General features: G+C 36.3%; 2 protein-coding genes across 7 annotated transcripts; both read right to left on the bottom strand.

Moving 5' to 3' along the window:
- Positions 1 to 44,243: 44,243 nt before the first annotated feature.
- On the bottom strand, positions 44,244 to 62,577 carry pcmtd2a (protein-L-isoaspartate (D-aspartate) O-methyltransferase domain containing 2a). The gene is made up of 6 exons (XM_039735659.1): positions 62,257 to 62,577; positions 54,984 to 55,324; positions 50,777 to 50,879; positions 47,390 to 47,561; positions 46,979 to 47,102; positions 44,244 to 45,502 (listed from the first exon to the last, which is right to left on the bottom strand). Exons 2-6 carry the CDS (start codon positions 55,288 to 55,290, stop codon positions 45,105 to 45,107), a joined length of 1,104 nt encoding a protein of 367 aa, XP_039591593.1. The 5' UTR covers positions 55,291 to 55,324; positions 62,257 to 62,577; the 3' UTR covers positions 44,244 to 45,104.
- Positions 62,578 to 79,384: 16,807 nt separating this feature from the next.
- On the bottom strand, positions 79,385 to 140,381 carry LOC120515066 (myelin transcription factor 1-like). Of its 6 annotated transcripts, none has more exons than XM_039735785.1 (23): positions 140,146 to 140,381; positions 128,593 to 128,693; positions 124,465 to 124,519; positions 122,859 to 122,910; positions 118,891 to 118,953; positions 117,499 to 117,758; positions 115,595 to 116,584; positions 114,964 to 115,098; positions 114,150 to 114,240; positions 110,300 to 110,419; positions 102,605 to 102,819; positions 101,014 to 101,222; positions 96,456 to 96,707; positions 94,258 to 94,412; positions 93,231 to 93,293; positions 92,177 to 92,245; positions 91,149 to 91,211; positions 90,600 to 90,683; positions 89,996 to 90,217; positions 89,332 to 89,423; positions 86,131 to 86,234; positions 82,278 to 82,421; positions 79,385 to 80,339 (listed from the first exon to the last, which is right to left on the bottom strand). In XM_039735785.1, exons 1-23 carry the CDS (start codon positions 140,168 to 140,170, stop codon positions 80,199 to 80,201), a joined length of 3,705 nt encoding a protein of 1,234 aa, XP_039591719.1. In that variant the 5' UTR covers positions 140,171 to 140,381; the 3' UTR covers positions 79,385 to 80,198. The 6 variants fall into 6 exon arrangements, with proteins under 6 accessions (XP_039591719.1, XP_039591720.1, XP_039591723.1 ...); XM_039735786.1 differs by having other exon boundaries at positions 122,859 to 122,889; positions 140,146 to 140,380; XM_039735789.1 differs by lacking the exon at positions 140,146 to 140,381 and adding an exon at positions 136,024 to 136,485.
- Between the last annotated feature and the right edge of the window lie 3,798 nt (positions 140,382 to 144,179).

The raw sequence follows: 144,179 nt of genomic DNA, 5'->3' as shown, positions 1-144,179 counted from the left end.
TGTTCACTCCACTGAATTAAAGCTGAAAGTCTGCACTTCAACTGCATCTGAGTTGTTTCATTTAAAATTTATTGTGGTAATGTACAGAACTAAAATTAGAAAAAAGTTGTCTCTGTCCAAATATTGATGGACCTAACTGTATCTTTTTTTTCTTTTTCATTATATATAATATGCATAATATTGACCCTTGTGCTTATAATAAATAATGTTTTCTAGACAGTTTACAGCACTTCCAGTTTCTGTGTCAAAACCAGATCACAGAGGATGTCATATCCCTTGCACTTGATAACAGCCTGTTACACCTGGAAATAAAAATTTCTACACAAGAATACAGTTTAAACAGCACAGGACAGTATTAAACACTGCTATGCCATTTCCAAGCTACTAGACTTGGGACCTAATGTCTCTTTGAAACTGGATTTTGGACTTGCTAACTGACAGGATTCAGTATTTGTGAATTGGCTACATCACTTACTCCATATTGATCTTCAGCACAAGCATTTGACAAGATAGTATGTTGAGCCTCCTTTTGTTCTCCTTGTTCATCTATGAATGTGTGGCCAGACACATCTCTAACTCCATTGTTAAATTTATGGATAGATAGATAGATACTTTATTAATCCCAAGGGGAAATTCACATACTCTAGCGGCAGCATACATAAAGAACAGTATTAAAGAGTGATAGAAATGCAGGTATAACAGACAATAACTTTGTATAATGTTAACGTTTACTCCCCAGCGTGGAATTGAAGAGTCGCATAGTGTGAGGGAGGAACGATCTCCTCTGTCAGTGTAGCAGGATAGTGACAGCAGTCTGTCGCTGAAGCTGCTCCTCTGTCTGGAGATGATCCTATTCAGTGGATGCAGTGGATTCTCCATAATTGACAGGAGCCTTCTCAGCGCCCGTCGCTCTGCCACAGATGTCAAACTGTCCAGCTCTGTGCCTACAACAGATCCTGCCTTCCTCACCAGTTTGTCCAGGCGTGAGTTGTCCCTCTTCTTTATGCTGCCTCCCCAGCACACCACCGCATAGAAGAGGGCGCTCGCCATAATCATCTGATGGAATATCTGATAGAACATCATGGCCCCATCATAATAGGCATGATCACATGGTTTACAGAGAAGCAGTTTAACTTTTGACAGTGTTGCTAGAACAACAATCTCTTCCTTAATTTTTATTAAAACCAAGAAGCTGATCATAGATCTCAGAAACAAGGGGCGGACGACACTCCCATGAACATCAGAGAAAATACTAAGGAGAAAGGCAGCAGCTTTAAATTACTTGCTATCACCATTACAGAATATCTGAAGAGTGCACAGCATATCATGTCCCTTTCAAGAATGTCCAAGAATACCTTCACCTCCTTTGATGTTTGAGGAAAAACCCACATGTCTTCATCTTTAGTCACCAGCTTCTACAAGAATCAGTTCTCTCTGATAGGATAATACATGTGCACAGTTGAGGACTGCAAACCAGTGCAAAGGGTGATCAATGCAGCACAGAATACTACTGACATACAGTTCCCTTCTGTTTATAACAAATATAACATCTGCTGGCTTACAAAACCAAACCTTATTATTAAAACTTCAGCCATCCCACGCAGTCAGTTTTCTCTCTCCTCTGTTCTGTAGTTCACTGGCACTTGTACCAGTAGATTCAGCTTGAGTTTTTATTCATAGCTTCTAAGGTTACTTAAAAGCTACTCATAATGTCAAACAGTGATGCCTCTGCATTTAAGGCAAGCAGAGCACTGCCCCCCAGCAGATGGTGATGTTGTACAAAAATGAAATAAATAGTAAACTCACCTCATTAATTCAATATATTATTAAAATGTTTACAGCACACTCACGTAAATCCTCATAATCAAATTTATCCAATTTTCCATGATATCCTCAATACAATTTTTTATCTAAGTAAAATAATTATTATTGGAGTATTAGCACATTTCTTTGTGCCTAGTATTGCTAGCTGATTTCTGGATTGCTGGGTCAGATCCTTCAGTCCTTCTGTGTTCTTGGCCTACTCTTGCTCATCTGTACACATGTGCAACCTGAATACGGAGCCTGAAGGTTAGAGCCCTTTAAGCCACCCATTGATTGATTTTGTTTGCTGCACAATTTATAGGAAGGGAACTCACTATTTTAGAGTAGTCATCATTATTATCATGAATAAAATTGATTGCTTATGTACAATATGACTTTGCCCAATAAAGAAAAGTTGGATATTATGAATTACATTCAGAAATTGTTTTCCTGTGTGAAAGCCCACAGCACGTGCAGCCGCCCCAACCCCAACACAGAAAGGCAGGAGACAGGTTTAGCACCCAGCACACAGTTTATTGACAGTTCTTCACAGTGCACAGATCACCACAGCCCAACACAGTCCCTTCTTTGCTGCCAGTCCTTCCACCTTCAGTCCTCCTCAGGCTTTGTCCTCTTCCTGCTAACTCTGGCCATCGAGTGGTGGTAACTGGCCCCTTTTTATAGGACACCCGGTTGTACTCCAGGTGCCCAATGAGCTTCTTCTGGCAGGTGTGTTACAGTCAAGTCAGTAACTGATCTTATATAGTGTATGCAACAAAATATTGTATCATCCCTGCTGGGGTGAAGCCTGAAGGCTGAGGGACTGTTAAGTCTAGTGGTTAGGCTGGAGAGCAGTGCAGAGAACTGCCATCATGGAATGATTGAAGCTAGAAAGAAGAAAAGGGGTGGTACCTGGGAAATTAGGAATGGGGATTTCTGGACATTTCGGTGGACGATGGGAAGGTGTGGTATATAAGGTTGGGGTACTTGTGGTTGTGTGAGTGGGTTGTGGGTTGAGGATTTTGTGTAGGGAACCAGAACCGGAATTTTTCTATTAGGGAATCTCTCAAGGCCACAACAACAAGAGATTTATAGATAACTGTAAATAGTTCTAGCTCAATGTCTTTTGTTTTACATTCATGTATTCTTATTCACTATTTCAAATAAACCGTTCTGCAGTCACTTCTTTGTCCTGATATGATTAGCCGAAACTTAAGAAAAAGATTGAAGAGGCTGATAATGTAATTCTTACATAGCATGCTGTGTAGAGCAATGGGACAAGTCAGATCATGCTTAAGCTATAACATGAACCTGAGAGACGTCATCTCATCTAGTTTCAGGGATGTGGATGATATGATGATAAACATTAAAAAAAACATTAGAAAAATAAATCTGTTCAGTTTAAGCACACAGAATTTAGAAGATGAAATGGTAGACACGTTCAGATTTTTGAATCTAGTTTCTATGGAGGATGTCAGCTATTATTTTACACTGAGTTCATCAACATGAAAATGAGGACACAATTGAAAGTTCAGAACTTTAAAAAGAATTTGTTAATGAATACAGAAGTAGATATGCGACATCGGTTACCAAGTAACACGGTAGATGATAGTAGTTTAGAGATTTTCAAGCCTTGACTCAATGATATTTTGAAATAGCCTGGTGAACAGAGACTAATGAGCTATGTGTCATCATATATTTTCTTCAGTATGGAGAGAATACTTTTGAGTGGATCTCAGAGTGTATTATAATATGCCTGTGTTATAAAGGGCTTAAGACAAAGTTATACATTTAATGCTTATTATACTACTGTAAAACTTATTATGATAAAACATATACACTTGTTGGTTAGAAACTTACTAAAGGGAGAAAGCAAGCCCCTCCTTCTTTTAGATAGGATGACAAATCGAAACATTTTTAAGGTGACATTAATAACAGGAAAATATAACCCTGCAGTTTTTGATAAACATTTTAATTTTTTGTGTGTAATTATATTGTAATTTTGATTTGTCCTCTGAAGTCTTACTACAATACAGTATAATGGTTCAGAACATCGACTCCTTGATTAAAATTGATATTTGTCAAAGGCAATTTCAACCTTGTGTGATGAAATATTCATGAGGCTGGACAATACCAAAAGATTTCCATTGTCAAACTGACTTTTTGTAAATACAGACTAAGAAGTTTCTTTTGTCACCAGGCACTTTTAAAACAAACTACACTGGTGATTTCTACACTGACACAATATGAAAATAAATACATGAAAATATGAAATAAATATTTGGAAATTTTTAATTTTTGTGGTTGCTTGCAGGAAAAGTCAGTTATTTTCATTACACTTCACACACCTTTAAATACAGTCATCATTTATAAAGGATGAGTGATTTTGTATGTTTTACAGCAATATCGTGCCATTTATACCTTCAGGTAAATGACAGTTAATATGTATGCAATGAAAAATTAGTTGTAATATTATATATCACACAAGCAATGTGGGGATTAATAAAGTATCTATCTATCTATCTATCTATCTATCTATCTATCTATCTATCTATCTATCTATCTATTCTGCTCATTTGGGAGACTCCCAATCCCAATCCACCTTAGTGATGATCTGTATTATCTCAAATTGTAAAAAAAATCAAATTCTGTTTTAGTAGTAGCAGTACTAGTAATGTTAAATGACAACATCAGAAAGACTGTGACGAGAACAGAACAACAAGCTCATCTATCCTGTTCATGCAGATTCATGCAGATTATCCAAAATAACTTGAAGTTGAGATTTGAAGGTCACTAGAGTCCTATTCTCCACCACACTAGTTCATAATTTATTCCATGTGTCTATGGTTCTTTATGTGAAGAAAAACTTTCTAACATTTGTGTGAAATCTGCCCTTACCTAGTCTCCCTGAAGCCACACATATATCTGGAGACAACCATGAGTTGAATTTTGAATTAGAAACAATTAGATGGCTCACTGAGTGTCACATTTCTAAACCAATCCATGCAATAATTTGTCTACAGTTGAAAGGTCTCCTAAAAAAGTTGGATATATAAATGTGCGTCATGTGTGCAGAGAACACTTTCTTCTTCTTCTTCTTTCGGCTGCTCCCGTTAGGGGTCGCCACAGAGGATCATCTTCTTCCATATCTTCCTGTCCTGTGCATCTTGTTCTGTTACACCCATCGCCTGCATGTCCTCTCTCACCACATCCATAAACCTTCTCTTAGGCCTTCCTCTTTTCCTCTTCCCTGGCAGCTCAATCCTTAACATCCTTCTCCCAATATACTCAGCATCTCTCCTCTGCACATGTCCAAACCAAAGAAATAGAGCACTTTGCATGTTTTAAAAAGAAACATTACCTGATGCAAGGGAAAAACTTTCTGTAGCATCTGATTATACATTGGCTTCAATGGCAACAATGGACGAGTGGTTAATGTGCCACACTCCATCAAAGAGGACTGCCGATAAGAGAGCTGATAGTGAAGAGCCACAGGAGACAAAGATTTCAGTACTCAAAACACCTGAATCAACAAATCTGCTAAACGACCCCAATAGGTGCACAGATAAGGGGGCACAACATCCACCCTCTGACTACACATTTAAACAAATAACCCAAGAAATTTAAAATTACTGTCTAATTGGAAATGCAAATTTGTCATGACAAAATAGCCGCAGCGCTTTAACACGTTGTATATCCATAAAAGCACAATGCTTATCTAAACTCTATTTGCTGTTGTTATGTCATATAGTTAAAATGACAGAAAGATATCATAGCAGACAGAGGCACTTTCCAGACGTGTGAAGCCCAGTAGCTGTGGTGGTCTATATGTGTGTCTGTCTTCAATGTCGCAGTGCTCTTTACAACATGCAAAGTAATTATTATGTTTCAGTTACCTTTTGCTGCTGAGCTCCTCAATAGATAATAGTGATTTTTAGCTTTTTATTTTCTCTCAGTTTCAAGTCTTTGTTCAGTATTTTTGCTCTCTCTCTCTCCCTGAAACCCCAGGGGTGGTTTAAATCATGTGAACTGGAAGAAATGGGGGCAGGTGTTTTAGGAAGAAGCCCTTTAGGTGTAGCCTTTGCAGTGCAGGATTTTACTGCTATTCACCTCACAGTTTTTCATGGTTTGTTTCTAGATGTGTATTCTCATTTGAGAATTCATGTCTGGCACCATGAGATTAGCCCTTACCAGATTCCCTCTTGTTCTATGTCTTTTTTTTGTAATATGAAGACCAAAGGAGCACACAGTACTCCAAGTGTGGCCCCACTAGTGTGCTATACAACTTAAGCATAACCTCTAAGTCAAGTCATAAGTGTAAGTCTAAGTCAGTCATAAGTCAAGACTTACACAACACATTGTCATATATAACCTAGCATCTTTATTAGCTTTCTTGATCGCTTCTGTACACCATCTAGACGTAGACAGTAATGAGTACACTCTGACTCCTAGGTCCTTCTCATAAGGTGCACTTTCAATTTTCATACCTCCCATTGTGTATTCAAACCTAACATTTTTACTTCCTACCTGTATTAATACTTGACATTTATTTACATTTAATTTCATCTGCCACAAATCTGCCCAAGCCTGTATGCCAAGTCCCTCTGTAGTGATTCAATGGATTCTAGATTATCTGCAGGAGGCATGGTGGCGCAGTGGTAGTGCTGCTGCCTCGCAGTTAGGAGACCCGGGTTTGCTTCCCGGGTCCTCCCTGCGTGGAGTTTGCATGTTCTCCCCGTGTCTGCGTGGGTTTCCTCCCACAGTCCAAAGACATGCCGGTTAGGTGGATTGGCGATTCTAAATTGGCCCTGGTTTGTTTGTGTCCTGCGGTAGGTTGGCACCCTGCCCAGGATTGGTTCCTGCCTTGTGCTCTGTGTTGGCTGGGATTGGCTCCAGCAGACCCCTGTGTTCGGATTCAGCGGGTTGGAAAATGGATTGATTATCTGCTAATCTACTTAATTTTGTATCATCTAAAAACCTTAACTATTTGTTGTTTCTATTCCCACCCAGAACAATTGTAGAAACAGATAGAAGTGGCCCTGTCATCACCCAATTCTGAAAACCTTTGACTCACCACTACCCTTTGCTTCCTGTGTTTGAGTTAATTTTGTACCCACACTCCCACTTCTTTTAGTTTAGTCTGTCTCAGAGTCACATGACTGTTTGGCGCCATGATAAAATGAATGTACTACAGCAGGGGTTGCCATGTCTGGTCCTGGAGGACCACCATGGTTGCAGGTTTTCATTCTATTTCTTTTTTTAATGAGTGCCCTGTTTGTGCTGCTAATTAACTTCTTGTGAATTCATTTTAATTGAATTGCTTGTTTAAGATTTGTTCCCCTGAATTTCGTCATCATTCGTCTGAATTGCTTCATTTTTTTCCTTAAATGGCACCCAAACAGAAATGATGTGTGAAGTGAGGTAGCCAACAGAAGACCAGCTAAGTCAGGGCCTCGAACTCCAACCAATTTCATTCCAACAAGCTGCTTAATGAGGTGCCAAGTCTTGTCGTTAATTAAACCCGCTCTTTAATTCCATGGCTTTTTGCTGCTCTGATGGTGCATTAGCAGACACTTCTGAAATTGTTGATTTTCTCTTTCTAAGAGTACCGTTAAAATTTTTGTGGACCTGAGTAGATCAATATTCCTGAGACCTTCATCTTTCTTTATTTTCAGATATTGTATGAAGGACACCACTTGTTTTGGCTCATTTTGTATCTCATTATTGTCTGGCTGCTAATTAAGGAAAAATAAACATTTAAGGGGTCCGAGTCTTCAAGAACAAGTCAGTTAGAAATGAGTTCAAAAGAAGTTAATTAACAGCAAAAACAGGTCACTCTTTAGGAAAAGGGTGAGAATGAAAACCTGCAGCCACGGTGGTCCTACAGGACCGGACTTAGCAACCCCTGTACTAAAGCAACTATCTGCATATTAAGCAGCAGAAAACAAATCTCCTTACCTGATATACTCTTAGATGTTGTATCATACATAAACTGCAGTGGGCTGGCGCCCTGCCCGGGGTTTGTTTCCTGCCTTGTGCCCTGTGTTGGCTGGGATTGACTCCAGCAGACCCCCGTGACCCTGTAGTTAGGATATAGCGGATTGGATAAAGGATGGATGGATGGATCATACATAAAGGCACGGCACTGTAATTGCATAGTGGGCTTTGGTGGGTGGGGGTTGTGTGCTGAGTTTCATGAAGCGTCTTCTGAATATTCTAATAATAATAGTAATAGTAATAATGATATTAGTAATAAAATATTAATATTATTATTAATAATAATAATACAACTAGTTATAATAATGACAATAATAATTCTATTGTAATTTTCATGTTATTTTGGGGGGGGGTTGTGTTTTGTTGCTATGTTTTGTTTTATAAATTAAAAAATATAAATAAATAAATGACAATTATAAAAGCTGTGCCTGTACAATTGATTATTTCAGTTATAAATACATGATATAATAAGTAAAGGATGACCTGGTGCTGCCCAGGATGGAATAAAATGCAGGTGTGGTCTCTAAATTCCCCAGGGGGAAAAAAGCTGAACCACAACTAAACTTTTACTGCCTAAACCCACCGTGCAGTGCAACTTTACATACTGGTGCCAAGTGCCAAAATACCCCCAGGGCGCACTTCACTAGTAAAACACAGGTGTGCTCATTAAATAAAGTTCCTCAGGGGAAAGGATGAAGGAAACATAGCCTATGGCCTTCCCATGCTGAAATGTGGAATCTGTGCAAAATATGATAGAGAACGTTTTGGTGGCGTGGATTTGAATACTGGACAAACATACGGACAGGAAAACTGACACATTCTGCTTTATTTACCAGAAGATTTAAAGGAAATAATGAGGTGTGATAAATGTCATAGGAATATGTTTTTAATATTCGCTAATAAAAAAAAAAACAGTTTCAAACATTCCTTGTGTCTGTAACCAGTCCAGCCTCTCAGAATGCCTCAAAACTCCAGGCACTATTACTTGACACAAGTTAAGTGTAGAATTTATCAGACCATTCAGATCCTGGCTGGATCCTCTTTTCATGTTCATTTCATGTATTTTTTTGGAAAGTGCAGCAGTAATTAAATTCAGAAACAGCTGTGCAATCTTGTTGTGGCTGTTATGCAAATAATAATCAAAAAAGCCATCAATCTTGGTGAGAGTCTGCCCTTTCTGCAAGGAAAAACTAATAAGTGGTTGACAGTCAAAAAAGTGGTGTGCAAGAAAAAAAAAACATCACTGTAACCTAAAAAGAAAGGTTGAAAGGACGATTGAAAGTCTTCACTTAATTACAGTAATGTGCTTTTAAAGAGCATACTTTACACTAATATTACATCTTATAAATACATCTGTCATTTACACAAGTATTTTACCCTAGAGTGGGGTGTATAGTCCTATTGCATGTCAAATGACATTTATGTGTTTATAAGCAGCTATTATAATCTGCTTATCCCTCCTCTAAGCAAAAATATGCCAATCACATACAGTTTCCTCATAGTAAAACATTCTTTCTTTGTAAAAAAAAAAACAATAATTAAAATAGTAATTACACCAAAAAAGCAAAACATAGATTTTAGCATTTGTAATGCCAGTACGTCTTACAAACAAAAGTAACAAAAGCAAAGGAGAGGTATGGTTTCCTTTGAGGCTAATCTCTTGAAAACCTTTCCTAACTTTTTCACAAAATCCAAATTATATAGTGCTTTACATTAACTGGATTCCCGAAAGTAAATAGATGTGCTAAGAGTGAAACTGCCTTTTACGATCATATACTTATTATATATTATATACAGTATAATATAGTGTATTGAGTATATAGTATACAACTTTGGTGTGTGACTGGCAAAAAAACGTTGATATCTGGTCAGAAGGAAGAAGAAGTCTTGCGTGAATAGGACTCAGAGTTATCATGTTGTGTGTTTTTAATGGTATTTTTAACATGGAAAGGGTCAATGCTTTTAATCGACAAAAGCAGGGTGCAGCTAGTAAGTATTTATCTGTTACTTTGCAGCCTTGGCTTATTGGGTTTCTGGGATCTATACAGTATCTATAATCTGCTAGGATGTTTTCACATTTTATTGTAATACAACATTGCGTCACAGTGGATTTACTTTGGCTTTCTGACAAGGACCAGTAGAAAAATACTCTTTAATGTCAAAGTGAAAGCAGATCACTACAAAGTGGTTTAAATTAATTACAAATATAAAACACAAAATAGTTAATAATGTAGATATTCAGCCCCTTTAATATGACACACCTAAACTGTCACTGGTGCAGCCTGCTGGATTTTAGAAGTCCAATAACTGGTTCACTTGTCTGTAGTATACATGCAGTTTATCTGGAAGGTCCATCTTGTGGTGAGTCAGTATGGTGGCCTAACCTACACAATGAAGACAAAAGAAAACTTTAAGCAACTTTGTGAAAAAGTGACTGAAACCCCCAAGTCAAGGATGGATACAAGAAAATGTCCAAGTCATTGAATATCCCTAGGAGTCCAGTTAAACCAATCATTGAGAAGTGGAAAGAGTATGGCACAGCTGTAAACCTGACCACAGTACGCCATCCACAAAAACTGAGGGATTGCACAAGAAGAAGGCTGTGAGAGCATTAAAGAAGTTGCAGACTGCAGTGGAGGAGTTTGGAGAAACTTTGCTGACAACAACTGTTCACCAGGTGCTTCACAAAGTCACAGCTTTACCTGAAAGTGGCAAAGACAAAGCCACTGTTAAAAAACGCACACATGACATGTCGACTAGAGATTGCCAGACTTGACTTGAAAAAGGCTCTTCACCCACAATCCCTTTAAAACCTGACAGAGCTTGAGCAGTTTGGCTAAGAAGAATGGAAAAAAACTGCAGGGCAGGCCACACAGACTTAAGGCTGGCGTCGCTGCCAAAGGTGCATTCAGTGAGTGCTGACTTGAAGGGGTGAATACTTACATAGTCAGTTATTTTGTAATTTATATTTATAATGAATTTAGACCACAGGGATCTTTTTTTTTTTTACTTTAACATTAAAAAGTCTTTTATTGTTGATCCACAGTGATTCAATGTTATTTAACAATAAAATGCGAACACGTCCATGGGGTGAATACATTTTATGAGTACCGTTGAGACGGATACTTCCTGCACTCTGTCAAGAGACAAGACTTAACAATTTCCCTACTTGTATCAGTAGAAATACCCGCAAGGAAAGAGGGGCTACCCTGGCAGAGATAGACAGTTAAGGAACAGTATGAGGTTCCTTTTAGTATATGTCTGAAACCTAGAATTATTTTCATTTTCATATTTTCAAGTGTTTGCAGGATAAGCCATAAAGTTTTTGTAATTCTCCTGTAACAACCAGCAGGAAGATTGTCTCACTCTGAAATATTAATGACAATCTCCTTCAAGGAGCAAACAAGCATGAGGTTCTAAAATGTGGGCAATGGTGCATTGACAGAGAAGATGGCAACTACAAGCTGAAGGTGGGAAAACAATATAAATTTAAGGTATATGAAAAGGTTTGGGCGCTTGTGGTTGAAGTAAGAATTATACCCTTCTCTTAGCACTCAACACATGAGAGCCTTTCATTTCTTCTGTCTTAGGCAAATAATCTAAAAAAATAAACATCAATCTCCTATATGACCTGAATAACAAATGCATACTCAAAAAGATATGTTCCATTCAACTCTTAAATAGATCTCCTCTCTAAGTAGAAGTTCAGAGCACTTAGCATGATTTTCAAACATAGCTTGTACAGGTGGCACACAGGATGGTTGGGCATCCCAGCAAGAGTCTGGAAGATACCTTACGCAGACAGAAGGCCCCGGATTGACAGAAAGGCATCCCGACTGAAAGAGGGGAGGATGTCACACCCGAACAAAGCTTCCCTAATGGATTGACGGACATCCTAGCCAGAAAAGAAGATGTTTCCTTGCCCCTGCAGGAGGCCCTGGACTAATGGACAGGTATCCCAACCACACATGTGTATACCACCAACCCTGGCCGGGATTAAAGAGAAGGACTGTCTCTGGGGGGGTGTTTTGGACTCTCTGGTACCCTCAAACTTTCACATATGGAAATAGCTAATTACCTTTTACCCATATATAAATACACATATCAGGGAAAGGAATAGTAGCACAGAAATTAACATTTATAAAAAACATTATGGCAACATAAGTTTTACCGAATAATACCAGCCAGTTAAAAGCAGAAAAGAGGGAGAACAAAAATTCATATTAATATTTTCTTTTATGTTTTATTATTAATTACATCAAATAAAGGTTCCTGATTTAAACTATCTGTGTATAAAAACTAAATCAACCCATTTCTCAATTAATTATCACATATACTGGACTTTAGCACATATCACAGGAATTGAATAATTCTTCCAGTTTACTTACCACAGCTCCTTATGAATTCTTTCTGCATTATCTTCACAAAACTGCTTCACATGCTCTAGATTTCTTAGTTGTTTAGAATAAACAGACTACATCAGTTCTAATGTCGCAGTTCTGTTTGCTTGTCATCTGAACTTTTAACTCAGACATACAGAATTGCTTCCTCTTAAGCAACTTGTGCTATTAAAACTTGTGCTTCTCTTAGTTATAAGGATGATGTTATTCTTCATGTTTTGGCATGGACCAAGTCATCTATACAATATATAACATTTGTAAATACAGCTTTTTTCTTTTTAAAACTGTATAGTTTTCGTATATTTTACCAGTAAATATAACATCTAAAGAACTTCTCATAGGAGTTCAAAAAACCTTAAGGAAGAAGTGTAGGTGTGTATTGTTTAAACTGCATTTAATAAATTAAATAAGGGCTTTCAATTTGATCATTTCTGACTTTCTTCCTCCATCTTATATTTACAGTGCCTGTCCTATACATTTTAAGTCATATCTTTAGATCGTCTAATAACCCAGCCACAGTGGATTCACAAACCAATGTGTTTCTTCGTGCCGGTCCCAAGCCCGGATAAATGGGGAGGGTTACATCAGGAAGGCCATCTGGTGTAAAATTTTGCTAAATCAATATGCGGACAACAATACAAATTTCCATATAGGATGAGTCGAGCCCCGGTTTAACAACGACCACCACCAGTACTGTTAGCCAACAGGGTGCTGGCGGAAATTGGGCTACTGTTGGCCCAAGAAAAAGAATAAGAAGGAGAAGAACAGGGGGGAGACATGTCTGGAGGCAGGAGGAGAGAGGGAAGGTAAAGAACTGAGGGTAGGAACTTTGAATATTGGCAGTATGACTGGTAAGGGGAGAGAGTTAGCAGATATGATGGAGAGAAGAAAGGTTGATATATTGTGCATGAAAGAGACTAAATGGAAGTGGAGTAAGGCCAGGTGGATTGGAGGTGGATTCAAATTGTTCTATCATGGTGCGGATGGGAGGAGAAATGGAGTAGGAGTTATTCTGAAGGAACAATATGTCAAGAGTGTTTTGGAGGTGAAAAGAGTGTCAGACAGAGTAATGATTATGAAGCTGGAAATTGATGGTGTGATGATGAATGTTGTTAGTGCATATGCCCCGCAAGTTGGGTGTGCAATGGATGAGAAAGAAGATTTTTGGAGTGACTTGGATGAAGTGATGAACAGTGTACCCAAGGGACAGAAAGTGGTGATTGGAGCGGAGTTCAATGCACATGATGGTGAAGGGAACAGAGGAGATGAGGAGGTGATGGGTAGATATGGTGTCAAGGAGAGGAATGAAGAAGGTCAGAGGATAGTGGATTTTGCCAAAAGGATGGACATGGCTGTGGTGAATATGTATTTTAAGAAGAGGGAGGGACATAGGGTTACGTACAAGAATGGAAGAGGATGCACACAGGTAGATTACATCCTATGCAGAAGAATCAATCTGAAGATTGAAGACTGCAAAGTGGTGGCAGGGGAAAGTGTAGTTAAGCAGCATAGGATAGTGGTTTGTAGGATGACATTGGAGATCAAGAAGAGGAAGAGAGTGAGGGCAGAGCCAAGGATCAAATGGTTTAAGTTGAAAAAGGAAGACTGCAAGGTTGAGTTTAGGGAGAAGGTGAGACAGGCACTGGGTGGTAGTGAAGACTTAACAGACACTTGGGAGACTACAGCAGATGTAGTAAGGGTAACAGCAAGACGGGTGCTTGGCCTGACATCTGGACAGAGGAAGGAGGAAAAGGAAACCTGGTGGTGGAATGGGGAAGTACAAGAGGGTATACAGAGGAAGAGGATGGCAAAGAAGTGGGATAGTCAGAGAGATGCAGAAAGCAGACAAGAGTACAAGGGGATATAGCGCAAGGTGAAGAGAGAGGTGGCGAAGGCTAAAGAAAAGTCGTATGACGAGTTGTATGAGAGGTTGGACACTAAGGAGGGAGAAAAGAACCTGTACCGATTGGCTAGACAGAGGGGCCGAGCAGGGAAAGATGTGCAGCAGGTTAGGGAGATAAAGGATAAAGATGGAAACGTACTCACAAGCGAGGAAAGTGTTGAGCAGATGGAAAGAGTAGTTTGAGAGGCTGATGAATGAAGAGAACGAGAGAGAGAAGAGGTTGGATGATGTGGAGATAGTGAATCAGGAAGTGCAACGGATTAGCAAGGAGGAAGTAAGGACAGCTATGAAGAGGATGAAGAATGGAAAGCTGTTGGTCCAGATGACATACCTGTGGAAGCATGGAGGTGTTTTGGAGAGATGGCAGTTGTGTTTTTAACCAGATTGTTTAGTGGACTCTTGGAAAGCGAGAGAATGCCTGAGGAGTGGAGAAGAAGTGTACTGGTGCCAATATTTAAGAATAAGGGGGATGTGCAGGACTGTAATAACTATAGGGGGATAAAATTGATGAGCCACAGCATGAAGTTAGGGGAAAGAGTAGTGGATGCTAGGTTAAGAAGGGAGGTGATGATTAGTGAGCAGCAGTATGGTTTCATGCTAATAAAGAGCACCACAGATGCAATGTTTGCTCTGAGGGTGTTGATGGAGAAGTATAGAGAAAGCTAGGAGTTGCATTGCATCTTTGTGGACCTGGAGAAAGCATATGACAGGGTGCCTCGAGAGGAGTTGTGGTATTGTATGAGGAAGTCAAGAGTGGCACAGAAGTATGTAAGAGTTGTACAGGATATGTACGAGGGAAGTGTGACCGTGGTGAGGTCTGTGGGATTACATCAAGGATTGGCTCTGAGCCCTTTCTTATATGCAATGGTGATGGACAGGTTGACAGACGAGATTAGATAGGAGTCCCCATGGACTATGATGTTTGCTTATGATATTGTGATCTGTAGCAATAGTAGGGAGCAGGATGAGGAGACCCTGGAGAGGTGGAGATATGCTCTGGAGAGGAAAGGTCAGTAGGAACAAGACAGAATACATGTGTGTAAATGAGAGGGAGATCAGTGACATGGTGAGGATGTAAGGAGTAGAGCTGGTGAAGGTGGATGAGTTTAAATACTTGGGATCAACAGTACAGAATAATGGAGATTGTGGAATAGAGGTGAAAAAGAGAGTGCAGGCAGAGTGGAATGGGTGGAGAAGAGTGTCAGGAGTGATTTGTGACAGACGGATATCAGCAAGAGTGAAAGGGAAGGTCTACAGAACAATAGTGAGACAACCTATATTAAATGGGTTGGAGGTGGTGGCACTGACCAGAAAGCAGGAGACAGAGCTGGAGGTGGCAGAGTTAAAGATAGTAAGATTTGCATTGGGTGTGACAAGGATGGATAGGATTAGAAATTAGTACATTAAAGGGTCAGCTCAAGTTGGATGTTTGGGAGACAAAGTCAGAGAAGCGAGATTGCGTTGGTTTGGACATTTGCAAAGGAGAGATGGTGAGTATATTGGGAGAAGGATGTTAAGGATAGAGCTGCCAGGCAAGAGAAAAAGAGGAATGCCTAAGAAAAGGTTTATGGATGCAGGACATGCAGGTGATGGGTGTAACAGAACAAGATGCAGAGGACAGAAAGATATGGAAGAAGATGATCCGCTGTGGTGACCTTTAGATCGCCTAATAGCGTTCTGCTTGTTATTCCAAAAGTCAAGTATAAAAGTAGTAGTGAGACGACCTTCTGCTGTTATGCACCTAAAATTTGGAATATTTTGCCAATTTAGATACGCTGGCCTAACACTCTGTATCACTGTAAAAAAAACTACTAAAAACTATTTTTTTAATTTTGGCCTTCTCATAACTACAATTTAGTTCTACGCTTAATAAACTATATATGCACAGAATTATCATACTCTTCAAAGGTTCTGCAATCTTATTCAATTTTACTTTTCTCAGTTTCCCTTTACTAGTTCTTTGCCATCACAACCTGATTATAGTCCTGTGCAGCAACCTGTGATGTTTGAAAGTCTGAGGGAAAGCAGATACCCCAACCTGCCACAAGAGCCACTCCGTCAAATTCTCTAAGAAGAAAGCTTAAAAATATAAATAAATAAAGAACTACTTAAGAACATTAATGTTAAGTAGAATTTTTTTAGTTTTTTTTTTCTCAAGGCACCCTGGCCAACTGACCTATGATCAGCCCATCATTTAGAGATTTAAAAAACATTCTACAATTAAGGACTCTATTTCACTAAATATATAGCTGTATTTTGTAAATGTGCATTATTTATTTTTGTATACTATTTATGCATTATTTTTCTTATCTAATTGTCATTTGTTTTTCTTTGCATGTAACTACTTCTTTGACATCTTGTAAAGCACTTTGAGCTACATTGTTTATATGAAAATGTGGTAAATAAATAAATGTTGCTGTTGTTTGTGAGTGTATGTTGAGATTGACATGTGGGGCAGCTCCACTCTGTGAAACATACATGCTTCTCTGATAATTATCTGAATATGACATTTAAATGCTGTATATTGTGGCGGGCTGCTGGGGGTGGTACCCAGCCAGGACGCCCAGGAGGACCGGAGGAGGGCTTGTGCCTTCTCCAGACCACGAGGGGGCAACCGCCCTGGTTGTGTTGGGGGCCACGGGTAGAGGGCTTGGAAGCCCAACCCTGTAGGGGCCCATGGTCACCGCCAGGGGGCGCCCCGGTGCCTGAAGAAACCTGGACCTCAGCACTTCCGCAACACAGAGGTGTGTCCGCAGGGGACTGCCGGGAAGCAGCTGGAGCCTATCCGGGCTGCTATATAAGGGGCCGCCTCCCTTCATTCGAGAGCAAGAGTTGGGTGGAAGAGGACGGAGCTGAGAGAGAGAGGAGTGGAGGCGGCCAGAAGGAAGGCATTAGAGACTGTGAGGCCTGGACTTTGGGGGATCAGTGCTGGAGGCACTGGGTTGTGCACTAAAATAATTGTAAATAGTTTGTAAATAAATGAGTGTGTTGATTGCAAAACCGTTGTCCATCTGTCTGTGTCCGGGTCCTGTTCCCCAATATTCATATACCATCATAAATAGTACACTGAATTAAGAAAGCATTCAGACTCATTCACTTTCTGTACACTTTATTGTGTTGTATATTTAATTTAAATGGATAAAATTGCCATTTTCTGCCCATCAATCCACTGAATAACTCATAATTACAAAGTGAAAACATGTTGGCAAATTTATTCAAATTCAAAAACTGAAATATCTCAAATATACAGATCATTAATTCAGTACTTTGTAGAAGCCCCTTCTTGGGTAAGTCTCTACAAGCTTTGCACATCTGGTCTTGGGTAATTCCTCTCATTCTTCCTGGCAGATCCTCTCAAGTTCCATTAGATTGGGTGGGAGGCATCTGTAAACAGTCTTCTGCAGGTCTCTCCACACATTCTATAAGTCTGGGGTTTGGCTGGGCCATACAAGGGCACACATAGACTTGTTTGGAAGCCACTACAGCATTGTCTATATGCTTCAGGTTATTGTCATGCTGAAGGGTGAGCCATCACCACAGTCCGAAGTTGTATGACATTGGAGCAGGTTTTATTCAAGGACAACTCTGTATTTGGATGCATTCACCCTTCCTTCAACTCTGAGCAGTCTTCCTGTCCCTGCTGCTGAGAATCATCCCCATAGCTGGATGCTGTTACCACAATGCTTCACTTTAGCGATGGTATTAGGCAGGTGATGGGCACTGCCTGGTCTTCACCAGACAAAGAGTTAAATTTTTGTTTCATTAGACCCAATAACCTTTTTCCTCATGCTCTCAGAATCCGTTAAATTTCATTTGGAAAACTCTAAGCTGGAATTAGCCACTTTACCATTATCACCTGATTGATGGAGTGCTACTGAGAAGGATGTCTTTCATGTCAGTAGAGGACTTCTCACCTTCTGTTAGAGTAACCTTTGGATTCTTGGTTATCCCCCTGACCAAGGCTCTTCTTGCCTGGTTACCCAGTTTGGTAAACTCTAGGAAGAGTTCTGGTGTTTCTTAACTTCTTCCATTTCACAAGCATTGAGGCCACTGAGCTTCTGGGAACATTCCAAGCTTTAGAAATGGATTTATTCCCTTCATGGCTTGGTTCTTGTCCTGACATGAAGTGTGAATTGTGTGGACCTTACCTACACAGGTGTGTGCCTTTCTAAATGATGTCCAATCAACTCATTTTGCCATGGGTGGACTCCAATGAAGTCCTAGAAATAGCTCAAGGATAATAAAAGCAAACCGGCTACACTTGACTGCAATTTGGAGTGCTACAGCAAATATTTATAAAAAAGAGACATTTCACTTGTGAATTTTTCATAGAAAGCCTTTCTGTAAACAAGTTTTCGCTTTGTCATTATGGGTTATTGAGAGTAGATGGATGGTCAAAACTTGCAAATGTTTCCATTTAAAAATAAATCTGCAACACAATAAAGTGTGCAGAATGTGTAGGGGTCTGAATACCTTCTGAATCCACTGCACACATAAGAAAGTAATACGGCTCTATCGTCTGCAGAGATTCAACGTTTAATCGAATTTCTATGTTTCTACAAAGCAGTAATGGGGCTCTGATATTAGCGCTGCTACACACAACTTCACGGCCCTACCTGGTCATCATCAGTAGAGAGTTTGCGCAATCTCCCTATGCTCATGTTGATTTTCTACATCATCTCAAAGTCTTGCTTATCATGGTCTATTATAAGTGCAATGAACTATTGTCCCTTTCTAGAGTTGGTTCCTTTGGGTCCTGTTTTGCACCCAAAGCTATTCACGATGGCCTCCTGGGCCAGTCTAGTGAAAAAAGAAAACAGATTCAAGAAATGGATGAGTGATTTTTTTTTTTTTTTGCTTTCTTCTTTCATTTACAGCCTATAATACAAACAGAGAAATAGTAAACATTTGTATATATGTATATATTTGATTATGATTCACCCCAGCACACAAGCTGCACATAAATCAAAGTAACCATTTAGTTAATCATTCCCTAAAACCTCCAAGTACACGGTTTACTGTATGTCTGTTCATATCAGAGTAAATAAAAGTACAATTATTATAACTTTCGGATTGCCACAGAGCTAAACAGGCAGGGATTGTTTGTGTAAAGTGATGCTTTTGCTCCGCTATATTCTGGGTGACTTCCCACACTTGGGATGAGTAATGGAATGCAGGTCACTCCCATTAGATAAATTATGTCTTGTGGACCTAATGTGCACTGATTTCTGTCATGATACATCTGCAGACTCCCAGTGTGTTTCAGTCGTTTTGCCTTCCAGCAGCCAAAAACACTGCAGTTTCTTTCTGGATGAAACCTACCATGAAATTTTATGGTAGAATAGTGGGGCAAATTGACAAGATTGAAATGGCAACCTAAAAATAACGCTGGAAGTTAATAAACCGACAAAGAGACCTTCATGTTTTTATCTTTCCTAATATTGTAGAATAATATGGTAGAAATACTTGGTTTAATCCAGTGTTTCCCAAACTCGGTCCTGGTGACCCCCTGTGGCTGCAGGTTTTTGTTCCAACCAGATTCCTAATCAGTGACAACACCTGATAGCACTGATCTTATTTAATTAGCTGGCATTTTTTTTTCTTTTATTCGACATTCAGAAATGCTTAGCAGCATGATTTTTACATTTATAAGATATTTAGAAATATTTCTGCTTTTGCTATAATGCTTAACTCTCTTTTGTTGATTTCATTATACTTTGCCCTTTCTCTGTGCAGTTTTTTCCCTTCGTTGTATCTTATTAATGACAATTTAAAACGAGCAGATCAGACACCCAGGCAAACAACACTGAATATTCAAAGGCTGAAACTACTTTAGAGTCAGACCCACTAATTATTAAACATTGGATTAATTAAACAATTAGAAGACCTAGAAAAGTAGAATGAAAATCAAGATGAAAGATACATTATTCCTATATTACTGCTTGGTACATTTTAATATATTTTTTTTTTTTAGCAAACTTAGTTTTCTAATTTCTATATTGTTCCCTAAACACAGAACTTGGGAAATATCAGTTCACTTAATTAGCCTAGGAGTCCAAATAAAAACAGAATCTGGTTGGAACAAAAACCTGCAGCCACAGGGGTTCACCAGGACCGAGTTTGGGAAACACTGGTAATCTGTCTTTCTTGACTGAAGGCGAAACAAAAATTAGTGATAACACTTACTCAAATCAATAAAGCGACTCAATATTTTATCTACTGTGAAAATCAATACATGTAGTGTCACAGTTAGTGCTGTTGCCTCACGGCTTCAGTTGACATACCATGTCTAGTCCCCGACTGTGTGAATTTTACATGTTCATGTCTTCAAAGATTTTATTCCCACTCTCCAAGTGTGTGTGTTGAATAATTTGTGAACTTTGAACTGGTCTGGTATGACTGAGAATGGGATTGTGCATGAGAGTGTCCTGTGATGAATTGGTGCTCCACCGAGGGTTGACCCTGCCTTGCACCCTATACTGTAGCGAGAGACTAAACCCTTTTCTCGCCCCACCAAAGCAGAGAGCATAAACTGGATAGGTAGATGGATAACACAGTTCGTGAGTAGCTTCATATATGCTTTACTATCTTGAGTTTGTGCTAAGTCGTGTATGCTGACTGTAATATAACTTCACTACTGTGAGCCTCACATATGGGAAGTTGCATTGGATCTTTTAAAAACTTTTGTACCTAGATATTATATTAGGAGGGTGAGTTTTAGCTGCATAACTAAATTTATTCAAAAGAAACTCAATATTTATTGCTAAGTATTACTTCCCCAGACACTCCCTCACTCTATTTGTGCTAACTGTGGTTGTTGGCACTGGTGACTTCCCTTTTCCTACACAATATTTTGCAATTCCAAACCTGCAATAATACAAGGTGGGGTGTTAAAGTTAAGAAAAAGGAATGGCTTACACAACTAAACAAACAGAGAGGAATAATCATACAGAGATGGTTGAAGGATATGCCAAGAAAATTAAAAAAAAACTCTACAGACTCACTTGGTCTGATTTAACAGGTTGATTGTACCTGTGTACCCCCCCCCCCTTATCCCCACCTTTCCAGTTCCCCTAAATTATCCCTTTTACTTCCCCACTAACTCTACTTCTGGTTACTCATTTCCACTTTTTGATTCCAAGAAGAAAACAGCCTTCATGTGGTATACTAGGTACCTGCCAATGCTTCAGAATTACTTAACTGGATAGGTCCATCAAAGCTCAGGCCAAGTAAGATCAAGTCCCAAGACTCCTTCTCTCTGAATTGCCTTTAAAGTTCTACAAGATACCTTCCGGGATAGCCAACTGTCATAAATGGATGAGTGGTCCTAATTGTTCTAGGTGGGAACTGGGTGCTGACAACTATCTCACTGCATCCACTCAAGATTCTTACACACTCTGGTGGGAGGTTCAGCCTCCCTTAACCTGGGCTTCCTCGTTGTACGGCTACTCCTAACTTTCACCTTGGGTACTGCGTCTTCACTCTCTCTCTCTCATGGTTCATTCTATCTTGTCTCACATCTTGTACTGTTTATCGTCACTCGTGGTCTCTGCAGGTCTATAGTTGCATGCATTGGTACAATAAGAAGTACTTCATTACTAGGTGGTCTTTATACAGTGAATGAAATAAATTAAATAATGTATATGTCCATTATTGTGCATCAATTTCTGAAATTCATAAATATGAAAACCCACCTTCATTATCCATTATTCAAGTTAAAGGCGTCATGGTGCTAAAGAAATTCCACTCCACCATATGAGACCCACAAAAACATAAACATATAATGAACAGCAATTTCAGTTGTGATTATTCAATATTTTATACACAATACTGACGGGTTAGTTACAGTACATGTTAAATGTTATAACAATTGTTTTCTATACTAATGACTTTTCAGAGTCTATATTATTTATTCTTTCCAGTATAACTACTGTTTCCTATTGTAAATAACAAGACAAAGAACAATTACAAGGTTCATAGCCTTTCACCAATTTCCTCTCAGACACCATGTGTTTATGCTACTTATTCACAGGTTTCTCAATTTTCTAGCTGATTATCATTTTGCCATCCACAAACACAACCATAAATTCATTCAAACTGGAACAGTACAGTTAACCGCATTTCTGTGGACTGTAGGAAAAAATCCATAGCAACTGGATGAAACTCAGCTTTAGTCCCATATGGATTTATGCCCAAATATTTAGTTTCTACAGTATTTATGTTAAATCAGTACTAAAAATAATTTGTGAGTAATGAAACAGAAAAAAAACATGGCTGAAAATTACAAAGCAGGCCTAAAATGTTAAAAATGGTATGTTTAAAATAAGTAATGTCAAATCAAGTCAAACTTATTTATATAATGCCTGCTTTAACAACAATGAACTCAACAACAGATAGAAAAAGTAGTGGCATACATTAGAATAAAGGTAAAAATAATCAAAATCAAAATAAAAAAGCTAAACTAGACTGTCTATGCAACCTAGAAGCAAGTGAATAAAAGAAAGCTGTTAACTGAGATTTAAAATAATCTGATAAGCCGACTTTATTCTTCCATAGCCGAGGACCCACTACAGCCACAGCACGACTACCCCACAGTTTCACGTGTGTGTGTGGAACAGACAGAAATAACTGGTTAGAGGACCTGAGATACCTTGTGGATGAGTAGACACAGAGGAGATCAGAAAGATAGGTGGGAGAAGACCCATGTAAAGCTTTAAACATAAACAATAAGATCTTAAAATCCAGCCTGTATTTCACAGGGAAACCATTGAAGAGAAGCTAATATGGGTTACACGTGATGTATTTTTTTAGTTGCAGTCAACACTCTGGCAGCAGCAATTTGAATTATTTGTATTCGGGACAGAGATGAGTAGCAAACACCGGTACAGAGGGAATTACAGTAGTCTAAATGAGATGAAACAAAAGTATCAAAAACCTTTTGCAAATCATTATAAGATAGAAATTGTTTAACTTTAGTGATGGTCCTTAAGGATATGTCCATTAGATGACTTTTCCAGTGATTTTCAGTGGTAACCATCATTTACGTAATCTTAGCCAGTCAGATGCAGTTGTGGCACGCTACCATGAAGCCGATTATCTTATGTGACATACTTAATGACTGAGACCACTGAGTCTGTGACCGACTAGGATAAAATCAAACAGGTTTGATCTTCTTATTAGTCAGAGGGGTGGGCTGTGTACACAGGAGAGCTGAGAACTAAATGAACCAATGAACACTCATCTGGAAGTACAATATATGGAATTTAGTGAGAAGGAATAAGGAATGTGCACGTTTTGAACCTCACAAACAGAAGAGAAGATCGTCTATGTGATGCCTTGTACTTTAAATACCAAAACAGAATGGAAAAATATGAATTAAACGGCAGAGTTTGATGTTGAATGCATGGCAGCAGTTAACGCTTTGTAAAATGCTTCTCTGTCAGTATACAAGCTATTAGCGGTCAGAAAAAGGGGCAAGCACAACTGCGCTGGAAGATTGGTGCTCGGGCTATGATTTTCAGTTCTGCAATTTGACTTGGTGCAGTGACGAGATCAGTGACTTTGATGACATGCTCTATGACAAAAAGTCCAGTAATGTGACATCAGCTTAAGCCGAAAACAGCTACTTCTGACCACAGCATTTACCTGTTTATCAACTTTGAAATCTGACTCAAAGATAAAGGAAGGGTATCTAATGTAAGACCTGATGTGCACAGGTAGTGGGACAAAAATGTTGTTCATACTACCAATAGAGGAGTTAAGGCCAAATTGATTTGTGTATTCAAAGAAAATGTGATGCCATCCAACATTTGACATCCTCAAACCAGTTAAAAAGAGTTTTGAGAGTATTCTTCTCATTGGCAGGTAGATTTGGGTCTGCGTAATAGTGACAAAGGATGTTACACTTATTAAAGTTAAAAAAATAACTGGTCCTCTGAAGGTAACAGGGGCTGTAGGAAATAATGAATTACCAAAGCTGACATTAAAGATCCTGCTCTTAAGGTGGTCTGAAAACCACACATGCGCAGTGCTCCAAATTACAACCCAATGTTCACAATGTTCACCCATGGTCATGAGCTATGGGTAGTGACCGAAAGAATGAGATTGCGAATACAAGCGGCTGAAATTAGTTTCCTCCGCAGGGTGTCTGGGTTTTCAAATAAAGATATGGTGAGAAGCTCATTCATCTGGGAGGGGCTCAGAGTAGAGCCGCTGCTCCTCCGCATCGAGAGGATTCAGATGAGGTGGCTCGGGCATCTGATCAGGATGCCTCCTGGATACCTCCCTGGTGAGGTGTTCTGGACACGTCTAACTGGGAGGAAGCCCCGAGGAAGACCCAGGACATGCTGGAGGGACTATCTCTTCTGGCTGGCCTGGGAACATCTTGGGATTCCCCCGGAAGAGCTAGAAAAAGTGGCCGGAGAGAGGGAAGTCTCGGCGTCTCTACTCAAGCTACTGCCCCCACAACCCGACCTCGGATAAGCGGAAGAGGATGGATGGATGGATGGATGTTCAAGTCGAACAGTAAATGAAAACAAGATACATAAAATATAAATAAAATACATAAGATAAAACAAAGCATGCAAATTTGGATCAGGGAGGGAATACAATATCCCAAAAAAAACAATAATCAAAACCCTGATTCCACTCTGCAACTTCTTGAATATATCCTGGGTCTTTCTCATTTCTTGCTTTTCTTTGAGTATTTGATTTACAGTCTCCTCTTTCTGCCAGTGAGAACCTGCACCAAATCTAATTCCAGATCTGCAGCTTAATCAGTTGTGGCTTCAGGTACCTTTAAAACTCCTACCAGTTTCAGCTCCAACTAGGACCTGAAATCCTTTTGCTATAGAGAACCAAGGTTCAAACTCCCACAGTTGCTCCTGGTGTCCCTGAAGGGGCTAAACCTCTAAGGCAAACTAAAGGATAACAAAGTCATATCTGTCCTCTAAAGGCCAGGAGGGTCTCTCTTCTTTCTTGCCTAAAGAAGAAGCCTGAGTTGCTTCGAAAACTTGCATACTGTATTCTTTTTAGTTAGCCAATAAAAGGTGTCATTTTGCTTGACTTCTCATTATATCCACAATGGCTAACACGGTACAACACCCTAGTAGTAAAAACCCAAGGGAGGACAGATAGAGGACAGGTAGAGCACAATTCAACAAAGTTTGATTTTGGAAGGCCAGTGTCAGTTCAGCACACAGTGGCAAGAGGAGAGGTCTTGGAAATCAAAATCAGCTTAGGAGCCAGTCATCATCATCTATAAATACACAGTTTCTCCTAATCCTTCCACTTGTGATGTCTTCTAACAACACTGAAGCAGCCATGGTAGTTGGAAGTTTACTTAAGAAACCCTCACCACCAGCCAGTGATCAGAAAGTCCTGCAAACTCTTGCAAGCCCACATTTGCCACTTTCTTTCTCTCAGACATTCCTCTATACTCATGCCATGCTAGTAAATACATCACTCTTTCTTCCCCTTTCTTTCATCTGGAGGACTTGTGTGGGTTTTTTCCTCTGGATTGTGCCATTTTAGTAGTGCCTCTACTTATTAAAACTCTCCTCACATTGTATTTTATCTGTCTTACTCATAGCTATATGACTCTTTCCTCTACATACAGAAGTGTATAACCTTCCACTACTTCCCGAAACATAATATTTAAACTATGCATTCCAATAAACAAATAATGTGTGCAAAATAATTCTTGTCAATAAAAACATTTCCTATGCCAAAAATGCATCAATGGAGATAGCCATTCTAACATCTTTTGTTTTTATCTCAGCAGAGACAATTAGGAGATCCACAGAACCTCCATAACAATCATAAACAAGTGTAATTTTGAGGATATTGCTTACTACATGATCCATCAAATGTTACATTCAAAGAGGCAGGTGGTCCATTTCTTTTCTTCACTTCTGTTACAGACAGCATGTGGAAATAAATCATGTTTCCCTGTAGGTAGGCGGGTACAAAGAAGATTTTAGTGTTTCACCGGTGGACAACTTTGGCTTTGTTCTTTAAAGTGTGCTGCTAGACTTAACAAATATTCCCCAGTTACTGTACATGATTCAGGACATCCCTAGCAATCCTTATGTGCTGTCACCGTGGGCACCCTCTTCACCCTCAACAATGACAGTATATTTGACACTTTGACTCTCTGCAAATCTCAAATCTCAGTGCCATATGTGTTGATCATTAAATGTTCTGCAAGTCATCCATCACCGGTCTGATCCCAAAACAAACATGGCCTATCACAAGAAGAGCCTCAGCTACAGTTCAGAGGCATACAAAGGCATACATCTGCTCATCTTCCTCTGAAAAACTGCTATGGTAAACATTAACAGAATTGTAGTCTGTCATTTAGAAAAGGTCATGCCTACAACAGAATGTCTGAATAGTGTTCAATTCATTATTCTTAAGGCAATGCAGGGAGCTACAGATAATCTCTATAGTCCTGGGTACCTCCCCGGAAAGGACACCAGTCTATTGCAGGGCACAGTCATGCAGCAACTGCCATGTACTCCTTTACAGCAAATCAACCAAAACAGCATATTTTTGGGAAATTACCTGCAAGACTGATACAAACATGGAGGGAATGCCAGGGGAGCTAGTATATCCAATGAGGCTGGGGTTCAGACCCAAGACTCAGCATCTTTGAGGCAAAGGCGTCAGGAACTACACCCATGTACCAATAACGTAAATCATCCACATACTATAAATTATTAAAAAAAATTTAAGAAGATGTCAGGTCAGGTTAGGTTGGGGAGCAGGCACTGCTATGGCACGTTGCCACACCCACCACACAATGAAACAACTTGGGATCCTGGTTGGCAGACTCCCAAGGGCAGACACGTGGTCCAGTCCCACCCTCCGGAAATGACCCTCTGTCTGCTGCAGCTAGGTTTTACATGGGCATCTCCTTGGCCTGGTCCAGGTTCTCGGGTCATCAACAATGAGGATCCTGTGAGCTGGATCACCCTCTGGGAATCCCCCCACCTGGTTGTAGTGCCGTTGCTGAAGCTCCCTCCCAATGCAGGTAATGTGCCTCATTTGGAACTCCGTGAGCAACCACTCATTCGACACAAAGTCAAACCAGTGGTACCCAAGGATTCTCTGAAGAGACACAGTAACAAAGGAGTCCAGTCTTCGTCTCAGGTTACTGGATAGCATCCATGTCTCTCACCATATAGCAAGACAGGAAGCAACAGGACTTGGAATTTTGTCTATTTGCATAGATATCAGGAGCGCCACACACCTCTTTCCAGTGACCTTATGACCCCCTGTGCTCTTCCAACCTATCTACTGACTTCACAGATAAAGTCACCAGAGACATAAATCTTGCTGTCGAGGTAAGTAAACATCTTGAGAAGGCTGACAGTCTCTCCACAGACAGACAAACTGATGATGGCTGTACCCAAGAAGTCATTAAAGGCCTTGATCATGGTTTTTATCCAAGACAACTCACAAGCCCAGACACTCAAGTATATACTTTTTTAAACTTTGCATTATGAGAAATGTCTGTTTTGTCCAGAACATATTAACATCTATCTTTGGTAGCTCAATAAGAAAAGTATAAAGTAATTAATGTCTTAAAAATGTATCTTTTCCAAACATCCATTTTGTACTCCTTTGTTTTCAGGGCCACAGATATTTAATTGCCTTGCTTGGCAGCAACAGGCATAAGGCAAAAACTGGCCAGAAGAGAATGCCAGTCTACAGTTCATAATTAAACTAAACACCATAGCCTGGTGCTAAATCCAGAGAGCAAGAACCCTAGTCAGCAACGATACTCATGGAGGCCACCAAGGTGCCAAACATGGTGTTTCTGGTCATAACACAAAATGCTCATAATTTCTTCTTTTTCTTCCTTTTCATCTTTTCCCACTTCTGTATGGGGTTGTTGTGCTTGATCAACCTTCTCCATACAGCTCAGTCCTGCATCTCTTCGTCTGTCAAGCCCTTTTCCTTCAGATCTTCTTTTACTTTTTCCATCCACCTCTGCTTTGGCTTCCCTTGCTTTCTCTTCTCTTGTACAGTACTTCCATTCCCATCCCTCATTGTCTGTCCTCATCACATGTCCATACCACTTCAGCCTATCTCCTGTACTTTCTTAGACACCTCTCCCACTTTTGTTGTACCTCTGATTGTTTAATTTCTTACTCTGTCCTTTATTGTAACTCTTCATAACAGTTCCTTAAAACACCAAATATTGGTTCATCTGAACCCAAAGACTTACTGGGCATTGTTTAGGCTGCACAAAGCAATACATGCAAATGGCATTGGTTTCCAAGGCAACTGAATTAATTTTTTTTAATAAAATACTATTCATTCGTGAGGCTGACGTTTAGCTTTTAACATTTTAAAGTGAAAATACGCTGAGCTAAAAGACCATTTATATTTTAAATGATAGTAATAATTTTAGTCATTAAGCATCTGTAGCTAACAGAAATCAAAAACAGAAAAAAGAAAAGAAGTAAATAGTAAAGTACTAATATACTGTACTTAAAATTAAAGACAGCAAATGAGTCATTGCTCAGCAAAATGCTAAATAAGAATAAAGTGACACAAAAGCACCAAAGGGCAGAACAAAGCAAAGCAACACCACCAATAGATATTAAAGTCAGGCAGCAAATGTCTCTACAGGAAATTTGAAAACACTCCCACAGGATCATCTTTATTCAAGCTGAATCATCAGATGCATCAGTGAAATGATTTGTGATGACAGTCAGCCATTTTCTAGGTAGGGTGCCTGTTTGTTTGTGTGTCAAGCACATGAGCCCTCATAGACATTTCTGTCTACAAAACGCTTCAGCCTGCAGCGCAGCATCACTGCTCAGAAGAATGAGTAATCACATCCTTCCTCGAGACAAAGGCAGTGTTTAAATGTGTTTGATGTTAGCCTCTGCTCGCTTCGAAAACTGAGGCTTTACTCAAAATCTTGGGGAAGCAGTAATTCCTGCAAATGGTAATTACCACCATGTCTTTATGTGCGCGTCTCCTGCTACACGCCAAAATGTTTTTGAGAATTTGCATTGAGCTACAGAAAACAAATTAAATGGAATCAGCCCTCCCCCACTCCAGCACCACCAGAAGACTGTAAACATAAAAACACTGCTCAGATAAATCGTGTGTGCGGTGTGAGCAACCCACATAATGAGCTGCCGAAATCACGCCTTAGTTTGACAATAAATTGAGTATTGAAAATATTTCATTCTTTGTCAAAGTTTAAGGAATAAATTGTAAAAAGTCTGGCAAAAATGATGCACATTCATCTGCATAAAAAAAAACCAATCTGAATGAAAAAAAATAATCACTCGGGACTAGTGTATGGATAATAATCTGTCTGCGTGACAGATTCACAATGCCAGAATGAGGTGCAGCAAACCCCCACTGCACATTTTTCTATCTTTGTCAGTTCTGATAAGAAGAATGGGATCTCATTTCTGTCTGCCCATGTCCACCCCCAACTCCCCATCACCCTGCTGCTTGGTCCTGGATAAACCTGCATCTGAATTAAAGAAGGAATATTAGCTGATGCACAGTAGCTTTTAAATGTTTTTTTTTTCTTCTTTTTCATGGTTATGGAGTAAAATGGCAAGCTCCTTTAATTTTATTAATAGTTCCTCATTTGTTCCACATCTTATTTCCATTTTGTTTCATGCCGCACACGGTAGGACATTTCTTTTGTTCTCAGAAAAGTGCTCTCTTGGGGTAGGACTATCAAAAAAATATAAACAACATCAAAGCTCTTTTGATCCTGATGCCTGCTCTTAAAGATTATGCATTAGATTTAAACTCCCTTTGCTATTCTCTATTCTGAACTCAGAAAGAACAGACACACACACTAAAGCCTCACGAAAATTCTGGTCAACTGATTGATCATGTATGGGATTATTATTAATTTATTTTTTCACCATAATTAATCTACCACCCAGACTATACACAAATGCTAATTTTGATATATTATGTGGAAAACGGCGTGCTAGCATTTGGTAAGTAGCATCTTTTTGAGCCACATGGTAGAAGCCTTTAGTTAATGCCTTATATCCTATTTACAACAACCAGCTAAAGATAATTCAAATAGGTGACTGTCCATCCTTAAACTAGACCCATCTATGGTTGCTTTTAAAATATTTAGTATTTTTTAATTTTTGTTACACATGATAGATAGATAGATAGATAGATAGATAGATAGATAGATAGATAGATAGATAGATAGATAGATACTTTATTAATCCCAAGGGAAAATTCACATACTCCAGCAGCAGCATACTGATAAAAAACAATATTAAATTAAAGAGTGATAAAAATGCAGGTAAAAACACACCATAACTTTGAGTAATGTTAGCGTTTACCCCCCCGGGTGGAATTGAAGAGTCTCATAGTGTGGGGGAGGAACGATCTCCTCAGTCTGTCTGAGGAGCAGGACAGTGACAGCAGTCTGTCGCTGAAGCTGCTCCTCTGTTTGGAGATGATACTGTTCATTGGATGCAGTGGATTCTCCATGATTGACAAGAGCCTGCTCAGCGCCCGTCGCTCTGCCACGGATGTTAAACTGTCCAGCTCCATGCCTACAATAGAGTCTGCCTTCCTCACCAGTCTGTCCAGGTGTGAGGTGTCCTTCTTCTTTATGCTGCCTCCCCAGCACACCACTGCGTAGAAAAGGGCGCTCGCCACAACCGTCTGATAGAACATCTGCATCATCTTATTACAGATGTTGAAGGACGCCAGTCTTCTAAGGAAGTATAGTCGGCTCTGTCCTCTCTTGCACAGAGCATCAGTATTGGCGGTCCAGTCCAATTTATCATCCAGCTGCACTCCCAGGTATTTATAGGTCTGTACCCTCTGCACACAGTCTCCTCTGATGATCACGGGGTCCATGAGGGGCCTGGGCCTCCTAAAATCCACTACCAGCTCCTTGGTTTTGCTGGTGTTCAGGTATAAGTGGTTTGAGTCGTACCATTTAACGAAAGTCCTTGATTAGGTTCCTATACTCCTTCTCCTGATGCAGCCCACGATAGCAGTGTTGTCAGCGAACTTTTGTACGTGGCAGGACTTCGAGTTGTATTGGAAATAAATACATAAATAGGTATATAAAAATATATCTATGGGAAAATTATATATATATATATATATATATATATATATATATATATATATATATATATATATATATATATATATATATACAGTGGTGGGAAAAAGTATTTGCCCCTTTCCTGATTTCTTATTCTTTTGCATGTTTGTCACACAAAATGTTTCTGATCATCAAACAGATTTAACCATTAGTCAAATATAACACAAGTAAACACAAAATGCAGTTTTTAAATGATGGTTTTTATTATTTAGGGAGAAAAAAAAATCCAAACCTACATGGCCCTGTGTGAAAAAGTAATTACCCCTTGTTAAAAATAACCTAACTGTGGTGTATCACACCTGAGTTCAATTTCCGTAGCCACCCCAGGCCTGATTACTGCCACACCTGTTTCAATCAAGAAATCACTTAAATAGGAGCTGCCTGACACAGAGAAGTAGACCAAAAGCACCTCAAAAGCTAGACATCATGCCAAGATCCAAAGAAATTCAGGAACAAATGAGAACAGAAGTAATTGAGATCTATCTGTCTGGTAAAGGTTATAAAGCCATTTCTAAAGCTTTGGGACTCCAGCGAACCACAGTGAGAGCCATTATCCACAAATGGCAAAAAGCATGGAACAGTGGTGAACCTTCGCAGGAGTGGCCGGCCAACCAAAATTACCCCAAGAGCGCAGAGACGACTCATCCGAGAGATCACAAAAGACCCCAGGACAACGTCTAAAGAACTGCAGGCATCACTTGCCTCAATTAAGGTCAGTGTTCACGACTCCACCATAAGAAAGAGACTGGGCAAAAACGGCCTGCATGGCAGATTTCCAAGACGCAAACCACTGTTAAGCAAAAGAACATTAGGGCTCGTCTCAATTTTGCTAAGAAACATCTCAATGATTGCCAAGACTTTTGGGAAAATACCTTGTGGACTGATGAGACAAAAGTTGAACTTTTTGGAAGGCAAATGTCCCGTTACATCTGGCGTAAAAGGAACACAGCATTTCAGAAAAAGAACATCATACCAACAGTAAAATATGGTGGTGGTAGTGTGATGGTCTGGGGTTGTTTTGCTGCTTCAGGACCTGGAAGGCTTGCTGTGATAGATAGAACCATGAATTCTACTGTCTACCAAAAAATCCTGAAGGAGAATGTCCGCCATCTGTTCGTCAACTCAAGCTGAAGCGATCTTGCGTGCTGCAACAGGACAATGACCCAAAACACACCAGCAAATCCACCTCTGAATGGCTGAAGAAAAACAAAATGAAGACTTTGGAGTGGCCTAGTCAAAGTCCTGACCTGAATCCAATTGAGATGCTATGGCATGACCTTAAAAAGGCGGTTCATGCTAGAAAAACCTAAAATAAAGCTGAATTACAACAATTCTGCAAAGATGAGTGGGCCAAAATTCCTCCAGAGCGCTGTAAAAGACTCATTGCAAGTTATCGCAAAGCGCTTGATTGCAGTTATTGCTGCTAAGGGTGGCCCAACCAGTTATTAGGTTCAGGGGCAATTACTTTTCACACAGGGCCATGTAGGTTTGAATTTTTTTTTCTCCCTAAATAATAAAAACCATCATTTAAAAACTGTATTTTGTGTTTACTTGTGTTATATTTGACTAATGGTTAAATGTGTTTGATGATCAGAAACATTTTGTGTGACAAACATGCAAAAGAATAAGAAATCAGGAAGGGGGAAAATACTTTTCACACCATATATATATATATATATATATATATATATATAACCCAAAATAACCCAGCATACGCAAGCTTAAAAAGAAGAACATCGAAATAATAAATAAAGACATTGTGACCAACATCTTCCAAATCCCACCTTATTAATGCCACCCCCCTCTCCCCCGCACTATATAATATTGCCTTTGATTCTAATATGTATAATTATTTTCCTCTGATGATGAGCCCTGGTAGGTTGTCAAAAGCTTAGGAATAAAAAAAATATTTTAAGGTATGTCACTAATTTTCCCCCTTTGTGGATCTCCAGCTACAAATATTGCAAACCATATCATAGACATGCACTTCCATATACTGTATATAGTCACACAAGTGTGCTTGGGAGGCAATGAAAGGGCTCAAATGGAGGTATTAACAAGCCGGACCAAGGGTTGGTGGTGAGCACTAATGGCTCTTCTTCTCTTCCCACAGACCTTCAGACGAGAAAATAACCTGACTGCATCACTTCTGCCTCTATTCCTGATTTCATTTCTGGCACCCAATGATGACCTCATTCCACTTTCTGTCCTGCAAACATGGCCTTCCTGTCCTCCCACTATAAAAACAGTCAACAGCCACAAATCAAATGCTTTTTGTATAGGCTTAGTCTGAAGTGATCACTTTTATCTTGTTTCAAACTTCTTTTTTTTTCCTGCACTTCAATATATGGGGTGGATCCCAAACTATTGTTTGTGTTTATCATGTGTTTCTACTATTTCTCTCTTTTACAATAAAATAATCCTGGGATGAGATGAGATGTTTTAGCCTGGGACGAGACATGACTTTTTCAGAGAGATACTTTTACATTCTGCAAGACAAGACTTTATGCCAATAGATTTAGCAACGCCCGGCAGTGGAAATAAAAGACAAAGAGTAGATGACAAAGTAGAACATTGTAAAAAATTCAAAAACCCTGGCGTGATACACATGCAGAGCAGGTTAGAGATAATGAAAGTACTAAAATTCTAAAGTCTCAAAAAAAATTATTGTAAAGATTGCATTAGTGCAAACAAATGGAAATTATTACTCGGTGAAATAACGGAACAGCGAAAAGAGATTGAATATATATTGTTTGGATTTAATCTTTTAGTTGGAGACTTGTAGATTGTCTAATTCGTGTTGCCATCAGGGAAAAGTAGCATTTCTTACCAATGAAGAGGCATATCCGTGAGAATTAACAGATTTGTTGTTTGGTGAAAGTGAAATCCACATACGCGAGTGGCAGAGATGCGAAGTGGCTGGTGCATAGTGCAGGCCGGGGGGGTTGGTGAGTGAAGTGAGCAGGGGATGAAGCGGAAATGTATATATAATATACATAATATAATATATTGTCGGAAATGGCTGGGGGGGTGCGAACTGGCCGGGACGCCCAGAAGGAAAGGAAGAGGGCTTACGCCTTCCTCAGACCATGTGGGGGTGCCCGCCTTGGTACTTATATGGACCACTGGTACAGAGCTTTGAAGCTCAAACCTGTAGGGGCCCGTGGTTACCACCAGGGGGTACCCCAGTGCCTTTGGAGCCCTGGACCTCAGCACTTCTGCCACACCAGGAAGTGCTGGGGGGAAGAGGAGCAGGGACACCCGGAGTGCTTTTGGGGATGCAGCTGACACTTCTGCCAGTGGAAGATTGCCGGGAAACACCTGGAGCACATCCGGGTGATTATAAAAGGGGATCCCCCACTTTATGTGATGGCTGGAGTCGGGAGTGCAGAGGACAAGGTCTTGGTGGAGAGGCAAGGAGGCGACCTGAAAAAGGAAAGGCTTTGTGTTGTGGCCAGGACTTTGGGGTTGTGTGGCACTGTAAATATGAGCAATATAGTGTGTTGGGTGACACTGACGTGTCTGCCTGTCTGTGTCCGGGCTGGTCTCCACAATTTATATCTTATATATAAACATCTACGTATAGAAGTGTGTGTGTGTCTGTCCGGCCTGGAAGTGAGAGATGCAGTCGGGGTAAGGGCTCCACCTCCAAGGAAACAGAAAACTCGCTTAGCCACTAATAACAAAAGCGGAGCCAGCACGTCAGCAAAACAAAACCTTAGAAGAAAGACAAAGTTGCTTAGCTGCTAACATTGGAAAAATGGTATCCCATTAACTTTTCCTCCCGCCACTAATGGACAAGTAATGCGAACACATCAGTAAAACGAAACCTCACAAGAAAAACAAAGTTGCATAGCTACCAACATCGGCAAAACAGTATCCCTTTTATTTTATCTCCCGCCACTGATGCAAGCACATCTGCAAAATGATACCTCCTATGAGAGAGATGCCCAGAGTAGTTCCTTTCATTTACATGACATCTCTACATTTCAGTTTTTTTTCTGACGATTTCAATACTTTCTAGGACCCCAGGCTTTTTACAGCATGGGCTTAAACAGCTAGTGTGCATATGCATATACTAACTAATAATAATATTTCAAACATCATGGTATGGAAGAAAGCTTGCGATTTATCATACAAAGTACTCCTTTTCGCTTTCAAGGCTAATACTTTACATTTTTCCAGTCCAAATTTTACACACTATTCTGCAGACAAACAATAAGTGATGTTACATGTCTTTCGCCTCTTAACTACTAATTCTTCTTTCTTGATTCATCCCCTGGCAGTTCTGCTCTCCTTATGTCTTCTAAAAATGTATTTAAAGGTTTCAAAGAAAACATTTTACAAGAGTGGAACAGAAACCTCTATATACAGATGCAGGGCCATAGACAGCATACAATATGCCGTGTGCCAGAAGCTGGAGATAAGCAAAGAACATGACAAAGAAAGGTAAAACACTGCATGTTGTAATCAGGAAAAGAAGAAAACTCTAAATGTAGAGAAAGGACAAAACTCAGAATCATATACAGTGGAACCTCGGGTCACAACCGTAATTCGTTCCAAAACTCTGGTCGCAACACGATTTGGTCGTGACCCAAAGTAATTTCCCCCATAGGATTGTATGTAAATACAATTAATCCGTTCTGGACTGTACGAACTGTATGTAAATATATGTTTTTTAAAGATTTTTAAGCACAAAAATAGTTAATTATACCATAGAATGCACAGTGTAATAGTAAACTAAATGTAAAAACATTGAATAACACTGAGAAAACCTTGAACAGAGAAAACTAAAATTGCAGGAGTTCACGCTACAGCCTTACAAACCACTCGCTGTAAACACTTTTTTTAATGAGTTTTAAGCACAGGGAAAAAATGAACATTTGAAAAAGCCGTAATTTATACAAAAACCATAAACAACCAAGAAAACTAATCTTGCATGAGTCGAGTTCTGGCATGAGGGAAGTGAGGAGGAACTGGGTGGTTACAGTTACAGTTTTGAGAGTCCGGCTCTGCGATGGAGGAATGTTCTCCTTCAGGTGTTTTCTCTCTTGTGATTTCTTGGGTTTCTGGTGTTTTTAACTGTTTAGCTGGTGGATCAGACTTTGCAAAATAGGGGTCTAATGTGACTTGCCTTTTCCTACGCATTGAAATTTTTCGGAAATGCAAGATGACATTGCCGTTCATCATGTTTATCACACGGTCTATAACCGCTTTGTCAGAGTGGTTCTTCTTGAAAAAATCCTGTTACTCGTTCCACTTTTCTATGATGGCTTTTATCGCATCACTTTCTATAACCGCCCTTTCCTCTTCTTCCCTTGAGGACTGCTCCTTGGTGAGCAACCTATGCTACTCCTGCTGGAGTTCAGTGAGTTCCGTTGTCAGCTCCTCCTTGTGATCCAGGACCAGCTCCTTGATGTTCTCATTGTCCACTTCAAGACCCATGCTCTTGCCCATGGATATCCACAACAGGAGGCTCAAAGCTTTCTAAATCCTGTTCAGGAACACATTCAGGCCAAAGTTTCTTCCAGGCCGAGTTTAAGGTCTGGTATGTGACGTCTTCCCAGGCTTTATCAATGAGGTTGATGCAATGAACGATATTAAAATGGTTTTTCCAGAACTCTTTCAGGGTCAAAGACGTCTCCTCGGTCACATTGGAACACCTGGCGATTAGTCCTTTGGTGTATGGCTTCTTAAAATTTGAAATAACCTGCTGGTCCATGGGCTGCAGAAGAGGAGTAGTGTTCGGAGGGAGGAACACAACCTTAATAAAGTCGTACTCCTCGACCATATTGTCAACCAAATTTGGAGGGTGTGCGGGTGCATTGTCATCAGAAGAAGGCATTTTTCAGGCAGATTATTCTCAAGATATTGCCTCACGGCGGGAATGAAAGCCTCGTGCAGCCATTCCAAAAATAAGGTCCTTATGACCCAACCCTTCGTGTTTGCCCTCCACATCACGGGCAGTCTGGCTTTGTTTACATTGTGCTGCTTGAAAGCACAAGGGTTCTCAAATTGGTAAACGAGTAGCGGCTTGATTTTTACGTCGCCACTAGCGTTAGCACACAGAAAAACGGTTAACCTCTCCTTCATTGGTTTATGGCCAGGCATAGCCTTCTCTTCCTGGGTAATGTAGGTACTCTTTGGCATCCTCTTCGAGAACAATTTGGTCTTGTCACAGTTGAATACTTGTTGTGGGATGTAGCCTTCGTCTTCTACTAATTTTGTGAAATTTTTCACAAATTCTTTTGCAGCTTCAGTGCTGGAACTAGCAGCCTCTCCATGCCTTACCACACTATGAATGCCACTTCTCTTGCAAAACTTTTCAAACTATCCTCTACTGGCTTTTAATTCCTCACTTTTGGCACTCATAGAAGGACAGTTTTGCAGCAAATCGCCATGAATTTTCCTGGCTTTCTCGCATAACATTGCCTCGCTTATGCTATCCCTTGCAAGTTGCTTCTCCTTCAGCCACACTAGCAACAGTTTTTCCACCTCTTCCAGCACTTGAGACTTCTGCCTGGTTAACACTGTAACTCCTTTTGCAACATCAGCTGCTTTAATGGCCTCTTTCTGCTTTAGAATAGTGGAAATCGTAAATTTTGAATTCTTGTACCCGGCGGCAAGATCAGTAACACGAATACCAAGCTCATATCAGTAACACGAATACCAAGCTCATACTTTTCAATAATTTCTTTCTTTAATTCGATTTCAGTTTTCTTCAAACCTTTCTTCTCACCAACACTACCACTCTTCACTTGCTTAGAGGCCATGGTTAACTGCAAAATTAATGCAAAAGCACACAAAATACTGTAGAGCAGAAAGAGTTCACAGTGAAAGGACACACGTCTGACCAAGAACAATGCAACACGTGCGGAAATCATCGGTGCGTACAAACCGGAAGGGAAACTGGCTTGTTCGTCAACTGAGTGTGTGGACGTGAACAGGTGCAAAAGTTTGGCGAACTTTTTGGTCATAACCCGATTTGTATGTGTTCAGAGACGTTGGTGATCCGAGGTTCCACTGTAGTGGATAAACAGTACTATTGTACCAGAAACAGTATAAGCGACATTCTAAACAAGAATATAACATATTCATTTGGAGTGGTTATCTCACAGATAAAACTTAAACCATGCAATTTCCACCAGCAAATCTGTTTATGTGTAAGGGCCCTGTGATAGACTAGGTTCTTTTATGTGGTACAACGATTGCTGCTGATAGAAACTGTACTTAATAAGTGCACTTACATAATGGCCAAATCGAGGACTTCCCATTCTAATAAGGCACACTTGCTCTCTCCCAATACTCCATATTTTAATCTTAAGAAATTCTTAATATTTTTGTTACTCATTAAGCACTCAATAGCTTCAGCCTACAACACCAATGGGAGAGACAAACAAAATACTTATTGTTGGACTTAACTTTCAACCTTCATTGATAAAGGATAATAAAGAAATAGGAATAATAAAAAAAACTGTGAAATAACAAAAATCACTGTAAAACCATAACATTAACCGACAGCAACACTGTAAAACCATAACATTAACCGCCATCACCTTGCTGTCCTTCATGACTGCTTTTGCACCAACTAATTGACACAACTAGCATACAAAGGCAATACACTTCTGGCCAAAACCATTCCTCAGGACAGTTGTGACCACAGCAGCTGTATGTGGCCTGACATTGTCTTTCTCTAGGTTATGTTGTTTAATGTAACAAATACTAGCCAACCCACGGCATACCATACGCCACATAATCAGGCTGGTTTTTTAATGATTTTTAAGCACAGGGAGAAAATTAACATTTGAAAAATCGGTAATGTAATAAATCAGCAAGAAAAGCAACATTGTAACAATGCACAGAACGAACCAACACACAATCGTCCGTGCGGCGCTCAGGTGCAGAGGGTGGAATGGGAGGAGAGGAGAAGGACGTCCACTCGCTCTCTCCGTTATGCTAGTCTGCTGATTTCTCGTCCAGTATGCACTGCCTGCTCATGTGCCCACCTCCAACTCGTCACTCGAGTCGTTGTCGTCGTTGTACAGTCCAGATGCAGCTGTGAATCACGTAGACTTTTCATTGCTCTGTGCGGTTTTGGCTGCCTTTCTATATATAATTCACCAAGACACCCGACCACGGTAGCAGCGAGGTGGGAGGGGGGTGTGTACAAAGTGCAGGAGCATCTAAGAAGACGCATGTTTGTCACGGATGCGAATTGCTGTATGTAGCGTGTAAAACAGTTTGCTGTGATGGTGCACGTGGTCATGCGTCGTAACCGAAAACTCGTTTTTTAAAGACTGCTCACTTCATTGTGTTTTAGTTGTAAAGGAATGTTTTAAGGATCCCATGGGATTCCCCTCGCAAACAGTTTTACACGCTGCATATGGCGATTCACCTCCGCGAGAAACATGCCTCTATTAACAGTCAACGTGGGTCGGAGCTGCATGTGACCTCTACAACAGACGAATATAAATGACGCCGGTTTTTCTGTGTCATTGCGTCCGAGTTGGTGGGCGTGGCTCTGTGAGTTGTTGTCAAATCCAATGGTCTTGGAGTTGGTGGGCGTGGCTCCTTCCTGCGTGTGCCATAGGTATCTCAATTGTCGGCGGCTTAGTGAATCCACGCCCCTTCCGGCGTGCTTTCCATGGTTGTCTTGCCTTAGTGAATATATATATAGATTGGCTACACAATCTCATCTTGCCCAGAGTGAAAAGGAAAAAGATCTGGCCTGTATGGTGAATGCCAATCCATGCCATGACACTGGTTCAACCCCAGGGGTCAGTTTCCTGGGCACAGGCATTAGCATACATTTTTCCTATTCTTCTCTTTCCCTTTTTTAAACACCTATCTGTGTGGAACAGGCAGAAATGTGACTGATCCATGAAAAGGACCTAATGTCACTATTGCCATGTCCATCACAGCTTAAATCCAGCCTGGGTCAGTCAAGTCCAACATCTAGGAGAAGACGGCTTTTGACTGTTCACCTTGCTCTAGGGCCAGAAGAGTCTGTAGCCAGTCGCCCACTGTCCAGTCACTGGTGTGGACATTGTGCCAGCTGGGTGGTTCAGCAAGAGAACAGGTGGCAGATCTGAAACAATTGCTCAGATGGACCAGTCTAATATGTCAGTTTTGCTTTCCAGTGATCACTCGGGAGCAAGTAGATCTGTCATGCTGAAACTCTGCCTGCAGTCAAGGACACAATGAACTGGTTTAATGCTGGATGTCTGGCAACAAAGGTACATGACATGCCTGCCTACTGCATAATAGCCCTGTCCCTTGTTTCTGGTGAAGATTTAGGCATTGTGGAATATATAAACGTGTGGCTACTTTCTTGTTGTGAAATAAGGCTTTTTAAAGGTGGCCTGATCAGACATTTTTCCACCTCAGTCTTATCGGGCACATTATGAGCTTTGTGTATTTGCCAAGTTGCAATGACAACATTAGAGGGTCAGCTCAAGTTGGACAGTTGAGAGACAAAGTCAGGGAAGCGAGATTGGACATGTGCAGAGGAGAGATGCTGGGTATATTGGGAGAAGAATGCTAAAGGTACAGCTGTCAGGCAAGAAGAAAAGAGGAAGGCCTAAGAGAAAGTTTATGGATGTGGTGAGAGAGGACATGCAGGTGGTGGGTGTGACAGAGCAAGATGCAGAGGCGACCCCTAACGGGAGCAGCCGAAAGAAGAAGATGAAGAATGCTTCCTTGAACAAACCTATTGGTGGTCACAGGGCTAAAACAGATAGCTACTTTAAAAGTACACATGCTATAACCATATGTTTTAAAATCAGTATATCTATATTTTTCCGTTAATACTAAGACAATGATGTCTGACATTTGACCAGTGGTACCTTGCATTTTAAATTTAGTTTTATCCATCAATTTGCTAGAACATTCTCATCCAGGGAAAGGTTGCAGGGAAGCCGGAGCCTATCCCAACAAGCATCAAGTGCAAGGCCCAGAACTTTCTCTGGCCAGAGCACCATTGCAAGGTGTTCAGATATACCCTCAAAGAAAACTATTTTTACAAATTCCTTGGAAAACTTGTTTCTCAAACTTCACACAGAAGGAAAGAAAATCCTGCTTCACAATACACAGGCCACAGCTGCACATATATTGTAAATTTTTATTTCTTTTTTTGTAAACACATATACACTTAAGGAAATATTAACACAATCTTTTATACATACTATTGAATTGAACAAAAAAAACAAACAGAGAAGCAGATTTTAAACTCAGGGTAATAAAGAGACAAACTAACTTTTGGAAAGAAAAAGAGCAAAAAGCTTCAAATGATATTTCTTTTCATAAGTTATAAATACTGTATGTGAACAGAATTCTTCACAACCCTAAAACCATATGACTTGAAAAAAGAACCATCTGTTAATGGAGTTTCAGCTTTCTGAAATGTTAATTTTATCAAAGATCACAACTAAGGATACTATCATTAACCTGCACTGTCGTTACACAAGTAATAGTTCACTGTACATATAACTGCCTATGGGTCGTTTAGACTTTATACCATTAAGCAAACACAATATCATGCAACTGAAAGACCATGCTATAGAATATGACAAATGAGTCTATAACATTAACAATAAATGATCAGAATGTTAAAACACGCCATTACTTATGATTTTAAAAGTCATTTGAAGCTAGAACATCTTAAACAGAACAATTTACAGGCAAACCACATTTGTCAAAATAGTTTTTGGAGTTTAAGAGCTTGTGTGTGCTCAAAATAAATAAAAGAAATCTATTCATTTTGGGATTGGAAGGTATACACTGTTACCATAAAGGATAGTTGAAAACAAACTTGATAGCACAGTATATTTCATTCAAGTGAAGCACCACACACATAACAAATGTCTGAAACAGAAGCACATATTCACTTTAGTACATATAAGAGAAGTTTTACTTTTTAAGAAAAGGTATACAAAATTACAAGCAAATGAAGGATACAAATTATTATGGAAATAGTTTGATTTACATTCCAAAACTAACACCAGGTTATCACAATTTAATCCACATAACAAATCCATTTTAATTTTTTAAAATGATTAAAGAGTTCCTTCTATTTAACACAGTATTTATTGGGTGGAGAAGAATTCAATGAACCACTGACTTGGTCACTTTTCTTTTCCATACACAACTTTGAGACATTTCTGTATCAGATTTAAACTTTATTTTAATCATAAACTCACTATAACTAATTTTAAAGCACAAACCTGTACAGTAAAAACATATTCACACAGCATTTAGTATTGTATTTAATATCGTACATACCAAAACAAAACATAACAATTTGTGCGGTGTAGTTGCTAATGACCACAAGTAAAATTTAAATAATGTATTTATGATATTAGTATCAAAACTGCATTTGTATGGCGACCACTGTTCAGTTGTACATTTTCAAATTCAATTAATTTAAAAAGAGCGTATTTGAATAATTCTGAATATTTACTTACAATAAATATGGTTTAAAAAATTTCAGTGCTTTAGAATAATTGCCCTGCTTTTATTAAAGTTGATTCATATTAAATACTGGTCCCTTTAAAAATAAATAATGAATAAATAAATGATCCATTTGAAACTGTTATAAGCAAATTCCATAAGGTAGTCTTTTAAAGCTGAATGTTAACTCAGTACAACATAAAGCATTCTGATTTTGGTGAAGAGTATATTCCTTCTGTTTTAGTTGCTTAACAGACACATGGTAAACTGCATTAAAAACTTTTATCTCTTGTCTCTGAGGTAAAGTCAAAAAACTGTGATGAGTATTTAACCAAATTAAACTGAATAACACTTTGCTTACCTCTTTGAGTTTTCAATACACGTGTCATTGGAGAGAGCAACTTAGTAAGATTGTATTGAAGTGGCTGAGGGGAGTGTGATGAATTAGATTTCTCTGGTGGAGAACACCTGCTTGAAACTATTGAACTATTGAGATTGAAGAAATCTGAATTATATAAGAAAAGGGAAAATGTGAGTGAGTCATTATACTTGTAATCAAGGAAGCAAAATTACAGATGTGTTCACAATATTCATCTCACTTCTTGGAAGACATGGATTGTTTTGTCAAAATAGCTAAAAGACTGGAGGTGGGGTATACAGAACAGATTTTCTTCAAACGTTACCTTATCTAAATTGGCTTTCATCTTTATATATTTACTCAAGAAGAGCATAAATTAATTAATGACATTAATTCAAGCTGGACCTTAACCTTCTGAACAATTCAAAGTCTTACCTTTGAAAGGAAGTAAAAATCACTCCATCTTTCATTTTATTCTCCCACCATACGATGAATATTGCTGCATCCAAAGTGCATAAAACATAGGATATGTTCACAATAATTTGCAATTGAAAAGATATTTTGAAACATGAATGAAGATGAAATACTACAGAGATATGAAAAACTTCAAGTTGTCAAAGTGTCTGTGTAAATATTTCACAAGTATAATAGCTCTGATTACTAAAGAATGGTACTATATACTTTCTAGTTTTACATATTTATGGAACATAACAATAAAAAGAAAGAAATGCAGAATGTTTGACAATCATTCCTTAAAATTAGAAAATAAAAGGCTTCTTGATTTCAAATATGCACTTCTCAGCTCTTTTTAATATTTTGAACTATATTAAGAATCTCAATATAGCTTTCTTCTGACAGTTAAATTGGCACTACAAACAGAATGGTTAAATATTTCCGAAAATGAAATTATCAATGACTGGACAACTTTTTCTGTTAAATTGAAACAACAGTAGTACTAGGGTGTTGTACCATGTTAGCCAGTATGGATGTAGTGAGAATTTAAGCAAAATGACATCTTTTATTGGCTAACTAGAAAGATTACAATTTGCAAGCTTTCGAGGCAACGCAGCCCCCTTCTTCAGGCAAGATGTAATCATTTGAAACAGCAGTTAATTAATATTATTTTTAAGAAGCAGAATCCCATTTACATAATGGCATTCCTTGCACGGTGTTTAAAATATAAAATTGAGAGCTGAAAAATAAATAATACTTGAATTTAATTTTCACAAACAGCAGCAACTGACAAACATAGTATTTGAAGAGGATGCTAAACTTTCTGCTTTCTAATATCATATTATGAACAAATGACAGTTTTCTTCCCTGAAAAACATTTTAGAAAAAATAATTTTGTTTTTCATTACTTGCTATGTAGGTTCCTACTAAAGAAAATAAGAATAAAATAGCTCTCTAAAATTTAGCTTTCTTTTTTGATATCTTCATAATGTTAATAAATTAGTTTAAATTTTATTAACACATAGGCACTGTTAAGCAACTTATAAACCATAAAATGTCCAACCAAATGTGAATGAATGAAATGAAAACACAAAAATCTTAGAAAATTCAAAATGAAAACTGACATTTTGCTAAATATGGAAAAAATATGCTACACATTCAGAATGCTTCATTATAATTGAAACAAAATATTCCGATATGTCAGAAAAGTTTTCTTTTTCTTTACAATTTTGATAAACTCTGGGTACTGCCTTGAAGTTCTTGATGTTTCCAACAACAGCAAAAGTGAATGGAATATTTGGTAGGTCTGACTTAAAGAATAACTGAACAATTAGGACAATTAATGTTAAATACTATTTTAAAATGATATATATAGGTTTATTTTACCAAGCTAAAATAGCATCAATCACTACTTTCTGCTACACAAAAAATCTTAAAAAGTATAGTATTTTAATATAAAAAAGTATTGAAATGCACATCATTTTAAGGTGAGAAATGTTAAAGAGACTAATGCAGGAGACTGCTGAAGCATTTCCTGTTTATAAATTACATATCTTTTTTGTTTATTGTTGGAACGTCTTTCACACTTTTTAACAAACGAACAGTAAGTTATTTCTCCCTGTAATAAAGTAGGTACAACTTAAGGGGCTCAGGGAGAGGTAGACTCAAGACCTTCTCTCTTAATAGGTTAATGGGAGGATCAGGTTTAAGATCATACTGCTCTCGGTCCTCCACAGCTTCTTCATCCTCTTCAAGACGATCTTCATCCACATGATCACAATTGTTGTTGTTGTCCATTGTACTTGGGATTACACGACTAACAAACATATGCTTGTTTGCTAAAAGAACAGAATCCATGCGTCGACGATACATTCTCTTTCGCTTAAACTTAGTAGAATACTTGGTCAGACTTCCACTTTTTACTTTATCTTGGTTTAAGTTTAGTTTTAAAGTGTGTCGGATTGTAATTCGTGACAGGTCTTGTAATGTCCGGACTTCAAGAATTGCTGTATGTAAAAATAAAAAAAATCTAATGACAAATCAAAGCTACCATGTACCACAAAATTTATAGTGTTTAGAATTAAAGGTAGTATTATGCTGTTTGCTTGAAGTGCTAGTCATAGACAACAATAAAGCCCCATTCAAAAATGCTTAAATAGGACTGTAAATAATGAGAATAAACAAGTAATTTTAAAAAAGTCAGTAGGCCCTTAATGCAATTTATTCACTTTGAGTAGAAAATTATTAATTAATACTTAGTTAATGGTCTTAAAAATATTGTACATATAGAAAAGACACAAAGACTTTACTATAATTTAAAAATATAAAAATGTTATTCAAATGTAATATATACAAAAAATATATATACAGTGCATCCGGAAAGTATTCACAGCGCATCACTTTTTCCACATTTTGTTATGTTAACCGCCTTATTCCAAAATGGATTAAATTCATTTTTTTCCTCAGAATTCTACACACAACACCCCATAATGACAACGTGAAAAAAGTTTACTTGAGGTTTTTGCAAATTTGTTAAAAATAAAAAAACTGAGAAATCACATGTACATAAGTATTCACGGGTGGCACGGTGGCGCAGTGGGTTAGGAGACCCGGGTTCGCTTCCCAGGTCCTACCTGCGTGGAGTTTGCATGTTCTCCCCGTGTCTGCGTGGGTTTTCTCCGGGCGCTCCGGTTTCCTCCCACAGTCCAAACACATGCCAGTTTGGTAGATTGGCAATTCTAAATTGGCCCTAGTGTGTGCTTGGTGTGTGGGTGTGTTTGTGTGTGTCCTGTGGTGGGTTGGCACCCTGCCCAGGATTGGTTCCTGCCTTGTGCCCTGTGTTGGCTGGGATTGGCTCTAGCAGACCCCCTTGACCCTGTGTTCAGATTCAGCGGGTCAGAAAATGGATGGATGGATAAGTATTCACAGCCTTTGCTCAATACTTTGTCGATACACCTTTGGCAGCAATTGCAGCCTCAAGTCTTTTTGAATATGATACCACAAGCTTGGCACATCTATCCTTGGCCAGTTTCGCCCATTCCTCTTTGCAGCACGTGAATACTTATGTACATGTGATTTCTCAGTTTTTTTTATTTTTAATAAATTTGCAAAAACCTCAAGTAAACTTTTTTCACGTTGTCATTATGGGGTGTTGTGTGTAGAATTCTGACGAAAAAAATGAATTTAATCCATTTTGGAAAAAGGCTGTAACATAACAAAATTAGGAAAAAGTGATGTGCTGTGAATACTTTCCAGATGCACTGTACTTATTACATATTAGATGCCAGCTGCATAATCTAAATTATATATAACATACAACAGAAAACTATAATAAATTATAATTACTTCTTCAAAAGAACACTAAAAGAATTTTTGAATAAAAATACAATTATCTTGTCTAGAAACAGAAAATCTATAATGAAAATGATACAAAAAATTTAAAAGGAGTATTGCAATAACAAATGAAAAAAGTGTACACTTACGAAGAGGAACAATTCTTGTTTTTTCTGAACTCCTGTTTTTTGGTTGGACAAGTGGAGCGAACGAGACAGCTATAATTTTTTTGGTTTCCCATGTGTTGGAACCTGTGCGTGTGATCTTTGTTAACTGAAAGAAAAAAGAAATTACATATACATACACACACACATATACATATACATATGTTATACGAGTCTGCATAACATGAAACACAAAAGGTTTACTGCGGTGGGCTGGCGCCCTGCCCGGCATTTGTTTCCTGCCTTGCGCCCTATGCTGGCTGGGACTGGTTCTAGCAGGCTCCCGTGACCCTCTTTTAGGATACAGCGGGTTGGACAATGACTGACTGACTGATAAAAGGTATATTATGCAATAGTTTTTTTTTTGTTTTTTTTGTTTTAATTAGCCAACAATACCTTCTCTTCCAGTGGAAGAACTAGGATTCCCCCAATTTTTAATAGGCTTCTCATGTACTCTTCATGTTCTCGTTGGACCCCGGCTCCACAGTAAACTCTGTCATACTGGCGGCATCCAGGAGTAATCTCTAGACAGTTACCAGCCACAAAAGATGGTTCACAAAACTCAAACCTAAAAATGGACAATAACTCTTTACAACATTGCAACTTTGAAATTGCTAAAAGCAATGGCATTTAGCATTTAAATACACAGCAAGGAAGATAAACATCCTGAAACACATTTATTATGAAAGCAATATTTTAATGAGGAAACAAAACATGTTTACTTTGTTAGAAATAGTTGCAATGTTAAATGTTTTCAACATTAAACAATTCCCACATGCAGAGAATACTTGTTACTAAAGTAACAGAACCTTTAAGTTAACCCATCCATAATATCAAAAAGAATAAACAATAACCACCATAACATTTATGATAAAACAATTTTGTTGAAATGTACTGATTAAAGTATCATATTTTCTGCCAGGTGGGTCCTCCAGTTGTTTTAACTGTAAAATATGGTTTGAAATGTGACTTCATGGAGCTCACAAAATATCACACAACCATAATTTCAACAGGACACTATGTTCACTTTTTCTATTTCAATTCAAAAGGGGACCTGCTTTTTTGCCTTCAATCCAAATTGAGCTCCTATATTCTTAACAAAATAGACAATAAGATGGTACATGAGATAATTTGAAAGCCATGGCATTACTGCGGAGAGTTCACTCACAGTGCATGCGTCATACATTTCTTCAAGAACACATATGCACTGTAATTTTCTTTCTTTAAAGAAGCTTCAGCTTTAAACCTTTTTATGTCATACACAATGACACAAACTTATTCAGTCATGGGAGGGATTGGAACTGCTTTACATTTAAGAGCCACTGAGGCCATTATTTCACACTGTTTTCGAAAGTAAGCATTTTTCAGATTTTTGAGGGATACTTATGTCTAGGTAATGAAAGAAGACATGTCCAACATTAAAGTTATGTTGCTGGTCCAGATTACAGAACATAAAATACTGCATCTCCTTGCTACAATTAGACATTGTAGGATACAGAAGGTAAAAGCAGCATTCTCCTCCTGCTTCATCAAGTCTGGCTTTAAAAGAAAATTGAAAAAAAAAATAAATAAAACAAACAAGCAAATATATAATCTTGACCTGCTTAGAAATAATGCTAATAACAGCTTTGTTCTGTGTACTATATGAAGGTACCTAGGCAACTGTGACACTTTCCTTAGTTCAGCAAATGCAAAACAGTCTAGAATCCAACCCTGCAGAAAAGCCTTTGCAATAATAGCACCCAGAAGAGGGATGGGTGATTTTCACCCTGGAGGACAAAATTAAGGCAAATCTGTTGTAATATTCTTTAAATATCAAAAAAAACAAAAAACTCAAAAATCATCAGAAAACATTAAAACAAATCTAAATAATACTAAAAAAAACTGTATATGCCAAAACAATACATATACTGTATTATGTTTTTTTCACTTCTCACCTGTGCATTTCTGTTTACATGCTCAAACCAAATAAGACTGCACCTTACTGTGTTTCATGTGGTTTTCCTTAGCTATCGACTGTCTTCTTGCTTTTATAAACTGGCCACATGCATAGGCTACAATGTGAAAACAGAAAACCCATTGAAGCAGTAGCTTCAGGGCCATTGGCCTGAGAGTAAACAAGCTACCATTACTTGAAAGAAAAAATAAAAACTCTATATGAGCATGAGTTACATGGAGGCAGTCTTATTTATGTCAAAGAAAATTATTATAAAAACACTTGTCAAATGAGTTTTTTTATGTAGTAAATGTTGGAGAAAACATGATGAAAAACAATATGTCAAATCAATCATCCATCCATCCATTATCCAACCCGTTATATCCTAACTACAGGGTCACGGGGGTCTGCTGGAGCCAATCCCAGCCAACACAGGGAGCAAGGCAGGAAACAAACCCTGGGCAGGGTACTAGCCCACCACAGGGTGCACACACACACACACACACACACACACACACACACCAAGCACACACTAGGGACAATTTAGAATCGGCAATGCACCTAACCTGCATGTCTTTGGACTGTGGGAGGAAACCCATGCAGACACGGGGAGAACATGCAAACTCCACGCAGGGAGGACCCGGGAAGTGAGGCAGCAACGCTACCATTGCGCCACCGTGCCACCTTCAAATCAATCACCTTTTTATAAATAATGAATTATTAAATACTAATAAATAATTACATTTATTGACAATTGTTTACATGCAGCTAACCTTTGTCACTGCAATGAAAATTGCTAGCAACCAGTGTATCCCATTGTTTTGAATGAAAGCTCTGAAAACTGAAAGCCCCATACAATAAAAACTCAATGAACTGACTTAAATTGATACAGTTAAAACAACTGAATTGTCTACACTAAATCACTGATCTTATCAGCCTCTGCATTTGGTTTAAATGATACTCTTTTTAACAAATGAGAAGGAAGCTTTTTCGGTGCTGATAGATGTTCACAAATCACATTCTTTCTTAAACAAGTTTTCCTAAACAGATGTACTGCTTTTTTGAAAGACACTTCACTTGAATAATGCAAAAGGCACAATTATTGTTCACAACTATTAAGGAAATCATTCTAATAAAAGTTAATAAAAAATATGATGCCACACTGTAATTTTATTTTCTACTTAAAAAAAAGACTAAGAAATGAAGACCAAAGCATTTTACGTTATTTTCTTTCTATAATAAACACAATATGTCCTTGGTGTTTGTTAACTGAAAATATACTTTTTTGCTATTAAAGGAATACAAAAAGTCTTTTAAAGTATAATACAATTCTATGCATAAAAGTATTCTGCACAATACAATAATTTAACAAACATTTCTCATCAGTTGTTGTTGAACAACCAAGTAAAGTTCTTCAACAACAACTGAACTTTCTTTCACCACTACTGGATTTTAGACAGATAACCGTCTATTCTGGTATGGTCGGGATATAAGGCAACAGACCACTGAATACACACTCACACAAACACCAATTCTCCCTGGAAAGGAGGTTATTAAATGGTTAAGATGTGGGATGTAACTGAAGTACCTGGAGATAATGTACATGGCCACAGGGACAGCATGTAAAAACCATATGGTACTCAGGACCATACGACTGATAGCTATTAGTTCTAACCACTCTACCACCATGCGGCAATGATCAAATTTAACTCTTGTTACTTAACTGGTGGTGCATATTTAGTGGCATTCACACATTCTCTTATTGAATACATAAAAAATGTACTTTAATGATAGTGGCATAATACCTATTTACTTGGCATATACACAAAATGGTACATAAATCTTACTTGTCAAAGCTATCGCTTGTTTTGATGAAAGTGTCTAGCTTCTGATAAGCATATTCAATAACATCTCCATGTAACTCTACTCCATGGTTTACACCAAATGGACCTGCGATTCAACAGAAAAACAGCACATTCATAAGACTTCCAAAGCATATAAACTGCAGCAACATAGTTTATTAACTGAGGACTTGTTTAACCTAAAATGTACAATGATTGCTTTTATTATTCAAAAAAGGATTGTGATCAAGATTCCCATTTAATGTAAGTAATCTTAATCAAATAGGAAAAGTTCAACTATTCTATAAAGCACAGCAAATGACTATAAAATTAAGTACCAAAAGTAAATGATGAGTTTAATTAGCATTATTATTATATAATGTAATGTTATATAAAGTTGAAGTTATTTATTCGCAAGCATGGCATATATTAATTTGCCACATGAAACTGTAAGACAAAATAAAGCATATTTTATGCAATTACAAAAATATCTAGTCTGCTCTTGCATTTTATAATGGAGTTAACGGGTACCAGTGTCCCAAAGTGGAAAAAACCCTTAAAACTTACCAAATAGGTCCACTTTGAAATATCAAAATGTTTTGACTTCAGAAAACACATCTTCCATGTTTCTGAGGCATGCTTGTGACAGTTAAAGTAAAAAGGAAATTACTCATTTTTTTCCATAGGAAAAATATGTTTCTTGTTTGCTTCTCAGATCGCAGAAGGTTTCATGAGAAGAGTTACAACAATCTTCCCCCTTTACCAAGATATATTCTGCTTATTATGCTACTTTTTATTCTGCAATTCTGTTTCTTCAGTGTTTACATTCTGTCATGACACTTACTTAAATCATAAGATTACTTCTTGCTAAAAAGCATCTATTTTTCGCTAACTACATTCTGAGTTATTATTTTATATAGCCTATAGAGCAAGATTCATAGGAAGTGGCAGAGTGGCGGTTATGTGTGCATGTAAGAATTTTATTGTACTTCATACAAATAAATCCAAACTGAACTGATTTCATTGCATTGTATTCTTAATAAAAGCATTAGATTTTTGAAAGAACCAAGCTACCTAAATATTGTGCACACATACAATAAAAAAATTCAGAAAATGAAAAAGGAGAGAGACATAGCCCAACCACAATAAAACAGATTGAAGTGCTACTAACTAATTATTAATTTTTATCTAGTATGATGTGTCACTTTTGCTGAGGATATGATAATAAAAGAAATGAGCACAATTTTTAGTAAGTAAACTCACAGACACTCACTCCAATCAATCCATAAATAAATGTGAAGAACATGTAAACTTCATGCAGACTCTGGCACTGTAAGGCAGGAATGACACCTCTGTGCTAAAACATCTGAACTAAACCTACTAAACTTCAACTAGAATAAAACCAAATGTATGCCTATATCAACATTTTAGTTGTTATCACTTGATTGCAGTCTTTCACTTGCCAGGACACTGAAGCACATATGTGCACTATCAGTCCTGCCGCAGGCAATATCATTGCAAAATAATGAAACAAGCTTCTGTATAGTAAATGAAAGTAAGCGATCTTGTTACATTTTTCAGTGATTATTGCTTAGTTGTTTACAGCAGTGGGACTCAAGTTCAGTCCTGGAAGCCCCAACAATGCAGGTTTTATTAAATTCAATTTCTTATTTTATATGGACTCTTACATTAATTAAGATGTTACTTTTCAGTTTGTACTTTTTGTGTGAATTCAGGATTAAAAACCTGTCATTTCTTTTACTGAATGAAACAGGAACTTAGATGCAAACAAATTCAATTTAATTTTTTGGTGCTTTCTTCTTTTTTTTATATGTTTTGTTTACTGATGACATTATTTACTAATGAGCACACAAATGGGTAATACAAAAACAGTCACCCTTCAGCAGTCAGTATTGTTTGTCCTGGTGACTGCTGTTCTTGTCATTAATTGTCAGTATTCAGATATAATTAAGATAGCAAGCTCCACAAAAATGTAAATTAACAAGAAAATTATAGAATCAAGCATCAAAAGATGCAAACAACATAAATGTAAATCTAACACTAATGCAATTAGATAATGTAAAGGTAAAAATTGCTTGCTCAATGTGAAACTGGTTGGAAAAAAAATCTGCAGCCACAGGGACTGAAGGACTGCATCCCTAGAACTTGAGTACCACTGGTCTACAGAACAGAAATTCAGTAGCAATTCACATCTGGGCATCAATATTCAATAATGTCAATAAAATCATTTGGCAATGACTTTCTTTTGGCTCTGAGAGGTTGCCGCGGAGGAAGATGAGCAATGAAGTGAAGTAAAAAGCCCTTTAAATGACTGAATTTCACAGACATGTTTTGCCTTTTACTTTTATAAAATAACATTGGATACACTATTTTGCAATATGTGTGCAATCTCAGGATGTGGATCAATACTCAAAAACATTTTTGCTTGAAAAATTGATGTTAATTTGGCATATTTTAAAGCTTTTTTCATGTTGGGGCCCAGTAGCCATCAACTTCATTATAAAACAAGACAACAGGCTAGTTATTCTTTAAATTGTATAAAATAAGTTTCATGTTAGAATTCAATTTTAATACAGAAAGTTAATAATATTCTGCATCTCATGATTGTGAACAAATAACTTTGACTTGAATACCAAAAGTATCCTTTAAATGATTAGGTTGCAATTTTAAATGGTGGGTTCTACATATTCTGCATCCAACAAATTTGTAGAAAATTCACTTGAAGTACAAATTACCACAAAAGGGCATTCATTGTATTTCAGTGCTTCTTGAAACAACATAATTATTGTTTCAAATGTAAAGGTATCAGTAATCATGCCATAACTTGAAACATAGTATAAAAATACTTTAGAAATTTACATATAAGGTGACATAAAACATATAGTGATGGAGGACCCACAGAAAAGTAGAAAAAAAAATACTGAAGATAAATTACCATTGCTAGCTACCAAGATAGTTAAAAGTCTATAAAGTTATTTAATAAAATATGAATATCCTAGCAAACAATGAAATTTAATAAATTAATTCAGGAAAAATCATGTTGTTTCTTACAAATCATGAATTGTTTTTTCTTTTATGTTAATAATCAAAATTCCCAAGAGAAAAAAAAAACTACAATGGCCATTTAGGCTGCCAAAAAGTGAGTTCATCATCATGTTAAATTGCTCATGTGTACTAATAATCCCAGGAACAAAAAGATAATACTTATGTCTCTTATAATAAGAATGAAAATTTAAAATGCTATGCATAATGTAGCATTTATATTCATTAGTTACTACCATATTACTTTTGTATTTTGTTTGCTGATTTACTTCTGTTTATCATTTAAAGATCTCTGGGACACTACTACTGTAATTTATTTCACTATACTTGTACTTTTATTTTCCTGATGTAATTAATGCATCCAAATAACCAATACCAATTATACTTGGATAAATTTTAGATTTTTATGTAAATTTGACCAATTTATGAATATAAATCACAACCACTGCAAATAATCACAACCTCTCATTTTGATAATCCACACCCCAAAGCAAACAGCAAGAAAAGCTTTATAAAGCTTTCTCGTATGGTTTTATAAAGCTATATAAAGCAGAGAGTGCATTTATAATTTATAGAAATAGCTTTACTTAGTCATTAAAACATTCAACACAAGCAATGATGAGAGACCAGATAACAACAGCAATTAAACTATTGATAAATACATAAAAACATTTGCTGCATCTCAAAATAATTTTATGGGCTGTAATTTAAAAGATATTTTATGTGGTACATAATCATCCAATGAATCATATCAATACTAAAGACAAATATTTATTTTTACAAAATATCCTCATTTATTTTAAACAAATGCATTTTCATCTTCCTCTGTGAACTTAAGTGTACCCTAAAGCTAAGAGTTATGTATGTGCTTAAGCACTAAAATGGCTTCTTCCAGCGCAGTGCAGTTTAAAACATTTCTCACAATAAATTATGCACACCAGTTTCTGTAACTGGCTAAAACTGAAAATGCTTTTCAACTACCCAACTACTATCTATAACAGTTTGCATTAATACTATGTCACCTTGACCTAGAGACTGTTCATGTAGGCATGCATCATGGAAGAAAACTAGTTCCAGTTTAAGTAACCAATTCTATAAATAAAAATGTTACAAAATAAATACATTTATAAGATATCTGAAAACATGTTACCTAAAATGAGTCCCACCATAGTACTGAGATATCCTGTCCCACTTCCTAAGTTAAGGAAAGATAAACCTGGCTGCAGGTCTAAAGCTTCCATAACCTCTGAGTAAATACATGGTGCTGAAAGATGAATGTTTCCATGTCTCCAGGCTAAATCTTTGTAGGCATTCTCTCTGAACTCTTCCAGGTAATAGTCTGCCCTATCAATTGCACGAAATGCCTGCTCCACAAGTTCAGATCGGATATAGTGGGCTTCTTTTAAATTGTCAATCAGCTCATCATTGTCTTCACCAGCACTAACAGCTCCACCCATCTTCTTGGGGCAACAGTGTTACTCAGAGCAAGTTCTGCAAAAACAATACATTGAGTTAATGCTGAATCAATGCAACATGAAGAATGAAACCTGTTTTATAACAGTGATTACTTATTTACATATTCCTCTTGCGTTGAAAGATAATTTATCACAAACAGGACTAAAATAAAAAAAACTATACACCAGTTTGATGCACTCAAGAAGTCATGAAAGACACCCACTTAAACCACTTTAGAACCATACAACCATAAATATAAGTCCATCAACCCAATTTCTGTGCTCACTTTTTTACATTCTGGGTCTCAGGGAGTCTGAGTTTATCCAAGCAGCGTCATGTAAACAGACAGAATGTACTGCAATCTTGGATGAGATGCAGAAAATCCTTGCAAACACTAGGTCAATTCAAAATTGTCATTTCATCTATTATTTACATCTCTGAGATGCAGGAGAAAGTGAGTTTCCTGAGGACACTGCATTTAAAGGGTGTGAATTAAAAACAAGTCTTAGATCTGCAAGATAGCAATGCTAACCACTTCATCTCATTAAAATTACTTATAAAATTGGTACTTGATCGTTTAATCAATTGTACCACAGTGTACTGTATGTTACATTGCCACCAATAAAAAAAAAATCAGACTCTGTATTTTTAATTAAATCTTATAATGCAATAAAGAGCCAGCGAAATATAGCAAGTCAGGCATATCAGTAAAAAAGCTTGATCTATACTGAATGCTGAAATAATGGTACAATGCTAGTGTATCTACATCACAGTTTCAGGGCCCTGAGTTTAAATCTTGACCTAATTACTGTCTTGAGTGGAACTGGAATACTTTCTAAATGTTTCTATGGATTTTCTCAGTGTACCTAATAACACCACTTCCTAAGGATATGTTTGTTGGGTCAATTGGTAGTTCCAGATTGGCCCACTATGATGCAGTGTGAATGTGGACAGAGAGGTGCCCTGTGACTGAGTATTATCTTGTCTAAGGCTGGATCCTGCCTTAATCCTGATTACGCCAGGATAGGCTTCTGCTCCTCGCAACCCAGTTAAGAAAAGACAGGTCCAGAAAATGAATGAACTCAAAAACAGTCAAAGAACGCAACATATCATCATAGTAAATGGATTATTTTGTTCATATCATTGTTATTAAATTCCCCACATATCCAGACCAACTGCAAATAAAAATGGTTAGTGGCTCAGTTGCAATAGTAAAAAGCGTCAGTACAAAGGCTGTTTTCTTGGGTGCCATTTCTTAGAAGGAAGAAATCAGAGCTTATAATGCGAGTATAAACTGAGACTTCATGGCTAACATGTAATAATTTAATTCACGTGGATATATTAATGCTAACCCAAATTTAAGAAGAGTGATAGCCATATTGAGTATCTCTTTAATGTCCATTGATAGCTGAACCTCTGGAGATTCAGATAAAGATAAACCATACACCACAATAATCACACATCAATATAAATTATTCTGAAAAAAGAGGAATACTATGTGTAGTTTGGGTTTCTTACTTACATTTTAAAATGTAGACTAAAACGCATCACCAGCAATTTTTGACAAACTAATATTTTAATTCTACTTGATAATATAATGTTAACACGACCAAAGAAAACATCATTTATGCACAGCCATGTTAACAAATTTATGGCTTAAACCCCATCCCAAAAATTGCACATAAAGCCTTTGTGGTGTGGTGTTATAGTAATACTACATTTGAAAATGAAAGATCAGATTTGATGGTTTATGTTTATTCCATGAATTATACTGTTGATTTTTTTATAACCATGTCTGTCAGATTTACAGTAACATCTACGGTATAATTTCCTAAATGAAGGCGATTGTCACTACATAAACTGCTCATCTCCTAACTACAAATGAACATTACCACTGATCATTATAAAAACTTTGTTTCAAAATAAGTGGATTATCCAACTTGCTTCTTTGTCTTGCTGTTTTATTTTTACTAATAATTTTACATTTAAAGTAATTAGTGAATGTATTAAACTTTCTAGATATGTACATTTTTTACATATTAATTCCCATACATGTTGAGCATTATCTTTTCACTTTGGAGGTAGTGTGTTACAAAGTGTACCTAAAAATTTATTTTAGAAAAAAACATGAACATTTTAAATAGGTGTAAAAGCAATATCTGCATGAACTGTGTATAAAAATACGGTTTATTTGGTCCACATGCAGTAATAATAAAAAAAAACTGACATCATGCCCTAACCTTAAAAACTCTTTATCGCCACTGAATTAATTTAATAATCATGATCATTTTATACTGTGGAAGCAACAAAACAGTAAAAATTAGTCTACTACTGATCCACTTAATAGTACAGCAGATCTAATCTACTCTACGCTCAGATAAAAACCTGGAGATACTGAAGATGTTCAAACACCATGCAATACACAAGTTATTCACAGGCTGTTTCCATTATTTAGATGCCAGAAATCCAGAAAAGGAAATACTACAGATTTGCAGTTACTACATACAAGCTACAATAAATGGAGACTTCTCCTATTTTTAAACAATAAATTGTTTTTGATTGGGTAAAGGTCCCTACATAGAAAACAGATATTAACTCAATATGGGCAAGTAGGACTTTTTCCTAGCACATCTATTTATTTGGATGGAAAGCTTTTTTTGATGATAATAATAATAATAATAATACATTTTATTTATATAGTACCACCTTAACCTTTCTCAAAGTGCTTCACAGAAATTCAGAATGAACAACAGGGAATAAACAACATAGAATTCAAATGATATCTGCACAAAACACTAAATAAAGATAAACATAGGACACAAAACTTTGAATTAGAATTAGAGACTTTAAAAAATACAAAAATTAAAATACTACAAGAAAAATATGAACACTGAGCAGAAGTCAGAATTACAATGGATAAGAAAAGATTAACATTGTAGCATATAAATACTCATTTACTAGGCTTCAAGTACAAGGTGAATTAACAGCTTAGCTAACAGGATGGAAAATATATTAGTCATGATTTGTAAAGATGCTAGCTCGGTAGTATACTAGTACACCAATTGTTACAATGAATACTTCTCTCTCCTCCAGCTTTGTCTAAGATGGTTGCACGCTAAACTAAAGACATATGAAATGGCACATTTTCTATAGCAGTCTCATGTGGCATTACCTAGTATTGTTATTCAAAAATTAGCAATGAAGTGCTGCCGTACTTAGCAAGTACAATTTTGGCGGTCGCAGCCATTCTCACACGGTGGAGATAAAACTTGGTAGACAGTATTGCAAAACACTTTAGTCTTAATCATACTTGACAAGAGGAAACATTAGATGTATTTGACAAAGGTGGGCATTATTTTTCCCAATGATTTGGCAATAACTGCTATCACTGTGATGGGTACTTTTTCAGGCAACTGAAAATATCAAAGATTTTTCAGCTTACATAGTCATAAAATGAAATCCATTGGTACTCAGAATATCTCTAAACACTAGGATATACAGGATTGGTTCTCTCCATGACAGCAGCTTATTGCCCATATTAAACACGGCCTTTTCTGACTGTCTTACTCATGCCCAAGATTTTTCTGCAAGTTTCGCAAGGTTACATTTGTCATAAAACTTACAAAAATCTTAAAGAACCCTTATGGATTGAAGAGCAATACCATTCTTACATACTTAAAAGTTAGAATCAATTAGATTAAAATTAACTACCATTTCAGTATATAATCAAATCATACCACACATTCAACACTAGGACTGTGAAAATGAGCAAATACTGTGACTTTAAACTCAAATATCTCATGAGAAACTTTACTTCAACAAACAACAATAAAAATTATTTTCTTAGGCTGGCAAAACATAACACCATGTGACATTACATTTTTAACATGAAAACTACAGCACAGAATTTCTAATGATCTCACTGTACATGTGTAAAATTTACAAAATAAACCCGCCCCAGTATCAGTTTTCTCAAAATTATTTTAAAATGTTTCATATGAAGATACTGTGTACTGTCACATATCTCTGACCCGCTGACTTAAGCTGTATTTAGTAACTTGTTAAACCACCGTTATCTCCCTAAATCACACACAGTGGTGACTAAAATGGTACAAGTCAATATATGAAAGAAATCACTTGGAACACACAGAACATGGCCAATATTGTAGTTCAGAAATTTACTGTGATTTGCATATTGACCCAAGTTAGAATGATCAAGTAATATCCTAAGCTGAAAGCATTCACACATATAAATCCAAGTTAAGGGGCTGGGAATCCTAAAAGGTACACAAAAGGTTTATGACTGTGGAGATGAGTTTTGCTTGCGAGAAACAATTTTCAAGAAAATAATTTCATTTATTTATGGATATTTTTTATACTGTACTCAAGTTACAAGGCCATAAACATAAACAATACAAAAGGAACTGAAAAAGTATGGTCAAATATGAATGAGCAAACAACAATGTCTGATGGTAAGTGGGCTCAATAATTTCACTTATTGTATTGCTAGTAACTCCTTTATTTCAAAATCCTATTTCCAGAAATTTTAAACAGAACCAACCTTGTTAAACAACGAATCTAGCCATAGACTTTTGATTTGTCAACTGCTTTACTTGCAGGAATATTAGCATATCGTATATGTGTTCGACCCGTTACTTTACAAGCTGAATATAGCAATTTCCTGGCTTTGTTTGATCATACGAAAAAGGGAATAATTTCTGTGAATTATATTTGGTATTGGCCTGGGTAATTGACAGGTAAGTACTATGGCATACTTGACTCCAGCTTTGCTCAAACCTGGGAATTTACTAGGAAATCATAAGTTAGCATGCATATGGAAGAAATGCTTAATTCAACTTCAAAGTAACAAACACCTGGGTTACTAAAATCATATGAAAACTGGACTGAATACAACAAAATTGAGGATGGGAAGGATAAATTGCATCTCTCAGTTTTGGCATCGCCTCTTCTGTGCTCTGTGATCTTCATGTCACAATGAATAGAGTGGTGGAGATGTCATGGCTGCAACAGTGCACTTGAGGAATGTAATACAGGTGCACTTGATGCTTTCTAGAAGAACTATGAATAATTCAGAAATAACAAGCATGTCTGTAGTTATATAATACATTAGCTGATATGGTGCAAACATGGTTCATACCAAAGATAAAAAACAATAGACTAATTAAACAAAAATAAGAGAACTTTTTAAATACTGTGCAGCTGTATAACCAGTAATACTTGGATGCTGGTTTGGTGCATTTGTTGCAGGTGGTAGAGACAATGCAACTGGCAAATCAGTTCTGCCACGGCAAAGTTGCTTGATTTTTACACCCACTTCAAGCAGTCCTAATATACAACAAGTATAAACTGTCTGGTAGTGTTGGATTTGAATTATTAATAATTGATGCTGTCCATGTGAAATTATAAATAAAAATGAAATTGCCTGCACAGCATCCATCAAAGCCTTTTCAGCTTGTGAATGCACAGTTTTAAAGGTTCTCTTCATGTCACTTCCTCCTGCAAAATAATGAAGAGATCCAAACACAGCCCAGCAGTCAGGATGAACAGGTCATGACAGTCATTACCATAGTTAGACAAATCAGTATATAAGTGACTTCCTATAAATCTAAACACTTTGAAAAATAGGCAATCATGCTTGCAACTTTGGGTTTTAAGAAGCTAGCTTGGCTACCTATAACCATACCTAATGGGAGGCAGAATTTCACAGAGGGCTTCATGAAGTTGAAACCTCACACTTCTTTCACAAAATGGGATATTTAAAAGAACTGACATGTATCTTTAGCTTAATTTGAGATTCTAAACTGTCCACATCTGAAAGCGTGTGTTCTGTAATGGACTGGCATAGCACTCATGCTTACCCTTTCTTGCCAGATTAGGCTGCATTTACCTTAATCCTATTATGGACTACCTGGCCTGTGAAAATGGACAAATAGACCATTGTGAATTGCTATATACCACGTACAGACAACAGGAAACTTAGTTTTTATGTTGTTATTGTTGTTTTAACCAGCAACACCCAGATCTATACACAGCTTACACACTTATTCCTCAAATTGATGGGTTCTTAATTCAGTCTGCCAAGATTTCCCCATTTAAACCTGCTTAATTTTTTAGCCTTTCGCTCTTTTGTTATCCTGATTGAATGTATAAAAAACTCTCCTCAGCTTTAATGGCACTAGAGGTGACATTTATCCATCTTACGTGTATTTGTGTGCTTGTCAACTGTCCTCTCCTGAGTAAGCAGACAGCTCTTGAAATCGATTCTGGCGGTCTGACAACACCAAATGGGTTCTAATAATGAACTACCTTGAGTTATAATATCATTGATGTTTAAAATCTTTTTACTCTAAGCTAAAACAAGCTCCTGACCTGAGTTGATATCTTATTTATTAACTTTTTTTTTAAACTTAAATCTCATATATAGCAAACACAATCGTGTAACAGTTATTAACCGAGAGTTAAGAAGACAGGAAGTAAACTGATAAACATTCTTACAGTTAGGGACAAATAAAAGAGGAAATAAAGTTTCTTAATATATTTTTGTGGTGACACTTCAGTTGCCTAACAGAAAAGTCACCGTGGGCAGGAAAACGTTTGTTGACGTGCAATAATCAGGTCGTGACATACGGTGGCGCTGTAACACTTCCTGCTTTACAAGTTGTTTTCTATGGAGAAATGCTGGAAAAACAAACCAAAGGGTATTTCTCGATAATGCACAAGTGCTCTTAGTTTATTTGCATTCAATGCTTAATTTCAGTTTATACTCCTTGTAATATCCATTAATCCATAAATGCATATTTACATACACATGCTTACGCAACCCTGCGCACAGATCAAATCAACTTGCAATCTTTCATACAGTAGCTCCATTGTTTCTCGCTCACCTTGTTTTATATTACAGCAATATCATTCTCAAATAGTCTTTTTTAACTAAGTAGATTTCTCACCTTCTGCGTTGGCTTGCAGAAAAATAGGCTGACAGAGCTGGAAACCAAAAATTAACACCAGGAAAGAAAGAAAAGCCCCAAAAGCCTTGAAAACATTTCAACTGGATTTGAATCGCATGTGTCAGCGTCTCTGTAGCACAGGCCTAAAGGTCAACGTGATTATTTAACCGCTGACGGGTCTCTTTAGGGACGATAATTTCTTTGTTTAACAGTGTCCTCGCCAATGTTTTCTCCGGGCTTTTTGTGCAGCCTCACTCAACGCTAGTTTAAGACTGGATGTAAACACTGACCTGCTGACTTACATTCGACGTCACTGTTGCGACTGAAGCAAGCAAGTTCTCGTGTAGCTTATGGAGCGCAGCGCTGCGCAGATCTCGAATATGATTGGCTATCTGTGCAGCCTAATGCAAACGCTGCGCTCTCTGACGTAAAGTAAGGGGCAAGACCACAACAGGAATTAACTGCGAGTGATTTATTTTTTGCTAAGGCCGTTGGAGTTTCTTTTTTCCTCTCAAGATTTCGTGAAACGGAATGACCAACGAGTTCTGTGCTTTAGCAGTACAACGATATGCCTGTCGTTCCTGACTTAAATGAGATTTTTTTGTTAAGATGATCGTCGATTTTACTCATTTCAGGTTCAAGTGTACATACATCTGTCATTCAGCAAGACAAAACACATGGTTTGCGTACTATTAATAGCATCATTTTAAGTTAACTCAGTGAAAAAGAAGAGATTGACCTAATGAAGAAGGATCACCTCAAATGCATGCCACTTGCAACATGCAATTTGTTAGAATTATATAGAGTAAAAAATAAGTAAGTGATAAATATTTTTTCTCATTATTATGCCAGTTGGTGCATAGGATCTTACTGGTAATAAAATATTTCTTAGTATTTTTAATTAACATTGTAAAACCCATGTTGGCATTTAGTAGGTAGTGTGACCTACTGAAAAGCTGGCAGTGCTGAATCTCCAATGAAATGTTGTAGAATTTTTAATATAAAAATAATAAAGTAGAAACCCTCGATTGCTAAAGAGGAGTCAATACAAGGTGAATACTGCATCTTGTTCCCTTTTATTCTGCCTTGATTATCCAGCGCTTTAGGAGAACCAGAATTCAGACTGCAAGTCATTTCAGATAGGCTGTGTTAACTTATTTGGGAAGATGATTCTGAATGTCTGAGTTTCATTTTGTCATATATACATATGTGCATAAATATATTCACAAACCTGCTTAATCCAGTTGAGGGTAATGGAGAGGGGAAGGCAGAGCCTATATTGGCAGCACTGGGCAGAAGGCAGGAAACAACACATAAATGAACATTCAAGCCAATTTAGAATCATCAGTTATTCCACGGCTATTCAAAGTCAAAGTTTCAACCCAATTTCTTAAGAAGATGTCTGTTATTGCTGTTGAAGCACTTATTGCTCAAGCAACATTTATATTGCTTATTAAGATTCCCAAACCAATTCCCCAAATTGCTTATTTTGGTCTTAAACAGCTGCATTCACCATCTTTTGCTCCCTGTTAACAATAAGATGCAAATGACAAATGTTTTTCATCTGACTTGTTTCCATTTACACCTGTGTGTGTTCTTCTTGAACTGTATGGTTTAATAAAACATTTGGGAGGAATCTGAAAAGAAAAAAGTAAAAGACTGTGAACCATTTATTCACTTGCTTCTGTTATTTGCTCGCTTCTATCTTTCAACCGTGACCCTGGTTGTATTTTTCTCTTGTGGCCCATCATAGAATTTTTTGATGATGTGCTTGAAAAGGAAAACATCAGCAATAAGAGAATGACTTGACATGGCAGAATGAAAAAATTAACAAGCCATAAAATTAAGAAAAAAAAAATGTGATTAGTAAGGAATTTGTTTCTAATTAAGCAATCATTTTTGAACAAATATCAGCGGCCACTGCAGCCATCCAGGACCGACTTTGATGACCTCTGAATTAATCTAACATGCACGTCTTTCTTTTCTGGAATATTTTTATTTAACATTGTCAAACCTATTGCTTTTATTTATTCTGCATTGTGATATTTAACAATATGGCATTGCTGGATATCTGGCTTTAATTTGTGTCCTTGTAGGTGGTTCACTAGTAAGTTCTGTGTCTTAGGCAAGGTGGGAGGATAGCCAGGGTACCCAGAGAAAAACTCACATAGACATTGACAGAACATGCAGATTCCACACAGACAACTGGGTGCTGGATAGATGAGGCAGCATTGCTAACCACTACACCACCTTGCCATTCATTTATCTAGTTATTTCTTGCGCTATTCATTTAGTAAAATGGATGAATTATCATAAACGGCTAAACAGCTCTCTTATCATTAACCAAGCAAGAAAGTCTTGTGTGTTTTTGAGGGAATTGTTGTTTGTTATATTTTTTTATACTTTTCTTGAACTTCTATAAATTCTTTCTCTATCTATCTATCTATCTATCTATCTATCTATCTATCTATCTATCTATCTATCTATCTATCTATCTATCTATCTATCCTGGGTGAAGAATACCCTTTAAGGTGGCTTTAAATGATATAAGCTACCTGATGGATGAGTTTAATTTCTTATGACTGATGACATTAATTTGCAAGGTAAATTGATTATACAGTACATACAGTAAATAAAAGTAACATCAAAAGACATCAAAATTCTAGGACGAACTATATACTTTTAGTATATTAGCCAAGTGATAGTCGATGCGTTCAGTTGTCAAACTCAAATGGTATAGCTGGCAAGGTAACTGATTTACTAATCTGAGATTCTATAATTTTGGAGACTAAAGATAGCCTGAAATAAGTGTAGTGTTTGTCTTCCATCCAACAGTCGAAATGGGATATATATTTATTTAAGGTGAAGAAACACAGATACAACACTAAGTAACTATGATAGATCTTCATGCATTTATATGAAGTGGCAATTTTGCCTTTAAAAATAATGAGACTAATTTAATGTTAACATGTTTGTATTTAATTTTATGCATAAATTAGCACATGAAAACTATACGAGGTGTGGCAGAAAAGTAATGAGACTGATTTTTTATTTACCAAAGTTTTTAATTTTTTCAAACATCAATGTTATCCCCTTCAAAGTAGTTCCCTTGGGCAGCAACACACCGATGGAGACGTTGTTCCCACTGTTGGTAGCAGCACTGGAAGTCTTCAACCGGTATGGTCTTCAGCATGTCCGTTACACTCTTTTGGATGTTTTCTAAAGTCCCAAAATGACGTCATTTGAGGACATTTTTCAGTTTAGGAAAAAGGAAAAAGTCACACGGACTGAGGTCAGGTGAATAAGGGGGCTGGGGAACCACAGGAATGCGTTTTTTCGATTGTCCTTCTGCTCAATTGTGAGGTTTTTCTGCACCATTTTGGCACAGACCTTTCGCATGTGCAAATGTTCAGTCAAAATTTGATGAAAGGTAAATCTGTTCAAATTTAATTGTTCACTCAACATTCTTAATGTTAAACGACGGTCTGATCTCACAAGAGTGTTCACACGTTCGATGTTTTCATTGGTTTTCGAAGTTGAAGGCCTCCCTGAAAAACTTGAGCTCGGGATAAAGAATGTTCCCCATAGGCCTGTTTTAACTTTTCAAACGTCACACTTGCCGTTTAATGGCATAACGTTGCTCCAAATTCCGCTGTTCCATTTTGCGTGACGCACAACCAAAAACACAACTTCGCTAATAGCAGTCACAAAAATCACGTAGTTAACGGAAGGAGTTGAAACTCGCACTGAGCTATTGGAGGGTACTGATACACGTGCTCTTTCAAGGACAACAGCGCAGCGTTGCCAGATCGCTTGCAATGTTGCCAGTCTCATTACTTTTCTGCCACACCTCGTATTGATTTATCTGGTGGACAAAACCAGGCTTTACCTGTGTTCTTAAAGTGGTGTTGCTTTCTGATATTTATGGTCAATTATATCAGTGAGCTCTTCATCCATCGACAAGAAGATCTAGTGCTACTTATAGACGTCATGCATTCTAGATGCAGCTTTCACGCTCTCCCATTGTTTGCCTGGCCTTCTATTAGAGACTCCAATTCCTTCATACAACCAGAAGGCATTCATTCGGTTTCATCAGGATTTTTGAATTTATAACAACAACATTTATTTATATAGCATGTTTTCATACAAATTATATAGCTCACAGTGCTTTACAAGATAAAGAAAGAAAAATATAAAAATAAGATTAAGCAATACTAAGTAACAAAGAATAAAGTAAGACCTGATGGCCAGGAGGAAAGAAAAAACAAAAAAACTCCAGAGCAATAGAAAAAAAAAATCTGGAAGGGTTCTGAGGCCACAAGACCACCCAGCCCCCACTATAAGTATGGTACATGGCTGCAGTTTATCTATCTTGCAATGAGTTGGTGTCACTTCCTGCAGCAATTTTTCCTTGTGACCCGTAGATTCCAGAATACACTCTGACTCCCCTCTAATCTAAAGAGGAAATGGATATGAAGACTAAACAGAATAGATTTTTCCTTGCACATACTATGTGCCCTTTAATTAGTACAGAAACTCTAGACTGTCAACTGAAAAAAGAAGCCTTCATCTTTTAAAAATGCAATTCTGGGATTCAATAGATTGGGATTTTATCTGAGCATATTTAAAGAATTCAAGTTATCAAGATTACTTTCATCAATTGACCTTGAGTATATTTAAGTTTTTCTTAAAAAGATGCCATCTTAGTGGTTTTTTTGGCAGCACATTTTAGGCTCAAATGATATCTCTCTATTATAATAAAAAAAAACTTGGATTGAGACGTGATCTTCCCGGAAGACACCTTAACGTCCCGCGAGATAAAGCAGTGAGACAAAAGGACAGCTGCTGTACAGGCTTTTAAATGATCGACATGCAGCTTGACAAGCAGCTCACGCAGCTCGGTAGCAGCAGCAGCAGCAAGCCAGCAGCTGATCTGTCCTCATCTATTTAACGTGTGTTCAGCCCCCTCTTCACAACGCGATCAGCAGAAACAGTAAGTAGCTGGTGTGTAGCCTGCCCCTGGGTGTGGGGAAGGGATTGGGTGAGTAAAGCAAGCAGGGGATTTGCCCCCCAGTATTTATTATGAAAACCATTTCAGTGGTTTAATTCTGTTTACCAAAAAACATCAGCTGGTTATTGTACCCTCTAGCATTTTTATTTTGATGCAGAAAAAAATGATCTGTGCATCTATTTTGTAACCTTTTTAGCTATGTTCAAGTTTGTGGGTGCTGGAGCTCTTCCCAGCAGCATCATGCACATGGTAGCTAGCTCTAGATGATAAGCCAGTTTATTGTAAGGTACATACTCATCCACTCACTATTTCATTCTTTACACAAGTACTGGTGGATAGCTAAATATTCTATTGTACATGAAATTAAGTCCTTGAATGATAACTTAAAGACATGAATACATGTGGGGTGCCTTGACTTTCAGCGGATTAATGGGATTAAGTCTGAGGTGCATGCAAGTCTTAACACGCTATAGGCACACAAAAATGGCTGCTGGAATGTGCCGTTGCATGATGGGCCTACAAGTGGTGAGTAGTGAACACCACTAGATGGTGTTAAGATCCCAGTTGGGTCTAATTTGGAGCTACCAGTTAACTAAACTGCCATGTCTTTCAGATGTGGGAGGGAAACCCAGGATCCTGATGCCTTGAGAAAGGAGCACTGTGTCTCTGTGCTGCTTGACACAAAAAAAATGCAAGAAACAAAACTTAGTGACTGAAAGCACTATATGCCCTTTTTGTTTTTTGAATATTTTGGCACATGGCCTAAAATTACTTACTTTTTAAGAAATATGTGTGTTATTTTGCTCATTTATTCACTTATTGAGCTAGATCACCCATATTTTTGTGAAAGGTTTATTGATTCATCAGCCAAAAAAAGCAAAATTGTGTTGATCTAAACCAACCGAGCCAGAATAAAATACTGCAGACGATTGGGGCAAGTAGAAGTCACATGGCACAATGACCTCTGCCAAGTTCGCTGTTATTCTACCCACACCTGCTCAAAGTGCTCAGTTCTGCAGTCACGTGGGGTACCAGAGGAAATGAGGATACCTTTATTATTGACCGTGCCAACCGTGCCAACTGTGTCCAGTGGAGGATGGGTGACCAGCTGGTTTAGGTCATTCTGACTTTCATGATGTAGAAACTCGCTAACATCAAACCTATTTGATTTGCTCACTTCTATCTTCCAACCGTGACCCTCCAGAGGTTTATTTTTCTCCTATGGCCCATCATAGGAGTTTTTTTTTTGTTTTCCTCTCCTCTGTGTCAGCTGGCCAACTCATCTCATCCAGGAATCAAAAAAACTCCATCTACATCCTGCATTAATAACTGGGCAAAAGCAGGTTTACAGTTGTCTGTATGGAAAAAGTCATACAGGTTATGATTATTACAATAGTTTTATTCACGTTATTAAATCAAAAGAATGTCACAGTGGCACAGTGCACTTAGGTACAGTCACGTAAGTGCTCAAATTGATGGCCTTAATTATTTACGCGTTCTTCTAGTCTACCTGATAATAACAAAATGAATAATAACAATAAAAAGAATACAAATAATACATAATAAAAAATACAATAACTAATAAATAAATAAAAATACAAGAATAAGCTCTGTGTTTTGCGTACTCACAACTGTAAACCTACTTTTGCCCATCTCTGTATAGTTATACTTTATTCATAAGAATTACTTTATTTTTTTTTCTTCCTTTTTTTCTGGCACCTCCTGACTTATCAGTATGAGAAAACTCCAACATATGAGGCACCGTTTGACTCGTCCTATTGCTTTTTAGGGTCTCCCTTATTTCTGGCCCTCTACACCCCAAAAAACCCTAATTTTTAGGCCATTTGGGGCCATGTTTTGTTCATCAAATTGCACATTAATGAGAAGAGTAAACCAACAGGAGTCTTCAACAAAAATGACCAGATGGACTTAAAGTTCTCCACGTCGCATCAACCGACCCCCACTGGGATATGAGGAGTCAAAAATGACTCCTTTTTACAACACTTCAAGAAAATGGGGAATAGTAATATAAGCATGCTGAGTGTCGTCTTATGCTATTTCGAGGTTGCTGATCACAAATATGATCATTTTCTTTGAAAGTTAATTCCTAGCCCTCTAAGAGTCACCCCCAAAAGGTTAAAAAAATACAAGTGTATGGCATATTGTTTTAGACTATTTCAAGGTTCGTGAATATAAACAGGATGTTATTTATGTGATTTTTGTTGCTTTACTAGGGATCTAGCTCTTTATGGGCCTCTCTCAGAGGGTGACAAATTTATATTACAATCGAGAGAATATTTTACTTTAAACATTTAAATTGAAATGCACATTTTAATATTTCAAATATTTTTGACACAACTATTCTTGCTTATTATTAAATCATTACATTTTTTATAAATAGTCCACATTATAGTGGCTTATACTAATACAGACTTTTTAATATTAATATTCATTCTTTCCATGCAAAATATTCAAATACCTGACAAAAAATGCAAAATACTGTGATTTATTTACTTAGGAGCGGTCATGACCATTTCTGATTATGTCAGCTATAATCAAAGCAAACAAGAAGCTGTGAGGGATGTTTGAGAAGGGCCTGCTCTTCTGTTTGGTGTATGGAGCTCGTAGGCCGTACTCTGTGTCACTTAAAACATATTAAGCAAGAGTGGGTAAAATAAAAACAGTTTTTAGTTAACTTATTTCTTTAGTGCACCAATGAAAGAAAAACTTCCAAGGTAATTGTGTTTAAGTATAAAATAAAGTGCATATGGTTTATCACGACTATATTTAAAAAGGCAACCTTGCAAATGCAGTGCATCCTGCTTACGGCAGGCACAATCCGCCTCAGGCATATTAAGATACAGAGTTACTTTTAAAACAATAGGAATTGCTCTTTTTCTTTGCTTTTCTTGGTAGTATGAAAGAGTACAAATAAGAAGAGAATGCTCTGTGTGGAGTGAAGTCATCAGTTAAATCCCTCAGGGGTCTGTCATTGGACTTCATTTATATAAAAGGTATAGATTTTGGTATAGTTAGAAAATTTATGAATTCACTAATACTATAATTAAAGTAATTGTAGACACTGATGAGGCAGCAAAAACTTTTCAAGAAGATTTGGACAAGAAAATGCAGTTTAATGTAAAAAAGGGCAAAGTGCTGCATGTAGGCAAAAGGAACATCAATTAAAAAATACTGTTCAAGATGGGAGACACTATCCCAAAGGAAGCAATCTCTGAAAAGGATGTAAGGGTTTATGTCGACACATTTTCATCATCTAAGCAATAGGCCGGAGCTATTAAAAGGTGTCGGAGATACCTTTATAAAGCCTTAAATAATCTCGCCCCATCTTATATATCGGAATGTCTGACACCTTATATTCCAAATCGTAACCTCAGATCCTCAAATGAGTGTCTCTTTAGAATTCCAAGAACAAAACTTAAAAGAAGTGGTGAGGCGGCCTTCTGCTGTTATGCACCTAAAATCTGGAATAGCCTGCCAATAGGAATTCGCCAGGCTGATACAGTAGAGCACTTTAAAACACTGCTGAAAACACATTACTTTAACATGGCCTTTTTATAACTTCATTTTAATCGTAATTTAACTTAATCCTGATACTCTATATGTTCAATCTCCTCAAAATAACTATTCAGGGTGGCTCCAAAATCGGTACTGACCCCTACTCTCTCTTCTGTTTCTTTTTCCGGTTTCTTTGTGGTGGCGGCCTGCGCCACCACCACCTACTCAAAGCTTCATGATGCTCAAACAATGATGGACGAATTAAAAGGCAGAAGTCTACGTGACCATCATCATCATCAAGCCCTTCCGTGAGAATCCTAAATCCAAAGAGGACTGTTTCATTTATATTAGGTAGAATGCCCAGAGGGACTGGGCGGTCTCATGGTCTGGAATCCCTACAGATTTTATTTTTTCTCCAGCCGTCTGGAGTTTTTTTTGTTTTTTCTGTCCCCCCTGGCCATTGAACCTTACTCTTATTCGATGTTAATTAATGTTGATTTATTTTGTTTTATAATTGTGTCTTTCAGTTTTCTATTCTTTAATATGTAAAGCACTTTGAGCTACTGTTTGTATGAAAATGTGCTATATAAATAAATGTTGTTGTTGTTGTTGTTGGAGATGGCTGGGGGGGTGACATGTCCGGGATGCCCTGGAGGACCGGAGGAGGGCTTACACCTTCCCCAGACCATGTGGGGGCGACCGCCCTGGTACTTTTGGGGCCGTGGTCATCGCCAGGGGGCGCCCTTATGCCTTTGGAACCCTGGACCTCATCACCTACGCCACACCTGGCAGTACTGGGGGGAAAAGGAGCAAGGACACCCGGAATGCTTCCGGGGATGCAGCCGGTACTTCCGCAACACTGGGGAGTGCCGGTGGAAGATTGCACATCCGGGTGAATATAAAAGGGGCCACCTCCCTTCATACAATGGCTAGAGTCGGGTGGAAGAGGACGAGGTCTATGGAGGAGGCAAGGAGGCAGCCTGAAGGAGGAGAAGAAGTTGTGTGTTGGCCAGCACTTTTGGGGACTTGTAGGGGTTTGTGTGGCACTTTGTAAATAATGGGACTGTTAATAAACGTGTTGTGGGTGATATGAACGTGTCTGCCTGTTTGTGTCCGGTTCGGCTACCACAAAGGCAAATTCAAAATTAGGTTATATCATAAAAATTGTTGAATATAAATGAAGGGACGTTATGCTCAGACTTTAAAATGAACTGGCGAGACCACATCTACAGTATTGTGTGCAATTCTCGTCACCACACTACAAGAAAGACATAGCAGCACTGGAAGCTAGCTGTGCAGAGGAGAACAACCAAGTGCATCCCATGACTTAAGATGGACTCAGAGATTAACCTGTTTAGTCTCAAACAGAGGAGACTACTTGGGGACCTGATCCCGGTCTTCCAAATTCTCAAAGGTATTCGTAAAGCAGATCAAGCAGAACTCATTGATTAATTACATCCTGACTGAAGAAGGGGGTTGAATTGCCTCGAAAGCCTGCATTTTGTAATCTTTCCAGATAGCCAAAAAAGGGTGTAATTTTGCTTGACGTCTCATTGCATCCATAATGGCTAACACGGACCAATGCCCTACTACTTCAGTTTAATGGTGAATCACATACTCGAGGACAACAGCGGAAACTGAGGGGAGGTGCATTTTGGACAGAAAGCAGGAATGACCTCTTGATGCAAAAAATCGTGGGAATCTGGGACAAACTACTGAGACCTGTAGTTGAAGTAAAAGCTTTGACAACCTTCAAGAAGCATCTGTAGGAGATTTTGGGACGGCTTAGCTATTAGCTGAACAAACAAGCCTGATGAGATGAACGGTCTCTTCATTTGTTAAATTTCTTATGGCGGCACAGTGCTGTGTCACTCTCCTAAACATCTGGGTTCAGTCCTCACCATAATTGGCACTTTCAAACTTCGATGAAAAGGGTTACTTTGGAGTGCTTAACATTCCTCCCACTTCCAAAAGACATTCCTGTGAGGTACATTATTGAGTGTAAATTGGTCCAGAACGTGAAAAGGTGTCTTTCAAAGGACTTTTGTTCTTTCTAGGTTTGAATTTTGCTTTGTACCCAATGCTGCCAGGATTGGTGCTGACTTCTTAAAACCCTGTAATAAAAAAATATATTTAGAAGATGGATGAAGTTTCATTTTGCATGCCGTGCAGACTCACATAAATGGTACCGTAATTTTGGATTCAGTCCATCATGCAGGTTTATTAATTGAACTGAAGTAAGAAATTTAACAAAGAAAGGCAATTTGCATTTAGTGTTTAGTGTGTAATGTGTTGAAAGGTTTTCTATTTAACGTTTCAATTTTGAAATGTATTAAGTACCTTATGATGTTGTCTCCATGATGGGTTCAGGTGCTATATAAAATCTAGACGGATAGACTTTTCTGTATGTTTATTTAAAACCACTTATTTCATTACAGCGTTGCCAAGCACTGCATCTCCCTTCACTTATCTAATACAAAAAGTGTCAAACTATGAATTTATTTGAACATTCTGGAGGTACAAATTAAAAGCGGTTCTCCCCAATGATTTTTAACAAAGGTTATTGTGCACGTTTTCAGGAATGCATAGTGGATATACAATTTAGCGAAATAACAACATATTTAGCATTTGTGGATTGTAAATATTGTAAAATACGAATTTAAATAACCCTTCATTGGTCACTTTTGTGTAAAATAAATGTCATGTTTGGGATACTTCTAAATTCCCTTTCGGCTACAACTTTTTTAGGCTGCCACTGAACACTAAGTTGGTCAAGCCTGTGGATTTTTTTAAGACTAAATAATATTAGCTGTGCTACAAGAGTCATCATGCAGACACTTCAGCTTTGGTAGAAGGTCCTCAGGTTTATTTTTCCTTAAAAACAAGATTAGTGACACTTTCTATTTATCATGCTAAAGTAGCCGAAAATTAGGTAATTGTATTTAATGACAAATAAACTGCATGTTTGATTACGGCCCTTGAAAACTACTCCAGAGGAACAACTTAAGCGTGGGGTTTTTAAAAGTTAGCTATAGTTGTTTTTGTCAAACTAGTGGTCCTAAACTGATGTATACGTTAGGAGATTAGTGGGGAGTTTGGAAGCCAGAATTCCTGCTGTGAGAGAAGCTCTTTTATGAAAGATTTAGCTCAGCTCCCATCTGTCACCCCCTGGCTGATGAATACATTAATGTTTTAAGCAACTTTTATTTAATCAAAAGGGCAACTTTGGAATTTTTTATTCACATGGGTTTAGAAGATATGCTTGAGGTTAATATACTTAGTTAAGCACATCAGATTGTAATATTGTCATCCTCGCGTGTGCTAAAGGAGCATGTCCAGGCATTACTCCAAATGTATTTATTAAAAATAAATCACCTGCTGCTACAAGCAAACTCTCTTGTATAACGTATGTGTGCTGTAAGAAGGAGCTTGGAAGAAAGTTAAGAATAAATTAATTATCAAAATGATGTGACTGCTGTGAATATAATTGAAGCCACGGCAGCTGTTAGTCAGGATCTTTGAAAAGATTCTGCTCAGTTTTAAATGGTTTAAGAGGACGATCTCGGAGAATCTAATTACATTTTTCTGTACACTGTGTTTTCTTACAGCGACTGTTTGGTTGAAAGCCTGTGCTCTTTCACCGTAAGGTAGGGTTATATCACAGTTGTTAGCCCTGATGGCTCAGCTCTTGGGCTCAGATCCCAACCCAGACTCTGTCTCTGTGTGGTGCACATTGAAAGAGCTGGGATGCAGGAATGGGACTCGTGCTGGACTGGCTTGTTCCTGCCCAGTGCCCCACACTGCTGGCAGAGGCACCAGCACCTTCAGCCCTGTTAGGTAATAACTGGTTTTGGATAAGACAAAACAATCATTTTTCTTTAAAAAAAATGAAATTATTTTATAAACTGATTTTGTTTTAATTTTCAATGTGTTAGGCACAGTTAGCAGTACATGTATGGCTATTATTTACCTGCTGTATGTGGAAAAAAGAGAAAGAACAACAAATAGGAATGCTGTTTTTGTTATTTTTTTATATATTTTTATTTTGCCAACATAAAAATGGATCACAGTTCATGAACTTTCCAACATCGGCTTCCATCTTTTTAACACTGATACAGACATACAGATTTACAAACATTACTTCAAACACGATGTGGCTCTACAGTGCTCACTTTAAAAACAGTGATGGCAAGAATACTGCCAGGGCTTGACCTGTGTTAAAAAATTCTCAGCTGGGAGGAAAAACAACAACAAAAAAAAGTCAATCTTTGACAAAATTTTAACATCGGTTGTGGAAGTATCGTACCAATATTGGCGGAAGTAATTTTTTTGATATTCTAAAGGTTATCTAAATAATCACTGGTACAAAATATCTCACCTTCATAAAAATTTAGTGCTTGACAGAACAAGCCCTAACAGTATACATATATTATATATTTATATTTATTTATACATATTCTGCATGTAAGTAAATTGTTTTTACAATAACAATAACAATGCTCTTTAGTACAAATTTTACAGAGTATTTGACTCAAGTTTAATAATGCCCTGAATCTGTGCATTATTTCATTTTCTTAAAATAAGAACTATAAATGCAGTTTGGTACCTGAATCATCATATCAAATCACAGTTTTTTTTTTTTTTTAATCTTCAGCATTTAAATGAAAATGTTACGAAAACACATTAATCAGTCATAATTATATTCCTGTCTATTCTTTGCACTTCTAGCAGCAATGCAGTTCATTTTTTTTTTATTTTTTTTATTTTGACACCCTAACTGAACAGGGTTTGACTTTTCCATTGCATCATCCTGAGTTATATTTGAACCCAGTTCCCAAATGTAAACAACACATACGGTATCCTTCTTGCCTTTTTATGTTGATGTAAGAAAGGCACAAGTGATAAAACTAAACAGATTTAAGCTACAGTACCTACTTGTGAATTTTGGTTTTATCAGCTTAGAAAGTACCAGCCTACCAAAAATGCATGCCTTTCTTGGTTTCTTTTGAAAAATCAGTAACTACGCTATCACGCTTTCTAAGGGAAATAAGGCAGGGGTGGGCAACATGCGTCATTAGCGCCTTTCAAAACTGTAATGCTTAATTTGCTGAGCTGGTAGCTGTCTGTATAGGTATTTTTGCGTTTTATTTGCTTGTATTTACAGATAAAGTAAAAGCACAATCCATTTCCAGAGTTCTCTTTTGAGTCTTAGCTCATGTTGACAGCCTTTTCAGGAAACAGTTAAACGTCCCAAATGTGCTGGGTGTGGACCAGTATGTAATACTGAACGTGAGGCACTCACAGCATTAAACTCATAAAACTTAACTTTGAAGCAATATCAATTCCATGAACAAGTAACAAGTGAATTATATGTACATGAAGTCTAGACTTTGGTTGGCTGGTCCAAACCAAAATTCTGTACAAACAAGAGTGCACATTAAAGTGAATCCAACTGAAACGTGGATCCACAAGCGCAGTAATATTTATAATTTGATCGATGCGGTTGTGATTTGCGATGTCATTTTTGCTGCAAAAGAGTTTTTTTTTGTTTGCTATCATCTCTTTAGTGTTGCCCACCCCTGAACTAAGGCATTAATTAGTCTTAGAATAAAAAATGAAAAGAGTGAGAAGTTATTAATTATTTACCAATAATTCTTCTGAAAACACAAACATGTTCCAAGTAACAGTTACGTGTGTTTACTTTATTATGAGTAACTTAATTGGCCAGCAATCACTCCAGCCTACTGGCATTCTTATTGCAAAATCAAACCTAAAGTCATATAAAAAAAACAAAGCGTATGGCCTAATTCCCATTAACATTGATATGGTAATCCATTCTAAAATACAACTTTATACCGACTTTACCTACACTTGAAAATCACAGTGGTTTTATGAGCTGAATTAGAAAGTAAAAGCATCTGTGGACTTGTCTCCAAGATAGTGATACAGAAAAGCTGTATATTTGCGCGAAAGTGTCCTTTCTACAGGCTAACGACAGCTCTAGTTTGTAGAATCGGGCGCTTCTTTTAGGGCAGTGATATTTTTATTGTTAGCTTCAAAGACCATTTCCCAGACTACCCCTATGATCAGTGCTATCTCTTAGCAAGCAAACAATTTGATAGATTCTGTCAACATGAATAAACCTACAATCAACCACAATGTACATGTTGCTCTGCTGTAATGAAGAAAATAAGGATCCAAGAAATAAATATTATTATGTAACAGCATAAAAAATGAATGTATGTTCTATCAAAATGTAAATGGGGTTACCTAACTTGAAGCTTTCATTGGAGAATCCTACATGGTTCTGTTTAGGATAACAAATGATACACTCAACATTCTAAAGATTCCCTTTTAAATCCTACATCAAACTATAAATCTTAGCTATCTACACCATTTTGTCAAGCTTGACCTTTTTAATCCAGCTTTTTACGTGTCCATCGCTGTGGGGTTTTGCCTTTCTACAAATTGCATCCATAGTCAAAATGTAGTAGGCAGCCTGTTATGTACAAATGAGAATTCATGAGTTTGAAATGCATTATGGGCCTTCACTATCGCCATATATTACTGAAGGCCGTCTTGGGCCTGATTACAAGCTCAATACACCAAATTACTTGGACAGCAGTATTGGATAATTCTTAATGACTAGTCAGTGAGGAAATATTCAAGGAAAGCACAAGTTGTAGAAATCTGAATTTATGCAAACATTACCAGTTAATCATATTGTGAACCTCCCTCAAATGCGAAATAGATTCAGAAATAGTATAGCTGGTTGGAATTTCAGCAAAGCTTTATTGTCTTATATTAAACATAATATTCTGCTTTAAAAGCCAATGAAAATATTAGACATTTCTTCCATTGCTTTAAAATGTTTCGGTCCTAACAATAACATATTTCTTTCTTTCTTTCTTTCTTTCTAATGACAGATAATATAACTTGGACATTTCAGCACATTTAAATAACATCAAATGGCCCTGAAATGCACAGAACTGGACAGGTCTATCCAAAGCTAAATTTTACAGATATGCCATATAAAAGCAGGCACTCTTATAGTCAGCAAAACACAAATCTACTTTTGGACTATATGATACTGTTCAAAAATCCCTAATTACAACATACAGGACATTTAATTGAATTTTTACAGACCAAAACAAATAATCAATTCATTTGTTATGTTATTCTTCTACCATTATTGGAATGCATAAATCCACAGTTCACAAGGTCTTACTAGTAGGGAAATGGTCATAATTTTATGGTAACGTTTACTTTCGCTGAGCAACTACACAGCAGCTGAGGACAAAGCAATTAACATCGAAATAAAATATATATATATATATATGTATGTATATTTATTACACAAGTTTTAGATTTTATTAATGGCCATTTAGGCAAGAAAAGATATTCCTAACAATCAACATTTATTCTTCCACTAGCCAGTGGAAGGGGAAAGGTTAGTTAAGAGTCATTTGATAATTGGAGAGCAGTGGCACTTTGTGGATTAAAAAAAAAACAAAAAATAAGGCCAAACGGGTGCAGAATGTTATTAATTTAGTGGGCATCTACCATTACTAAAAGTTTTCTGGCTTGTTTTTTTTTTTTAAGTGTAAGTGTATGTGTGTCTGTGTGTGTTTTTCCCCGAATAACTGTATGAAGAGGAACAATGTCATTCTTGTGCCTTTCTAAAACCACAAAAAAAAAATCAAAGTGGAATTTCAGAAAACATTTTGCACAGTCATCATCCACCTTTCATGATATTACAGTCAGAAGCAAGACACAGATAACCCCGATTACATTTTACCAGCCTAAAGGTTTCTTTTGCAAACCAAATTTTTTTGCTTAGGGAAAATATCAGCACAAATGAGCTCCATGATGTAAAACATAATTTACATCTAGAAAGGAAGAACTGCTGGTATTTTATTAAAATACTATAATCACACACTTTGTCGTATTTATCACTTAAATCATGATTTTTTCTTTTTTTTATTTAACTATGAACAAATGATTAAGACTAAACGTACGGAGTCATCACAGTTACACAAAGACATTACAAAATAAATATACAGTATCACATTATTCTTTTTTTAAATATTAAATAAATAATAAATACATAATTTCAATTTAGTGGTCATGGGTATTTTAGAAATACTTTTTCTGAAGAAATTAAACCAAGTAAAATCAAAAAATAAAACATCAAACAATCAGAAAAGCAAATAAGCAAATTATTAACAAAAAATGAACTTCTAAAAAATTATCAAAAACTTTTCAGTTATAAAATATTTGCACTTAAAAAAACAAGTAAAAAATCCCATTTTGAAAATAAATAATAAAATATATAAAATAATTCATTATTGGTGATTTATATATATATATATATATTTTTTTTAAAGGATGATTTAAAGTTTCACTTTAAAATGGTGATTTAACAGCATTTACTGGTTGAGTTGCACTTTGTTTTACAAAAATTAATAAATAGCGAAGGTTAAATAAATAAGCAAAGTTAACTTAAAATATTGGGAATAAATTACATTTTACACTTTTCAGATTCAAAATTAAATAAATTTATATAACAGTAATAGATGAACTACAAACTATTTATTGAAATGAAGTGCAATTTCTATTTTCATAAATACTATAAATAGAACTAGATGAATGTATTTACATAATAGATTTGTTACTTTAAGGAGAATACCAAAAGTATTATCACTTGTGTCCTTGGTGCTCTTACAGGGTTTTGTTTCTCGTATAAAACTCAGCTGATGAGGCAGGGAATGTTGTACCGTTGTCAGAAGCAGTTTGAGGTGAAGGGTGTTTTCTCAACTGCAACATGATAAGTCTAAGAAGCTTTTCTCGTTTCTTACAGAACCCAGTTAATTCAATGCCCAGTTAATTCACATGCGTATCATACAAGAGTACAACTCTTCACTGGTGTGCAAAATGTCCTTCTCTGCAATCGTAATCTATTGCAACATACATCCAACAAAGATCCAGCTGCTTCTTTCTGCTTTCCTATTTAGGTGTCCCTCAAAACTCAAAGCAGATGTGAAAATCAAAAGACCGACGAAAGTTTCTCATTTTCTCATTTTTGTGACTTACTGTTTAAATAGCTAGTAGCCTTTGGTTAGAATTCACACAGACTGTATGCAAAATTTGTATTTCAATTCCTTTGCTACATATTATGACCATGTGTCACAACATTTCTCCCTCACTGTCCTTTCCATTTGTATTCCGATGAAGTGCTGGGGGAAAAAAATACCATAATTTGGTTCTGATTCACTTTGTATAAACAAACCCAGCTGCCAAAGGGTTAGGTATTTGGTCCTGGTTTTGTGTGAATGCTCCCTGGGAAGAAGTACATTGCCATTATAAACCTGAATGCCCTTTACGTTTTCTATTTAAAAGTTAGTTCTTCCTTCTTTTAAACTTTAATACCCTTCACAGCCTGTTTTATGGACTCCAGTAGGGCTTTATTCTCCGGGTTCTGGTAGCATTCCTTATTCGTGTACATATCTGTCAACGTGTTCACATAGGCATCAAAATTCTGCTCAGTGATTGGCTCCTGATGAAAAAGTTTAAATTTAGAATTACCAAATAGCAAGAAAACTTATTTTAATTTGATGACATATACCTAAAACATTAAAGCAGTTCATTTAACCTTGAGAAACTCTTTATTTGTTACAACAAAATTGTGAATTTTCAGATGTCAGGTCTATATTTGATGCTAAAAAATTGCATGTAATGCAGCAGTCACTTAGATGAACTTATTCTAGTTCATTTTATTCTGAAATTACAAGTATCCTTGGGGATTCATAAAGTATATAAAATCAAATCAGAATCTTACACTAGCTGTTAAAACATGCTATTAGGGTGGTCCAGATCTAATTATGCAATTTTCATTATGCTAGAACTTGTTAAGTTTATTACATAGAAAATCACCCGAAAAATCCTGGACCATCGAGAAGTGTGCGAACTGACAACATGAAGAATCGTCTTCGCGCCAAACTGGAATTCTCCCCACATAAATCAAAGTCACGTGGACGGTCTGAATCTGAATAATTACAGTAGATCTGGACCATCCTGTAGTTTACAATGTTTAAGCCAGGGGTGTCCAAATCTGATCCTGGTGGGCTACATGATTTTCTTTCTGCCATTTTCTTCATCAGTGACCAATTTCTGCTGTTAATTAACTTTTTTCCCCTTCATTTTAATTGCCATGTGTTCTTAAGACTCAGTCCTCTGAATTGACTCAGTATTCCTCAAAAGGCAGCCAAACAAAAATGATGTGAAATTAGCCAACAATTGACCAGCTAAGTTGGAGCCTCAAGCTCTAATCAATTTCACTCCAACCATTTTCTTAATTAGAAGCCAATTCTTGTTATTAATTAAATCTGCCATTTCATTTCATGGCTTGTTGGTGCTCTCATACTGCTGCAGCAGACATTTCCTAAACAGTTGATTTTCTCCAAAATGTTTTGTGGACCTGATAAGATCAACATTACTAAGAACTTCACCTTTCTTTATTATTCAGATATTACATGATGGATAGAAAAGTTTAACTAGTCATGTGTTGGCATCTCGTTATTGTTTGACTGCTAATTAAAGAAAAAAGAAACAATTAAGGGATTTGAGTGTTAAATAGCAAATCAATTGAAATTAAGGCAAAGAAGTTAATTAGCAGCAAAAACGGGTCACTAATTAATTAAAGGGTTAGAATGAAAATCTGCAGCCACTGTAGCCCTCCAGGATTGGAGTTGGACACCCCTGATGTAAGCCATGTAGATTACCCAATACATCTCACATAACCTACGTAGCAATTTTACACATTTTACACTTGGTACATGACAGAGAATTTCATTTATAGTGTATTTACCCATTTACTATGGCATTTTAATATTTATTATTTAAAAAGCCAGATATGGTGTTTGTCTGTTCAAAGAACATCAAACTAATACAAGTATATCAACACTCAAATGCTACAGAGGTTGTGAATCACCTCCTTATGAACCGGCCATGGCTGATGTTTATTACTAGTGTTTATTAGTGCATACAATAATTCTGTTTTTTAAGGATTAAAAAGATAATTTACTTGATAATTGCAGATGGTTTGTATGTTTTGATTGCTACCATCATCACAACTCAGAACTTCTCCTTACTGTTAAAATGACCACCTGGTTGTTGATGACTTAAGCAAAGTTTTGTAAAAACGTGTAATGAAGGATATTCAGACATGAGTTAAATAATAAAGTCTATACATTATCATAGAGTGTACAGTTTATAGACAAACTTTAAGGACACCAATCTTTTGCCTTAAAAAGCATGACATCATTCGAAATGTTAATAACTTACTTGCTTCAATTCCAAATAAAACATTATTTTCCAACAATATAAATGATATAATGATTTGATTACTCATATATTTATGGTGTGATTTAAATCAACCCCAGATCAATAACAAAGTAATAAGATTAAACCTTAAAGAAACCAAAGTATTTCTTACCATGTGTGGAAGGCGAATGTTAGCTAGGCTGCGAATGAGGGCACGGCTTAATCCTGACAGCTCCATAAACAATGCCTCATTTTGCTCTTCTATAATTTTATTCTCCTCTTCAATATTCTTAAGATTTTTTTCCATGGATGAAATCTAATTAGAATAAGATTAAAAATAAAAATTGTATTTGAATATACTATGTATATAAACACAAACAAAAGTAGTCCAGAGCCACATATATATTTAGAATATAAAGATTGTTTTTTAGAAACAGGCACTAAAGCCTACTAGAATGGAGAAGAGGAAGGAAACCTGACAACTCTTGCTTCCTCTAATTAAGCCAGTAATGAAGGATAAGTTTCAGGTTTGCTGTGTAAAATGATACCATGCTGCAATATTTGGTTCATCCAGTGCTTCAAGTGGAACCAAATTATTTGCAATACTGAGTTTATGGCAATATAGTGGCACTTGTTCACAGCGGAGTTTGAGAGGGGGAGAGGGAACCCTTGAAACTTTGAGCACCGTGGGAATAGCATACGGCCAAACTAAGAAACATTGCTGCCACTCTAATTACAAATTGGAAGAGGTGTCCGAACTGCATACTGGTGAGTACTGGCCCACTGCAAGCACTGTGTTCACCTAAACATTATATAGCTGTTGAATCCAGCATTTCAGAGAGGAGGAAGGAGCCCACCATCGACCACAGCACCAGTCCATTACAGGTTAAATTTACTCATACAAAACCAATAAATACAATTAAATTGGGCCAGTTTAGAGTTGCCATTTCAGCTGACAAAAATGTCTCCGGAATTATACATTACAAAACACTACTGAATGATGCCCTAGCATACTAAATATACCTTCAGAAATTCAATTCTCACATACTCATGAAAAAAGATATGTGTGTGTACTTATATACAGTAGTGTCCTCCACTATTATTGGGGTTAGATAGAGCCTTCTCTGTTATGGGCCCCAAACTCTCAATGGCTTCACCCTTGATATTAATTCTGTAACTAATTTTAAATCTTGATTAAAAAACATATTTTAGACAAGCATTTCTTTGTTGTTAGTTTATTTTTATATCCTTTTATCATATATATTTATTTGTTTGTTCATTATGATGGCTTGCTAATTTTATTCCCTTTTTGGTTATTTTTCTAATTTTATATGAAATATTGTAATAGTTTTTTTGTTGGAAAGTACTTTGTGCATATTGCTTTAAAAGTGCTCTATAAATAAAGTAATAATAATGATAATATAGGCACCCTTGGTAAATAAAAGCAAAATAAGCTGAGAAAAACATATCTTTATTGTTTATCCTCTTGATCTTTCTTTCAAAATAGTAACATAAATATAACCTTTAATTAACACAATGGGCAAGAATGGAGAACAGAGTAGTGATATGCAAGAAAATGTTGTTTCGCTGCACACATCAGACAATAGCTAAGTGGCTGAAAATGTCCGTTTTTACTATCAGGGCAGTAATTAGTAACTTTAAAGCAGCTGGTTGTGTTAAGAATCTGCAAGGAAGAGGACACGTGTCTATACTGACCCCTCTTACACTGGAGGATGGTGGCTTGAGTCGCCACAGAATCTTCATGGATCACAGCTAGAAAACTGCAGATGTTACCTGGGTCTTGTGGTCATAAGGTCTCTAAAACTACAATCAGATGCTACCTACACAACTAGAAGTTCTACAGTTTGTGAAATGTTACTGGGACGTTTTAGCAACAAACACCAGAGGGAATGATAGGTATGCAGAAAGGTTCCTCATCTCCACTGTAAATTATGATGTTGAATCTTTGATGTTGTGGGGTTGTTTTTCTGACAAAAGCCCAGGAATTATATATAGTACATGGACTCCCAAGAATTAGCAGATATTAAAACAGTGCATGACTATTCCTGCCAGCAAGCTTAAATTGGGCTATAGATGGAACGTCCATCTAATGATCTAAAGAACATGTCAAAATCATTAACATGTGTGATAGACAGCCGGGTCCGATGCCCGGTGGGGACTTCCCTGCTGCAAATGTTCCAGGGGAGCCACCATGGACAGCTCAATACCTCCCCCAGGACGCTTGGTGGCAGCCTCCTTGGCCGATGTTGATTTACCAGTCTCCCACGTGGCTCCATGGGACATGGAGTCCTCCACAGCCAGGTTGGGAGCTGGGGTGGCCGCTAGGGAGTGCTGCCGAGACTCAAGAACCCAGCTGGATGAGTCATCAGTCCCACCCAGAGGTGCAATTGGGACCAGGTGGTCAAGCACCTGGAACACTTCCGGGTGGGCTATAAAACGGGCCAGCCTCCACCACTAAACTGCCAGAATTGGGAGGAAGAGGACGAGGTCGCCTGGGAGGAGTGGTGGTGCAAGGTGGAGAGTTGTGGTACTGTGAACTAAAGTGCTTTGGGACTGTGTTGGGCCTGTGGGACACGGGGAAGGCGTGCCCCACGGCTGAAGAAAAAATAAAAGCCTGTGTGATTTTTACACGTGCCTCTGCGTCAGTCTGTGCCGGGTGGGGTGCTATATAGCACCTTTATCACACATGGCTCAGAATCAATTTTTTGCCATAGTCATCCCAGTATCCTAACCTAACCCCCATTGAAAATACTGGGATTAGCTGAAGAGGAGAGTCCTCACGCTTGGACCTTATGATCTAGTCTAGAGAGATTCTGCTTGCAGGAAATGGTCTCAGATCCCTTACCATGTATTCTCCAGCCTCCTTAACTATTATAAGAGAAGACCCAAAGCTGTTATGTTGGCAAAGGGGATGCTACACAAAGTTTTAAATGAAGGGGTACCAATAATTGTGGCACACATATATCCGAGAAAAATATTTGTTTTATGAGAAGAATTTCTTTTTCCTTTCAATTATTTCACTTCATTAATAATGAAGTCAAAAGCATAAATAATAAAGACATTTTTCACAGCCTGTATTACCTTTATTTGCCAAGGCTTGTTAATATTTGTGAAGAGCACTGCATGTAACAACATAGCAATAGCATATCTCTTAACTTGCTGCTATATAAACAATATTTTTTATTGAAAAATGATTGCAGTGATTTACTTTAAAAACTGGACATTTTTACAAATGAATTCACTTCTTGTGAGCCTGATACTATACAAGTGATTGCTTTTAGTCAGTTCTTTTAGATCTTTCAGCACCACTAATCCTAGTTTAAAGATATACCATTGATTGACATTAGTGATAAAAACTGTGGTCATGTGCATTTGTGAAAATGAATTCATTTCATGCCTTCCTAGGTTATTATCTGTAACTGTGCCAAAATAAATGTACCTACTGTAAATTTATTCTCTTAAGTGTTCATTTTAAAATTTTGTGCAACTACTACAGTTAAATTTTTTGTATGTAAAATACAAATGCAGACATTACACTGTACATTTTTATTTTGGTATATTACATTATTTGTTATTAGTAAATCACACAGAGAGGCTGTAACTACAGTAGATCACACACAGTAACAAAGTAATCCAATGCAAATGTGCTGTGGAATATTTTAAGTTAAACTCATTATAGCACCACCAGCCCTAAAGATTAAGTACTGCTCTCAAAACCTCTTAAAAAACTTGTTTTAGGTATTACATATACAGTTTTCTTAGACTTTATTATATTTATACTATCTAGACATATTAACAATTATATTATGACTTTACACTTAACACATACACAGTACAGTATCACATATTTTCAAAACAAGCAACGATTCCCAATAAAATAATTAATCATACATCGGAACAGCAGTTATGGTATAATTGTAGGTGAAAAAAAGGTATACAGTACTATAAAAATAATAATAATAATCCAACTGAACTTTTCAAGATGGGTAAGCAATATATCTCACCTGTGTTTGCAAATTAACCATGTCAGCTTCAATCTCAGTATTTGACTCATTAAGCTCACTGATCTCCTTGTTTAATTGTTTGATGTCTTCATCATTGTCAAGCACTACAAACACAAATATAAAAATAGTAATAATGACAAAGTTAAACTAAAGTAAAAAAAAAATTAAACGTAACTGTAGTGTTTTTACATGCGCACTTAGGCACAGAAAAAAATGATCAGCCTGTAGGTGTGTGTTGGGTGAAAAAAATAACTTTGAGCTTTTTTCATCTACGGAAACTTGTTCACATTTTGATATGGCTCATCAGTCAAGTCTGACCTTCTTCCCTGCTTCTCCACAGTTGCAAGTAACTGATCCCAGAAGTTCACTTAAACCATCCAATCAACAGTAGTGAGAAGTAGTGTGTTCAAAGGGAAGGTCCATGATCAGGTGAAGCTGATTGGAACATCTTACATTAAAACATACTAGAAGGTGGCAGAGGAAAAGTGGAATGTAGTAATAGTAATAGTAGCTGTGCCACACGTACAGAATACAGTGAAATTCTCAGTTGCACGTTCTACTAACGCTGTATGTGTGGTGTTAGTCCAACTGGGAGGAGTTTCAGTTGCATAAATTACAGGCTGATCATTTAGTCCTACAAATAACTTTATTGGAAGTTGCTTGCATGCCAGCTTAAATTTATGTCCCTTTTAACAACAAAATGACCAGTTTTAAACAAACTCTTATAATATTAAAATAACCTTTTAAAGTGTATATATGGAATGAGTGTTGCTTTCTATACACTATGCATTAATTTAGCACTGGTGATTCTGCTTTTGAATTTCTATGGAATGAGTGTTTCCATCTATATGCTATGTGTTAATTTGGCACTAGTGATATTGCTGTTGAATTTCTTTCTTGTCAGAGACTCATATGTATTCATAACATTTTTATTGTTGTGACTGCTTGGATAAAAAAGTGCGAGTAGCTTAAGGAGGCCTCCACTAATCACCACAGAATTAAATGGAGGCCTGAAAAGTTAGTGCCCAGAGAAAAGACAGTGTAGGAAGATCTTTCATTTTACTTGTGTACTTGTATTCCTCATGACTCTAGATAGCAGACAACTGCAGAAAGTTGAAATTTTATTTTCCAGAAATTAAAATAAAATTTCCACCACCTGGACTGTATAGTTCCAATTTAAAAAGGTTTAGGAAATCTTTCGTCTGTTGCATCATTATGACCCATGCCTTTTACACTTAATATTTTGATTTTTTTTTTGTTTCTGCGAAATAAACATTATCTTTGATCTCATTACAAGTGAAGATTAACACAGTAACTGTACCTTTATGGTAGACATGTCACATGATGGCCAACGGTAGGCTCAGTAAAGCAGACACGATGTGTCATCTGTTGTTTAGTACTGCATTATACTGTACAATTGTTTTTTCACTAAAGTTCATCCACAAACCAGTTGATTCCCCTAATTCATCAAGTGTTGACTGAAATATACATAACTGGGAGAATGGTCACAACCTGATATTAATAAAAAATCTAATTATTTTTTTTCTGTGGTGAAGCTTAATGTGAATTATACTCTGATCAGTACAGATCCTGGCTCTATAATGAGGCATCCATGTATATATTAGTTAGAGAGCATCATTTGAACACTCACATTTTGAGCATGTAATACATTTCTAGAAGGAAATGCTGCACATGATGTCTGAAACTCTGACAATGAGTACATTCAGCCAATGAATTATTTAGCAGAAGTGCGTCAGGAAATGCTACTGGGGCTCCATTATACCAATGGCAATGCACCTGTATAATGCCTCACTGTGACTGCTAAGTCAGACGTTTTCTCTCTTATTAGTCATTCTGGTATGTGTTCATAGTGTCTGTCTGTCTGTCTGTCTATGATGTTTACTTCTTTAAAGAATCCAGTTCAAGTTTGTGAAGTTGGTTCAGTGCATTGTGTGTAATAATACAGATATGATATACTGTAAGCTTACTGCAATATTACTTTATTCATCAGTATTCTAAAATTGCAAGTATAAATTTTATATAATTTCTCCAAGGGACTTGTGTGAGTAACCTTACAATATCTAGGAAATGTCTGTGTTTGGCTGTGTGTAATCCTGATACATTTTCTGATGCTGTGTCATCACAGCTGGTAGCATATTAGTTTCTGAATAATTATCTTTGCATGTTTAAGGCTAAAAAAGGAATACAAAAATAAAAAGAATGAACCAGGCATAATCTTAACTCCCAGCCACTGTATCGGCTGTTCTTCATTGATATAAACTATTATAGCTGTGTCTTTTCATGCCTACAACAAGGCTGTGTCTATCATATGTTCACAAATATAATCAGTAAAACTGATTTTGTCATCTAACAAGATAAAATGTTTAGCTAGATGAATGTAGTAATAGATTCCATGTTCTATTCACTTAGTGTCTCCTACGCATAGTTTATACATTTCTTACAATACCTCTTTTCATGCGTGTGCATTTAGGGGACAGTTTAAGGGCCCTGGTGATGGTATTTCTCCTCTACTCCAGGGTTTCCTCCCACTGTAGACCAGAAGGTTGACAGCTTTTCCACCACTGATGTGATTTGTAATGTCCATCCGTCTGGACTCACCTCATCCTGCTGGAAACCATCATAACCAGCAGCTCTGCCATCTTCGAGTCAGTTCAATATCAGACTCGCTTCTGAAAAGATGTTACTTTAACACTACTGAATCGCATTTTGTTTATTTTTGACATTCAATTATTTGGAGTTTGCCAACATTTCTTGTTCTTGCACTGTCATAGACATCGGCAGGATTCCAAACAGGTAGAGAAATGACAGAGCAACAAGACATGGCTGCGATTATACAGGCAATGGCCACCGACATCCAGGCTCTCAAGGTCCAGGTGAGAGAAATAGAAGCACCAGAGCCCTTAACTGTCCCCTAAGCTCATGTGTGAGACACTCTATAAATATTATGCACTAATCACACTTTAGAAATCACTGTCATGAGAGTAGTAGCACGTGTTCTCTGTTTTTTTTTTCCTGTTATGTTTTAAACTGTAAAAACTGTAAGTATATGTATCTCAAATTTACTGAACAGAATGGAAAACTGTTTAATATTAGCACTTAGCCTTCAGTACAGTTTTCATGCTTAACGTAATAGTCATAAATATTTTAGCTTGGTCAAAAGTGTGAAGACTTTTACTTTACCATCGCTTGCTCTGAATTTGGTGGTAAGATAATCATCCCCAAGAAACTTTGCTTTCTTCACGGAGAAAGAGGCTCTTGGGCAACCTGACAAACTGAAAGCAAAAACATATTATAATGAATTGTTTAGCTAACATTCATGAAATAACATTAGCAACATTTACATAAACACCTGTATTCTTCTCCAAGATGGCAAAAGAAAACTGTTTTGTGTCTACTTAATTTATATTACCTTCATCTTCATTTTTTAACACTAACACATGTTTCATTTGTTTGGTGATATTTTGATGGTAATGTAAGACCTTTCTTTAGTCAAATGTATCACATATGGGATTTAACATCTGAAAGGCATTACTACATTTCTATGTTGGTTTTATCATAGAAACAAGTTTTGTCTGTTTGCATTGATGTTAAAAAGGACAGAACTGGATGGATACATAGATATGTTTATATTAGCTGGGCATTAACTGTCAGTTTTAATTTATATAGGCTATACTCAAACTTAGAAGAAATAATGAAACAAATAACATACGTGTTTTTTTTTAAATGTAAATGCAAATAATTAAAAACAATACATTTAGAGATCATGAAAAATAATATACTATTGTAAAATGTTAGTTCCATATTACTTACTTAAATAATTATGAATTCAGTATGTATGGCTTACCTCCTGTGTGTAAGGAAACTGCCATTAGCATGACCTGAACCATCACACCCAGGAGTAGGACAAGTTGGTCCATCAGCTTTAAGGGTTTTCCAAGAAAATGGTGAACCATTAAGGAGCCCTTCTTTCTGTTTCCGTGCAGCCAATGGGCAGCCTGAGGCACTTCGGTGGGATGCATACTTCCCGCTAATGTGACCTAAGCCATCACATCCCGGAACTGGACATCTGTATACAAAGGAAAATGTCTTGTTGAGCCAAAAAATGTGGAAATTCAACATTTGTTAAAATTTAGTTTGAATACATTCTATGCTGTTTTCTTTTTCATAGATGTACAAATGGGTTAAGACTCATTTAGTTAACAATGTCCAAACTCGAATTTAATGTGTCAAATTTAAAGCTGTAATATGTAAATTTGTTACGTTGAGTGTATTGCACAATAGGTTTTTTTCTAATTTTTCTCTAAATATACAAAATAGTTAAATATATATTAAAAAAATCAAAAAATATATAAATATATATATAATTATATATAAAAAATATATTTTTAATAGATTATAAAAAACAAGAACGCTAAAATGCTGAAACTGATTTGTTTTGTAGTACGAACTTTAAGAGCTCCGGGTCCTCCTTGTCATCCTTGGTAGGTGTTGTTTTTATTCCACCTTTCTTGGCACGAGGGCACCCAGACAGACTGAAAAAAGAAAGTATAGGCTTATGAAAAAAGAGGGAAATAGTTTTGAAGTGGGATAAAACACTTGAAAAAATGTTGCCAAATAAATACAAAAAAAAAAAATAAAAATAAAAATAAATAAAAACTAAACGTCCTCTGGCTTTTTTGCATGCATGTACGTGAATCTAAAACTTGCCCTACTGTTTATTTTAATTTTGCAGGATTGCTTTGAGAAGTCACTCAAAATGCAAGTGACAAAGTAGTGATATATTCCATGCTAAATCCAATACAGGAAATGTAAATGAAATGTAATATTGCAGCCAATAATTCATGTGTACAGTAAAATGAAGTAATGAACATCAGTTTTGTAAGTTAAATTTTGTTGCCTCCATTTGAATGAGGTTTCTAACATCCATGAATACAGTAAATAATAAAATATACATTTGCAGGTAAAAGATAACAACTATTTTTATATGTAATATCCACCTTCTGTGTGATGCGTAATTTCCTGTGATATGACCAGACCCATCACAACCAGGGGTTGGGCACCTGTAGAAAAATATGCAAAAACTAAGCAACTGATAAAGCATTCCATTATTGTGCTTGGTATTGCTTTACTGACATTTTTATGTCTGATAAAGTACGTTTAAAAAGGTCATGCTAATCACGTTTCATCTTACACATGTACTAAAAGGAAATTAAATTCCTGAATAACCATTAGAATTATATATTGCATATACAATTTACATGTTATTTATTTTGCATGTACTCATTTAACCTTCACTTAGTAAAACCCTTTAAAAGAGAAATGAGCAGACATGATACTACTAATATCTTAATAATTACATTAAATTATGATGCAGTATTTCAGGCAAAAAAGATTGAGAAATTTGAAAATGATTAAAACACTGGCTATTTCAACAACAAATATAATATAAAAGAGGATTACTAATAAGCATTTTTTACATGTGCCACTGAGAAAGATGCCTAATATATTTAGAAACTGTACCAGTCATGGATGCCATTGCATGTATTATTTGTTTAATGACTGCTTTGGTCTCAATCTTTTCTATGGGAGTTATGTAATAATATTACAGATATTAAAAAATAAATACATATTGCATGTTTTCTGACATGTATTTTAAATTTTTAAGGAGTGACTTGAGGATGATCAACTTATTTATGACCATATTTAAAAGTCTTTTTTTTTTTCCTTGCATAACTTCTCACACCAACTTGCAGGCACCTTCCTTCCAAGAAGCTACTATTGATAATTTAACTGCAATTGGATTGAGTTTTTCCTTTACTTTCAGTGTCATTTTTAATAAGACGATTTTCTGCCTTTCAAATTAAATCTTTAAAAAAAATGTGTTCATTGTCATAGCTGTGTGCCATTCATACCCTTTCCATTCAGTGCTTGAAGAACATTACTTTATGCATGATTTCGGGAGCAAAAAGGGGGTTAACATTCCAAAGGCTGAAGTAAAGTATAGAACAGTTCAGCACACACATACTTGAGCTCGGCAGAATGGGCAGCCATGAGGGATCTGAGACTCTTGTCAGCAAGAGGACAACCAGACAAGCTGGAAGAGAAAGAGAAAGGACTTCAGTAAGAGACAAGGAAGGCAGCAAGTAAGCAGAGTCTCTGGTGGTTTTCTAGCAAGCAGTTTGGGAGGGGAGAAGGTCATAGAAAAGCAAGAGAGAAGGAGAGAATGGGCAACAGAAAGCAGGATAGCATGCTAATACTGGTTTTGTGAATTTGCTGTTTGATGCTGCACTAAGGAAACCCGTGTTGCTGTTGCAGCAGGAAACTACAGAAACATATACTTTTCAGGTTTATACTCATTATTTATTAAGGCGTTTATTTTGTTGAACATTTTGGATACTTCCATCACAAAATGACTAAGGCAACAAGTTGTAAGAAATGTGCAAGAAAACACACCTGCTCTAATGCAGATTACTTCTTGCTTTCAACTCCACTATAAACCTGAAAAGTTCATAAATATGTGTACATTAGTGTGTATTTACATGGTATATATAGGTCTGTGCCCATCCCTCCATTCATCTTTAATACCTGCTTATTCCATTAAAGATTAGCAGGAGGCTGTGGTCCTTCCCAGCATTAATGGGTGCAAAGCAAGAGCCAGCCCTGGATGGCATCCCAGTCCATCACAGGACACACTCACACATGAAACCACACTCACTTATTTTGGAACAAATGAAAGTAACTTTGAGGCCCATATTTTTGGGTGAAAACTAATATGAAAATATACGGAGAATGTGCTGGGATTCTAAATCAAGTCCCTATATCTATTAGTAAGTGGTGCAGACCTTTAGGCTCCCATCTCCCAATTATGACTTTTTGTTCCTATGTGGCAGGTACAGTCAGTCTGCTCATATTTTACTGTTTTTTCACCTGTTTGTACTTTATTTTTGCAACAACCTGTAAATATAAAATTCCTTTTTCCTTTAATGCTGTACAGTACAGCAAAACAACAAAAGAGTGGAAGTGAAAATATTCTTAATTTATGATTTCACTTATCAGATTAAAAAAATAAATAAAAATACCTGCGATGTGATGCATAATTTCCTGTGATATGTCCACTGCCATCACAGCCAGGGGTTGGGCATCTGTTTAAAAGGCATAATATTTTCAAAATATTTGTCTATGTACATCTTTTGCATTTTTCAAACATGAATAGTTTAAAAATTGAAATGAAATTAAATCTAATGATTCAGGTTTTAATGGTAATTTTCTTGGAAAAAAACATTCGTTTTTAAGTTTGGCTTTCCAAACTTTATTATTGCAACTGTTCTGATAGTCATTAATTTACATTTGGTGAAGGCATATCCCAAAACTTATTTTTTTGCAAGAAGTCTCTGAAGTCGACTTGGCATCAAGTAAAACAGATCCTTGATATGTGAACTACTTAAATCAACAAATGCAGCATTTCCACATTTACTTGGGTAGCAGTTTTGGGACATTTGGCTGGGGTAAAGTAGGATTTTTAATCTAGTGATCATCTTACAAGTTAGATATTTACTACTCTTGGTAAAACATATACTTTTCTAGTTGTGGTAAAGATTTAGCATAAATATAGCAATTAGATAGATAGATAGATAGATAGATAGATAGATAGATAGATAGATAGATAGATAGATAGATAGATAGATAGATAGATAGATACTTTATTAATCCCAAGGGGAAATTCACATTTTTCACAATTTATGAATCAATATATTAAAATTCTAAAGAATTTCTGTTGTGGCTGTTTGAACACTAATGATTTAGCAGATACCAGAATGTGTTTCCAAAGCATAACCCAAAATTTCCACTAAGAAGCAACATGTTAACTCTTTTTTATATAAGATTAGCTAACATTGGAAGTATTCAAGGAAAACATCTAGAAATTACTTCTGTCACATTTAGCATTATAAGATGTGACAAAGAAGTGATTACGCAGGTCGCTAGTGTAGCAAAGCCAGTTTGCAAATGACACAGTAAGATTTCACTTATTTTTTTGCATATAACAGACTCTTTGTTAATTTATGCATTTTACTCTCATAGCATGGAAAAGTTATTTTGAATGCTTACAACAGAAGCTCCTTTTTGCTGTCCTTTGCCTGGAATTTAATTTTAAAGCTGGAGGTTGTAACTTCTCCTGGATACTTTCTGTCTTCCAGATTCTCCTGAAGCGTGTCACAATCTTCAGGCTCAGAAGAGACAAATGAATGGGCAGCAGGTTCTACCTGAAAGAAGAAACATTCCAGACTATTTGAAAACTTCATTCATTCATTCGGTAACTCATTTTTGTGTGTATTCCAACACTGGGGTGCAGCATGTCAGGGCTTATGTCAGCAGTAACAAAGCAGAAACCAAACTTGCACAGGGTACTAGTCTGTCACTAGGCATGCATTTTCACAGACTGTGCTAACATTGAGTCACCAGTTAACTTAACATTAATGTTTTTGGTATGTGGTTGGAAAGCCATGTGGATACAAGAGCCTGCAAACTCTGCAGTGATAGCCCAACAGTTACTTGACATATTAGCAATAGAATATAATGCATTTCTTTCTTTAGAAATGTTTAGTTTTATTCATAAGTGTAGCCTATAAACAAAGACAAAACATTTAATTATTCTTAAAAGTTGATCATGGATTTAACAAATGAAAGCAGTGCAGAAAATATACAAATTAATACCAGTAGAGCCAATGACAGTGCATGTAGACACCGATTAAGCTACATGTGTTTACATAGCTATGTAATATCATAATCATCTTTTGAAGACATTCTTTAGTAACAAGTATTCTAATGATACTTTCATCTCTGACACAAAACTATGGATGTGGAATGCTATTTGTCCACTCTAGACTATTACTTTTTGTAATAGTCTGGAATGCTCATATCCATAATGGCATCCCAGAAATATATTACGGAAGAATAAAGACATTTTTTTCTTTTCATTTTAAACTAAAATTCTAAGTATCATTTTCAATCCAGTGAAACTTCTTACTGCTGGTCTTTGCAAACACTTTTCTTTAAAGGCACAAAGTGTTTTGTGCAGGAACCATAAAGGACCATACCACCACAGATATAACTAAAGGTTATATTATTATGCAGTGTTACAAGGCTATCTCAGGAAATTTCCATCTGCATGAACTGCAGTTCACTTGTGAATTCATCTGTCCAAATTTATAGACTCAACTAATCAGTCACAGTTTCTTCTTTCTATTAGTCCTCCTCCAACTTGAGTTTTCAGAGCAATGCAATTTAATCATGGAGGCCACACACTAAAGGTAGCTAAACCATATGGTCGCTTTGCTGTTATTACCTGAAGTGGACGCGAGGAGGACTGAGAGGAAGCATGCAATTTTCATGGATATTTTAAAGATTTTTAAATAATAACATTTACAGTTTGGTCCATAAGTGTTCGGACATTGATGCAGTTTTTGTAATTTTCTCTCTGTTTACCACCACAATGGATTTGAAATTAAGCAATCAAGATGTGATGGTAGTGTCATAGATTCCCAGCGATATGTCCCCGCCGGGATGGCGGAAGAATTGTCCCTGGAGACCGCCAGGGGGCACCCAGACATGGTTGGAACCTTGGATGACAGCACTTCTGCCACACCAGGAAGTGCTGCCGGAAGAAATTCCAAGGTCGCCTGGAGTGCTTCCGCCACACCAGGAAGTGACGTTAGGCGGAACACCTGGAGCCTTTCCGGGTCATTATAAAAGGGTCTGCCTCCCTCAAGAAGCTGAGCCAGAGTTGGGAGGAAGGAGACGAAGCTTGTGAGGAGGGGAGTGGAGGTCATTGAGAGAAGAAGAAAGAAAAGAGACTGAGAATGTTGGAGAATAAGGCATTGTGGTGTTGTGTTTAATAAACGTGTGTATTTTGGACATTCTGGTGTCTGTCTGTCTGTGTCTGGGGGCATGCTTTTCACAATAGACTTTCAGATTTAATTTATGGGGTTTAAAAAAGGTATTGCATTAGGCTTTCAGAAATTAAAACCACTTCCACAATATTTGCTTTTAAATAAATAACAAACATTATTTTTATTAACAGCCATTAATGTATTATGTGAAGTTAAACTGCATGTACCCTAGTTTTAATCCTCCGAGAATGTAATGAAACTGCTCACTTTCTAAGCAGTCTATGGTTAAACAATGTCCAATATTTAAATAAGTTAAGTAGCATACATTTATCTGTAAATAAGGAATTCATATTTCAGTTATTTACATTAAGTGCAACCAAGAATTGCCAAAACAAAGAACTGATAGAGCTGACTGACCTCTTCCATTTCCTCCTCCCTTTGCCTGTTAGGCTTGGTGTAGTCGATTGGACCCTCCCAGTCCTCCTGTTTGGATGTCTGGCTAGATTGTGGAGATGTCATTGCACTGCTGCTTGTACTGCTACTCTGGTTCTGTGACTGGTCGGGTGATCTAACACTCGGGCTTAGGCATGATATGCTGCTCTCTCGCTTGCTGTGTTTCTTCATACTGAGGTCAAGGGTACCATTCTCATCAACTTCAATTTCCATGCTCTGAAAGAAAGAAAAAGTTAAGGAGCTTTGGTGGACTTTTGCATCATTAGTTTGGTGGTATTTAAACATTTATCTTACAGCATGATGATTTTTTAGTACCCTTTCCAAAAATTTGTAAAATATGTACAAGTATAGAGAAAAGATTCTATTTACACAGAAATATATGCTTTAATAAATAAAAAAGTCAGTTTGTTGGATGTACATCAACAAGCAGCTGCAAAAAAGTTATTTCCTTCTGTGGAAAATACAAGGAAGGGTGCATTAGATATGGTTTGGCACTGGAGGCTTCTTCACTTTGTGTAAGAAAATTATTGAAGAATTTATAGTGTTCTTGAGAGATTAATGACACTATCAAATATGCTACTAATTATGCATTAAAAACACTGCCTGTCTTAGTCTTTATTTCTTATTAATTTAATTTCTCCATCTGAAGAATTCTCCTTATGCAATATTGATGTAAAAAGAGGAATGAAATCTAAGAAGAAAGCAAATCAAAACATGTTGTAAGGACTTCAGTGATCTTGCATTTCAGCAGATATCACAATATAAGACAAGTCACTTGAAGTGCACTTCATTTATGTTACTCAGAATATGGTATGTTAAATTTTGACATTTTACCTTAATTAAAGTGCTCAAGTTTGACTTTGCCATCCAAAAAAAACAAAAAAAAAACCATTATAATCAAGTCAAAATATTTAACTAAATGCAGAATATGAAATATGGATCCCTTTGAAATATATATTACATGTGAAATGCTAATATTTACATTGCAAAGCCTGCGCATATATTTAACCTTATCACATGAAATGCCCAGTGATTATTAATTCACCAGCACAGTAGGTGCTGCTACACAAATGCAAAATGATCTGGTCATCTGAGGCAATCTTTGTTAGCTTTTTATTTATCATTCATACGGAATCCACAGAGAGGCTTGTCAACTATATAATACTTTTAGGTTTATCGGCTAAACTTTAAATTCTGAAATTTGTAGCTCTGTCTTTTTTTTATTTAAGCAGAAATACTTTTTTAATGTTGTCCTCCTTCCGTGTAGGTTGCAAGTAGGGGAGTATATTCTGTGAAACAGACATTTGGTCACAGTATGTGATATGCTACATCATTTAATGGAATAAGAACTGAACAGAGAATGTTTAATTAAAACTTCAGTGGTTTAAAATGGCAAAACTGATGTGTATTTTGTAAGGGTTGAGATGTTATCATAAACAGTTTGTATTATGATTAATTATTATTTAATTCCACTCCATCTGAACTAGTGTGGTGCTGAGGTATCACCCGTTGCATGGCTGCACTCAGGTCCTAATCTGGATCCTGAGTTGGTTTGTCGTGTGGTGGGTGCGGCAATGCACTGTATCAGTGCGTGCTCCTAACTTCCTCCTCCTCACTATTATTACTTATTATTTATTATGACCATCACCAGTATTCAAACATATAATGTTTATATGCATAAATATTTATATACACTCTACTTAGATGCACCTTATATGTTCCCTGGTAGATTTTAAACTTGTATTATAGTATATTTAAAAGTATACATTAAGGGAACTTTGATTGATTTGATAAAATATATTTTGTCCCAGAATATCAAATTCTCAACACACTACAAGTGAATGATACTCAAGATTCCAAATGAGAGTTAAAATCAATATTTTTCATCTATTAAAATAGTTTTAAATTTCGTGTAGTAGCTTGAGATCTTCCATAAATTAAAACCACTCAATTCCTTTTTATATACATGTTTAATCCATGCTTAGGGCTGCCAATTAACCTACAGGATTAAAAGTATGGGAAGAATGTGCAAAATCCACAAAGCAGGCACAAGAATTAGGTCCAGCAATCAGGTAGCAATGATGACCATTATGCAATTGTTCTGCAATAAGAATTAAAATCATATCAGAATTAAATCCATGACTATCACATTGAACAAGGATGGTCATGTTGATAGTGAATTTTATATAAAATTAAGTGAAAACAAAATGATCCACAATTTAAAATATTAAGCCTTCAGATTAGGGTTAGGGTTATCATCACTGATGATTATAACTGCATTCTGCATTTTTGGAAAAAATGAACTGCATTACCCAAGATTTAAACAAACCTATACATTCCGTATATATCAGATACAAAACAGAACAGAGGTATCATCAATGATATTAGACACAGAAGGAAAATCAATTATTCTAGCCATTCATATCATGTTTAAATATACAGCGTATGCTTTTAGAGTCAGCAGAAAAATGGATAAAGGTAAGGATCAGGTAAGCTTTTTATGAATCTGTTAAAAGGCAATGTCCAGTTTTAACAAAAAGATGGATCAATATGATACTACAAGAGGATGAAGTCGATGTAATTCAAGGAGCATTGCTGATATATAAAAGGGGAGATGATTATCATCATATTACATATTGCAAATGAAGAAACTAGACACTAACCGGATGGACACTTAAAAATCAGGAAAATGCATTCATCTCTGAATGAACTGTACACATCTCAGTAAGACACAGAGACAAAAATATTTGGAACATTCACATTGGTTTGGTCGACTTAAAAATGCATTAAAATTTCAGGGGAGTGGGGGGCAGAGTTGTCTTCTTGGCCAAAAACCAATATAATTAGAAATTCTGTGAGGTAGGAGGCGCCAGCATAGTGACACAAAGAGTAAGGCTATGAACTTCTACTTTACGAGATGGAGGAAAAAAACTGATAACAAAAGGTGATCGATATTCTAAGTAATTTAGTATGTGTAGGAGAGACAGCAAAAGATAGTGTTACAGTAAATAAAATATTATTATGAAACTCCAGAATATGTTTGAATACATTCTGTTTAAACTGTATGACCAATGTTTGGTTTTCCAATATCCCTTTTGGGGACCGATGAGAGTGAATCTTAACCAGATTTATAACATCATTTAGCTCATCGAATCCATGCTCAGCCATGAAGCAGAGTAAAAAGAACAAAGACATTTTTGGAACAGATGCCATCAATGGACTGGTGAAACATGAACCAGATTCTGGTTAAATGGAGCATACTAAGTTAAGGCTGGCAAACACCACATACAGTATCTGTATGCTCATTATCCATCAACTAACTGCAGAGGACATGAATGGAAATCTTTCCATTTCTAATCAATTCTAAACTGATAGATTGCCTAATACTTCCTTTAAAGCTATGTCTGCAGAGCTATGTTTTCATCTTCATTTGTAAGATAAAAATCTACCCTTCTGTCCTTCCATCCAGCAAATTCTAAAGTGCTTAACCAGTTCATTGGCACAGGGAGTCAATCCATCACAGGGTAGACTAAGGCACACACCCATACTGACTCTGTGTCAATTTAAAAAAAAAAACATAATGGATGTTGTTTTATATGTGGAAGGAATACAAGATTATCTAGAGAAAAGTTCTTAAAGACGGCATGCAGCATGCAGACTCCACTCAGGTCATACTCTGGTAAGGATTTAAATAAATACATATGATGAATAAATATGCAGCATTTTATTATTTTAATATAATTGTGATTTTAAATGATCTAATTTACCTAGTAAACAATAGATAAACAGAGAAATGACGGCAAGAGAAGTTTGACATGGGGTGAAGTATAAGGTGCAAGTAAAAGGGATTTTATACTGAGTCCATAAAATATTTAGTTTTTGTGCAAATACCTCAAATACCATTACTATATGGAATCAATGATTGATATATATGTTAAATTAATGCCCTTCCAATATTGTATAAATACTACAAGATAAAAATAATTTAAAAACACACATTGCAGAACAAACTTGAATAATTACCAACAGCACTAGATGAACTGGAAAAAAAACTATGTACAGGGAAATTTAATGGAACAGTACATCCATTATAAAGCTGTAGGGTTAGATTTATGTATTTATTAAAGTTAATCAACTTATGTTTTCAAAGAAAAAAAGAAGCGCAGGCCTTGTTTATATAACTGAAATCTGGAACAATAAAGTCAATAGAATCTTGTGTCATTTACCACAGCTAGATGGAAATACAGCAGAGGTTTCTGCAAAATTGTGGTAAATAGAATTTGGTCACATTTTTAAAATGTGTGATCTTAAGGTAAGATCAGCGTACATAGGGTCCTATTCAAAGATAATCAATCAAGGACAAATAAATCATTTACTTGTTTTAGAACATATGATATTCTGATTTTTTCATAATTTAAGTAAAATCAAGTGGAGGCATAAGTTAGACATAGAGAATGAAATAAAATGTAGAAACAATGCTAAAAGGAGACAAACAGCCATTAATTATTAGCTTAGTTCTCACCTTGTTGCTGAGATCTTGTTGTTTTGTACATAGATTCTCTGGCATTTCCCAGCAGCGTGTAGAGAGATTTAAGATAGCAGTGGCTGCCATGTGAGCAGCCTCAGCATCATGCGAGTAGTCGTAGCCGCTGGAGGAAGAAGAGGAAGTACTCTTGATGAAGCTGCTAGGTAGGCTGTGGCTTGGAGATGAGGCCTTTGGGAATGGTTTTGCTACAGCAAGGAAGAAGATAAGAATTAAGTACCTATAATACCATAAATTGAAAATAATATCTTGTTTTCAGTATTAGTGCTGACACAAAGCATCCCAAGGCAAGGATAGCGAAGTCAGACTTTGTTAAACCATTTATCATTGTTGATATAGGCACCGATTAAAAAAAGAAGCAAAGTTGTTTTTTGCACAGTAGCTTCTCAGTAATGTGAGCTATTTCAGAGTGACCACTTTAAAGATTCCTAGCTGTTCTTCATTATCCATGCTTTCTTGCTAATAACCTTTACACAGCATCTACCATAATGACCTACTCAGACTGGATGACACTGTTCAGATGTAAGATTTACTAAACATCAGCAAACAAGTAGTTTTACAGTAATTACATGTTTAATGATTATGCATGGAAATACCATTTGTTAATAAAGAAGAGGATTATTGACATTACAGTACTATATAAATGTAGTTCAAAGACTAAGATACTATACCACTGCTTCACTAAATCTAGGATTTTATTAACTTATTCTATTAACTTTACATACACACAATGTTTTTGTAGGCTGGTCATGTAAAATTGAAGAATAACAGCAGAAATGTCAAAAAATATATTCTTCTATTCCTCCATCTATTTTGTAAAAAAAAAACCATTTATTTCAAGGACAGAATCATGGAGAGAAAAAAACAAGAGAGCCCTCATTACTAGCCTGGGTGCTAGTCCATTGCAGGGCACAATTAAGCACACATATGCATTCACTTACAAAGAGACAGTTTAGAATTATCATTCAATATAAAATAGCCACCTATGGTATGTACTTGTACTTGGAATAAACTTTCAGAAAAACATGAAACAGTGACTGGGCCAAGATCTGTCCTTACTCCTAGAGCTGCAAGGCAACAACTATGTCATTGTGCCACCTACTTCAACTGAATCGGTATACATTTTGTCTACCTGATAGGCAAGGTAAGATTCACTTTTCATAATGTCTACCATTCTGCATTCCGATTATGTTGTGACACACTATCATTAATTCTAAGACATATTCACGTCAAAGGTTTCTCTTTGACTTCATTTTCTGTTGGATGAGTAGTATCTGGCCTCAAATGGTATTTGTAAATACGTCCGGTCCTGGGGGTCTGTGAGTCTCCTGTGAATTGTATGAAATAAATGAGTGATCCCAGATTATTTGACCTTAAGCATATTGTCCTCAGCACTAATGGGTGGTTCATAATTTGAAATCTAATTGTATGCATCTATATGCCACACTACTTAGCATTTTCTTCTTTATTCCATGGTGTTTCATACTGCAGGGGGGGTAAAGGAACTCCAGCAAAGAAAATGTCTGCTGCATAAACAACAACTGATTAAAAACAAAATAGATGTTCTTACTTTTAAAGGCTTTTGGTGAGGTTTCACTGGTCTGAATCTTTGGGGCAATTACACGTTTGCCAAAGACCTGAACATCAAAACTTGCATAATCGAAAGAGACCTTTGAATACTTTTCAAGTTCCTTAGCCAGATTGGCACGTGGGGTGGTAGGCAGTACATTGGGTCTGTAGCTTCCAAACTGAGGAATCTCTAATTGCTTAACAAAGCACATCGGCCTAATAGGAAAATAAGAGAAAAAGACAGGAATATTCATTTATAAATATTGTTACCTTTATTACTAAGGTTTAATATAATTTGAAGTTACCCTAAACTTGTACTTGAGCAATTTTTAGTTCTCTCATCATAATCTATATCTCGTTACATATTTTGAAATTAAAATGCATAAAAAGAGTAAATTTCTTGTTTCTTGTCATCAGACTTTCCCTGCTTTATGAAGTTAGTAAGGTTAACTTTCGTAATGTGAACACCTAATTACCATTAATTTAAGTGAACAACATTTTTAAGCATTTCCTGCCCCAAATGACATTGAAATACATGTAAATTGAGATGAATAGTTTAATAAAAACATTAGTCATCAGGGCAAACCCTAAGAAGACATTGTCCTTCATTAAATTCTGTTTAATGAAGCTTTTAACCCACACTTTAGCACTGTAATTATTTCCTTATCGTTTTTAGAATCCATAATGCTAAGGATAATACAAGAAGACATGTCAGCAACACACTTGACAAGCTGAGTGAACCACAGCATTTAAACACACAGGAACACTTTGTGACTCCAGCTCTGCCCCATTTGGTAGGCTGCTGCAAAGACGGTCTCTGAATGCAACATCAGCTAGCTGGAAGAATAGCTGACACTCAACATGTAGCCCCACATCAGACATCCAGCTCAACTCCATTATAAAGGCATATTTACAGTGTCTATGAAGGTGATTGGATGTTAGCACATTCTTGTAAATGTTGGCTAATTCGTTTTATAGCAAAAACCTGACCAATGGCAGCATTACACGGAAGGCTTTCTATGGCAAAAACTGGCTAAAGTGTGTGAGAATCAAGAGAACAAAAATCACACCACACATCTGGCTTGTAGGGTAAGTTGTCAAGAAGTTTACCACTACTCAAAATAACACTTTGGATTTTTCTTAAACTTTGTTACGCAAAAGAAAATTCATGACATCCTAAAGCCAATATTTTTTTTGGACTGAAGACAAATAAACTACAGTAAATAATGTGGTATATCACCCAGAGATGACCATTTTTATTGTGAAATACTGTGGCGATTATCAAATTACAGTGTCAGGATATCATTCATTATAGGGAGGTTTTTAGGAAAAAAAAAGAAGAATATAAAATGTTTGACCAATGACTGCAGACCACTTGGTCCATCAAACTTGTTTAGATAGCGAAGTTCTAATATCTCAAGCACAATACAAATGGGGAAAAACTACACAAGATAACTTGAGGGGAAAAAACATGAAGCCATCCGCCAGAAAATCAAAAATGAGGTGTAAGTTTAATTCAGATTTATATTGAGGTAAAATAATGTGAAAGGCCTAGTTAGAGTGCCAGCCTAAAATCAACTGAGAAAATTTTCCCTGATTTTTAAATTGCTGTCCAAAAATACCTGTTAAAAGATAATAACAGATGATAAGAAATACAGATTTTGAATAGAAGTCTTTATTTTTAAGTTGTTGATTTTGTCTCACGCCTTGAATGAAATAATAAGCTTGACTGTAGAGAAAGGTTATGTATTCCCAAATCACTTTGTGCAAAGCTGACAGAGATCAGGTGCCATTTCCAAGCAACTCGAGGCATGAAAACTTGCTCAATCAGCATAAATATCTACTTTTTAATATAAAATGCTACACTATGGTTGTATGTGAATGTGTGTGTGCGTGTGTGTGTGTGTGTCTGTTTCCAGTCCCTCCGAGCAATCGGATTGGTTAGTTCAGCTTTGGTCTGAATGACCAGTTTGGCTTTGGTGACTTAATAGTAGGCTAAGTGGTAGCGATAAAGAGATGAGATTGCAAAGTTCAATTCCTGATTGTGACATTTTTTTTCCTTCAATTTTTCTAAAAAGAGTTAAAATAGAGTACTTTCATGACAACAAAATGAATAAATGACCAAGCAACTTTCAGTCGCTAAATACTAACAAGGCGCAACCTAAATCACCTTCAAAGATGGGAAGTATTTGCAAGAATATGAATTACCTTTTTTACAGCAGGAAATGGGGGCCTAACTACCACTGACAGTAGTCAAAAAGCAAACAGGAGGCAAGCAACATTCCTCAAATTGACAAGAATCTGAGAAGCAGGGTTTATAGAAACATAGACAAGAGACAAAGTGTCAGGCAAGAGAGGTTGAGACACGCAAGGCTACTGAGGAATGGTGTAGGATGAACGCTGAGGGATATGAGATATCAAATATTGTTAAATTTATTCTATTAACTGTCCTTGAGATATACTTATATATACTCACACACATACACATATATACTACATAATGGTGGAAACGGTGTGGATATGGATTTATGTTTATATGTAATTGTAGTACAGCAAAAGACAAGAAGAGCATCTCAGTTTTGCCAGTTCTACAGATTTGTTGTTGTATAGATTTTCTAAAACAGTTTTACATTTGAGGATGCTATTCCAATAGAGATGACAAAAGGTTTCTTTGCCTGACAAATGAATGCCTGATTCTTGAAATATAAAAGCAAAGCTCAAGTACTAGAAGTATTAGTAAATGAATCACAAGTATTTATGTGACAGTAAACCTTATAGAAACAGTAGTTTATGAATAAAGAGAAGCTTGGATAGTAGGTTACCATTTAATAAAAGTTAGTTTCTATTGTATACAAAGCTAGAATAGACACCAGATGTGAGGATTACAATGACTAATTAGTTTGGGTATTTTTGTTTTGTTGTATTTTAAAGCATTTCATTAAAAAATATCTGCTTATGTTGAGATAAAAAACAAGTCATCTGCATGATTTATAAAATATATTCATGTTTTTCATTTAAAACATATATCATATTAAATAAAATTATAGTCTTTAAAAAAAATTATATATATATATATATATATTATTTTCTTAAATCTTCAATGCCCTTTCATATTTTGTTCATTACTTTTAAGTAAGGCCAATGCTAGAAGTACCTTGAGCGTGGAAAAGGTGCTATATAAATAAAATGTATAATAATAATAAGAATAATAATAATAGACTGTTATTATGATTATTATTATTACTACTAAAGCAGTCCTGCCATTCATTCAATGATAAAATTAACCTAAAACATGATTATAAAGATCTAGCATCCAATGTGCTAAGTTAACATACAAAGTCATCCTTCATTCCTAGACTTAACGTATTATTTTAGTTGTACACTTGAGACTAATATATCTATCCAAGAAATCTGCCTTTACATTATCATTCATCCACATTCTTAAATTTACAATTACATTCAAATGTTTGTACTCCCCTAGTAAAAATTACTCAGTTATTACCCAAAGCAGGTGAACATTCAAAACAAATCCCCATAAACACCAAGAGGCTTAAAAATAACAAAAACCCAATCCTTCCTGCCATTCTATTCACCCTCTAGCCTGCTCTCCTTGCATGGCTATTTGGCAATGGTTTCCTCCCAACTCCAAAGCCCCCTGTTTCTGAACTGCAAGGGCCTTTTATGTCCTGGTAGGGAAATCAATCCTTGCAAGCCCTTCCTACTGTTTCCAGGCTATTCAGCCAGTGCTTGGAAGTATGCAATTACCCCTGAAGAGCTCCCTCTAGTTGTATTAGGTTTCCCCACAGACTTCTTCCACCACAAGAGTGTTAATTGAGGAGGGCCAGTCTGTCTGTCCTGCCCAATACTCCTGTGATTTTAAACCTCAGTGCATTCTAGTAGATTGGGGAACATTAACAAAGGTAACAAATTGGTTGTTCCTTGCCCGCCTTTCACAATATAAAACATTCCATGTGCAATAAATATTGTTCTTTAGTGAGTCTCAGAAAATGGTTGACTTCTTACACCTTAAGCCAAGTCAGATAAGGCAGATCTAGAGCATTATTAATTCTTTGAACTAATGAACCTGATTACACTTAATATTGTGCCATCCTTTAAGAAACTGAGTTGGGGATATGAAAATAAAGAAAACCAACTCTTACAAAGTTGGGAAATCCTAAGAAATATTTAAATACTTCCTGATTGCAATTCTCACAATCTAAAATGTCATTAGGGAAATGGAAGTTAGGCAAAATGTTAACACCAAGATGAGATCTGGAAGACCAACACAAATTCTCAAAACTGACTATAGACTTATCTGGTATACAATACAAATCATCTACATGATTGCAAAGAATATGCAGGGAGGGTTATCTAGCACAGGAATAATTGTGTACTGGTCTGCTGTGCTGCCATGCTTACACAAATATGATCAACATGAAAGAGACGTCAGGAGAAAACCTTACGTTCAGTCCCTTCACAAACGTTAACATCTGAAGTATGCAACACAACGCTTACATTCCATAACATCAGAAGCATTTTATATGAGTGCTATGGTCTGATGAAACAAAAACTGAACAGTTGGGCTACCATCATAAAACATATGTTTGTATAAAAAAAGGAAAAGCGTCTTAAGAAAAGAACATTAGCCAACTGTTAAGGATAGGGGTTGACATATTATGCTTTGGGGTATATGGCAGGCAGCAGCATAGGAGATATTGTGCGGGTAGAGGGAAGAATGGAATATACTATGTATCAAGAAAAAATGGATAATAATGCCTGACAGTGAAGATAATATGGTTGAAAAGATGCTGCATGTACAAAGCAATGATCCAAAACATATCTCAGAACAACTTTAAGAAACAAAAGATAATGACTTCAGAATGACCTTCAGAGTCCGCAGATTTGGACATTTTAATTGAACATCTGTGGCTAGGTATCAAACATTCACTGCATACCAAGACAACCTAAGAATATTTTTGATCAAGAAGCATTCTGCTTGGAAAAGTGGGAAAAAGTCCTAAAGTAAGAACAGAAAGACAGGTAGTTAACTGCAAGAAATGTCTTGAGGTTGTGTCATTTGTTGATGTTGTTGTCATCTTGGCATTATCTGACTATATACAGTAAAACAGTCTGCACCTGGGTATGACACAGGCAGAATGAAGATCAGCACATTAATTCTGAGATCATGATTCTTCTCAGAAATGAGCAGCTTGATCTTTATATGTAAATGGGGAAAAGCTGGTCCAAGCAGAGAAATTTAAGTGTCTCTAGTTCACAAATAAGGGTGAAAGCAATCATAAGAATGACCAACAAATCAGTGTGGCTGTGGAACCACTATAGCAGTTTTATTAGAGGCTAAAGCTGAAGTAGACCAAAATTCTCAACTTAATAGTCAATCAACTCCCTCATCTTCAACTATGGTTAAGGATTTTCAGCAGAAACTAGAAAAACTGGGAATAATAAATAGGCTATTCAAAATAAAGAGAAGCTAGTTGAGGTGTTTTGATCATCTAGTGAGGGTGTCCTTAGTGCTTTCCATGAAAGCTATACTAGTGAAATCCTTGAAGAGAGATGCTGGTTAAGACCCAGAGCTGACTGGAGGTATTAAATATCTCAACTGGCCCTGGAGTTCCTGGAAATTGCCTAGGAGAAACTTAAGGAAATTGCCACAGTTAGAAACATCTAGTGTATGGAGCCTATTGTGTTACGACTGCAATTTCTGACAAAGAAGGAGACAGAGGGTGAGTAAGTGATCATTAAACCTACTTGTGAAGTAATCCAATTTAGACATCTAAAGCTGGGTAATATTCGCAAGCCTTAAGGACCTCTGATCATTTTCTATAGTACAGCAAAATCATACAAAAAAAAACTTAATCGAAAAGCCACTTTCAAATGCTCACCTAACACTGTCAAAGCATTACAGATGTGGTGAATTAAGAATTGTTAGCCACTGTCATATAAATAATAAACCTTTTACAAAATATAAAAGAAAAATACAACTAAAACATGATCATGTCACAAAAATATTTGAAATGCAGAAATTCCTCAAAAATAATCTGCTAATTTTGCAATCTAGAGTCGTATCTACTTAATATGCCCTCTTTTGTTTTTTCCTATATCTCCATAGGTCATCTTTCAGAATGCCAGAATGTTCTACCATTGTACATTGAAAAGTTCTAACTGTGGCACGGGGCAAGTTGTTGCCGTTTTCCAGCTGCCAGTTTCTAATTCCCACAGATTTTAACACAAAGTTTGCCTCACCTAGAAATGCTATGGTTTACTAGTATTACTTGTGTTAATATTGTCACTGTTAATTTATAGTTTATTTTACCATTGTACATTATACTCAGAAGCTCATTTAAAATGGGGATAATTCGATTTAAAATACAAAATATTTTTATTGTAACTTTACCTTATAAACAATTATTTTCAAGGAAAGAATGGTGTTTGTTGAATGTTTAGAGCTCATTGTGTGCCCAGCAGAGTAAGCAGTTTAAAAAAAAACATATGGATGAATACATTAGAGATATTTTGACAATATTTTGTATTAATTGGAAACTCCTTTCAAGGTATGCTTTGGACTCTGTCAAGGGTGTTTCGTCTCCATGCACAGAATGCAGGGAATACTGAGTGTGGAGTGTATCTCTAGGAATACTGAGTGTGGAATGTATCTCTACTATTTGCAGATAATGTTGTCCTCTTAGTCTCATCAGAGTTTGGTTCATTTTGAAGCAATACAGAGCAGAATGTAATGCCATTGCATGAGAATTAGCACCTCCAAGTTTGAGATAATAATATTCTCACAAAAAAGTGGCAATACCCTGCACTTAAGATCTCAATAGCTACCCAAAGTGGAGGGGTTCAATACCTTGGAGATTTTGTTCAGTAGCGAGGGTAGAATGAGAACATGATCATGAGAACAAAGAACAAATCCAGCAGAGATCATTGAACAACCCAGTGATAGATTGTTATAGTAGAGTATGTACTAAAGCTGCAGATGAAGTTGTTGATTTACCAGTCAGTCTACACCCTCATCCACACCTATATCCATGTGCTCTATTATTGAATGCATGAGATAGAAAGTATAAGCAGACAAAATTATGTTCTTGTGCAGGGTTACTGAGCTTATTCTCCATGTCATGGTCAGATGCTAAGCAAAGGAATACTGCTGCTTCTTCAGATTGAAAAGAACTAGTTAAGTTAGTTTGTCATGCATTTAGGGTGCCCTCAGATGCCTCCACAGGAGGTGCACAAGGCATGACTCAATGGACAAAGAATAAAAGGCAGACCCTGGTCCTACTTGGGAGTATATTGCTTGATTGCCCTGGTAGTGCCTTGGTGTATTACTAGCATGACCCTAACCAGGAAGAATGGAAAGAAAATTATAATGATGTGATGATGACAGTAGATGACCAGTGCATTTCTTGCCAACAGTTCCACAAAAGAGCAATTTTGATCTTCCTATACAATATATTGAATTATATTTCCATTTAAAAAAAGGGAGCACTATCCTTTACATTAATTTTCCAAAATAGTTCATTCTAATGAAAAGTTACAAGTGAATCTATTCTATTTGCATCATAGGGAAGGTAGACACCAAGTAGAGATGGTCTACTGATCCAGCACATGGTACACTTACACATTCTTCAAATGCTTACGGAAGCTATACCTGAATTATGGCATAAAGAGCACTTACCTGAGGACTCTGTCAGAGTTGGGGCTACCTTTAGGCTGCTCACTGACTGGCTGAGAGATCTGCTGTTTCTCATGACTTTTGGCCAGTTTTTCAGCAGCAGCAATGGGACATCCAGACAAACTAGGAACCAGAAAAAGTGCAGGATTACTTTCTTTGTGAAGATCAACAGTAAAACAGTCAAAAGATGTGCAGGCATTTCTGAAATACATGAAATGCCATATACAGTACTATTCTACTTTATTTCTATTGTCATTCTCCATTCATTTAAAAAATATATTCTACATATCCTTTTTCTGTGATCAGAAAAGGTATTTTATTTTTATGTTGGCTATATTTATATATATACACTCACCTAAAGGATTATTAGGAACACCTGTTCAATTTCTCATTAATGCAATTATCTAATCAACCAATCACATGGCAGTTACTTCAATACATTTAGGGGTGTGGTCCTGGTCAAGACAATCTCCTGAACTCCAAACTGAATGTCAGAATGGGAAAGAAAGGTGATTTAAGCAATTTGAGCGTGGCATGGTTGTTGGTGCCAGACGGGCCGGTCTGAGTATTTCACAATCTGCTCAGTTACTGGGATTTTCACACACAACCATTTCTAGGGTTTACAAAGAATGGTGTGAAAAGGGAAAAACATCCAGTATGCGGCAGTCCTGTGGGCGAAAATGCCTTGTTGATGCTAGAGGTCAGAGGAGAATGGGCCGACTGATTCAAGCTGATAGAAGAGCAACTTTGACTGAAATAACCACTCGTTACAACCGAGGTATGCAGCAAAGCATTTGTGAAGCCACAACACGCACAACCTTGAGGCAGATGGGCTACAACAGCAGAAGACCCCACCGGGTACCACTCATCTCCACTACAAATAGGAAAAAGAGGCTACAATTTGCACGAGCTCACCAAAATTGGACAGTTGAAGACTGGAAAAATGTTGCCTGGTCTGATGAGTCTCGATTTCTGTTGAGACATTCAAATGGTAGAGTCAGAATTTGGCGTAAACAGAATGAGAACATGGATCCATCATGCCTTGTTACCACTTTGCAGGCTGGTGGTGGTGGTGTAATGGTGTGGGGGATGTTTTCTTGGCACACTTTAGGCCCCTTAATGCCAATTGGGCATCGTTTAAATGCCACGGGCTACCTGAGCATTGTTTCTGACCATGTCCATCCCTTCATGACCACCATGTACCCATCCTCAGATGGCTACTTCCAGCAGGATAATGCACCATGTCACAAAGCTCAAATCATTTCAAATTGGTTTCTTGAACATGACAATGAGTTCACTGTATTAAAATGGCCTCCACAGTCACCAGATCTCAACCCAATAGAGCATCTTTAGGATGTGGTGGAACGGGAGCTTCGTGCCCTGGATGTGCATCCCACAAATCTCCATCAACTGCAAGATGCTATCCTATCAATATGGGCCAACATTTCTAAAGAATGCTTTCAGCACCTTGTTGAATCAATGCCACATAGAATTAAGGCAGTTCTGAAGGCGAAAGGGGGTCAAACACCGTATTAGTATGGTGTTCCTAATAATCCTTTAGGTGAGTGTATATATAGCATATAACATATAACACATTTTTTATGTAGAATTCTTACTTTGTTTTTTTTAGTTTGTATATGACACTGATATAGTCTGAATAGTACTTACATGTTCATGCTTATTGTTTATTAATTTATCTGCAATATTTGAAAACAACAGTGGTATGTTCAATAAGAATTATTAATAAATTCCTGAAAATCAGTGATTGATGTTTTTGGTTTGGAATTTGAAACTAAAGCCCCCTAGGGATTGCTAATGTACTATTACAAATTGAAAAGGTAGAGTTTTAAATGAAGAATAGGAAGAAGAATAAAAATAGTCTGATTTTTGATTTTCTTTTTGTAGTTTTACTAAGCTTGCATTTAGTTAACTATATGGAGAATACCTTAAAGCTTAATCTGTTGTACTACTGTATATACCTGCTGTAACTTTACATATTAGTTACAGTTGTAACAGAAGGTGGAATTCTGATAACCATTGTACATAAAGATAAAGAGCCACTGCATTTGCTAAATAATAAGTATGTTTACGGGTGGTCTCTTAACAAAATATAACTTTGTAAAGCTTTTTACTTGCTTGATTGGAAAAATATAATTTCTAGCATCAGTTGTTCAGGATCAAGTATAGTTGAAAAATGCAGCAGAAATGATTTGTTGATATTCATAACTGAGACAATGGCACTAACAGTAAATGTATCTTCTTCTTCAAGTCTGGAGAAAATGCCTACTGCTTCTTTTGAAAAACCATGGGCTATACTGTATAATGTGTTAGAGGAACTGGAAGTCATGGTTATTTTAAATGTCATGCCTTGGGGGAATTAGTAATGCATCTCTTTGTGGTTGCATTCTTTTGTATTCTAGAAGTACACCAATGATCTGTAATAATAACTGAAAGATCTCAGCAGAGCTCACCACTTCTCAGCTTAAGCATAGGACATCCAACTATTTAAATAGTGCATAGTTAAAATTAAAGAAAGTTTTAAAATGTATGGAGGTAAATTTTTCATAGCAGAAATCTCAAGTTTTACGCTATTGTTGTCATTCCTCATAGATGCTGCTATTAAAGTAATAGATCCTTAAAACCTCTATACAGTACGAAAGTATGGTCTATTTCTTACATGAATGACAAAAACATGCCTGTATTTTTATTTAACATTGTCAAACCTATTGTTAATATTTATTCTGCACTGTGATATCTAACAATATGGTATCGCTGGATATCTGGCTTTAATTTGTGTCCTTGTAGGAGGTTCACTAGTAAGTTCGGTGTCTTATGCAAGGTGGGAGGATAGCCAGGGTACCCAGAGAAAAACTCACATAGACATTGACAGAACATGCAGATTGATAGATGAGGCAGCAGTGCTTGCAATATTCATCAGGTAAAATGGGTGGATTATCACAAACGGCTAAACAGCTCTCTTATCATTAACCAAGCCAGAAAGTCTTGTGTGGTTTTTGAGGGAATTGTTGTTTGATATATTTTGTAAATTCTTAATTTGGGGACAAATAAAAGTTTTCTATCTGTCTATCCATCTATCCATCCAACCATCCATCCATCTATCGAGCCAGAGTCCTATGAATGTTGCTGTCCTAAGGTTCAAGTGATAACGTCAATTAAATAATTATGAATAACACATTGTACCTCAGAGAACTCTACTGGTCTGTAACTAGCATTGTTGTAGTGGATGTTACATTAGCAGAAGGAGCTGTCTGGAGGATGTGATAAAAGTTGTTTACTGCACAATAAACCTTGTGCACATTGGTTAGTGAGGGTAAGGGGGGGAGAAATGGTTTCAGAAATAATGGGTCGAAGCATTCTGCGACAATGCAATACTGTTCTGTGTTTAAGAAGTTCCAAAATAATCACAGGAACTGCAGAATTTATAATAAACAAAAAGATTCATTATTAAGGCAACAGCAGATATATAACACAACAAAGAGTAAACCACCAATAAGCCCATTGTGAATGTCTTCCTTATAAGATATTGTATATGTTTTCTGTCTGGAGGCAGGTGGCCTGTCATTTTGTCCCATCCATCAATATATCTATTTACAAAACCCTTTCAATCCAATTTTGTGGTCAGTCCTTGGCCTGCACATTTACAAGACAGCCAGAACTGCACCAGTGCTGCCACCATGCACACAGATTAGATCCCTATTATTTCCTTTCGAGGTGCTTCCTGCTGTGTGCCAGTGAGTCATGGGAATCACCAATTCTAAGACTTTTTGTAGTTTGGATTAAATCTCTACCTTCTGGGCTCAGTTTTCTGTTGCCTTAAATAATCTAATTTTACCTTCGGTGAGTATTTCGATTGCTGTTGACATGACCTTGACCAGTGCATCCTGGGGTTGGACACTTGAGGACATTCTCATGCATTGCAAGGACTGTAGATACATAAAGTAGATCAAACATCATTCATTAGAATTATTAAAGGTAAAAAAACATTTTTGAAAGCTTACAAAATTCAATCAGCGCTTGAATAAATCTTTACACCATATGATAACATATAGAATCACTCCTCTTTAAACACATATCTCTTCTTCACATTTTCACAAAAAGCTACAAATGTTAGCATATAAAATAGACTGTACTTTTATCTTAATTATTTTTTTCTATATCTTTTCCTGTTTGATATGGCTAGCACTTCTTTGTTGCAAACACAAGAACAATACTTCATGAAGCTGTCAGCATTTGGTACAATAATGCTGAAGTCACTGCAGCCCAATGGTAAGAAAGCTTTCCCGTAAATATAGAGAATAATACATGGACATCTGTGTCAAATGAGAATTTACTGTACACTTAGGGTTGGGATGCTTAGATAATTATGTGACATCCTACCTCTTGGATGTGCAGTAAATTTTCAAATCACACAGCAGCCTGACCTTATTATTCTTTGTATAATGTTGACTGCAAACATAAATTTTCAGCTCTCCCACTAAAACGAAAATACTGAGAATGTTTTGTGATTGTGTATAATCTTAAAAGCTAAGACTTCTGAAGATAAATGATACTCAGAGTGGACAAATTCTGATTATAACACTTTATTATTAAAAAGCAGAATCTAAAGAGCATTACAAAAATAAAGACCTAACTGAAAAAAAACTCACTTTCTGGGGGTATTCTGTCCTTGTGTGGACAACCAGATAAACTGCGATGATGAGGGTATAATCCAGTCACGTGTCCTGTGCCATCACATCCTGGTGTGGGACATTTCACCTCTTTCTTTTCTGGCCTCGAAGGGTCTGCATGTAGAGAAGGTTGACGGATTTAGCAAAAAATACTTTAAATGATCATTATGCAGATATACCGGAACTAACCTAGTTTTTCACGATTCTCTCTATACTAAGTTTATACAAGAGACAAAGCTATCACTCTTACATCACTGTCTAACAGTACAAAACACTGAAATAATTATTATTTTTTTAAAGCTCATGCATTTTAAAAATCTAATTTCCCTACAATCTGAAATGAAAAGTTTACAGGTTGCACCCAAGCCTTTGCTCCCCTGTGGGATTAGTGGAACCTCTACCATTTTAGCTCAGTATACTTCTTATTTTAAATTACTACCATATTCCACAATTACTAAAGAAATACAAGAGATATTTAATGTTTATAGTCTGTTACATTAATTATTGTGCTTCCTAATGAATCTAACTCTAACAGCATTTTTACCTCCTTCAGTTATTGTGACAAAGCTAAAACCAATAATGACCATGAGCTGTGCAAAGTTAAATTTACCTTTGCTGAAATAGCTCTTTCTTATAGTATCTAGAGGTTTTCCTGGCCTGTCTTCAGAGTGCATGTAACGCAGTTGCTCTCCTGGAAGTTTGCCTGCATCTCGCATCATTTTAACCTGCTCTGCTTTGAGTGCGATTGCTTGTTCTAACAAGCCAAGGTTTCCTCGTGTCATGTCATACATCTCTGACTCATCAGTGACTGCAGATTTCTGAGAAAGAGTGTCGTCATCGTCTTCCTCATCTTCCTCCTCCTCCTCGTCCTCTTCATCTTTGTCTGACTCCTCTGATCGTACCTCAATCACCACTGAAGAGACTGTTTTTGGACAGGAATAATCCTCCAGCTGTGTGTCTTGTACTAGTTCTGTGGTTGTTAGAGAACCCTCTGGTGGTGTCACTTCTCCCTCTTCGTGTTCTTCATCTTCATCCTCCTCTTCATCATCCTCCTCCTCATCATCATCCTCTTCATCTTCTAGTGTTTCTTCACAATGTATTTCAGAAGGGCCCTTTGGCTCTTCCTTCACAGTATGAAATCGCTTGTACTCCCCACTGAAATACTGGTGGTCTGTGTTGTCTTTCTGCTTGACATATATTTTATCAGCTTCTATACTTTGAGACTCTTTTTCTGAGTTCAGCTTGTCTTCTATAGTCCTATTGTCATTTTTGGCAACATCAACAATAACTCTGGTCTCAGAGGTTTCTTCACTACTGCACTCATCATCATCTGCGGCTTTTACTTGTTCCTGATTTGCAGCTTCACTACTCTGCACAGTGTTCTCAGATTCACATTCTATCTCCAGTTCATTCCTGCCAAGGGATATCTGTGCAGTTTCAACAGTATTTTCTGTTATTTGACCCAAGTTGAGTAGGGAACTAGCTACCATTTCATGGTAGCTGCTGTAATCCTCTCTCTGATTGTTACAAATTAGGTTTTTGGAAGAGTCTCTTTCTTGCGATTGTCCATCATGTGAAGACTCAGATGCCATACATTCTTCTGTACAAAACAAGCAAATAATAACTTTTAAGTTTAAAGACATGTTTTTACTTCATGTTAAAATATAATAACCTGTGCTACTTGATCTTTCTTCCATAACTTATTGCACAGAGCACACAGATCATATAATTATCCTTACTTAAAATACTGAATACCTATGTTATCCCTGTCTATCAGGTTTCACTTCTAACAATAATACAAGGAACGATTCTGGCTGCACAGAGGAGAAAGTGCAACAGTAGGTTCTTTACGTAACATCAGACCTATCCCAAGAGATAAGTGCCACAAGGGAATTCAAATGTTACAAGCTCCATCATCACTGATCATGTCACAATGGCTTACACAAAAATAACATCTTAACAGAAAAGGAAGGGAAGTAATATTAATTGATTTTAAGCAGATTAATACACTGCAGTTTGTTAAAACATTTTTTCATGCCACAGGTGAAAAAAAAAACCACTTGATAGATGAAAAGAACACGCCAATGTCTAAATGAAGAAAAAAGCAAATTTTCATCTGTACAGAATTAGACATGGGACTAAGTACAATCACTCTTCCAGTTTGTATTTATTTGAGCGATCTCTAGCTAGATTCTTACAAGCCAAAATTAATCAGCATTATCTAACATTATCATAAACATTTAATAATGATGTGCACAAACATCCATCCATCCATTATCCAACCCGCTATATCCTAACTACAGGGTCACTGGGGTCTGCTGGAGCCAATCCAAGGCAGGAAACCAACCCCGAGCAGGGCACCAGCCCACACAAACATTATGTAACCAATAAATACAATCAAATGTGTTATTTCAATTTGTAAAAATTAAATTGCAATTAAATTTCTAAGAAATACTATATATAATTCAAATGCTCTAAGGATGTTTTTAATGCTGGGTGTGTGGAATGATTTACCTTGAGCAGGCTCGATTTCATACTGCCTTTGCTCGATAAGGCCCTTATCCATTGTTTCTTCTTGTTCTTCATCTAAAGTTTCTTCAGATTCTTCAGCTGTTGAGTCATCCTTGGCCTCTGTCTCATCACTGCCATCACTGTCCACATTATACCCTTCATCCAGTGCTAGTTTAAGAGGGTGAGATTTCCTTTTTGACATGGGTTGCTCAGAGTCTAGATCTTGGTGTTTCCTTTTCTTAGCCAACGGGCAGCTCTGTAAACTAAATATTAAGATACACACAAAAGACCTTTGTTAGTAATGTATAATCCATCCATCCACTTTTTGAACCTACGCATACATTGCAGAGTTGCAGGTAATCATAGTCTACTGCAGGAAGATGGTAGTTCACTTTCGAATGTGCCTACACACACACAAACAAACACTCTCATGAAGCACATGAGATCTCACATGGATGGCGTTACCAATTCAGCTGACACAAAGTCCTAGCGTTATGGTAATAAATAATCCTGAAGAAGACTCATGCAAACTTGAAGGGTGAATTAAAAACTCCAAACACTAAGCACTATACTACCACTCTAAAAAAGGGAGCTAAAAGAAGATACTTTTGATGTTAATCATTAGGAATAACAGGGAGATATCATCAATGAGATCTTCACCTACATATAACATATACACCCAAGGAACAGTTAGGAATCCAAAGTAAATGGAAATTAACTTTATAAAATGCTGAAAAGAAATGCATACTGATCAGAACAGCTAAAATAATGATAACTGTATTTAGCAAGTAAAATTTGCCTTGCCAGAATCAAAGAACAAATGAAAGTGAAAGTACAGCCTATATGAAGGGAGGAGTGGCAAAGCAAGCACTAAATTAAGAGAGTGCTGCATGACATGACGTACTTTCCCCGTGCCTCGGTCATATCTGGCGTGGTAGCTCTCTTGAGCCTATCTATTGTCACATTGGTGAATTAAAATTGAAATATGACCCCAGAATCATTGCAGGATACACAGATAATTCCACAAAATGTACAAGCTCATACAGAATGAATGACAGCTCAGCTTTCAACCTGTAGGGGGACAATTTCTGTTTTCAGACATGGAATCAAGCCTTTCGTTTTTGGGTGCATTTAAAATACTTTTTTTTTTTTTAACTTTCATTTCCAAGGGCTGATCTGTTCCATAATCTCGGCTAAAGCTTAGTTATTTTCTATTAAATTTAACCTACTACTACTTAACCTATTTAATTTATATAAGTATGAAAATTAATGGTTATATAATAATCAGTATTTTATTTTTTACAAGCAATCGAATGAATGTTTTCACTAACATGTATTGTGATATTCTTTCTTTCTTTCTTGTTTTCAATTTTCTAAAAAAAACAAAAAGCATACCTTCTGTGTCTTGCATATTTCCCACTGACATGACCTGAGCCATTACATCCAGGGGTTGGGCAGCTGCAGAAAGTCAGAAACAATAATTTAAGAAATAAAAAACCTGCTGTGTTTAAAATACTGTAGTTAACTTTTTAACATATTAGCTATGTACTGCCAGGATAATCCCTGGGCTGCATGAACAAATGAAATTACTAAATTTATACTTGATGCTATCTGAATTTATAGACTTGCATGCTATAATTGTAATTATTTTTAAGCTTGTTTTACCATGAAGATACAGTATTTTTTTCTCTACAGGTCTTCCATGACAATAAATAAGCATAAGAAAATGGGTGTCTTTCCCTAAATAAACAAGAAAAGTACCTGCTCAATTACTATTTTTTATACTGTACTAATTTAAATCTCTTGTCCTTTTTTAGTGCTGAACTGCACTATATATTCAGGAAGATATATACATTAGCATAGATGGTAATTAAAATGAGTTTTTAATGTTCACCAGTGTTTCTTATACTGTGTTTAAGGCATAGTGAATTAGGGAAAAAACTCAACTAAAACACACTAATCAGCACTGTTCTCAACACTGATTTCATATTTAAAAAATTGCAGTGTGTTGAAGCAAACCATTGTGAAGCTGCTCTATTGCTAATGGGGCAGCATATAATCATATCCCAAACTGCTGTCTGGAAAGCAGGCAGTGTGTAATGGCAGCACAGTTGACATTAATAGCAATCAGCACGCTGGCAGTAGTACATACATGATTTTAGTCAGAAGTACGTGACAACATTCTGAGCAAGTCCCTCAGTCTGCATTAGCTTCATCTGAAGAACTATATATAGAGTAAAATGTAATATTGTAAATTTGGCAAATAAATAAAAATATTAATACAATAAATTGACCCTGGCAGTAAGTGAAATCAGTTTCGAGACTGTAAGATGGGAGTTCATTTTCGTTAACTCAGTGGATAGCTGAATGAAAGTATGAATACATGTCTGTGTCCACTGGGCAGTGCGGGTATGCAGTTAGTGACCATATTGATAATTTTGAATGATTCTTTTTTGGAGTCATTTCTACCTGTACTTCTCAACAAACTAAACTGTAATTTTTCAGTGATATCCCAAGTCAATCATCACGACTTCCAAAGCTCATCCAGCCAAAATCAGACATAAGAAGTAATGTGCAGTGCTAGTAGCCTTATAACCCATGAAACCATTTTACACGGCCAATAGATCAAGCTGATAATTGACTTATAATGACCAGTCTATTCTCTTATACAATCTTCACTATTAACAAAATTATTATAATTCCGCCAAATTGTGAGATGAACCCAAATCACGATTGCTTGTACTGCAACATTTGAATATTGAATTACAATTACTCATAATTCAGCTTAAATTCATAACACATTACTTCAAATATAGCTAGAAGCATTTCTTTTAAATAAATAATGAATGCATACATGTATCAAATAAACATGAATTTAAAACAGATTATGTTAAACACAGCGACAATATTAATATCACCATTAATGCAATGAATGCAAGACAAAACAAAAAAAACACATTAATACATACATACTGTACATACGTAAATGAGGATATTTATGAAAAATATGTTAATTGTATAAAGATATTTAAACAAAAGCATAAAACACAGTTCAATAATATCAAACATGAGAATTTTGAAATATAGCAGCTACTTGACTCTCTTCACTGTATTAGCACATTAAATCATTTGAAATAACATTTATGACAACTGTATGTCCTTTATGATGGTAAAACAAGTGAAAGGTGCCATACCATATAAAGAAGGACTGAAGTAGCTTGTTACTGATTACACTTTATTTAGCCTTTTCAGTTCAAAATAGTATTAAAACCTCTGCTTCAGACTGAATTAGTTCTTATAAACTGTACTTCTTAATATAAAACTGGACCTTCCACCTGCTCAATTCCAGTTTGTAAACTTGATCCTCTAACTGCACCTGTCTACATATACTAACACAGGAGAGCGCGTTCACTTTTCTGTAACCAGACAGCATGCTGCCATCACCATAGCCCCATCACTTGCCTAGCTGGCTTACAGGTGGCCTAGCCACAGGCAGACTGTGATCTCGGGTTGATGTCCTGAGGACAGGTGCCCGCTCTAGCATGGCATGCTTTAAAAGGTTACAACATGTCCTTAACTGGGTTGCTGCACCACCATCTCGGAGAACTGCACACTTTCACAATGTTTCATGCATCTTTAAATCCATCTTGCATTTCTTTTTTTCCAGAAACCGTTTTTACGTTAATGTGCAATTCCTCCAAATAACAAATCCCAATTGCATTTTTAGATTCACTAGATGAGGCACCTGGTTATTAATCGTGAAATGAAACAAAAGCAAAGGCTGTGCCATTAGAATGTTAAGAATTTTTTCTAATTTTTAAAATATGTGTTACCTAAATTGTTCTTTACAAAAGAAAATAAATTACAAAGTGGCATTAAGTTTCAATGACTTTATTAAAAATAATTGACACAAAATGTGGCGAAATTGTAGACAAATCACTACATGGATCGCTTCCATTTCTTATTCCACTGAAACAAAACACGGTCTAAACTATTTCAACATTCTTTATTTTATATAGCACCTTTCATGGCAAAGAGCTTTGCATGTGTAATAAAAGGTATTTCAGTTTAGTGTCAGTAGTTGAGACAGAGTTGTGATGTCAATGTGCGTTCTTGTGGTCTTAAGCCCAACGTCTGAGGCCTCACCACTCAAGGGGCAGCAGAGACAAGAGAGACGTTCTTTAAAGAGCAGGTTAAGAAATTAGTAAATGGGACTCTGTGACTCACCCTCACAGAGTAGTTTTCTCCCATTTTATTTGAAAACTGAACAAATTCTGTTCATACCTGAAATGCTGTAAATGCTACTACTTAGCAAACATAAAGTGGACAATGCTGTAAATGTTCATATACTCTATAGTACAATGAGGGATGGCAGTTTTAGCTCAAATTAAAGCATGAGGCTCACCATCAACAAAGTTTATGTCTTATTGTCTTAGCATTAAAAATTAAAACTTATTACATGACAAATGATTTATAAAAATTCAAGAAAAATTTCCAACCTTAGTAAACCGTAAGAGTTATGAGAAACACAACCTAAATCAAATTAGACAAAAAGAATGAGAAAAATACATCCTACATCCTGAATTTCCTCGCTGCTTTAGCATTTTGACAGTCTATTTAGGTCAATTGTAAGCACCCGCTTTCCATGTGGTGACTCAGAATCTTATGCCTCTTTCATTATGAATCTCTGCTTTCCTTTATTAATTGTATTTTGTTAAAAGCTTTGCATTATGATGTATGTTTATTTTTATTTTTCTTAGAATCCAGCATTATTTCCATAAAATGATGCAATGCTGTTTTATATTTTATTAAATCTACTCTCGGTATAATAACTGAGATAATGTAGATTTTTTTTTAAAGACACAGGTAGTCAGGTTGCTGATATTTAAGTAAAGAAGAGTCGTCATTTATGTGCTATGTATTGTGATATAACTGCTAAAATGCAGTAACCCTATAATTACTCCATGGGTGAATGTGAAAGGTTAAGATACAATAAGAAGGAAAAATATGGCAGTGTTTGAAAACTATTTTTGTTCTTGAAAAAAATGTTTTTCTTGTATATTATGATCACTTAACATGAATGTTTCTTAATAAGCATCACATCACTTCTGCACTAATTACATCTTTTATCTGCTGAATATAAACACGTGTGGTTGTTCAGAGATTTTTCTGAGAGCAAAAATGCTAAAATGTTCAGTCCTTTCTGACTGTTTCTCTATTTGTGGTTTAAAATATTTTACTTTTTTTTATAATGGTAATCTAGGTTCATGCTTAGCCTGCAATATATCCCAAGCGTTCAAATAGTTCTGCTGCAATTGCTGTGGTAATACGTTTCATTTAACTACATAAATACTTTTTTTTACCTCAGTTCTTGTCCTGTGAGTTCTGTAGGCACTGAAAGATCGTATAAAATATCAGGAGATAAAAAGAAAATACAGAAATGTAAATACATTGACAACAAAGCTTTTCACAAATAAACACTGTTGACATAAGTGCAGTAAACTCTCCTGTCATCTGTCTTTGTTTCCCAACTGTCTTTGCATTGTCCTTGCTTCATCACTCAGTCCCACATTTAATTTAGTACCTACAGTATATATTTTAAACCATAGCTATTGCATTGTTCAGAATTGTAAAGTATATGATGGCATGTACTTCACATACTGTACTGAGCTAGCAGACAAAAGTTTATTCATGAGATAAAAGGTACTTGTAAAACTCTAAAGAAACATTGATGGCTTGACAGGTAGATACTTCTTACGATAACAAAAAAGTGTAATGTGCTTGATATAGTGTACATCCCTGAAAAAAGTAATTGCATGTGTCAATACACTCTTAAAAATAACAGTTCTCTAATGGCCTTTTGTGATTCCTCATGGATCTGTTGTTTGACAAAGCACCATTTCATTCTGGGAAAGGTTTTTTAAATATGAAGTTGGTTCTTTGTGCTTTGAAAAACTACCTAATAAGTAGGAAATAAAATCTTTAGTGTATGGTAGGCTACCTATCAGGACAGTAACAGATGAAGAAAACCTGCACTTGTGTTACTGTATGCAGCAACATCCTTTTAAGATCAGGATCCATTGGAATATGGAGCCTGTTAGAGATCTAAGAAAATAAAAGTTCTTTCTGGAACCAAAATTGTTTCCCCTATGGCATCACTCTGAAGAACCACCCTGGCACCTTTATTTTTAAGAGTGAATGTTGGCATCTTCAGGAACAATACAACTGTATTACAGTCCGTTTAAGTGTATTAAGTGCTATGCATTAAGGTGTGGCAGATCCAATCATCTATTGTGTTTTTTTCCTAAAGATTTTAAAGTTTTAAAAATAAAATAAATGCACTAGGACAAATCTGTATTTGCTAACATTCTGGAACATTGACAATATAGTAACCCTCCAGTTTCACAAATTTGAACATTAGAGTAAAATCTGACATATTTCAAATGAGATCAAATAAGTTATTAGCAAATGATACTTTAGGTTAAAAAGTGGGAGAAAAAGATCTGAAAATACGCATTTTCATTTACTTAAACAGAAGAATAGTACAGTTTGCATAAAATCACATGAATACAGTATGGCACTTCTTCAACAAGGAGTTAAAATAGTTTTTCGGATATGTATTGTTTTTTTATTAGTTTAGTAATTATACAGTTAAAAAAGACATACAGTAAAGAATTCAGTTCTTGTATGCTAGCTAGTAAAACTGGAAAGCTTGTTTACAGAGCTGTAGCAAACAATGAAATACAGCACAACCATTAAAGAACGGTTCACATTGGAAATCAGCAGATTTACACTAGGCATTGCAAATGATTTTCAATGAATTCTTGTTTTACTGTTTGCAAAATTCAGATAGGTGTTTAATGCACCTTATTATTATTATCATTTTTACAACATTCAAGTTTGCTCACGTACTGGTATGTATTACTGACTAAACACAGTTTATGAACACAAGTAGTTTTGTTTACTCACCTCTAATTCCCTTTGACCGGGTTCGTGTTCTTTTGTCATCACTGTCTAAACTCATCTGTAGGAAAAAACAAAACAAATCAAGCATTTAAAAGTATTTGTCTCTCCAAGTAGCAGCTGTGAAATGAATCTGACCTTGTGCTCAAGAGGTTTAGGGACACAGATCTGATCACTTCAGGCTGCAAAATGTTAACTTTTTAATGAATGCTGTTTTATTTGAATGCACTTTCTTCTGCCACCACAGCAGTGATCTTGTTTCTCAAGTCAAACTTGATGTAAAACAAAAATGTTACAAACAAGTAAGTAGAGACTGCCTTCTGTCCTGCTTACAATTTGTTTGCACCTAGGGTTTTGAATAACAAAGAGACTTGGAATGATACTTACTACATTTGCCATTTTTTAAATGCTTTCCTAGTTTTAGTCCTTTAAATACGGAGAGCATCTTTACAAATTTCGGCTTTTTTTCATGGCTGAAATATTTAACGGTATGAACTAAAAAAGCTTATACTTAAAGACCATTAAAATGTATAACATGGTAAGTTATTAATGATTGGTTATTTTATATATAATACCGTTAATGCTACTTCTTTTCTCAGTAGCTGCAGTGACATGTATAAAACTGAGAATAAAAAATGTTGTTTATCTGTCTTTGCATAATTCCTGCTGCAATGAATATGTCTTAATTATACACAGCATTGTTTTTCTTTGCCAGGTTTTTACATCAGTGACAACTTGATATTCTAACTGGAAAAAACATGCATTTCTCCATTTTTACATCCTTCACCATTATTATTCAGATACAAATATAATTCTTTCTTGACTCATTACGGTAACAACAAAGAAAATCCCCATTTGAAATTTTTTTACTTCATGATCAATGCCTGCTGTTTTGCGTTTTTTCCCCATTTGAATCATAAAATGGCCTCAACGGAAAGAATCACCTTGATAAAGGCCAATGCTTGCATAATAAATTTCACTGTTTATAAATATTTTATATGTTCATGCATTTCTGTAATTTATTGCACCTGAACCCAATAGGTGATCTCAGAGAGCACAGTGAGCTTAGGCTTGTGCAATCACTGCATTACTGCTTTCACACTCTCAAATATAATAGAAAAAAGAATTACTATAATTCCTAATTTCAAGCATGGTGCCCTGGTGGAGCCACAGCTTACATTTATGCACAAAGGAGCAGGTGTCACAGAACGCCTCAATTCCATTTATTATGCTTTTAAAATTACCACACTCTAAGCTATCTGATGCTTTTTACACAATAAGGCTATTAGTTCTGATTACTAGGGACCCCACGTTCATCTAAAGCCATGCACTTAGAGGTTTTGTTCACATTTGGAGTGAAGTTGGCAGGAACATAGTTGATTTAAGCAGAGCTGTTTTGGCAATTGTCACTTCCTGCAGATAAATTATTTTAAAAAGAGAGCTACATAAAAGTGCTGTGTGTTCAGTTCTGCTTTGAGTGACTCTGTGTACAGGTGCAGTGTACTCACTTCAAATAGGACTTTTGATCAGTTTAGATGAATGTTAATATGGACAACAAGCAGCCTTTGTATCCAGTACTGCAGGCTTTTAGAAGCAATCTACTTCTTCTAATAGTCTGTGTAATGAAAAGTTGTGGGAATGAAAGACATAGGACCTGCTATTGAACTAAATTTAACCATACTGTCTGCAAATACAGCAATGGCACCAACTGAAAAGAAAGACTAGAAATTTTGTCTTGATAAAATACATGTTGCTTGTTACAGAATGAGTGCTGTATATCGGTCCAGTTTTTAATTATTTAGCTAGAAAGAAATACCTCTATCTCCTTCTGGAAAATGAACACTGGGAAGAGGTAGGCTAACCAACTGAAAAATAATTTACTCTTCAAATATGCCGCATTTCTAGAGATACTGCATTCTATTTTTATTTGCTTTTGCAATCTGCCATTTAAAAAAAAGGCAAACACTTGACCTTTTCAAAGCTCGCAGCCAATGGAGTTACTTTAAGACATTCAGCATCTTAAACACAGAAAGGAAAAAAAAAAAGAAAAACCAGCAAAATGAATAAATAATCCAAAATGCAAAAATTTTACATCAATTTCTCACAAAAGATTTGAGGAAAGGATGCAATTTTGGTGGTGAGAACGAGAGCGAGGGAGACAGAGAGAGCGAGAGAAAGCTTGTGTCCCTGCAGGCTTCAGTTTACATTATTAATAATGTCCTTCTTTGTGTTTTATACTGACGGGAAGGTTTTGAGACTCACATTCTGACAGCTATATGTAAATTTCTGGCTGGGGGCAATGACTTCATACAGAAGGTCAGCCTCTGCACCCTGTGTGTAAATGAGGCCATTATCCAATTCCACATTTACAAGCAAAACCTGGAACAATGTACAGGTTTTGCTAGGCAACAACATCGAGGGAAGAGGAAAGATTGCCATTTCATTTTAGTAATAGTCAACAAATTTTGATTATATACCACAATAAACGCAGGCATGTAGAGGATGGAAAGGAAAATAAATCACTGCACACTGTAACAGTGTGGAACCATAGGATGACAGTGCTGTGAATTATTTCTACCTGTTATTACTCCAGGAAATTTAAAACAGCTTCATAACTCTATGGCTTTGCAGATTTGTGCATTATGAAGAGCTTCACTAGTGTAGGCTAGAATGTCAAATAGTGCATTATTAGAAATGTAACTGTGGTCTTTGCGCTGTCGTCGCAGCTTACATGAAAGATTTTAAATCTTTGGTTCAAAATCGAGACACCTATTATCAATTATTATTGCTATTGTGCGATCTTGCACTAATTTAGAACATTCCAGTCTTTGGTAACCAGTAAACACTTCTCTGAGGTCATATGGAAAAATTGCATAAAACAATTATACAGTGAAGTGAACATATAGGCTTTCAGAACACTTAGCAACAATATATATCTCTGCACACTTTTCTACGACTACTACCTAACTCTTTCAAATATTGTATTTACAAAGCTTTTACACGCCTTCTCTAATACAGTACTGAAATGACATTTCAACTTTATGTATCTGCTTTTAAAATGAGCGCCAACAGATGTTTTATGCATGATTGGCAGTAAGCAGACTCTTACACAGAAAACTGTAAAGGCTTTTTGAATTATTCCTGTAGGCATCTGTCCATTGCCTGAACAGGCTTAATCCACGTCTGGGTCACAGGGAGCCCATGAACAGTTGAATGGATGTCATGTTCATCTACCTAAAATCTGAGCCTATTTTCTCCTACACAGAGATGCAAGCTGCAGCCTTTCAAGAACAACATGAGACACAAAGCAGAACCCTGCTGAAAAAGGAATTTTAATTCAGTTTATCAAAAGGCACGTTCACACTAGGCTATGACACTTCATGTAATAGCATTACACGAACTTGACAACTTTATGTTATGTTGGGTTATGGTAAGGTGTTTTTAGACAAATACAAGAAATCATGGAACAAGGAGGTAACTAAAGTGAACCCCAGCAGGGTATAAACATCAAAAAAGGGTGATATAAAAATCATATGGTTAAAGTAATAGTTTATAAACACTAGCAGAACAAAAATAATAAATAATTGATCTTATGGATGGCCATTTTTCTGTACAATAAAACTTTTCTTATAGCGCTCTTCACCGAGTGCACTGTCAACAATTCTCAGTTACAGTACAAGTTTTGATTAAACTTTATTTTTATCTCATATATCATTTTCATACCCTCATATCTATCAACAGCATTTCAGTCGGGTCCACTTGTGTGGGTCAAGTTTTTGCTCCGCTGGATGTCACATTCATAGATTATAATTCAGAAAGGCAAACGTGACACACCAGCATTCGACAGTATGAGTTTTTTGTATTTGAGTGAAAAACTCAAATATCTTAAAATAGAGGAAAATAAACAGTAAAGTGTATCAGAAAGTTCATTTTTGTATAAAGTAACTTAATATCATATCAAATAATGTTACTGTAGATATAGCATGCCTTGCAGACCTGCTTAGCAGACATAATCCAGCATGTCAATGATTTATTATTCTCAGGGTTTGACTCTATTGCTTCAGAAAATTATAAATTCCATGGTATAAGAATGCAGTGTGCAGAGTATTAAAATCAGAGTGCATTATTGCTAACCTTGATGGCTTTGCAGTGTAGGCTTTTTCTTGCTTCACAACTGCTGAGTCTTTCTCCTCGTGTCCACCTCTGATTCAGCAGCTCACCTCGAAATTCATTTTCTAAAACGAAGAAAGTAGAAAAAAGCCTTAGCAACAACATGTTCAACTTAACTTTTAAAGACCCTTATAGTTTTTAATTTACAATCATTAACTAATGCGTGTATTGACAACAGAGCTGTGATTTTGCTTTTATATTGTCAGTCCAACTTCAGACTTATTTGAAACATCAAACTTCTGCTGGTCGTTTTGAACTTTCTGCAAAAAGAGACGTTAAGCCTTAATCTATGTAGCAAAAAAGATGGCACAATGTTATCTATTAAAACTGGTTGCTGTTCATTTATGACCACACGAGTTACAAATATTCAAAGTTGAAATATATTACTAATGAAGTTTCAACTGCTGAAGTTCTGTTTTTGTGTTTCTAACTAAAGTATTTTTCATTGTGAAATGAGCATTCACCCTAGTATTAAAATACAGTATATAGACCACCCACCCTCCAACACACATAAAAACAACAGTTCTTTAATGGCACTTTACTGTGCTGTGTGGTTCCTTGTAGAAGAACTACTGCTTGACTAAAGAACATTTTATTCTGGGAACAGTTCTTAGCATCTGAAATTGGTTCTCCAGGCTTTGAAAGGTTCCTTATATGTAAATAAACTGGACATATTTAATGCACAGTAATTCTGGCTACCTAACAGATCAAGGAAGAATGAACTCAGTCTGTGTTATTGTACACAAAAAGAATTCTTTTAGCGCCAGGATCCCATTGGTGTTTCAAAAATCTGCTGTCATCTGTTCATGGGGCCTTTTATAGATCTAAATAAAAGGCTCTTTCCAGAACTTTCATGAGTCTTGATTCTTTTTGGGGACTAAACAAATGGTTCCCTAATGGCATCGCTCTGCAGAACCACTTTGGCACCTTTATTTTTAAGAGTGTACAGTGACTTGCACAAAACAGATACAATGTGTAAAAGTATATGGGTGCTACAAATAGCAGAAAGAAAACACATTTGCATCACTTTTTATGAAAAGGTTTCCCAAAATCACAATACATTATATGTAAAATGTTGACAGTTAAGAGCTTCTAAAACTAAATCTCACACACAGCATCGTAAGTGTAAACAGAAAATGTTCTGTTATAATGAGACTATAGTTAATAGCTAAATAGAATACATGTTGCTTCTTAATGATTTAAGGTTTTATCCTCAGTGTTTGTCTACACAAGTAAGCCCTTCATTTTGATTTTATTTTCCCAAGAGAAACACCAGGTAGGCTGATCTGTCTACCCCCTTCCAATCTGGTTAATTTCCTGAAAGCAGTATCCCTGCACCTCCATCTGTTACTCTCACTGCTAACACAGGAAACTCTATGAATACAACTGGTGACTGCTCTCCACACAGATGGGAACACACAGAGAAACAAAATAAAACAAGAACAAGAAGCAGTATTCTACAATTAAATCAATTTGAGGTTTGTCCTTTTTACACGTTTAAAGATACACATATTGTGGCAGGTACATCCCTGCTAATTTTCTATTGCACAGTTTCACGCTTATGCTTCTAAGCTACAGAAGTAAACAAGTACAAAACAGATTTGACCAGAAGACATAAAAGTTGGAAATGCTTACACAAATCCACATGCTTCTTTTTCCAAGTTCATATAAATAATACCGTAATTGCTTGTTCCCATTAAATAATATTTTGTTTTGTTTTAAAGTTTACTGTGTAAGAGCCGGACAAAAGTGTGATTTATTGCTTCAATGGAGACTAATGTATCTATTGTGTAAGAAGCATGCTTATTGTTTTTTTATTAAGACTTCCCATAGGAATGCACAAGTATTTAAAAATGCATGTGCTAGATGATAAATACAGTTTGTATTAAATTTAACATAGGATTTAAACTCGTGTTTTTCTCTATTCCCCAACTGTACATTAAAAAACATAAAAAGACAATAATGGCTTCTTTAGATATTATACTGTATTTGCCACCAATTGGTGTCATAAAGGAAAACTGGCTCATTTTTTATCAGACACAGGAATAGTTTATAAGGAAATATGCAAGACCATTCTTTGTGTGGTATTTTAATAGAAATGTGATTTTCATATATTTATATCCAGAAATCTTGGATTTTAATGCATTGTCATGAAGGGAGTGAATATTACCTCAGAGGCAATGAGTGCAAAGCAGGAGAGAAACTCGGATACACACACTTCTTTATACAATCACCATTTAGCCTAAATGGGAGGTGATAGGAACATAAGAGGATCTGAGAAAACCTCCACTGAAATGAGGTTAATGCACAAAGTTCACACAAGCAGTGCTTGCAGGTTAATTTCACTGTTTGTGAGCTGAGCTGTGAAGTAGTAGTGGTGCTAAGCTCTGCACCAACAAGTCCATCCTAATGTTCATTTTTTTTCCCTTCACATTTACCAAAATAAATCAGTAAATGTATATGTATCAACATGAAGTATATGCATATAAAAAGCAATAATGAAAAGGAAACATCCACAAAAGAAAAATCCAGAGCAGATCCAGATGTTGTGTAGGCAGGATTTAAATGCAATATTATGTAATTAGAAAGAAGGGAAAAATTATTGTCTTGGGCACTCAGCATAAAAAAGAAAAACAAAGTGGCAGAATTAAGCAAAGAAAATTATGTTGTTGTATACTTTTAACAGAATGACCATTTTCCAGAAAAAAAGAAAAAAGATGTATTGTATTGTTATAAAATTAGAAGATCTTTTGTTTGGAAAATACAATATTTAGCTTCAGGTAAGCATACAAGAAGCCCTAAAAGTACAGATTTCAAGTGCCCTATCTACTTCTATTTGGGGAAACTATCCATTACATTTTTTAACCCACTTGTTCCATAGCTTGGTTGGTAGAAGTGAGAGGGAAAAGAGCCCCACCAAATAACATCACGTGTAAGCCTGGAACCCACCCTGGATGGGACTGCCAAAATGTACAATTTCCCATGAACCTGGTGCTGCAGGTATTTGTGATATGACAGAACATATGAGGTAAAACATGGGGTGAGTATGAACAGTCATTGTAACCTACATCTTTATTAAAGACCTGATCCCCTTCTTACATTCACTTTGTTTATTGACCCCCTCACACTCTGTACAGGTGTGCACCTGCTGGAGTACAATGCAGATTAATGCAAAAAACAAATTAAAATCGGATCAGAGCAGAAACATTACAATAAATATTTGCAACTTCGACTGTGAAAAGCTCTAAAGCTATGTCTTCATTCATATTTATTTAAATGTTTAACTGAGGCATAGTTTTCTCTTGCTTAAATCCATTACATAATGAACTTACTTTTCTTAATAGCTTAAACTTACCCCTCTCCCCACACACTTCTTTTCTAACATTATTAACATTTTTTTTTTAATTTTAAGAATGATCTAAAAATCTATTATTTACAAACTGTCCTCAAAAACTGATTATTTAAGGAAGAATGTCAGTTTGACATTTTTAAAGACTTGTTCCAACTTCCTAACATAAACTGTCACACTTGACATCTGAGTTTACCTCACATTGTGCTGTTTGCAAAGATACCAAAATATGAAGACACTGGGAGAAATATATTCATGTAAATATGTTTGCCAGTGCGAGTGGTCCAAGTGCTCTAGTGCATATGAAAACGTTAGCAAGAAACAGTCGCACAAAAAGCAAAAACAACGGGTCATTTTCAATTTTGTAAGGACAATACACAGTTTAACACAAGACATGACACAGCAGTGAGCACTGGAAACACGGCAAATCGAGAAATTAATACAACAGATGATAGATAGATAGATAGATAGATAGATAGATAGATAGATAGATAGATAGATAGATAGATAGATAGATATGGAAGGCACTATATAATACACTAAACTCACTGTATGATAGATAGATAGATAGATAGATAGATAGATAGATAGATAGATAGTAAACAATGACAAATATCCTCATACTTTTTTCCACCATCCGGGTACAATTGTTGAAATATGTACTCGTGCTTAGGTGCAAAAATAAAAGGATCTTTCCAGAATGACCAACAATATGAGACGTCTGCGAGCTGCAGCCTACTCCTGTCTGTCAAGAAAGTGTCCCCAGCTTTAGTCGCAAACGTGTGGGCTGCGAGAGAGCTCTATGACAGAGGAATCGCTGTTTGACCCAGCTGTTCCATACGACATGTTTATTGCATCTTGCACCTTGTGGTTCCTATGGCACATGGTCTGTCTCTACGGGCAGTGTGGGTTCCAAAAACAGTGCTTTTGCAACTGCTATGGACGCGTATTAAGGTACATTCATTAACGCAATTAAGCAAACAAATAAAGTGCGCCATGACGTTCATAACCCCCAACAGGAAACAAAACGGCTTCGCTCTTGGCAAAACAAGTGCCCCACAATAACGTCCTCCTTCTTACTTGAGGGTGTTCTCATTTCGACAACCACAACACCACGTCTCGTTCTGGAGTTAGTCGTTGTCACAAGTAGTACTCCTTACCCTACGCATAATAATGTGGCAGGCTTTCTTTGCTCGATCGTATGCTTTGTGTCACGGCCTGGGGTAATATGAAGTAAGCAGCGGAGACATAGTTGGGATGCTACGTCAATTTCTTGTGAAACACCGACATCACATCAGAAACGGCATCTAAAAAAATTAAAATAGACCACTGGGCCGATACAATTCCGAAGGCAAAATGGTCTCACGGTGGCGCAGTGGTAGCGCTGCTGCCTCGCAGTTAGGAGGCTCCTGCGCGGAGTTTGCATGTTCGCCTCGTGTCTGTGTGGGTTTCCTCCGAGTACTCCGGTTTCTTCCCACAGTCCACAGACATGTAGGTTTGGTGCACTGGCGATTCTAAATTGTGTGGGTGTGTGCGCGCGCCCTGCCCTGGGTTTGTTTCCTGCCTTGTGCCCTGTGTTGGCTGGGATTGGCTCCAGCAGACCCCGTGCGGGTTGGATGATGGATTGGAAAATAGTCTCACAGAACGTATCATTAGATATTCGTGGCATTGACGAATAACGTTGTTTTCTAAATTAATAAAGCATATAAGCAATTCAACAATTAGAACTACTCCATTTTAATAATTAAGGAATGTTCATAATTTGGTCCAAGAAAACAAAAATAATAAAATTGAAATTCGTGTAGCACTCTGGCACATTGCACAATATTTTACACCAGAAAAGGTCAACTGAAACAAATAACACATTAAACAAATAACACATGCAAAAATGTCACGAAAGTCTTAAGAAAACGAGACATCATTTCATAATTTACTTCACGTGTAATTATATTATTTGCCATGTGGTAACCTCAGGCAGAACCAGTAGCATTTTGCTGTTATTCTAAAAAGTATATAAAAAAAAACAAAGTTAAAAGACACTTTGATTAAAACTATGAAACTGATCAGCACCCTCTCCCTCCACCATAACACCAACCATCACACCCCGTCCACCCTCCCACCCAGACACACCTAATGGCATTTTCAGCAATTGTAAATAAAAAGTTACTGATGAAAATTAAACAGATTTAAAATGTAGTTTTGCAGACAAATCACAAGTATGGTCATATGGTCAGCATACTTGTGATTTGCAAAGTATTTCCAGTGGATCCTCTTACACTATCTTAAACAGCTTTTAAGGTCAGTAAGTTAAAACTCACACATGTTTTGTAAGTAACTCTTTGATGTTCTGTATTTCCAGTTTGGTAAATGTATTGATGTTCTGGAAATAGAAATAAGGGAATTTTCTCACAATGAATTGGGCATTATCAAATTACACACATCTCTAGTTGATGGGACAATTATATGCAACATGCATTAAAGTAAATATTACTAGTCATTAAAAAAATCACTTCTTAACAACTGAAACAAGAACTTCGTTTTTAAACAATTATATTAAGGTGGAAAATGACCCAAGACAGGCCTAAGAATAGTTAAGAAACAAATATTTAGGAACAAAAGTGAGGACAATAAGATGATCCCTACTGACCTCTTACTTATTTAACTTCTAAGTTGATCTGTTTGCTTCAAAATAAAAGTAACCACATAGCATCACTTTCTTAACTAGAACCAATATGGCTTTTGAATTCTTCTGACATATAATGCTTTTAAACATCATGCTAGCTTATGTGAATATCACGTTCTGCATCATGCAATACTCGATCAGAGAAATGCCCGTCCTACCGCAATTAGTTACAAGATCCCTCATTTTTTATGGGCCTCGGTTCTAAAGCAGCATCTTAATTCTTTGCCCTCTTCATTGAAGTGTATCTACCCCCACCCAGCCCTCCCCTTCATACCCAAATACTGTATAGTCTGACTCTTGTATTATAGGGCCATTGTTTGCCCTTAATTAAATCGAGCATATGGAAGTAACTGATAAAAGAACGAACCAAAATGTTTTAAAATGCTTCAAAAAGGAAAATAAATGGAATATTTGGCTTTAATATATTATTCAGGATGCCCAAAAAAGTAAAAAAAAAAATTCTGTATTTTCGTGAACAACGCTGAAAAAGTACACTTCCACATCCAAGGTTATGTACAATTCCAGCTTTGACAGAAACGAATGCACTTTTCTGCGAAAAAAACATTATGGTATTTTTTATTACTGTCATTGATCTTTATATAGTCCACACTGTAAACTATAAACCTTAAAAAAATTAGCGTTCATTTTCATAACTGGGTCTTTAGTGTAATGTTCCTTTTATTGTGATTTTTTGAGGTGAGTAACAATGATCGCCAACATTTTCACGTTTTCGTAGGCAAAATTTAATGGAATTTGTGATATTAAAAGCAAAAGAGTAACTTAGGTATTGGGGGTTGTCTTAACATGTGTCGGAAAAAAACGCACCAGAGTATTTCAAATTGTAGTAGAAGGTAGCCATTTAAAGACAAGCCTCTTACATGCACGCAACTTGAATAATTCCGAAGAATGCCTTTTCATGTCATCTTTGATGCGCAGTTTCTGTTCTCTTCTTTTGCATCATCAGCAGATTCTATTCCATACACTTTTCCTTTTCAAATCGAACACATTTAACAAATAAATATTCAATAAAGAATAATATATATCATCAACTTTCTCATAACGGGAACATAACCGATGTAAAGTTTTAATTTCCGTGGAGCGGCAGTACCTTTTTGCTGTAGGAAAGGTCGTCGTTCATTAACACAAGCGAATTCAACATTACACTGCCATTTATCAACAATATTTCCGAAGTATATTTGATAAACTTACTACCGGCACACATTTTGTAGAGCCTGTGATGGTTATATAAATGAAAATGCTTATCAAGTTCGTTTTTTACGTTTTATTCGCCTAGTGTTTAGTGCAAAGAAATACACATCAGCTTTTCAGTAATAATAAAATAGCGAATATTCAGGAATAATACCTTACGAGGACTATTACATCGAAAGCCTCTTCCTCTTAGAAGCTGTCTTTATCTTCTTCTTCCTCCTGGCAATACAGTGGATGTTCAAGCCTTATAATAGATCCGACGCTTCTTAAATGGATGTTATAATATCCCAAGAAAAAATAGAATCCAGATCTGTTTTACTACTGATGCTATTCAAACCAAAGACAACGTCTTCCATTCGATACGCTGTAGGTTTCCTTTCCAAGACTTTAAATGTTATTTATTCAAAGGCAGAAAAAAATGGCTTCATTTGCCTTTGTCAGCGAGAGAACGTAATATTGACTTACCTTTCCCTCATGAAGCATTGTCCACCCCCCACCCCTTGCAATGACATCACGGAAAACTGTAGTAAAATTTATATCTGGGCTGGACTAGGGCAGCCCACTGTGAATCAATGAGCATTGTATATGGGCAAAATTAAATTCTTGATACCTCTGCGATCTTTTTTTGGCAAGCTCCCTAACTTTACCTTAGTATTAACGTAACAAGCACGCTCATTAGGCAGATGTCATAAAAACTGAGAAGCCCATTCAAGTCCCCAATGCAAAAATTGTACCCAGAAACCCACGGCGGTGTTGAACTCTATATCTGTTTACTTAGAGATGGATTTTACTGTATGGCATTATCAGGATGATACCACATTAAGACGATCGCTAAAAGTAAAAACAGAAAAATAACGCTGGTAAAAAGTGTTTCTTTTTCCAATGGAACAAAGAGCAACAGAAGGTAGTTAATTCATCCAAGCTGATTAATATTTAATATTCACGATCTTCTGTCTCCAAAGGTTGCATATGTCAGGACTGTCATTGAAAACCTTCCCCATGCAATGCTTTACCCATGGTACAGTCCAATAATTCTCACAATGAGCACTTTGGCAGCTAGGGAATTGATGTATGTCCTGGGTTAGGATATATACATAAAGAGGATTGCGTTATTTTTCCGGGGGCGTTGTAGTTGCCCCTTTTTCTTCCGTTCTTTATCGCAACACAAATGTAAAAGTTTAAGATTTTACCAAAAACTATTTTGAAGGGAGTTGCTTTCACTAGTGCATACTAACATAAGACAGTTAACACACACACGTATATATCTTTATGAAACGTCTATTTTACATATATGCAAATATATACTTCGGTCGTGTAAAAAATATTATGCCAGGATGCATTTTTAACTCTTGCAGACAGTTATGTTGATGATTTAATAACGCCAGTTTTTTTTTTTAGCTATTATATATTTTTTTAATTTAATGCTTTAATCTGAAAGCTATTTTCTTCATACAATGCACCCACTTAAACAGTATATGTTTTTACTATATCTACCCTACTTCCAAGGTCAATCTCAAAATAATTTAAAAAATACTAACCCAGAAACATTACTCGAATTTCAAAATTTCAAGTAATAATTATTAGAAATCAGCTATGACTGCAATTTAAATCTTCTTTTTCTGCCAAGAAAAAAGCTAAAACTTTGTCTTATTCTTAAATACTGCACACAGCATCAGTTCTTTTGTTGTTTGGTAACCATTAGTGAAAATGACAACCATTCATTACAACCCATTTGAGGGTATTCTCTTCAAATGCCATCCTTTATCTTGTGCTTCCACAAGATGCATGCAGGGAATATGCAGAAGCTAACCTTCGCCTTTCAGAAATTCTATTAAATTCTTATCTTCATGCAGCAGGCATAATTTTTTCTGCTTCTCTATTGTTATGCATCCAAGCTGAAATCAATCACTGGTGTCCACAACACATCAGCATGATTTTGCTTACAGTGCTGCATAAGGCTTAAAACTATTTTATTCATAACATAAGCCAATATAAAGTAAACAAAAAGCAAAATAACACTGGTATAGGACTGCTGATCCAAACAGACCCTCAAGCCATGCTTGAAAGTTTATTTACATGCTAGTTCTGTATAAGCGCCTATAGCAGAATAATAGTTCACAAAATATAGACCTTACAATTGTAATATATATCGAACAGAATTGAATCGCCTCTAAATCAACTATTTGTATCTATAAAATATACGGTTTTCTCCAAAGTGTTATTAACAGAGGCTCTCCGTAACTATGATTTCAGTAGAAAGACAGAACCATGGACAGCGACACTGATTCACTATCAGTACTGTGAACAGCTCTTTTTATGATTGCCTAAAGGCATACCCAGTGTAATTTAAAAAATACATATATACAGTCAGGTATGTATATGTATGATTGCTACAGATAGATAGATAGATAGATAGATAGATAGATAGATAGATAGATAGATAGATAGATAGATATGGGAAATTTACAATGCTTGCTTCGTCATTAGGTAAAATAGTGATATAGGGCATACTGAGTTAATTGATACCCTATACTCGTTTTATACTGTACAAACTGGAAGATCAAATAATACTTTTGCATCATCAAAGATCTGTTTTATATACTTTTAAAAAATACTTTTATAATTTTTAAAATAAACAATTAAATCATGTAAGATTATATATATGATATAAGATTATATATTATAATAGATAGATAGATAGATAGATAGATAGATAGATAGATAGATAGATAGATAACCAAAAATTTTGTTAAGAAATTAAATGACACGTTCGTCAAGGTCCAATTGGAAAAACAAAAAGAAAGGAAACCAATTGTATCATAAATGTTGTAAGTCACCTTGGATAAACGTATCAACCACTGTAAAGGCAAATGTATGTATGTATTATATGAAGGTTTTTGGCTTCAGAAACGATATTAAAATAGGATTTATCCATTATCATTTTTTTAAATGAACAATGTGATATCAATGCAAAAATAAGTACTTTATAAATAATATCCGATCCTGTTTTATAAGTACATTTGCATGATATATATTATGTAAATCCACATTCAACACAAAAAGTTACTGTAAAATATAATTGTACTTTTTTTACTGACTAATAAAACAATGCACATAATCATTAAACATTAGCAAACATGGTGCAATAATGATAATAATAAAGTGATGTATTTTAGATATATTGTCATTGTGCAACAGTTTGAACACCACTTAAAAGTTTTTGAATAGTTAATGAGCTTCAGAGTCTTCGGTTACCAGCTGGGATGAAACTTTTTGTACTTAATTCTAAAAGCCCCGATGCAGATGGACAACCTCCGAACTCCAGACTACAATTACTGCTGTAGTTATGTTGTGACGGGCTTTGGTCAGCATAAATATTGTATACGGTAGCAGCTGAAGTGTTGGGGAGAGGGATGCCCTGCCCGGCAGATACCCCTGGCAGATGGAAGAAGCCGACAGACAAAAAAAAAAAAAAAAACTTCTAATAAGCCTTCAGGCTAACATTGTGCTGATAGTTCTCGTGACGGACGTAGCCCAAATCCCCAAGGGAACAAAACTTTCCTTTGTCTATAAACAATACGATTTTTTGTCTGAACAGCTGTAACAGGTCAGTGTTAGCCTTATTAAAACTCTGTATTTTATGAGTTTCATTTTTAAGCAAAAAAAGTATTAATCGCTTAAATAACTGGAATAAAGCTTTTCTCGAGTATTAAAAAAAAAAAAAACAACTTTCTGCACCTTTTTTCTAATTCGTGGGATACTTCACGCTATACTGTTTTATTTCTATAAAAACAAGTTATGTAAAATCCGGATTAAAACACTTAATATGCAGATTGCAATTTTTCAACATACTATTTATTAAATTAAACACAATTGTAAACGTATATTTCAGTCGATACAATCAGCAACCTCACTTCATCGGATTATCACGGATTTATTTTGCTACACAATAACTTTGATAACAGAAGTAAATACCGTTTGCTAGTATTAATTATAAAAGTAGTTGCAGAAGTAAAAGAGTGAAAAGGAATAACAATCAGTAATGCAGTCAAGATTAAACAATGTAGACAAGCAAGTTAAATAATCAAAATTGTTTAAACTGTTCAAAATTATCACAGAGCAACTAATAAAATGCATTTAGTGGAGTCCACATCACACAGTTTTGTTTGCCGTTGCAAACTCTTTTTTTTCCTCAAAAAGGCTACAACAGTCCACTATCGAGAATGCCCTGAAAAAGAAAGATTGTTTTAAAAAAAGTTTGTATTTTTCTACCAACCGAGAAAAGTCCCACACAACTTCATTGTTGCAGCTTCGACTTGTACAACCTTCAACAGCTGAGAAGTTACTGCATTCCTGAAAAGTTACAGCCAAAAAATCAAACTTATCAGCCAGAGCTGAAGTGGAGAACCGAGACCAATCCAATCAGAGGCAGCTGGGCAGGTAATTACATTTCAATGTAGTCAACTCTCCACCAATGAGCGCCCGGCAGTGCTGCTACAACAATAGGTATTGAAAAATGAACACAAAAGACGGCCGCTCGAGGCCTATGACGACAGCATGCACTCGCTACAGGGAGCTACAACTGTTACGTCGACCAATCTCCAGCCGAACCGACAAGGCTTCGGGCGGTGGGGAGGAGGCTCCTCGAAAGTCCATGCCCAGGTGAACAGGTGTAAAGTGTTCAACCGTGCAACATGAGACGTTTCCTTTCTTCAAAGACACGAAGCAAAATATAGCTTTTGTTTTAGTTACTGTTACCGTCTAAAACGATTCTAAACCCTTTCTCACTCAAGAATTCTAAACGTTAGTGAATTTAAAACTTTGCAAACTGTGTCGGTTTCATGTGGAGCACTTTATAGAACACAGCAAAACCGCCAGTATCCAATTCCTATTTGAGATATACATAAACAGAAACAGTTTACCCATATATTCACTTTAAGGAGTTACTTGAACACTATAGGAGATCATTTTAAAAGCTAAGTTTTTCGTGTATGCATTATGTAATGGTTTTGGAATATGCTAAATACTGTATAATTAATACAGTAGCATTCTAGCTTTCTTTTCTTTTTTTAAGCTGTACTTTTAAAGGGCAGTTTCTGCATTTAAAAGTACTGTAAAACTCTTATTTGGTTTGTCTTTATATAATATGTTTTTACATTTGTCACTCAATAACAAAATCATCATCTAAAAGGGTGTTCTTTTTTGTATGGTGCTTTATTGTAGTGAAATACCTTAATGTGCTATTAAATGAACAAACATGGGTAATAGATCCTTATATGGCTATGAAAGTTATCTAATTGCTTACATTAACTTTGAACTTTTTGGTAGCCTAATTTCACATAATAAACTATAATTATTACAGTTTCAAATAATTAATACAGCATTGTTCTTCCTTATTTATTGCACCACTTTTAAGAAAACATAAATGTCTCTTCAGAGTAGACCTTGTAGCAGTATTGTCATGTGTATAGAGGACAGTAAATGTTCAAACAATATGCAGCATATTGCCACTCTAATGCCATGATAAGCAAAAATGTATCAAAATGGAGACCGTCATATTATTTAATAGAAAATGCAAATCAACTTACCAGATGGACTCCATACTACTGTTTCTGTGCTCCCATTACATGAAGCCTTCTCATAAAAACTACAGAAGAATATATCATACTATATAATATACAGACTGAGAGAGAAAGAAATAGCAATGAAGAAGCTGTCACTTCAGCTTCCAGAAAACACATTTAGGATTACACATGTTATAATATACACTACTACATTTACGTCACAGTGGTGCAATGGTTAATGTTATTGCCATACAATTTATTGAGGCTGACTTATTCTCCACATGTCTGCAGGAGCTGTTTTCATTCTCCATCCCAAATACATGTTGGGTTAACTGGCCACTCAACACTGGCCTAGTATTAGTAAGTGTGGATGACAAGGGTTCAGTTCTGCTGGAATATACTCTGCACTCTCATCACTTTGTAAAGCAAAGCAAATGGAAAGACAAATAAAGTGTAGTAAGTTTAGCCTTGTAGTATTAAAGCAAGGGTAAATTATGAATATTTGAAACAACAAAGAAAATGTTATGCATTTTACATCTCTTGGCTCATATTTTATAAATAGAAACTGCTTGGTGTTTCATCTAAACAATTGCACTCGTAAGTAAGGGCTATTCACATCTAGCTCACTAGCCCTCTGTGTAATAGATATAAACCACGGTCAGTGTTTGAATGGGTTTTACTCTGTGAATCTGCTGTATGTTCAAAGCATATTGTGTGTGTATATACTGTATTTTTCTCTCTATTTATGTATTTATTTATTTTAGGAGCAAAATTTCTGCCTGGGGACAAATAAAGTTCTATCTATCTATCTATCTATCTATCTATCTATCTATCTATCTATCTATCTATCTATCTATCTATCTATCTATCTATCTATCTATCTATCTATCTATCTATCTATCTGTCCCAAAGATATGCATGTTAGATTAACTGGTGACTCTAAATTAGGCTTATCTCAGTTGGCCAGACCACAACCATGAACTAAATTATGTAAGTTTGAGAATTGATGGATGGATGGATAGATGAATGCTTTTTATCTAAAAATAAAATGTATATATCTGTAAATGTTTCCACAGTGAGCCACTTTTTGGAGACAGTAGGTATTATGAATGTGTAAAATGAAGTAAAGATATTTTCCAATGTGATCCAATAACATACCATTCAGAGATTTGTGATGTATGATTTTCATAAAGGCATTTTAAATATCAGAGATACTTGACTACATTTTTTATAGAATCAAAAGCACTCTAAAAATCATTGTTTCCTAAATAAGTGTTCTTATTTGGCAATCTTATGGATTGTATTTGTGACAAAGTGATTTTTATTGTAGTCGAATTTTAAAAATAGTATTTTTCTGATAAGAATATGCACACATTTACCCATTCTTCAAACTGACTCACTTATTGCGTTAATGTCTGCATGCTTTGTAATGGGTACTCCGTTTTATTGTATGGCAGATTCATTGGCAGTTCCACGTTGCACCTGCATTTGAGAGTGGGGGTGCTTCTGTGTGTGTGTGTGTGTGTGTGTGAGAGAGAGAGAGAGAGAGAGAGAGAGAGAGAGAGAGAGAGAGTGTCCTACGATGGACTGGCACCCTTTCCAGGATCAGTTATCACCCGGTGTCAGGCACTACTCGAACAGGCTTAATCTCCCCATGAAACTGAAATAAATAAGAAGGTCAGAAAGTGGATGGATGGATTAGTCCTGTTTTGGGTGGTGAGAACCTGAGCCTCTCCAAATTATACAAACAAAACTAGAACTATATACAGTGTAGAATTCTTTCATCTCTTTGCACACACTCTTTTTCATGGAGAAAATTTTTTACATCGTTTACATCATAAAACTCCAAAACAACATTGTACGTAGCATTCTGTAACTTCTTTGTACTTTGCAGTTTTGCAAGTTATCTGTAAAGTATACGTATTCTTGAGCTATTGACTGTTTTGTACATATATGATGTGAATATAAAAGTAATATTAAATTATATATGTAATTATATATATGTACATTTGAAGACAGCAGAGCACAATTTCTTATTCAAAGATAAGAAACATCTGAAAAAGTTTATGTATCCTTATTCAGCAGAGGAAACTGTGACAGTAGGGTTTAAGGGCTAAAAGTTATTTAAAAGTATATTGCAGGACTGTAAACTCTCTTTTTGTCTCTTGCCAGAGATGTAAAATACTCAATCTGTCTTTTGTGATAGGTGGTTAATAATATAAATGATGTGATATAGAAAATAATGCCATCCTCCTTTGTGATATGAGCATATCAATGACGTTACTGCACTATGCTTCATTATTTTATTCTAATACATAATAATACTTGCATACAATTGAAAATTATTCTTTACCAAATTGTTTTCATGACATTTACATTATAACTACTGCAAGCCCTATAAATCCATTTTGGAGTTACAGCTGCTATCCCAGCAACGCTGGGTGGAAAGTAGAAAATAACCTTGCACAGGGCATTGATGTCAGGACCCAGTCATACTCTCCCACCTACTCACACAAGGCCAGTTTAGAGTCATCAACTAACCTAACCTACACGCCTTTATGATGTGACAGAAAAACTGGAAAACCAGAAAACTCCCTGGCCCAAACCAAGAGCTTCATAAAGATAACAGTAGGTTGTGGTATTCAAACCCAGGGCATTAGACCCTTGAGGCAGCAGCGTCATTTATGGTGTCCTACATCTACTGTATAATGAAAATGCACAATAATTCACACATAATAATATCAAT

Source organism: Polypterus senegalus, chromosome 14, assembly GCF_016835505.1.
Source record: "Polypterus senegalus isolate Bchr_013 chromosome 14, ASM1683550v1, whole genome shotgun sequence".
NCBI classification, from domain to species: Eukaryota; Metazoa; Chordata; class Cladistia; order Polypteriformes; family Polypteridae; genus Polypterus; species Polypterus senegalus.
Note: the sequence above shows the minus strand (reverse complement) of the source record. Positions and strands in the feature narration are given on the sequence as shown.

Excerpts from the sequence above, each read along its gene's own strand:
- pcmtd2a (XM_039735659.1), bottom strand. The coding sequence starts at position 55,290 with ATGGGTGGAGCTGTTAGTGCTGGTGAAGACAATGATGAGCTGATTGAC. Across the intron at positions 50,880-54,983 it reads TATGGTGGGACTCATTTTAG|GTCCATTTGGTGTAAACCAT; the intron begins GTAACATGTTTT and ends GTTGAATCGCAG. Across the intron at positions 47,103-47,389 it reads TTCTTCCACTGGAAGAGAAG|TTAACAAAGATCACACGCAC; the intron begins GTATTGTTGGCT and ends TTTTTCTTTCAG.
- LOC120515066 (XM_039735785.1), bottom strand. The coding sequence starts at position 140,170 with ATGAAGTTGTGTGGGACTTTTCTCG. Across the intron at positions 124,520-128,592 it reads TACACTGCAAAGCCATCAAG|ATGAGTTTAGACAGTGATGA; the intron begins GTTAGCAATAAT and ends TTTTTCCTACAG. Across the intron at positions 117,759-118,890 it reads AAATATGCAAGACACAGAAG|TTTACAGAGCTGCCCGTTGG; the intron begins GTATGCTTTTTG and ends CTTAATATTTAG.